General features: G+C 35.6%; 8 protein-coding genes across 10 annotated transcripts in view; 4 read left to right on the forward strand and 4 right to left on the reverse strand.

The window, feature by feature from the left end:
* The first annotated feature begins 2,203 nt into the window (after positions 1-2,203).
* On the forward strand, positions 2,204-3,651 carry LOC141293169 (liver-expressed antimicrobial peptide 2). The gene is made up of 3 exons (XM_073825228.1): positions 2,204-2,357; positions 3,069-3,232; positions 3,320-3,651. The coding sequence occupies exons 1-3, from the start codon at positions 2,286-2,288 to the stop codon at positions 3,357-3,359; spliced, it is 276 nt and encodes a 91-aa protein (XP_073681329.1). The 5' UTR covers positions 2,204-2,285; the 3' UTR covers positions 3,360-3,651.
* A 4,158-nt stretch (positions 3,652-7,809) lies between these two features.
* On the forward strand, positions 7,810-35,424 carry phka1b (phosphorylase kinase, alpha 1b (muscle)). Of its 2 annotated transcripts, XR_012340555.1 has the most exons (33): positions 7,810-7,954; positions 11,678-11,836; positions 12,102-12,149; positions 17,262-17,430; positions 17,548-17,630; positions 17,710-17,790; positions 17,920-18,018; positions 18,131-18,277; positions 20,650-20,703; positions 20,814-20,936; positions 21,017-21,112; positions 21,278-21,385; positions 21,678-21,756; positions 21,890-22,024; positions 24,148-24,257; positions 24,339-24,483; positions 24,564-24,642; positions 24,727-24,797; positions 25,451-25,612; positions 25,702-25,778; positions 27,424-27,569; positions 27,698-27,851; positions 27,939-28,018; positions 28,759-28,837; positions 28,915-29,044; positions 29,138-29,239; positions 30,920-31,035; positions 31,124-31,168; positions 32,040-32,201; positions 32,289-32,342; positions 32,423-32,623; positions 33,238-34,103; positions 34,375-35,424. XR_012340555.1 is itself a non-coding variant. In XM_073824696.1 (32 exons), exons 1-32 carry the CDS (start codon positions 7,877-7,879, stop codon positions 33,409-33,411), a joined length of 3,546 nt encoding a protein of 1,181 aa, XP_073680797.1. In that variant the 5' UTR covers positions 7,810-7,876; the 3' UTR covers positions 33,412-35,424. The 2 variants fall into 2 exon arrangements, 1 of the variants encoding a protein (XP_073680797.1); XM_073824696.1 differs by having other exon boundaries at positions 33,238-35,424.
* Positions 35,425-36,412: 988 nt separating this feature from the next.
* On the reverse strand, positions 36,413-62,211 carry LOC141292664 (phosphatidylinositol-binding clathrin assembly protein). Of its 2 annotated transcripts, XM_073824697.1 has the most exons (19): positions 61,454-62,211; positions 57,060-57,202; positions 56,744-56,819; positions 56,540-56,642; positions 56,286-56,379; positions 54,374-54,485; positions 54,112-54,218; positions 53,055-53,096; positions 47,682-47,767; positions 42,713-42,746; positions 42,393-42,535; positions 42,106-42,200; positions 40,499-40,615; positions 40,355-40,385; positions 40,104-40,236; positions 39,887-39,910; positions 39,723-39,779; positions 37,213-37,329; positions 36,413-37,104 (listed from the first exon to the last, which is right to left on the reverse strand). In XM_073824697.1, the coding sequence occupies exons 1-19, from the start codon at positions 61,581-61,583 to the stop codon at positions 37,090-37,092; spliced, it is 1,659 nt and encodes a 552-aa protein (XP_073680798.1). In that variant the 5' UTR covers positions 61,584-62,211; the 3' UTR covers positions 36,413-37,089. The 2 variants fall into 2 exon arrangements, with proteins under 2 accessions (XP_073680798.1, XP_073680799.1); XM_073824698.1 differs by lacking the exon at positions 53,055-53,096.
* Positions 62,212-62,409: 198 nt separating this feature from the next.
* Positions 62,410-66,659, reverse strand: rab38c (RAB38c, member of RAS oncogene family). The gene is made up of 3 exons (XM_073824777.1): positions 66,126-66,659; positions 65,410-65,690; positions 62,410-63,684 (listed from the first exon to the last, which is right to left on the reverse strand). The coding sequence occupies exons 1-3, from the start codon at positions 66,316-66,318 to the stop codon at positions 63,517-63,519; spliced, it is 642 nt and encodes a 213-aa protein (XP_073680878.1). The 5' UTR covers positions 66,319-66,659; the 3' UTR covers positions 62,410-63,516.
* A 2,423-nt stretch (positions 66,660-69,082) lies between these two features.
* On the forward strand, positions 69,083-76,772 carry rab39ba (RAB39B, member RAS oncogene family a). Its single transcript, XM_073824246.1, has 3 exons — positions 69,083-69,388; positions 70,040-70,266; positions 74,340-76,772. Exons 2-3 carry the CDS (start codon positions 70,052-70,054, stop codon positions 74,764-74,766), a joined length of 642 nt encoding a protein of 213 aa, XP_073680347.1. The 5' UTR covers positions 69,083-69,388; positions 70,040-70,051; the 3' UTR covers positions 74,767-76,772.
* Positions 76,773-79,227: 2,455 nt separating this feature from the next.
* On the reverse strand, positions 79,228-100,384 carry slc7a3a (solute carrier family 7 member 3a). Its single transcript, XM_073824505.1, has 12 exons — positions 100,298-100,384; positions 91,066-91,503; positions 90,816-90,977; positions 89,047-89,218; positions 88,773-88,891; positions 88,427-88,649; positions 88,210-88,349; positions 86,288-86,390; positions 85,791-86,017; positions 82,066-82,232; positions 80,702-80,810; positions 79,228-80,604 (listed from the first exon to the last, which is right to left on the reverse strand). Exons 2-12 carry the CDS (start codon positions 91,430-91,432, stop codon positions 80,459-80,461), a joined length of 1,935 nt encoding a protein of 644 aa, XP_073680606.1. The 5' UTR covers positions 91,433-91,503; positions 100,298-100,384; the 3' UTR covers positions 79,228-80,458.
* A 16,262-nt stretch (positions 100,385-116,646) lies between these two features.
* Positions 116,647-121,595, reverse strand: snx12 (sorting nexin 12). Its single transcript, XM_073824625.1, has 4 exons — positions 121,228-121,595; positions 120,666-120,761; positions 116,936-117,060; positions 116,647-116,779 (listed from the first exon to the last, which is right to left on the reverse strand). The coding sequence occupies exons 1-4, from the start codon at positions 121,390-121,392 to the stop codon at positions 116,677-116,679; spliced, it is 489 nt and encodes a 162-aa protein (XP_073680726.1). The 5' UTR covers positions 121,393-121,595; the 3' UTR covers positions 116,647-116,676.
* Positions 121,596-125,052: 3,457 nt separating this feature from the next.
* The window catches only part of afap1l1b (actin filament associated protein 1-like 1b), a 36,253-nt gene continuing 17,126 nt past the window's right edge, over positions 125,053-144,179 (forward strand). The window contains exons 1-4 of the mRNA XM_073824302.1: positions 125,053-125,138; positions 140,145-140,270; positions 143,485-143,568; positions 143,778-143,866. Of these exons, the coding sequence (XP_073680403.1) occupies positions 125,117-125,138; positions 140,145-140,270; positions 143,485-143,568; positions 143,778-143,866 (321 nt within the window). The 5' untranslated portion in view covers positions 125,053-125,116. The remainder of the gene's footprint in view (positions 125,139-140,144; positions 140,271-143,484; positions 143,569-143,777; positions 143,867-144,179) is intronic.

Consider the following 144,179-nt stretch of genomic DNA (forward strand, 5'->3'; position numbering starts at 1 on the left):
AATTGTAGCTTATATGAACGTCCTATTGCTGTTCACGACCTATTTCAGTTAATTTTAAGTGGTTCTGCGTTGTGACATAAAAATTGCACAAGAACTACACGCATAATAATTAATTACAGAGTAAAGACTAAGCGAAATAGGCTACTGTTGCAGTATCTGGTAAATTATTCTGCCTGTGCAATGTTTTATATTCATACATTCCTTACATAAATTTTAATCATACTTGAAATTACTGATGCAACGGCATGCAAGATTCCTAGTATGAACAGGCCATATGTTATCTGGGTGAACTTGATGACCTATTGATTTAGAGAGATGAGAACATACTTTTTCATTTTAAAGTTATTTTAAAATTCTGAAAAAGAGATCAACATCTGTATTACCTGTTGACAAATAAGTTCCCCTGCAAAATCTCAGTATTAACTATTAAAATGATTATTTTAACTTTGGAATATTAAAATTATATCAGTTAATGAAATATATGGGGTTATTTTTACAGTAAATTTAAGGTAAATCCATAAACTTAAAACATTTTTATCATATTTTTAATATGCCATTTTTACAGTTAATTTATGATTTTTACGGATTTTAGAGGTTTAAGTAGTACGTTATTATTTTTTAACATTGTTCTGCATGTAATGTTTTCATTTTTATACTACAGTACCACCCACATTATGTATACTGTAAACTGTAATTTGTTACTCAGCTTTCATAATTTTTAAATTATTAATATTTACACTACCAGTCAAAGGTTTTTGAACAGTGAGATGTTTAATGTTTTTAAAGAAGTCTCTTCTGCTCACGAAGCCTGAATTTATTTGATCCAAAGTACAGTAAAAACAGCTAAATTTTGTAATATTTTTACTATTTAAAATAACAGGTTTGTATTTGAGTATATTTTAAAATGTAATTTATTCCTGTGATTTCGAAGCTAATTTTTTAGCATCATTACAACATTAGACAACATGATCCTTCAGAAATCATTCTAATACTCTGATTTGCTGCTCAAAAAAATTAATAATTATTATTATGATAAAAACAGCTGAGTATATAGTATACTAACAGGTTTTTTGTTAAATAGAACAAGAGAAGATAAGAAGAATAGCATTAACAGTATCTGAAATAGAAACCTTTTGTAACATTAAAAAAATGTATTTAGAATCACTTTTTAACCCTTTAACTATTATTCCCATTTTTGAACAAAGACACACTTTCATAAACAAAAAAAATGCACACTTTCATAAACAAAAACATTTTTAATGTGATTTTGATGTATAATATCCATGGTAATGCAATGTCTGATTTTAAAATGGCTTTCAAAGGATGAATTTTGAGATTTTTAGTTTTCAACTGATAACTAAAGCGCAAAAAAGTACTTTTGTGACAAAGGTCAGAACTCCTGTTATGAGGTGCACTCTTGACATAAATTAATTACTTTTCCTACATAATTTGTAACACAAAATATGTTAAAACATATATTTAGGAGTCTTAGACCATTCCAACGATATATAATTTGTCATGATTAGATTAGGATTTATTAGTAATATGGTGAAGTAAACTTAGGCCACCCACTGAGGGGACAGGTGGCAGTTAAGGGGTTAAAGCATCCTTGCTAGAAAAAAAAAAAAAAAAAAAAAAACTTTTTGTTTCAGATAAATGCTGATCTTTGGATCTTTTTTACTTAACTGTTTTAAATATTGGTAATAATAATAATAATAATAAAAACTTTCTTGAACAGCAAATCAGCATATTTGAATGATTTCTGAAGGATCATGTGACATTTTAAAATATATTTAAACAGAAAACAGTTATTTTAAATTGTAAAAATATTACTGTTTTTGCTGTATTTTGGATAAAAGAAATGCAGAGATTTCCTCAAAAACATTACAAAAACTGGCAGTGTATCTCTTTTTTAAATCAATTTATTAATTTATTTATCCAAAGGAGTCTATTCCCGATATAAAAATAGGCTACTGTAAATTTCGAAGAAATTTAGGGCAGCACTTCTGAGACACTGTAATTTTCTACTCCCATCGATCCTAGAAACTAGACGACTACACATTAATGCCAGTCTAAGCTTACATAAACTCTCAAATATTTACTAAACACGTGATTTTATCTTGGCCATGACCTTGAGCAGAGTAAAAGAGCAGAAGAGAATGATAGACAGCGAGGGTGGGGAGGTAAGATCAATGCTGGAGGGTTATAAATACACATGGTCACTGCAAAGTAATCTTTGGGACACACCAACACACCGGAGTTTTGTGGGAAATAACATCACCAAAATGCATCTGCAACACATTAACCTGGCAAAATTTGGATTTTGCACATTGTTCTTAGTAGTGCTGATATACCAGGTGAGTTTACATCTCTTTCCAACTTTTTAAACAGGTATCATAATTACTAGGTCACACGTTACAGGTCTCATTTGTTAACATTAAGAGTTTAGAGATGTCAGCTTATGCTAATTTGAACACATTTCTTAATATCAAAAGTTGTTAACAATACAAATAAGTTAATGTTACTTAACACACTGTGAAGTAAAGATTAATGATTTTTTTGAGCTAACATTAACAAGGATTGATAAATGATGTCCAAGTATACCACTCATTGTTCATGCTTGCTAATATATGTGACCATGGACCACAAAACCAGACATAAGGGTCCATTTTATGAAACTGAGATTTATACATAATCTGAAAGCTAATTTGTTAGGATACAACTATTTGAAAATCTGTAATCAGAGGGTGCAAAACCCTTGAGAAAATCGCCTTTAAAAGTTGTCCAAATGAAGTTCTTGCATGCATATTACAAATCAAAAATTAAGTTTTGATATATTTACGGTAGGAAATGTACAAAATATTGTCATGGAACATGATCTTTGCTTAATATCCTAATGATTTTATAAATGATACAAGAAAAATTTGTATGCAAATTTACCCATGCTACTTAAAACTGGTTTTGTGGTCCAAGGGTCACATATTAAGTAGTGTTAACAAATGATACGTAGAAAATACATATGTTAACAACATGCATGTGTTCCCTACTGACTGAGAAATGTGTGTTAGGTATCTACTGTGCCAGTAGTGACTCCTGAGGTGCAACCAGACCTTCAGTCATCACATATACTTCACCGCAAAATACGAATGTCCCCTTTGTGGCGAATTATGGGCTTTAAACCACATGGAGCCTATTGCCATGACAACATAGAGTGTACTACAGGTTTATGCAGGTAAGTCACCTCTGCCATTATTTCCTTTGATTTAAAGTCCTAAACCTGCCCTGAAATCTCAAAACTGATTATATTTTCTATCCCCAGGAACGGTCATTGTTCGTTTAATGAGCCTGTTCATTCTTAGCGGAGTGGAAGCCTTTTGTGAAAATCTTTCATTCATTAGTCAACCCATTATATATATTTTATGGCCGTAGGCTGTGTTTCAAGCACTTTAATTTCTGAACTGTAAATAGCGCAGTACATGTACTGTGCAGAGAGCATGTGGAGATAACTGACTTGAAAAGTTACATTGGTTTCACTGTGTGTTTTATGTTCAAGCCATTTAAAAACATGAATTATTGGTCAGTAAATGAGTATTGGCATTGTAAATATACTTATAGAACTGTATTAATCTGTACGAGTTTCATAATGCATTATTAACAATCACAGTGCCACAAAAGTCCATTTGTTACTGTTTGCTGGAAGTATTGAGGCTGCCATTTTAATTTTAAGATCTGTTTATGTATACAATGATTATATTCATGTGATATTTGATATTTGATATAAAGTACTGTATAAACTGTGAGGGCATAAGGCCTCAGGTGTGTCAGTTAAAATCTATACTAGGCACAGGGCCAGTGAGAGAACGTGCATGGCTGCACATATCTTTCTCAGGATGTTCTGAGAAACCCAGTATGGCAAAGGGCCCTGAAGTCCCTCAGTTTCCACATGTTAGTGAGAGGAGTATTTGCACAAGAATGTACTGTAACAGACTGATGTCATTGTACTGTGAACGACCTCCGCATGTACCCAGATTGCATGTTCCTTTCCTGACAGGAGAGCAAAGTTTAAGTTGGTCAAATAAATCACTGAAAAGACCTGCATTTCTGTAGCAGTGTGATTCTTTGGTTATGTATTATTTTGTATTTTGTATGCAATTAAGATATGTTCATACTTAAATAAAATTTTGGATGCAATAACCCTTTATTTTTATTATAAAATGTTGTGTTTATAATACATGTTACATTAGGTGCCAGTGTCTGTGTGTTTGTTTGAGAGAATCATTGAATCATCATTTAATTCGTTCAAACAAACTGATTCAAACACAGTGTTTTATAAACTGAGAACTTTGGCTTTTTTTTTTCTTCAGCAAAGTCGAAGTAGCAGACTTACTCACTGTTAACTTGTTTCAGGGGCGCCGCTCGCAATTTTGGGCCCTATGACAAAATATGAGGTTGGGCCCCCCCTACCACACAAAAGCAGATCTCTGGGGGCCCCTAAAAGGCGTGGGCCCTTAGAATTGTCCTAACTTACCCCCCCCCCCCCTTAGCGGTGCCCCTGACTTGTTTATTAAAGTATTGCATAAATATCAGACTGTTAGTGTGAATGTCAGCATATCTAATTAGGCCAATTCATTTTGTAACCAACAGAACGTCATCAAATCACTGGGACAGGTGCAGATGTGTCTTTTTCCACACATTTTGTATGTATGCGAATTGTATTATATTCAAGGTACACATTTCTAGAAATAGTTGCAGTTCATTCTCATATTGTATGTTCAGTTTTGGAATATTTGTCCTCTTCCCAAATTTGTCAATACATTGTAATATAATTTAATAAGAAGGGTTATATTGACCTATTAAGATTTTGCTTACATCTTTCTTGTAAATGTATTTTTTTCTATTTTATTAAAAAGTTTTCAGAGGCGTAATTCCAAGTGTGATTTATGAGCTTTGGTGATATTTTGAATCCAATTCTTCTTTGTAAAAAAGCAAAAAGTTGATCATACTGATTTCAAACTTTAGTTTGAATATACTGTACATTGAACCAAACACTATCATAAAATCGCAGTTGTTCATTCAGTATACTTTATTTTTGACAAAACATCCTATGTTTCGGTTGTGACAGCACATTTTTCAAATTACAGAATTTTAACCAACATCCCTGGTGAAAAAAAGCCTAGGCTGGTTGACAGGTTTTATGGTCAGAGGGGTTTAGAGGGGTTTTGGCTACTTTCCCAACCTGGCCAGAATGTTCAGGCTGGTCTTAGGTAGTCAGGCTGGGAAACCACCAGCTAAAACCAGCATGACCAGCCTGGCCAGGCTGAGAGACCAGCTTAAACCAGCTACTTCCAGCCTAAACCAGCTAAGACCAGCCAACCAGCCTAGGCCGGGTTCAGCTGTTTTTTCAGCAGGGATACCAAAACACTATTAAAATATACTAAAATACTAAGAAATTTGCATAACTGTACTATAATTTAGTTTATTTCCTCGAAATAAAGGATTATGTGTTTCCTTTTGTCACTACCGAAACAATTATAAAATGTTTCAGTCGTGACTGTTACGATATTGACAAATTTATGAAATAACACCCAAAAAAACAAAGATGTCTACCGAAATATCATTAAATGTTTTGGTCATGACTGTTTCTGTAGTTAAATTTTAGATACAGTTGAACATAGCTAAGATGCTAATCAGCACATGGTTAGCTAGCACAGTTCTAAACACTTGTACACATACACAAACTAAGTGTTATGAAATAACTCCCAAAAAATGTGCTTAATTATAAAAAAAATGGTGTTTGGTAGTGACATTCTTTAACATTACGCATACATTTTTCACACTTTTTAACACATTTACCTCATAATTATCAGGGCTGCCAACTTTTGACTTCAGCTTGGAGTGAGAATTCCCACAGCCGTCCCTGTAGGGGGGTCCGGGGGCATGCTCCCCCGTAAGAAAATTTTGTATATTTTACAGTTAAATTCATCTATCCGGTGCACTTTGAGAGTTCACAATTAAGAGCTCCAATACAGTTTCAGTGTGCAAACTAAACAAAGAAAAAAGCTGGTCAATTGACTTGATCTTGAGGTTGAAAGGGGACTCAATCCTCTTTTTAGTGTGATATGGTGTCTCAGTCTAAATTACTCTCACACTAGTATATTTAGAAACCAAACAATATATTTTTTTGGTGATTTGAGAAAATTTACCAGCCATAAATATTTTTCCTGGCCATGAAACTGTTTTTGCAGAGGCTGCTACTACAACAACTAAACTAATAAGAAAAAAAAAATATATATAATAATACATTGAAAATTAGAACTAAACACTGCATTTTAATCTTGATACAAGCAAAGATGCTACACACATTCGCATGAGCAGTGTGTGATACTGTTTTTATCATAAAATGATGTAAAGTAACTGTTGCAGTGCTGCAAAACTGTTAACTTTTTACCACAACAAAGCAATTTACAATGAAAGAATTGCAAGATTTAGTCATTATACTTGTATAAATAATTACAACAGCAAATAAGTATATATATATATATATATATATATTCTTTTTTTTTTTTTTTTTTTTTTTTTGACACGAAAAATTCAAATATTTTGCTGTTGATATATTAGTCTGCTGTTCTGAGAAATTAAATTTTTCTCATTTTCGAAAAAGAATCCTTCATTCATGAGATTTATCACTCTCGAATTTTTAGAAAATTCTGAACGGATTATAATTAGCCTTGGAGTGCGCAATAGCCCTTCCTTGATAATCACTAAAACGTGTCGCTTCAGTTAATCGCAAAAGTCCTTTTATTATCAATGAACCGCTTATTTATTTACAGTGAGAGGACTGGCAAGTGCAATCTGGCGTTTAGTGGTGAGTGAATTCAGAACGCAATGGCCAATCACAGGCGTTCTAGATCAACATTATATGTCTGTGATTGGCTACATTGCTCGGCGCTACAAAAACACGTTGTCTTCTGGCGATTTCCAGAGCACAAACACAAATACGCACTGGAGTTTTTGCCAAATCTGTTTAGCCAATATCTTATTAATCCAGTTTTAACTGAGGGTGCTTTTGACTGCGTGAGAAAATGGATGTGTGGCGTGAGAGCGTGTGAAAAGTGTCAATTGCGTGAGTCTCACGCTGAATGCGTGAGAGTTGGCAGCCCTGTAATTATGGTGCCTATCTACTCAACATGTATAGCTATGAGAGTGGGAGACACAGGAATATTTCCTGATGTAAAATTTAGGAGTGTGGTTAAAATCAGTCTCAGCCAATGGACTAAAACATGCACTATTTCGGTAGTGACATGAAACATTTTTAAAAACAACAATGGAATAAATGCAAAAAAAAAAAAAAAAATTTAATATCAATTTCATAAATTGAAATCTAGGGGTGAGGGTTCCGGACAGCCACCTCCCAATTGCTATAGCTACACACTAAATGATGATTTTATATATATTAAATGTACTGATACTGTAAATATTATTGTGGGTTTCAAAAGATAAAACAAATATCTTAGTAAACAACTAAGATTTGAATAGTTAAAAATTCGCTTTTTGCTTGTGGGACAGCAGTTTGCACCAATTCTGTATAATGGCCTATATATGTTATGTTATTTTAAAAATATATTCTATTTAATTAATATTATTGATTTTATTTTGTTAAAGGATGAACACTGCACCTGTGTATAAGATAGAGTGCGCCTTAACACCAGTTACATCATCTGATGTAATAGATATATTACCGAACAACTCGTTCTTAAAGCTTTGACATTTGCCTACCTCGCCTGTACGGTACTTGATACTTGACCACAGACAGCTAATCTAAACACACGGTGCTAGTGAGGTTGTAGAGCTAAACTGCATTTAGAAAGCAGCCATAATGAGAAGCCGCAGTAATTCCGGAGTAAAACTCGACAACTATGCCAGAATGTTGCAACAGACAATCCTCTGTCACCAGGTGAGCCCAAACATCTCACTTTGACTGTTTATAAAGGAACAGCAGCACGTGTTGTGTTGTGTTGTGTTGTGTTGTGTTGCGTTTTTTGGCTTGGTTTACAAACACACACACACACACACACACACACACACACACACACACACACACACACACACACACACACACACGCACGCTTGCTGTGTTGTTGACATTTATTGAAATGGCAGCCCTGTGAAAAACAACACGTTAGCATACTTTAAGTACGCAAATAATACACATACACTTCAGACGCTAACTGAATGTAATGTGCCAGTTTTTGCAATTAGATGCAAATTTTGCCACTTAAGTAGGACTTAAATGGCTCTTTATATTCAGTTTTATAATTACTTCTGATATCCTTGAAATGTTATTAAAGTGTAAAGCTGAAGTTACTGACAATCATTTATGGAAAACTAAAATATACTTTCATGTAACTTTGTAAATGTCATGCAGTTTTGTACTTTCAAAATATAAAAAAAGTGATATTAAATAACACTACAATTTTACTTGTATTTTAGTGAGTGTACTTCTTCAAAGCATGACAAAAGATTATTAAAACAGTGATTTAAAATGTACTTGAAAGTCAAACTTGTAATTCAAAGTTTATTAAGTGCACTTAAAGGGACAGTTTACTAAAAATTTTGTCAAACTTTTTGTCAAACCTGTATGCTTTTATTTCCTCTGCTGAGCACAAAAGACAATATTTTGTAGAATGGGTTACAATTTCCATTGTTGTTGTTTTTTGTTTTTTTTTTTGCCCATAAAAACATGAACATGATGGTGAGTAAGTGATGACAGTAATTTCATATTTGAGAGGACTGTCCTTTTAAATGTGTCACAAAAAATAGTAATAAAAGTGTACTTTTTAAGTACATATAGGTGACCTTTTATTTCAGTAGTAAATTATCTGCCACTACAAGTGCACATTCAATACAATTAAGCACACTTGTTTTTCTCAAGGGAGTTTACAGTTTGACTTTTTGAGCATTTGAGAATATTTTATGGAATTAATTATTTGTGCATTATTTATATGTGACCCTGGACCACAATCAGTCATACATTTTTAGGGGCCAAGCATCGAAGGTGCAATGGCACCTGTTGTATCCGTTGGCGTTCTTCTTCTTCTTCTTCTCTTGTTTCTTCTGCTTTTGAGTCTATGGCAGCCCATAGAACTGCTTGCAGGAAAGTTGTAAAATTTGGCACACTGATAGAGGACAGTGTCAACATTAACCATAGCAAGTGTTGGAGTCTCTGAGTCTCAGAGTCAAACTCTGTAGCGCCACCACTTGTCCAAAATTTCACTTTCTTTATGCTAATAACTTTTGAACCATAAGGCACAAAATCTAAATTCTTTTTCTCTGAATCCTTGGGTCATGCCGAGTCAAATGAAAAAAAAAAATCGTAAGATTAAATTTTTTTTCTGTTTTAAATAGTTAGTAAAACCTTCTTTTTCAAACTCGTCCTAGATGGTTTGTCTGATTTTTTGTCTGAAAATTGGCTCAGATCATCTTCAGACCATGCTGGTAAAAAGTTATGGAATTCAAGTTGATTAGTCAAACTGTTCTTGAATTACACGCAAATGAATTCTACGAAAAGCACGCAAAAATGGATGTGAGGCTATATCTCCACAACGGTTTGGTGTTTTGAGACCAAACTTGGTGTGTGTTATAACAAGCATGACCTGAGTCTACCTGCAGAGTTTTGGTGCAGTGCCACCTAGTGGTCAGGAGATATGAAAAATTACTTTTTTTGCTTATAACTTCTCAATGGTTTTGCCAAAATTCACAAAACTGGTCTCTTTGGTGCATCATGCCGAGTCGAAAGATACCCCAATTTAAGATAACCCCATGTCAGCCATTTTGGCCGTCGGCCATTTTGAATTTTGTAGTAAAATGTTATATTTTATGAACGCATTGATGTATCATTACAAAACTCAGTATGGGTCATTAGCCTGAGAAGTTTTGAACCAGTGCCACCTAATGGTAAAATCAAATATGTACATGTAGTGATACCAAAAATGTTTTTTTTCCCCAGGTTTTGCCTTATGGTTTGTGCAACATTGCATTTTAGCGCTTAAAAAACATTTGCCAATATCTTAGAAACCGTTACTCCGATCGTCATGAAACCACCGTAGGAAATTCGGCTATATGCTAATGCCCAATTGCCAAAATTTTAGTAAGTGGCAAAAAAATGCTAACAAAGTCAGTCATCTGTCATTTTTTTCTCTTCCCATATATAAAAATGTCTATAACTGCAAAACAAAATGAGATATTTTCACCAAATTTGACACAGATATGTATGAGCACACTCTAAGGACGCATAAAAATTTGGTGGGATTGTGCCTCTTGGTGGTGTTATAATTAACCAAAACATGAAATTGCCACTGACTTTAATAATTATGATAGAAATGCTACATTTTACGAATGCATTGATGTACCATTACAAAACTTTGTATATACCATCGAGACCATGACCTGAAAGTACTCAAAACATTTTAATACAGTGTCACCTTGTGGTCGAAAGTGATAACCGATTAAATCGTATTACTAGTGTTTTTTTTTTTTTTTTTTTTTTAACCCATTTTGACTAAAATAAAAAAACTTTAATTCCCCTTTGCTGCAGTTGTGCTGATGCTTTCCTTGCCTAGTGCTTGGCCCCGTAATTGCTATATTTTTTAATTAAGATTATACATGAATAAATAAGCTTTCCATTGATGTGTGGTTTGTTAGGATAGGACAATATTTGGCCGTGAAACAACTATTTGAAAATGTGGAATCTAAAGGTGCAAAAAAAAAAATCTAAATATTGAGAAAATTGCCTTTAAAGTTGTTCAAATAGAGTTCTTAGCAGTGCATATTACTAATTAAAAATTAAGTTTTGATATATTTACTGTAGGAAATGTACAAAATATCTTCATGGAACATGATCTTTACTATAGATTTTTGGCATTAAAAAAAATCTGTAATTTTGATCCATACAATGTATTGTTGGCTATTGCTCCAAATATACCAGTGCTACTTATACTGGTTTTGTGGTCCAGCGTCACATATATAAGGCAGCAGGATTGTATTAGTGTACAATTACAAATTAAAACCACTTTAAAACACAGGCATAGATTTTAAAGTGTTAGGTGCTTTAAATGTAATGGGCCAGGCCATTGGTGACACTTTAAAGAAACACTCCACTTTTTTTGGAAATAGGCTAATTCTCCAACTCCCCCCGAGTTAATAAGTTGATTTTTACTGTTTTGGAATCCATTCACCCGTTCTCCTGTTCTGGCGATATCACTTTTAGCATAGCTTAGCATAGATCATTGAATGTTATTAGACCAATAGCATCGCATTCAATAATGACCAACGAGTTTGGGTATTTGTCCTATTTAAAACTTGACTCTTCTGCAGTTATATCGTGTACTAAGACCGGCGGAAAATGTAAAGATGTGATTTTCTAGGCCGATAAGATTAGGAACTACACTCCCATTCCGGCGTAATAGTCAAGAAAGTTTGCTGCCGTAATATGGACGCAGCAGGTGCAGTAATATCACGCAGCACAACTTGTTAACTCGGGGGGAGTTGGAGAATGAGCCTATTTCCAAAAAAAGTGGAGTGTTCCTTTAAATGGTCACTTAAACAGTAATATAGTTTTGAGTATGGTTGACCCTGAAGATAATGACATATATATATGTTTCCTAATGATATTTTGCAGGATCCGGTGACAGGGTTACTCCGAGGAGATGAGACCTTACCTCACGCCTGGGTTAGAGACAATGTGTACTGCATCCTGTCTGTTTGGGCTCTGAGTCTGGCCTACAGGAAGAATGCAGACAGAGATGAAGACAAAGCCAAAGCCTATGAACTGGAGCAGGTCGGTTCATGCATATGTAGCGAGATGAGATACAAACAAAACCATACCATTTTGTCAAAGGGCACCATGTCTGAGCGTGTCCCAGACATTTAGTATTTTCTGCTCATTAGTGTTTGTGTCTGGGAGACCATGTAAAATGCCAGAGGGCAAATCATCTGGCTCATGTTTCTTTCATGGTCATAGCAGATGGAGAGGATAAGGTCACGGTCAAGGCTCACTGCTCGCTTTCTCCCTCTCTTGTTCTCTGTCTCTTCTCATTCTGTAGAGTGTGGTCAAACTCATGCGAGGATTACTGCAGTGTATGATGAGACAGGTATGGGTAAACATCATATATCATTATTATCTCAGTACTTTCCCTCACTTCTTAGTGATGATTGTCCAAACTTGTAAGAACACATTCTGATTAAATCTGACCAATCCTGCTCATTTTGCTTAGTAAATCTAAAGCACACAGTAGATAATGTTTTGCTGTAAATACTAAGTCAGCATTATGGTGATCAGTGTTGCTTCGAAGAAGAACATACACTACTAATCAAAAGTTTGGAGTCAGTAATTTTTTTTTACATTTTTTAAAATTCATTATTTTAATACATTTTATTTTTATTTTTTCCAGCAATGACAAAGCTCAATTTTCAGCAGCCATTGTATTCAGCATTCCTTGCACACTGAGTCTGAAATGTTTGAATGTGTTTTTCGTATTTGTCAAAATTAGTTACACACAGAATTGTGCGGCTCAGAATTGTCAAAACACCTCTCAAAATGCTTGCTACGGATGCAAAAAAAAAGCTGAAAATGTAACCCAATTAGATTTTTTTTTGACAAACAAATGTTTCAGAGGCAGTGTGGAAATGTGATTGATGCAACATGTGAAAATTTCGGATGAGATTTTCAGAATCAAGATCCAAATTTTATCAACAAAGTTAGCAAGAACAGCATTTATTTAAAATGTTGTGACATTATAAATGTCATTATGATCAACTTAATGTGTCTTTGCCAAATAAAAGTATACATTAGTATACAAGTATACAATAGTGATCCCAAACAATTTAACAATATTGTGTGCTTTTTTATTTAAAATATCAAATCAGGTCATATTACTATGTATTGCGAAAGTATTCATACCCCTTCATTTTCATTTTTCACATTTTGTTATGTTGCAGCCTTATGTTAAACTGCTTTAACTTACTTTTTCCCCCAAATCAATCTGCACTCCATACACCATAATAACAAATGGATTTGTAGCAACTGTCATTTTTAAAAAATAAAACACTGAAATAAATACATTGCATAAGTATTCATACCCTTGACACTGTACTTACTTGAAGCACCTTTACAGCCTCAAGTCTTTTTTGGTATGATGCGACAAGCTTTGCTAATCTGCATTTTGCAATTATCTGCTATTCTTCACCTCATCTCTTCTCCTCTCAAGCTCTGTCAGCTTGGATGGGGGCTGGCAATCTGAGAGTTCTTTAGGTGCTTTGTTGCAAATTATAAGTGGGTTTTCATGTGTCTTCACTGAGTAGAAGAGTTTGGCCACACCGCCATAAAGACCGGATTGGTGGAGTGTTGCATGTGTTTGTCCTTCTGTAAGTTTCCCCCATCTGCATATATGATCATGGAGCTCAACTAGAGTGACCATCAGCTTCTTGGTCACCAGTCTAACCAAGGCTCTTCTCCATCAGTTGCTCAGTTTGGCCAGGAGGCCAGCTCTAGGAAGAGTCCTAGTTGTTCCAATCATCTTCCATTATGGATAATGAAGGCTACATGCTTCTGTGAACCTTCAATGCAGCTGATTTTTTTTTCTGAACTCTTTCCCAGATGTGTGGCTTGACGCAGTCCTGTTTCTGAGCTTTACAGGCAGTTTTTTGACCTCAGGGCTTGATTTTTGCTCTGATATGCATTTTAAGCCGTTGGACTTTTTATTAAGAAGTGTGTGCCATTCCAAATCATACCTATTCAATTGAATTTGCCACATGTTAACTCCAGTCGAAGTGTAGTAACATCTACAAGCAATATGAATGCTCCTGAGCTAAATTTCAAGTGTCTCAGAAAAGGGTATGAATACTTATGCAATGTAAAGTGTTTTATTTCTAATGAATTTGAAATGCCTTTTGCTTTGTCATTATGGTGTATGGAGTGTAGATTGATGTGGAAAAACTGTTACACTGTAACATAACAAAACATAAAAAAAAATGAAGGGGTATGAATACTTTCGCAATGCACTGTATACAATAATAAAATGCCATAATGAATACAGCCATATTTTTCTTTTTCCAACTTTTTTTTCTAATAAATATAATTTGTTTCTGATCTGAATCACAGTCTGCACTCATCACTGAAATGGCAACCCCATTATCGCTGTGAGACATTACTTAATTACTTGGAGACAATTAATTTTCTCTCAGAGTGTATTAGCTTATTAAGGTTTAGAGTGCATGACAGTGGTTAACGATTGTACAGAAGACTGTTTTGAAATCTTATTTGTGTGTTTCTTTAAAATCAGAAACTAATATAAAAATAAAACTACACTGCCCTCCAAACGTTTGGAAACGCCCTAGAAAAGTGGGGTTTTGGACAATATTGGCATGAATCCTTTTTAATTTGTGATAATTTTGCACTGATAAGGGACAACACGAAAACAACAAAAACAAATTTTATTACATAAACAGTTTATACATAGAAAAAAACTTACATTTTCGATTCATCAAAATATCCACCATTAGCAACTATTACAGCTCTGCATAATCTGGGCATCCGAGCTGTCAGTTTATTCAAACATTGACTTGATATATTACTCCAAGCCTCCTGAAGGATTGCCCAAAGATGATTCACAATATGCTGATATCGTCCAAAACCACACTTTGCCAGGGGTGTTTCCAAACTTTTGGAGGGCAGTATAAACTATATAGATTTAAACAGATTATAGTGAACTGGAAATAGATTAATGTATACATACACATATAGATGAATTATATTAAATAATAATATGTAGGCTCCATGTGACACTATTATTTGCAATGTGTAGCATGAAACAAACTGAAAATGCCACTCATATCCCAATATATACAGTCAAGCCCGAAATTATTCATACCCCTGGCAAATTCTGACTTAAAGTTACTTTTATTCAACCAGCAAGTTTTTTTTGACCGGAAATGACACAGGCTTCTCCTAAAAGATAATAAGACAATGTACAAGAGGCATCATTGTGGAAAAAAATATTTCTGAGCTTTTATTTACATTTGAACAAAAAGTGTCCAAAATTATTCATACCATTTGCAAACTGTCACAGTCTATGGGAAAATCCAAAGTTCTATACCATTCCAAATAGTCCAAGCTGTTCTAAAGCATCCTAATTGCCCTGATTCATTGGGAACAACTGTTTTAATCAACTCAACAGGTGAAAAACTGAAGTTCTCTGCTGTTGGTTTGTGGACAGTCATGGTTAAATGGATAGTTCACCCAAAAATGAAAATTTGATGTTTATCTGCTTACCCCCAGGGCATCCAAGATGTAGGCGACTTTGTTTTCTCAGCAGAACACAAACGAAGATTTTTAACAAAAACCGGTGCAGTCTGTCAGTCAAATAATGGCAGTCAATGGTTACCAAATCTTTAGAGGAAAGAAAAACATACACAGACAAATCCAAATTACACCCTGCGGCTTGTGACGATACACTGATGTCCTAAGACACAAAACGATCGGTTTTTGTGAGAAACTGAACAGTATTTATATAATTTTTTACCTTTGATACACAGCCACGTCCATCTCTCCTGAGCACGAGTTTAGCTTTCGGCTCGCTACATGTGAATGCACTCTAACGTAGTATGCAAACGGCGGAAGTGATCTGTCGCGTGTATACGACACTCATTGTTTACACAATGCACACAGACTGTGGGTATAGCGGCTATTCAAAATGGTAATTACTTGCGCTTATCCTGATTGTTCAAACCGATTTAAAGCTAAAAGATTACATTTGCTTGTGCAAACTCATCCGGGACTTTTAACCGATTTCCCCTTACGGCGTTTGCGTATACTACGCCAGAGCGCATACACATGTCACGAGCCGGATACAATGCTCGTGCTCAGGACAGATGGACGTGGCTGTGTATCAAAGGTAAAAAATGATATAAATACTGTTCAGTTTCTCACTAAAACCGATTGTTTCGTGTCTTAGGACATCAATGTATTGTCACGAGCCGCAGGGTGTAATTTGGATTTGTCTGTGCATGTTTTTGTTTACTTTTAAAGGTTTGGTGCCCATCCACCTCTATTATTTGGCTGGCAGACTGCACTGGTTTCTGTTAAAAATCTTTGTTTGTGTTCTGCTGAGGAAACAAAGTCACCTACATCTTGGATGCCCTGGGGGTAAGCAGATAAACATCAAATTTTCATTTTTGGGTGAACTATCCCTTTAAGACAAAGGATCTCACTGAGGACCTGCGGCTACGCATTGTGGCTGCTCACAAGTCAGGAAAGGGCTATAAGACCATATCTAAATCTTTTGAAGTTCCAGTGGCTACAGTGCAAAGTATTATTAGAAAATACAAGACGTTCCGCACTGTGACGTGGTCATCTGGACAAAGAAGAAGACTTCTGGTCTTCTGTTTTATGGTCAGATGAAATAAAAATTGAATTGTTTGGCCACAGTGATGTAGCCTTCATTTGGCATAAAAAAGAGAAGGCTTCAACCCTAAGAACACCATCCCCACTGTCAAACATGGTGGTGGGAACCTAATCCTTTGGGGGTGTTTTTTCAGCCGGTGGACCAGGGAACCTAATCACAGTAAACAGCACCATGAAAAAGGAGCAATACATCAAAATTCTCAACATCAACATCAGGCAGTCTGCAGAGAAACTGGCTTCGGGCACCAGTGGACATTTCAGCACGACAACGACCCAAACACACAGCAAAAGTGGTGAAGAAATGGTTAGCAGACAAAAACATTAACGTTTTGCAGTGGCCTGGCCAGAGTCCTGACTTAAATCCAATTGAGAATCTGTGGAGGGATCTAAAGATCAGGGTGATGGCAAGGAGACCCTCCAACCTGAAAGAGTTGAGCTCATCGCTAAAGATGAATGGGCAAAAATACCAGTGGAGACATGCAAAAAGCTGGTCAGCAATTATACAAAGTGTGTGATTGCTGTAATAGCCTCTTGTACACAGTGATGCCTCTTGTACATTGTCTTATTATCTTTTGGGAGAAGCCTGAAATTTTGAAGGCATCTGAATAAATTTTGGTTTGACTTTATTCATTTGTGATTATCAAGAAGAATTTGTTCTGAGTTTTTGTCATATTTTATTACCGTTTTCTACAGCGAATAAACTGTGATAATGTGAATACATTTTGGTTTGACTCTGAACCAGCCTTGTCATATAAACAAAGACTTTTTGTACAGTAACTCTGAGCCTATGTTTCATTTTCAGCTTGACAAGGTGGAGAAGTTCAAGTACAGCAAAAGTACCAAAGACTGCCTTCATGCTAAGTACCATTCAGGAACTTGTGCCACTGTAGTTGGTGATCATGAATGGGGTCATCTACAGGTGGATGCCACCTCCATCTTCCTGCTCTTTCTGGCCCAAATGACAGCATCAGGTTGAATTTAACTTATCACTTTTAGAGTAAAATAACACTTATATTTGCAACATGCAGCATAATGCTTTGTTATAACAATGTAATAACACATATAATCCATTTTTCTTTTTGAAACAGGGTTAAAAATTGTTTATACACGTGATGAGGTTGACGTTGTTCAGAATCTAATCTTTTACATTGAATCTGCGTACAAAGTGGCGGTAAGCACTATGATGCTGTTCTGATACAGAAAGATTTAACATGTTTTCCATGAATGTTAAGACTGTGAATAATTCTCAGGATTTTGGAATGTGGGAACGAGGAGACAAGACAAACAAAGGGATCCCTGAGATAAACGCCAGCTCTATTGGAATGGCAAAGGTAAAATATTTACATTTTTAGTAATAAACTGCATAATCAGCTAAGAATTGGTTTCACATGTCGAATAAGTGTCAAAGAATGATCTCCATGTGATAAAATAATGTGACCTCTTACTGCATGTTTGTTCAGGCAGCTCTGGAGGCCTTGGATGGACTGAACCTTTTCGGTGCCAAGGGCGGCCCAGAGTCTGTTGTACACTCTTTAGCCGATGACATTCAGCACTGCCAAGTAATAAACTGATTTATGATGTCACACATAGGAAGACAGCATCCATCTTGTTTAGACGTCTTAATGCCTCCTGAAAGTAACAAAATGTTTTTCTCTTTTTGAAATTTGAAAGTCTATTCTCAGCTCCATGCTGCCAAGGGCATCGACATCTAAGGAAGTGGACGCTGGGGTTCTGTCCATCATCTCTTATCCAGCATTTGCAGTCGAGGACATTGACATTGTTAATATCACCAAAGGAGAAATAATTTCAAAACTTCAGGTGAGTAACAATGTCTTCAGATAAAGATATCAATAAATCTTCTGTGATCAGTTAGTTAATTTTAACCTTGTTGTGTTAAATGGAGGAGGTCTTATAGAAGCCTGTTTACGCCACTGAATAAACAAACAAAAGAAGGTAATTGCGACTTTTTATCTCACAATCCTGACTTTTTTCTCACAATTACCAGTTCACATCTTGCAATTGTGAAAAAAACCTCAGAATTGCGTGATATAAACTGTATAAAAAGTCACATTTCTCACTTTTTTCTCACAATTGCGAGTTTACATCAGTTTTTTTCTCAGAACTTCTTGATGCAAACTCGCAATTCTGAATTTTTTCTCGGAATTGTGACATATGAAGTTAGTATTGCATGATAAAAACTTGTAATTGTGAGAAAAAAATTCTGAATTGCGAGATATAAACTCACAGTTCTAACTTTTTCCTCAGAATTGCGAGTTTATTGCAACTGTCACTTTTCTCGCAATTCAGACATTTCATGATAGAAACTTGCAATTCTGATTTATTTTTTCCTAGAATTTGACAAAACTCGCAATTGGGAGTTAAAAATTCTGTATTGCATGATATAAACTTGTAATTGCAAGATATAAACGCAATTCTGACTTTTCTCATAGTTGCGAGTTTACATCTTGCAATTATGACCTTTTTTCTCAGAATTGCTTGATATTGACTTGTAATTCTTTTTTGTCAGAATTGCGAGTTTATATCGTAGTTGTGACTTTCTTCTCAGAATTGCAAGATACAAACTCACAATTCTGACTTTTTTCTTAGAATTTGACATATAAACTTGCAATTGTGAGTTATAAGTTCAGTATTGCGTGATATAAATTATATAAATTGTGAGATATAAACTGTAAGATAGTCACGATTGACACTGTTTTTCTCGCAATTGCGAGTTTACATGTCACAATTCTGACTTTGTTCTCAGAACTGCATAATACAAACTTGCAATTACTTTTTTCCTAGAATTGACATAAAGTCAGTTTTGCGTGATGTAAACTCATAATGGTGAGATAAAAAACTCAGAATTGCATGATACAAACTCGCAATTCTGACATTTTTCTCGCAACTGCGAGTTTACATCTCGCATTTCTGACTTTTTTAGAATTGTGACATATAAACTCACAATTGTTCTCAAAAAACAACTCAAAATTGCAATTATATATAAACTGCAAAAAAGTCAACAATTTTTTTCTTGAAATTCAAGACTTTTTTTTAGAATTACAAAATATTAACTAACAATTGTGACTTTTTTTCCGCAATTGCAAATTTACATCTCGCAATTTGGACTTTTATCAGAAATGCATGATAAAAATTCAGACATATAAACTCGCAATTGTGATTTATAAACTCAGTATTGCGTGATATAATCTCGGAATTGCAAGATTTAAACTCACAATTCTGACTTTTTTCGCAATTATGAGTTTACTTGTCTTTTTTTTCAGAATTGTGAGTTTATATCTCACAATTATTACTTTTTTTCTCAGAATTGGGTGATACTAACTTGTGATTTGGTCTTTTTTTTGGTCAGAATTGCGAGTTTATATCACAGTTGTGACGTTTTACTTGCATTTTACTCAGAATTACATGATATTAACTCACAATTGTGACTTTTTTTCCCGGAATTGCGAATTTACATCTTGCAATTCAAACTTCTATCAGAATTGCATTATATAAATTCAGATTTTTTTTCTCAGAATTTGACATATAAACTTGCAATTCTGAGTTATCAATTCAGTATTGTGTGATATAAACTCATAATTGCAATATATAGATCCACAATTCTGACTTTGCTCGCAGTTGCGAGTTTACATCAGACTTTTTTCTCAGAATTTCGTGATATTAACTCGTGACATACAAACTTGCAATTGTGAGTTATACAGTCAATACTGCATGATATAAACTCGTAATTGTGAGAAAAACTTATTAAAACTCTGAGAAATAAATTCATAATTCTGACTTTTTTTCAGAATTGCAACTTTATTTCTCAGAATTGTGTTTATATCTTGCAATTCTGACATTATAACACGCAATTGTAAGTTATAAAATCAGAACTGTGAGAAATGAACTCGCAATTCTGAGAACATATCAGTATTTTTTTTCCTCTCAGAATTGGACTTTATAACTTGCAATTGTGAGTTTATATCACGCAATACAAAAAAAAGTCAGTGAGTTTAAATCTCACAATTCTAAGAAAACAATCAGAATGTAAAGTTGTGAGAAAAAAAGTCGCAATTATCTTTTTTACTTTTTATTCAGTGGTGGAAACTGTGTGGAGCATTTTAAGATATTTCTTGTGTTTCTTTTGTCTCATTATTGTCTTCCTGACAACTATTCCTTGTACATTCTCATAGGGCAGATATGGATGCTGCCGCTTTCTTAGAGATGGACACAAAACTCCACGAGAGGTAAAACAAAGCTTGAACAATTTGTCAGACAAATATGTCAAATTTATGTGTGTGGTTGTCTTTTGTATGGCCTTTTGAAGCTTATTCCCACACAATCATTCTTTCCTAAGGACCCTAATCGATTGTACTACGAGTCATCAGAGCTGAAGCTCTTTGAGAACATAGAGTGTGAATGGCCACTGTTCTGGACATACCTCATCCTGGATGGCATTTTTATCAACAGTCCAGAACAGGTACAGACACTTCACTATAGACAATAAATACCGGCTTATTCTTCAGAAAACAGTACTTTGCTTGTTCCTCTTTTATTTAGGTTCAGGAGTACAGAGATGCTTTAGATGGCATCCTCATCAGAGGAAAGAATGGATTACGATTGGTTCCTGAGCTTTATAGTGTTCCACCAGATAAGGTACAATCTGGACACATTTATTTGTTTTGCTCTTAACACTAAAGCACTGGAGTTTGTACTGTTATGATGAAACGCTGTTATGATAAAGCTAGATTCCTAGTTGAGTGATGTGGGTTATTCCAAAGGAAAAATGGATTTTAACCCCATATGTGTAATTTCAACTAGGTTGATGAAGAGTATGTTAATCCTCACACTGTGGAGAGAGTGCCAGTAGGCAAGTGTCCACTGAAATGGGGCCAGTCTCTGTACATATTGGGTAACCTGCTGGCAGAGGTACAGTAAATTCCACAAAAATCGCTCTATATGGTAATGCTGTATACTGCAGTGTTTCTCAATCTGTTCCTGGAGGCCATGCTGCACATTATGTCTCCCTTATGAAACACACCTGTTTCAACACATTCATCCTGCTCATCTCATTAATACAGTTCAATGCAGTTATTTATATCAGGGGATGCTCTGCAACAAAACCATATATACGCTGAAAAAATGTGGCTATGAAGCTGAGAACAAAATATCACGAACATGTAAAGAATATGTAAATTAACATTCCTTTTTGACTTCATAGGGTTTTTTAGCAGCTGGAGAAATCGATCCTCTCAATAGACGGCTCTCTACTGTTCCCAAGCCTGATGTTGTGGTTCAAGGTTAGATCTGTGTTTGACAGGAGCTTAATCTGGGTTAATCAATTTAGAAACCTGTGTGTAATGTTAAATCTATTACATAAATACTTCAGCTCACCCTATTTACACTGGCTCTTTTCCATTCCTGTGTTTTCAGTGTCTATCCTGGCAGAAAACGATGAAATTAAACAGCTGCTGCAGGGCCATGGCATTGAATCAGAAACCCTGGAGGACGTTCACCCAATCCGAGTTCAGCCCTCCAGAGTCCTCAGTCACATCTATGCCAGACTAGGTGAGCTCAGGGTAGATGTCAAGTCACCTTAGTTTATATAGTACTTTATACATTGCAGATTGTTTTAAAGCAGCTTATAAACAGAAATAAAAAAAAATCTATGATGCAAAATTCTTCAAATATGAGACAAATTTAGCTAATTCTGCACTTAAAGACCAGTATTGCTGTTTTATCAAAATCCTTGTCTTTGCAAGTCTCCTCGTAAACACAATAATTTAGGTCAAACAGCTGAGAAAGAAAACACATGCGTAACAGTATATTGGATCCGGGCAGCTCTTAAAGTGACAGCCGTCTAATATTCCTGCTGTCTGTCAATCATGTTTATCAAACAACAAAAGAGAGAAAATATCTCATTGTTCTTGACTAAATCACTTTTGTAACTTTTTGTAAAGAAGAAATATTTAATTTACACAATGAAGAAAATGCAGTGTTTTATGATGTACAGTTGAAGTCAAACGTTTACATACACCTCGCAGAATCTGCAAAGTGTTAATTATTTGACCAAATATCCATGTAATTTTTTAATTAAAAACTGACCTGAATACAATATTTCACATAAAAGACAATTATATATAGTCCACCAGAGAAAGTAATAGTTGAATTTATAAAAATGACCCTTTTTTGTTTAGTGCTAGTTGTTCATGAGTGCCGTGTTTGTCCTGAACAGTTAAATTGACTGCGGTTCCTCAGAAAATTCCTGCAGGGCCTTCAGGTTTTTCAGCATTTTTGTGTATTGAACCCTTTCCAACAATGACTGATTTTGAAATTCATCTTTTTTACACTGAGGACAACTGAGTAACTCAATTGCAACTATTACAGAAGGTTCAGACACTCACTGATGCTCCAAAAGGAACAAAACGCATTAAGATGCAGGGGGTAAAAAACTTTTTAAATGTGAAGATCAGGGTAAATTTACCTTATTTTGTCTTCTGTAGCTTCTGAAGGGCAGTACTAAATGAAAAAATATGATATTTAGACAAGATAAGAAAAATGTACACATTTATTATGTTCAAAGGTTTACCCCCTGGCTCTTAATGCATTGTTTCCTTTTGGAGCATCAGTGAGTGTCTGAACCTTCTGTAATAGTTGCATATGAGTCCCTCAGTTGTCCTCAGTGTGAAAAGATGGATCTCAAAATCACACAGTCATTGCTGGAAAGGTTCAAACACACAAAAATGCTGAAAAACAAAAAACTGTGGATGATTCAGGTAACAACACAGTATTAAGAATTTTTATAAATTCAACTATTATTTTTTCTTGTGGACTATACGTAAATGTCTGTACATTTAGGGTCTGTACTAAATTTAAAAAATTCAAAATTTGTATGATTCCTCTTGTATTAATAAAATAATTAACATTTTGCAGATTTTGTACGGTATGTAGCATTTTTTATTTGGTCTGTAGTTTTTTATGAAATTTCCATGGCATCAAAAATTTAATTTTATAAAGATTTAAAGCAAAAATAACTACACTTTGATATATGTAGTTTAGGTGAAACAAAATGATTCATATCATGATATAAGATTTTGGTCATATCGCCCTCCACTATTTATGTATAAAGAAGGAAATAGTGTCATTATTTAGTTCAAGTCCACTTTAAGGTTGATTCACTATAGTTCAATAACAGTATAGATGTTGCTAAATAAAATAAAAAAATCATTCAGCTATAAAGACAATAATATCATCATCCAGCTCAAACCACTTCAAGTTTTGTTCTTATCCTTTAACATCAGTACCATCAAATCAATAATATTTCTGAATATTAAGTGTTTTTAAGAAGGGATTGTTCACACAAAAATAGAAACACTGTCATCATTTAATCACATTCATGTCTTTCTAAACTTCTGCAGAAGAAAAGGCACTTTTTTGGTGACCACAGAAAGATTTTCAGCAAACATTGAAAATCAATTTCTATCAAATAGCTTGAGAAGACTTTGAATATTGTGCACAAATAGACTTTTTTGGTGCCTTGATAGCTAGTCCCATCCACATTCATTATCTTGAATGGATACAATGCCATGATGAACAGAAATTTTTGAATGAATTCTTCATTTAAGAGAGAGAGATACAAAATACAGACAGAGACTGATGGATTTTACTATGTTTTTTTTTTTTTTTTTCAGGACGCAACCAAAAACTGGGACTGACTGGACGACCATACCGGCGAATTGGTGTGCTAGGAACTTCCAAATTCTACATTATTCGCGATACCATCTTTACTTTCACACCTCAAGTATGTCAGTCTGTGAATGCAAATTTGCTGTTGGTGTCTATTTGAATATTTAGTATGTTTTGATCCTGATCGAATGTCCAGTTTGTAGACCATCATGAGTTCTATCTGGGCCTGGACAATCACATGATTGTGGAAATGCTCCGTATCGACCTCTCCTACCTCTGCTCTCGCTGGAGGATGACCGGCCGGCCCACAGTAACGTTCCCAATTTCACACAGCATGCTCAGTGAGTGCCCTCTACATGCACCATATGCAGACAGCAGCTTTCATATTCTGAAGGACTAATTTAGTTTTTGTCTTTTTTAGCCAATGATCACAAGCACATTGATCCTGCTGTTCTGGCAACCTTGAAAAAACTACAGGATGGTTACTTTGGAGGAGCAAAGTAAGATATGGAAAGCGGTCAGCACATTCAATATTTGTTACATACCTAAAGCAGCCCAAAATCAAATCAGTTTTACATTTCAAGGGTTAAGACTGGGAAACTTTCAGCTTTTCTTGACACCTCCTGTTGTGCCCATCTTACATTTATGGACTGTGGTGAGTGTGCCGCCAGCTAGCAGCACGTATAATAAGCTTTTCTCTTGAAAAGTCTAAAACCGTAAAGGGGACAGTTCATCCAAAAATGAGAAAAATGACTTACTTTCTTCTGCGGAACAGAAAGATGTTTTGAAAAATACAATGAAAGTCAATTGGGTCCATTGTTGCTGCTGACTTTCAAAATATAAAAGTCTTCTTTTGTGTTCCACTTAAGAATGTAATGAAGATTCAGTACAGCATGACTATCATTTTAAAGATTTAAAATGAGAAACATTTTTGCTTGGATGGTTAAGTCAGTTGCCACGGGTTTGTTGGCTGTTAACTTGCAGTTTTCCGTTTCCTGCTTGACATTTTATGTTGAAATGTGTGGCCTGCTGTTGACAGTCACTCTGTCAGACAGTTTGCGTAGCTGCATGGGCGGATGGAGGCTTGAGAGGCAATTTTGTGATGGAGCAGTAACTGCTGTGACAGTTTTATATACTGACACATGTGGTGAAATACTCAATTACTTCTCAAAAGTGACAGAAAACGTGCTCAACCCTCTGAGGTTTTTATTTAATTGTGTGTGTGTGTGTGTGTGTGTGTGTGTGTGTGTGTGTGTGTGTGTGTGTGTGTGTGTGTGTGTGTGTGTGTGTGTGTGTGTGTGTGTGTAGAGGTGGATGACCTGGCTGTGTATCTGGACCAGCTACTGGCAGTTCCTCAACAGAGTCCCATTAGTGCCACTAAAGGAGGCCTGAGCCGCTTCAGGGCAGCAGCCAAAAAGACTCGGGAGATGGTGTCTCTTGTGCACAAAGCCAGAGAGCTCAATATACACAGTGAGTTTTTTGACAGTCGCTGTTCAGAGAACAGTTGTCTTTGCAAATGCTCAGAAATAATTCATGATTTTATTTTGACCTCTCCGCAGATGTGCACATGTACCTTCCAACAAAACTTTTCCGTTCTCCGGCACCAAACCTTAATTTGCTGGATAACAAAGAAAAGGTAGTTTACAAAATTACAGGCTTTCACTGTGAACATTTATGCAATAATGAGAATAATCGTCTGGCTGTCTCTGCTCTCCAAAATGTATTTTGGATTTTTTTTTTTATCAGGTTTCAGAAGTAAAAATCCCATTCATTTCTACATAGAGAAACTGTTTTTACCAATAATAAGGTCTAAATCTCCTTATGTTAAACTGCTTTTCCCCCCACATCAGTCTACACTCCATACACCATAATGATAAAGCATAAAAACTGGTTTGCAAACAACCTTGCAAATAAAATACTGAAATGATTCAATTGCATAAGTATTCACGCCCTTTTCTGGGACACTTGGAATTTAGTTCAGAAGCCTTCAAATTGCTTGTAAATGTTACTACACTTTGAGTAAAGATAACCTGTGGCAAATTAATTTGAATGAGTATGATTTGGAAAGGCATACATCTCTCAATAAAAAGTCTAAGAGTTGAAAATGCATGAAAGCAAAAACCATGCCCCAAGGTTAAACAAACTGCCTGCAGAGATCAGAGACAGAACTGTGTCAAGGCACAGATCTGGGGAGGAGTTCAAAACTAATTCTGCTGCATTGAAGGTTCACAGAAGCATGTAACCTCCATTATCCATAATGGAAGACGTGTGGGACAACTAGGAATCTTACTAGAGCTGGGCCCCTGGCCAAACTGAGCAACTGATGAAGAAGGGGCTTGGTTAGACTGGTGGCCAAGAAGCTGGTCACCATGATCATATGGAGCTAAACTATTTACAGAAGGACAAACATCACCACCAACACTTCACCAATCTGGACTTTATTGTGATGTGGCCAAACTCAATCCTCTCCTCAGTGAAGACACATGAAATCCCATTTGGATTTGCAACAAAGCACTTATTAAACTCGGAATGTGAGAAACAAGGTTCTCTAGTTTGATGAACCTCAATTCCAAGCATCATGTATGGATGAAATCAGGCACTGCTCATCACCTGCACAGTAGCATCCCAACAGTAAAGTGTGGTGGCTTTTCAGTGGCTGAGGGACTCGTCAGAGTAGAGGGAAAGCTCAACACAGGAAAATATAGAGATAGCCTTAATGAAAACCTAATCCAGAGCATTCAGAACCTCGCACTGGGCAGAATGTTCACATTCCAAAAGGACAATGGCCCACTGACATCCTCTCACAAGCCTGGGTTTGAACCCCATCAAACATTTCTGGAGAAACCTGAAAAGGTCTGCCAGTCCTCGTCCAAGCTGACAGAGCTTGAGAGGTAAAGAGGTGAGGTAAAGAATGGTAGATAATTGTCAGATCAGATGTAGATGTGCAAAGCTTGTCGAATCATACCCAAAAAGTCTTGAGGCTTTAAAGATGCTTGAACTAAGTATATCATTAAGGGTATGAATACTTATGCTTATGCAAAGTTGTTACAAATTGCTTTTTTGTTGGTTATTATGATGTATGGAGTGTAGATTGATGTAGCGAAAAAAGTGATCTAAAGCAGTTCAACATAAGGCTGCATCATAACAAAACGTGAAAAAAAATCTATTTTTTGAATAATCACTATATGGAGAAAATTGCTTCCTGGAACTATTACAAATGGCTCTATCACAGGTGTCCACATCTAACAAAGAGCTGTAATTATTTTTTTCCTCATGAAAAGGCATCTGAGACACAGGCCCCTCAAACCATAAACCTGCCCAGAGACATCAATGGTGGGATTGACTACCTGGCGTTAGTGCAAATGCTGAAACTAAGTCAGAATTTGCAGGATCAGGCTGATATTCTCTACATCCTGTTCAAGGACAAGTCAGTACTGCCGAAACCATTTGATAAGTTTTGTTATATCCATGTCCAAAAAAAAAAAAAACTGTACTGTGACTGTGGAGGATGAGGTTTGCTTTGAAATAAAATTTTATTGGGATACCTTTTTTTAGGGGAATGGATTGGGACACCAAGCTACATGGGAAAGGTTGGATGGTGAAACGACTACTGAGTGATTTGTATGAAAAGGCAGGAAACCTAAAACACTGGGGCCTCATCCGGATGATCAGTGGGATGCTTCGCAAGAAAGTAGAAGAGCTGGATGCTGTGAGTAAGCAGTTTTCCCAAGTCTGTATGTAAATTAAACTAACATTTTCACTCATTGTGGTTATTAAATTTTTTTTCCATTAACAGGCTTGCTCAGACTTGCTAATTCATCAGAAACATCTAACAGTTGGCCTTCCTCCTGAACCAAGAGAGAAAACTATTTCAGCGTAAGTACACACACACACACACACAGGGTAGAGATCAAAATTAGAGAACAACCTATAATTTTCTGCACTTCAAGGTGCTTAGTCCTTTTTGAAGTTATCCTAACAGGAGTAGAAGGGCAGTTTTTAAGCTTATTTCATAAATTAACTGAAATGAGATTTTTGAAAACTCTGATCCCTCCAAGTTATTGGTGTTTATATAACAAACCCTATTTAACTGGCAGCGTTTCTACAGTTTTCAAGATTGCAAGATGGCGGGCTGCTCTAAGGTGACTGAAACCCTACTACAGGAGTTTGTCCAGATAAAGGCCCAAAGGGATGACCCTTTCAGCCATTTCAAAAGAAGTTGGTCATTCCAAATCTGTGATCTCGAATATTGCAGGTTTACAATGACACTAATTCATTCAAGTCCTCTAAATAGGCTTGTCATCCACATAAGACATGAAAATGCACGAGAAAACAGGATAACGCAGAGACTGTCAATGGGGAAACGGTTCAGCACTGCAGCTGGAATTGCTTGCTAAGGATCAGTCTCAACATGTTTAAGAGAAGTCAGACCAGTGACCAAGCCTCTCATCAGCAGAAAGCATCAAAAGCTCATAAGCTCACCTTTGCTAAAGAGCATGTGGTGTGGAGAGAGGAGAACTGGTCCAAAGTTCATAGATTGTTCTCTAATTTTATTCTCCACTGTATGTTCACTCTAACGTTGACCTGTTTATACTTAAATCTTTGTCTCTATATAGCCCTATACCCCCAGATAAGCTGGCAAGGCTGATAGATGAGGCTAGTGAGAACAATCTCACCATCGCCATTCTCACTCAGGTTAGAGCTACAGGTCAGATCCACATCTCAGTCTTATACATTTTAATTCCACTGACACTCTTGTACGCTCCTGGCAGGAGATAATGGTGTTTCTGGCTATGAGTATTCGTACCCAGCCAAAAATCTTCAGTGAAATGTTCCGCCTGCGAATTGGCCTCATTCTTCAGGTCATGGTTACAGAGCTTGCTCAATCCCTTAACTGTTCAGGTATCTCAGTTCCTGTTTCATTAAACTCCTATAATAACAAACATTGAATATTTATTAGATTACAAGAGGTTCAAACCAGTCATGTTTTTTTAGGTGAGGAGGCTACAGAGAGTTTGATGAATATGAGCCCATCTGAGATGAAGAACCTGCTGGTTCACATTCTGAGTGGCAAAGAGTTTGGAGTTCAAAAAAGCGGTAAATATATTCATCCCTTGCCAGCATTATACTCTCCCATCAAGTCTGTGAATTTGTATATTCACAGGGTGGCCGCGGGTCCTTAAAAAGTCTTAAAAAGTCTTAAATTCCGTTGTCCTAAAATAAGGCCTTTAAATGTCTTAATTTGTCTTAAATCTAAATCCAAGGGTCTTAATTTTTTAATCTTAATTTTAGAGGGAATTTCTCCACAGGGCTTAAAGTATTCCGGCACCGTGCCGGATCTCTGGCGTGCGGCCGTGTGGGGAAAAAATTATAATATTTTAGAGCCTGCGCATGCGATTTAATATTTTAGAGCCAATTTATTTCACCTACCAATCATATGAGAGGAACGCAGCTTTAACTAACGTTACAAGCCTATCAGAAGCAGAGAAGGGCGGGTCCTTGCAACACAGTATGATTGACACCCATACGTCAATGTCACTTTAGCGTTGTCGGAGAAAAAAAATGGAGCGCAAGTTTATGAAGCCTGGGGATGATGCCCTAGCAATAGATAAAGGACTCAAAAATAAATGGCGCTGGGCGTGGATTGAAGAAAGTAGAGATGGCGAGCCTTTTGGCAGTTGGTGCAAGAAACTGAGAGAGCCCAGGGCTTGTTTCTGCACGATTTGCTCGAGGAAGCTACTGTATGCCAGCAGCGGTAAGAAAGTGCTTGCTCGTCATGATTTAGACTCCGGTCATAGAGCCGCTGTCCGTGCACTCAAACTTACCACGACGTTGCCGGGAGCAACTGTTACAGTTGACACACCGTTGTCTATGACTATGACTGACCGTATGCGATTTAAAAATACGTTTGTGCACATTTATAGCAGAACACGATTTGTCATTCAGAACTTCGCAGCCACTGGTCACCATGTGTAAAAAACTGGCAGAAGAGTCCAGTTTTTTAAGCTCGTTACTTTGTTTTTGTTATTATCGTTAATATTTGAAGTAAGTCCTTCTGTGCGGTTTCTCTCCACCCCATAAAAAAAAAAAATCAGGCTCAAATTAGGCTAACGTTAGCTAGCTATCGATATTTATCTTCAAGGACATCTTAATCGTATTCTTGATAATCACTAACTTGCCTTTGTAGTCATGAACACATTTTTAAAATCTTGCATTATTTCAAAGCCTTTATTATTTTCTAACTCTACAGCTGTGAAATAAAATGTACTTCAAGAACTCATTCATAAAAAGGGCATCGGAAAAAATGACTTTTCACGGAAAACAACGTCTATTTTTTGGCTAACATAATATGGAATTACCCATATAACCATTAGATGGCAGCAGAGGATTATTTATTATGCAGCTGTCTCTCCCTATATTTTTCAAGATGTCTTGCTTTCGATTTATTATAAAATTACTAGTATAATAAATTGTAGTACTTTTATAGTATAGCAAGTGCAAAAAGTCACACACAAACAGCCTATAAGGGTGAATTATTTAAATACTAATATATAGTTCACTACAAATACGTTAAATATTTAAGGTTTAATAATTAAATAATGCACTAATTCGATAGGAATTTGAAATATTTTATAAAATTTAATAACTACATCTTTCAAGTCTTATCTTGGTCTTAAATTTTGTTTGAAAATGGTATTAAAAAGTCTTAAAATGTCTTAAATTTAACTTGGTCAAACCTGTAGACACCCTGATTCATGAGTTGTATTTTTGTACCAGTGCGGTCGGCAGGAAATATGGTCAGCTCTGCTGTCAGTATCCAAGACAAGAGCAAATTCAGCTCCACCAAAACCGAAGTGAAAGTTGCAAGTAAACAGGGTGATGATATCAAACTGGTGAGAAAATTGCTTGGGTTTAGAACAGCTGCGTGTCACTAAAATGGCAGTAGTTAAAGACCAGACACTTTTTTTCTGTGTTCTTTAGGCTGTGTCAGTTCATTCGCTGGATATTGGAAATATTGAATCAGGGGTGAGTAGACTAGAAGCAAACAAACCTTAAGCTTCTAGAATAAAACATTCCTGATAATTTACTCACCCCAATGTCATCCAAGATGTCTGTCTTTCATCAGTCGCAAAGAATTAAGGCTTTTCAGGAAAACATTCCAGGATTGTTCTCCATATAGTGGACGTCAATGGTGGGCAACGGGTTGAAGGTCCAAATTGCAGTTTCAGTCCAGCTTCAAATGGCTCTACACAATCTCAGCCAAGGAATAAGAGTCTTATCTAGTGAAATGAAAGGTCATTTCCTTAAAAACACTTCTTAACCACAAATGCTTGCCTTGCTCTAGCGCTGCGATATGGTTAGTTCTTCTAGTGTACTCTAGTTTGAAAAGGTAGGTTAGGCTGAAAAACTCCATATCATTTTCTCCTCCAACTTGAAAATCGTACCTTTTTTTAGAAAGGGCATTTGACTTTCTTTGCACGTTCGCTTTGTAAACACTTGATCGGTACTTGAAGATGCACATCTCAGAGCTAATGCTAGCCAAGCATTTGTGGTTAAAAAGTGTATAAATATTTTTTTTTTTTAAGAAAATGACTGATGGTTTTACTAGATAAGACCCTTTTCCTCAGCTGGGATCGTGTAGAGCCCTTTGAAGCTGCACTGAAACTGCAGTTTGGACCTTCAACCCGTTGGGTCCCATTGAAGTCCACTATATGGAGAAAAATCCTGGGATGTTTTCTTCAAAAACCTTTTCTTTTCGACTGAAGAAAGAAAGACATGAACATGGGGGTGAGCAAATGATCTGAAATTTTTATTCTGGAAGTGTACTTCTCCTTATTTTCTTATTCAAGCTTGAGCTTTTTTCATTGTAGGTGTAATTAATCTGATTGTTTTCCAGAGATACAGACTTCCATCCATCGAGTCATTTCAGGGCTCATTAGGAGCCACGTTGGTGCGTGACAGCAGACATGGCCAGTGGCTTCGGCGCAGGCGTCTTGATGGAGCTCTAAACAGAGTCCCTGTTGGTTTCTATCAGAATGTCTGGAAGATTCTGCAGAAGGTGAGTGGGACACTTTACAGTCAGTGCTGAAGCTGGGTTATTTGTCAAGGTTATGCTTCAAAATAGCTTCCCTTTCTTGTTATTTAGTGTCATGGACTGTCCATTGAGGGCTTTGTGCTTCCATCCTCAACCACAAGAGAGGTAAACAACCTTAAGGCATAAAATAAAGTGACATTTAGTGTTAAATTCACAGAATGATAATAAAATGGCGGCATTTTTAGATGACTCCTGGTGAAATAAAGTTTGCCGTGCATGTGGAGACAGTCCTGAATCGTGTTCCTCAACCTGAATACCGGCAATTGTTGGTGGAGGCCATCCTGGTGCTGACTATGTTGGCTGAGGTGGACGTCCAGAGTGTTGGTGGGGTCATTCAAGTGGAAAGGATTGTACAGATGGCCAGTGACATGTTCTACAATGATCAGGTTAGCTTCTTGAGAAGGTTCATATGTCCTTTATAGGCCTACACCTTTAAAATATCATTCTGAGAAAGATATTTATATATAAGTAAGATTGTTTTTAAAGAATTCTCTGCTCACCCAGCCTTTATTTATTTTATCCAGAGAAAGATTATTAGAGAAACTTGAGAAATTCTACTCAGCTGTTTTCAACATAATAATAATAGTAAATGATTTTTGAGCAGAAAATCTAAATATTAGAAAGATTTCTGAAGAATCATGACTGGAGTAATGCTTTTAAGTTCAGCTTTGCAATCACAGGAATAAATTACATTTTGAAGTATATTCAAATAGAAAGCAATTATTTGAAACAGTAAAAATATTTCAACATTTTACTGGTTTTGCTGTACTTTGGATCAAACAAATGCAGGCTTGGTGAGCAGAAGAGGGTTCTTTAAAAAACAATACAAATCTTTTAAAAACTTGTGACTGGTAAGTGTAGATGTTTTTCCAATTAAAAACTCTGTAGAATAAGAATGTTCCTCCCTCATGCACCTGACAACCAAAGACAATTGAAACTGGATTTGTCAAGAGATTTCATGGTGTCATTATCCCTAATGACTGAATTTATATTTCTGCAGAAAGAGCTGGGAGCTGATGAGTGTCTCCTTGAGAAAGATCACATGACGGGCATCTGCAGGCTGATGTACGATAGTGCCCCCAGTGGCCGTTTTGGCAGCATGACCTACCTTTCTAAAGCAGTGGCTAGCTATGTTGAGGACTTTCTTCCCAGTGGAGCTTGTGCCCTTCAGTGAAGCTTCAAACTTAAGTATCACCTTTTAAATGTAGATAGTGAGGTTATAATGATCCTTGTAGTTATTTGAGTAGAAAAAGTATGAGTGAAAACTCCAACTCCCCCCGAGTTAATAAGTAGAGTTTTACCATTTTGAAATCCATTCAGCCGTTCTCCTGTTCTGGCGATATCCCTTTTAGCATAGCTTAGCATAGATCATTGAATCCTATTAGACCAATAGCATCACGTTCAAAAATGACCAACGAGTTTCGACATTTGTCCTATTTAAAACTTGACTCTTCTGTAGTTATATCGTGTGCTAAGACCGTAAGTAATGTAAAGAAAATGTAAAGCTGTGATTTTCTAGGCCGATAAGATTAGGAACTACACTCCCATTCCAGCGTAATAGTCAAGGAAGTTTGCTGCTATAACATGGAATATATCTTATTGGCCTAGAAAATCCCAAATTTCCGCCGGTATTAGTATACGATATAACTACAGAAGAGTCAAGTTTTAAATAGGACAAATATTGAAACTCGTTGGTCATTTTTGAATGCGATGCTATTGGTCTAATAGGATTCAATGATCTATGCTAAGCTATGCTAAAAGTGATATCGCCAGAAAAGGAGAACGACTGAATGGATTTCAAAGCGGTAAAACTCAGCCTATTAAAGGTGCAGTGTGTCGATTTTTGCGGCATCTAGCGGTGAGGTTGTGAATTGCAACAGTCCACTGCTCACCCCTCCCTTTACAGAACTACGGAAGCCGATACAGGATTAAAATATCGTTGTTTCTGACAGCAACAAATAGTGAGATTTCTTTTAAAACGTAATTTAAGGAATTATATTTACTTAATCATTCAAGAAAACGATGTTATTGTGAATATCGCAGTTACTTGTTCATCATTGAGTCAGTGTTTTTTCGCAAGAACAACAGTGATGAAACGCGATCTGTAGAGCAGTTTGTCCGTTTAGGGCTACTGTAGAAACATAACGGCGACTTCCATGTGAGGGGACCCGCGGTGTATGTAGATATAAACTGATAATTCTAAGTTAATAAAAACATAATGGTTCATTAAGTAAGGTCTTTATACACCCCTGAAATCATAGTTATGTATATTATATTGCACCTCTGTCTAGAGATCATCTTAAATATTACACAGTGCACCTTTAACTCGGGGGGAGTTGGAGAATGAGCCTATTTCCAAAAAAAGTGGAGTGTTCCTTTAAGGAATTGTAAAACTATCAAGTTAAATGTGAAGTGTGCTACTTTTGCACCACTAGCTTTACCAAATATGCCTTTGTTTTGAGTCCTGACTCAAACATGGAAACTGTTTAGCATTAGCAAATTAGTCAAAAAGAATTTTCTTCCATTGTTAGCTACTCAAACTGCTGTGTATCTTGATGGTTTTAATTTTAAATTTCAGTCGAAAAGTTGGTCTGTAGTGCTATTTGTGACCATGGCATGGACCACAAAACCAGTCTTAAGTAGCACGGGTGTATTTGTAGCAATAGCCAAAAATACATTGTATGGGTCAAAATAATCTTTAATTATCTATTATTTATCTTCTACGCCACAAATCATTAGGATATTAAGTAAAGATGATGTTCTGTGAAGATATTTTGTACATTTGCTACTGTAACTATATCAAAACGTAATTTTTGTTTACTAATATGCATTGCTAAGAGCTCCATTTGCACAATTTTAAAGGCAATTTTCTCAATATTTAGATTTTTTTTGCACCCTCAAACTCATCCTAACAAACCATACGTTAATGGAAATCTTATTTATTCAGCTTTCAGATGATGTTTCAAAATGTAAAAAAATTACCCTTATGACTGGTTTTGTGGTCCAGAGTCATATATCTCATAAATTGTCCCCTATAGAGCTGCAGAGATGTATTTTTGATAGAAGTTAGCTACACCCTGGTTCCCTCAAAAAACTAATAGGATTTTTTCATTGGCCTTTGTATTATTACAAAAATAAGCTCCGTGACTTTTTTTCATTATGATAATATTCATGAATATGTACAACATTTATGAATTTGGAAACCTAAATACAGTCACCAGAGGTAAAAAGTTAGGCTATAAACGAACTACACTGCAGTCACGTGACTTCAGTGTCCCCACTATTAAGCTTCCGACAGCTCTTTATTAAAAAGATTTTTCCTGAAATTCTGATTTAGAATCATTTGCAAGGATGTTTATAAACCCAATAATGTTGTAAAACCTAGTGAGTAGATGATTTTACCTGTCTGCTGTGATGACGTTTAATGTCCCTGACAACCTCTGTTAGTCCTATTTAGCCTTATTAGCAACAGCCTTTTTCAAGTAAATTACAAGAGGGTATTTCTGATATATTTAGTCAGAATAAAATGTGAAAAATGTCTTCATAGACCTTATTTTAGCCATTTAACCAAAAACCCATTCAAAAACATTGACTTTGGAATGATGTGCTAAAATGCTAGTCGTTTGGAGAAGCGATAATTCATTCAGCACGATGCTAACAGGGAAATTTTTTAGTGGCTATCCGTTGAGCGTACATCAGTTGTACACACATTATTGAGGCCCATAATGGGATTGAAAGAGTGCACTCGATAATGTCCACTACTATGGTTTCAAACACCACAACAAATACTGTCACCTTAAAGGGATAGTTCACCCAAAAATGAAATTCTGTCATGTTGTTTCAGATCTGTAAGACTTTCATTCATCTTCTGAACACAAATTTAGATATTTTTGATGAAATCCACGAGGCTTCTGACCCTGCATAGACAGCAACTCAATTACCATGTTCAAGGTCCAGAAAGGTAGTATGGACAAAGATGAACAATGGTCTTACGGCTTTGGAACGACATGAGGGTGAGTAATTAATGACAAAATTTTAATTTTGGGTCATTTTATATGATGCACTATATAAGGGTCTAGGGGGTGATTCAGACACTGCTGTAGTCAGCGTTTTGGTATCTGATGTGTACGTTGTGGCAGATATGTAATAAATTGTATAATTTCCATACAGAAACATACTGCTGTATTTTACTTTAATCCAAACAGCCATACCTTACCATACCTGAATGAGGCATTACAAGTCATGTAGAAACAAATAGAACTTTTAAGGTGAAATCCAAAATGTTTGGGGACGAGACAAATGTACGAAAAGTGACCTGTACACATTTCTCCAAGACTCAAGAAATTGAGATGCCAGCCGCTGTGGCACAATCAACATTGACAGTGGTTGATTCGAAACACTATTCAGGCAATGTGCATACAAAACCGTGGCTTGGTTTAGACATTATAAACATTGATTCAAGTGTGCACAATTACAACAATCACTTTTCCAAACGGGAGGGGAAGGGGGAGGGGCTTGACATCATGACAACTTTTTCATTCCACTGCAATTCACTGTACACTGTCATTCCGTTTGCATCAGCCAGTGACATCATCAAAGAGGGCTGCCTAAAAACACTAGATTTTGACACTTAGAAATCAAAGGTAACATGTAAAATGACGGAGGACCGTTATGTCGCTGGATGGAGGGGGTATGTTACAAACACACGGGCTAAGGGGGGAAAATGCCACATGAACATCTCCAGTCTCTGAGCCAGTTGAACCGTTTCTCATGTCTGCCTTGCCATTTTTGGTTTTGGATTGGTTGATGTTTTTCCTCGGGCGTATGTGTCAGTTCATCATGCTCCTCAGTGCTACATGAAGTGCATCTGGAAAAAAGAGATCGTATTATTATCACTTGTTACAAGTACAAGTACTGTACAGTGCTGAAGAACAGCGGTTAATATAATTGTAAGGACGCTCTTGAGCGAGAGTACCTGAGCTCCAGGGATTGGGGCGAAAGGATTGGTGGTGCGCAGGATGGGCTGGTTATATATCACAGGCTGGGGAGCCATTAAGGGCACTGACCCCATCTGGCCCACAGGAGGAGGAATCTACAAAGCAATGGGATGTTCAGAGTGAGTGTTGCACTTGTGGGTTCAAGTCCTCTTGAGAAGTTCTTGAGACGTTTTTGAGAGTCGGGGAAGTTGTAATTATGACATCAGGTGCGTTCACATATCTATGGTCGGAGCAAGATGGCCTCTTCGTAAATTCAACACGATTGGATTGGATGTGTTTTTGATGTTTTTATTTTATTTTTGAAGGTTCTGAAAATTGAATTGTTATATGTGACACTGGACCACAAATCCAGTTGTAAGTAGCACGGCTATATTTGTAGCAATAGTCAACAATACATTGTATGGGTCAAAATGATTGATTTCTCTTTAATGCCAAAAATAATTAGGATATTAAGTTAAGATCATGTTCCATGACGATATTTTGCAAATTTCCTACTGTAAATATATCAAAACTTGATTTTTGATTTGAAATATGGATTGTTAAGACAATTTTAAATGTGATTTCTCAATATTTAGGCTTTTTTGCACCCTCACATTACAGATTTTCAAATAGTTTCAGATTTCAGATGATGCATGAATGTCAATTTCAAAAAATTGAATTGAAGCCCAAGTTTCCGACTCATAATTACGACTTTGTGTGTGTTCAACAAGTAAACCCGTTCTTTCCAACGATGAATGTGGATACTTATGGCTGACGACGGAGTAATGGCTGCTTAAAATTCAGCTTTTCCACGACAGGAATGAAATACATTTGAAAAGATATTTAAATAGATTTTAAACTATAATAGTATTTCGCAATATTTGACTGTTTTTGCTGCGTTTTTGCTGAAATAAATGCAGACCTTGTTGTGCATAATGTGTGTAATTTTTTTTATTTAGTACTGACCTGTATAAGATATTTCCCATAAAGATGTTTACATATGGTGAACGTGATTTCACAGAGTACAACATGTTCCTGGATCAACATCCTTGTTGATCCTGGAACAACATCTCAATCAACCAATCAGAATTGAGGGATAACTTTTTAGGAAATGTTAGTTTTAGGCTTATGATCACAGTTAGATGCTTCTACACCCTTGTTAACAGGTATTATTTCCCTTTGATTTTAGGAATAAATTATGGTTAGGTTTAGGGGTAGGGATTGGGTTAAGTTAACAAAAATGTTAATCCCGGAACATGTCTTACTTGGCAAAATCACGGCGACCGTTTACATATAGTCTACAAGAGAAAATAGTACTTGAATTTATAAAAATGATCCCATTCAAAAGTTTACATACGCTGGATTCTTAAAACCGTGTTACCCATTTTTTGTTTAGTGATAATTGTTCATGATGAGTTCCTTGTTTGACATGAACAGTTAAACTGCCTGCTGTTCTTCAGAAAAATCCCTCAGGTCCCACAAATTCTTTGGTTTTTGAACCCTTTGAACAATGACTGTATGATTTTGAGATCTATATTTTCACACTGAGGACAACTGAGGGACTCAGCTATTACAGAAACCTCAAATGCTTACTGTTGCTTCAGAAGGAAAAATGGTGCATTAAGAGGCAGGGGTGTAAACTTTTGAACGAATGAAGATTTTTTTCTTATTTTGCCTTAATATCTTTTTTTTTCATTTAGTTCTGCCCTTCAGAACCTACAGAACTTACATGTTTTCCAGAAGACAAAATAAGTTAAATTTACCCTGATCGTCAAATTCAAAAGTCACCCCCTGGCTCTTAATGCATCGTGTTTCCTTCTGGAGCATCAGTGAGTGTTTTAACCTTCTGCAATAGTTGTAGATGAGTCACTCAGTTGTCCTCAATGTGAAAAGATGGATCTCAAAATCATACAATCATTGTTGTTAAAGGTTCAAATACACAAAATGCTACAAGAATTTGTGTTACCTGAAAGAGTTTTCTGAAGAACAGCAGGCAGTTCAGGACAAAAAAGGGACTCATGAACAACTATCACTAACATTTCAATACTATCATTTCATTAACAACACAGTATTAAGAATCAAGCGAATGTACACTCTTGAACTGGGTCATTTTTATAAATTCAACTATTATTTTCTTTCATGGATTATATGTAAACGTCTTCTATGCGAAATATCTTATTCCGGTCAGTACTAAATAAAAAATGCATTTTGTAGAATCCCTTTTATTTAGGTAAAATAATTACAATTTTGCAGATTCTGTAAGGTGTTGTTAAATGGTTAAACACTGTTAAAGTGTTCACCCAAAAATGTTGTCATTAATTACTTACCCTCATGTCGTCCCAAACCTGTAAGACCTTCATTCTCAATTTGTGTTCCGAAGATGAGCAAAGGTCTTACGGGTTTGGAACAACATGAGGGTGAGTATATGAGGGTCAGAATTTTCATTTTTGGGTGAACTATCCCTTTAAGATGACAAGATTATCAAGCTGGTGTGAAAAGAAACACTTACCATCCCATACACAGGCACTTGGGGGGTTGTCATCGGAAATGCAACCGGAGCTGGTGCCTGAGGGAAATATTGAAAAAAGTCAGAATAAAATGTATAGACATAATTGTAACTAGTTTTTTTTAATTTAGCTGATTCAATCATGTTTTTGTTCAATTAGGACTTACATAGCCAGTATAAATCATTCCATTCTGTATCATTAGAAAAACATGCAGAAGAGAGAAAGACAAAGACGTTACTGACAATCACACTAAACCAATTAGTTATTTCAAGATGTTTGGATCTTGAATCACATACATATTGTATTCAAACATATTGAACAGAAGAAGCAGTTTGAAATTTCCTAACAGGAGCATGCCTTGAGCAATGAGTCAATTTCCATACCATCTGTGGCATCGGTATGGGAGCAGGGGCCAGGTGTGTGTGGCTCCAGGGTGCCGTGCCATTCATGGCTTTAGACTGCCAGTGGGAACCTCCAGACGATTTCTTCTCCAAATGAGTCCACTGAACTTCTGGCCTGAAAACAAAGGATTCCTATGTCAGACTGTTACAGCTCTATTTCATGTTGCAATAATGATTGTTTATGTTGGTAATAAACCTAAAATATCATTTGCTTTACATAGTAAAAGCCTTACTTTTTGGCTGGGGGTCCTCCAAAATGTAAATCTATGACAAATACAACATGTACATTATCAGTACAGGCATTACAGTCTGTGGTGTACTAATGTAATGTTCAATTGCTATAGAAACATAATCAATGAGACGGCTGAATAACTCACTGCCCACAAGATTGGCCAAGGACGAGTCCAGATCATTAGTAAGTAATTTTCCTCCATTGTAGAGCTGTGTGCCTTGACTTTGGACCTGTGAGGAGAGGGTGGGCTTCAAAAGTGCTCCTATCAGAAAACCAATCTGGAAAATGAAAAAGAGGAAACAAGTTAGTTACTTTTCAGTATTAAAGCTGGCAAAATCACATCTCATCATGCGGAGACATTATAAAGGGTTGCATATCAATTGCTTGATTCAATTGAATTTAGATTTAGATTTGATTTATTGCAATATGGGTGGTATTTCAGAGTGATTCAAACTGGTACCCATCTTTTTTAACTAGAAATGGTGCGTAAGAGTCATTTGTTCGTAAATCGGACTACACTGGTTATGCTGCATGGTTTTGATTCACTTAAAATAGCTGGTTTATAAGAGTCATTTGTTCCTGAATCAGACTACACTGGTTGTGCTGTATGTTTTTGATTCTCTAAAAATAACTGTTCGTAAGAGTCGTTATCAGACTACACTGGTCACACTGTTTGGTTTTGATTCACTAAAAAGAGCCATTTTCCCTGAATCGGACTACACTGGTTATGCTGTAAGTTTTTGATTTATTAAAAATAATTGGTTCATAGCAGTTACTTTTGTGAACTAGACAACAATGGTCATGATCTATGTTTTTGATTCACTCAAAATAATTTGTTCATCATATTTATTCATGTTAATCTGACTTCACTGATTGTACTGTTGTTTCTTGTTCATTAAAAATAGCTTGTTAATAGAATAATTTGTTACTGAATCAGACTGATTCTGATTCAAGAAACAATACTGGTTCATAAGAGTTATTTTTGTGAATCAGACTACATTGGTTGTGCTGCATGTTTTTGATTCTCTGAAAATAACTGTTCATAAGAGTCATTTGTTTGAATCAGACTACACTGGTCACACTGTATAGTTTTGATTCACTAACAATAGCTTGTTCATAAGAGTCACTTGTTTATGAATCAGACTACACTGGTCATGCTGTATGTTTTTGATTCAATAGAAATACCTGATCATAAGAGTCATTTGTTTAAATCACACTACACTGGTCATGCTTTATGTTTTTGACTATGGTTTTGATTCACTAAACAAATCTGGCTCATGAGAGTTGTTTGTGAATCTGACTACACTCGTGCTGTATGTTTCTGGTTCACTAAAAATAACTAGTTCATAAGAGTTATTTTTGTGAATCAGACTACAGTGGTCATGCTTTATGTTTTTGACTCAGTCAAAATAATTGGTTCATCAGAGTTATTTTTTGTGAAGCAGACTACACTGGTTGCGCTCTATGTTTTTGATTGACTAAAAACAGTTTGTTCATAAGAGTTATTTGTTCCTAAATTGGACTACACTGATTACTGTATGTTTTTGACTCAATAAAAATAACGGGTTCATAAGAGAAAAATATGTAAAATACTCACCCAATTGAGTCCCAAACAAGTAGAGAATGTGCCATATAACAATGAAGAAAGAGCAAATGAAGAAAGACAGAAATTAGCACTGTATTAAAGAAGAATGCCACTAACACTAAGAATATATCAAATAACCAGAGACAGTTTTGTGCCAGTTCAGTTACCTCCCCAGCTGTTGTTACTGGCCGGTAGGGTGGTTGTCTGAGCAGGGGTGCTGGAATTGTGTTGGAGATCAAAGTCATTGGTGAAGTTGTGCACACTGTTTGGGATAATGAGGAAAATACAATTAAACCTTAAAATAGAAATCATTTTTACAACTTTGGTCCATTTTGTTAATGGATAAATGTGTTTGCTAAGTGCATAACTGCAAATACAGTAATACAGGGTTATGTTATTTCATACTGAAGTGCCACTCCACTAGAAACACTCTAGAAAAACAGGCCTTGTGTACCCATTTGTGATGGTTAGATCAGGTGGACTGGACAGAAGCTCAGTGGCACCGCTGCTGGTGCAGCTACTGTTGGCACTGCCCACAGACTGCCCGCTGGGGGATATTGTTGGGGTCTGCATGCCAATGTCTTTGAGCTGAACAGTCTGCGGAACAGAAATAACAGCACAAACTGATGACGCTGATTTCTGAGAACACGTAATTGTTTGGGTAAAAATGCAAAAAGGAAAGGACTTTAAAAATATGTTTCATGCTGTTGTGAAGTCGGCACTCATTAGCAATTTGACAGAAATATGAAGCGACAAACGGATTCGATTTCTTACCTTTGCAGGCTGTAGTCTGTCACCATCCACCTCCCTATGAATGCAAAAACACAATGATTTACTGGAAGGTCTGATTGCAGCGGATACACAAACAAACAAATCAATTGCAGTATTTAGGCAAGATTCAGTGTACATTATGAAGATCTGTGAAAACCTTACTGTGGAGAATCACCATGACAACATGATTATGACCATTCAAACTGGCATCTAATTTTGGGCCAAGTGGATTTTGAACACAACTCCAAAAAATTATTTTTACTTTTGATAAAGCTGCATGATTATTCCGGGTAATAAAAAGGTGTGCCTAAAATGCTGTGGCAGAAATTAACAAATCTTCAATTTCGAATTAAAATATAATTAAGATATTTTTTTTTCGTGGGAAGTCTAAAAGGTGTAGATGGCATAACTGACTGGAGATTAAGTCAGGATTATTTTAATTGTATAATAAAAAAATATATATATGAGATACTTTTAGATCTTTATGCAAAGGCATGTTTGGTTCAGGTTAAATAGAGTAACCCAAAAATAAAATAAAATTCAAAATTCAATGAAATAAATTATGTGAAATAAAATAAAATGAAACAAAATGAATTGAAATAAGATGAGAAAATGAAAGAAAATAAAATGAAAAGAATCAAATTAAATAATTAAATAAAATAATATTAAATGAAATACAAAATAATTTAATTGTATGAAATAAAATTAAATAACATTAAATAAATAAACTATCAAATCAAATGAAATACAATAAAATAAAATAAAATTAGATGAAAAAATTGAAATAAAACAAAATCATATTAAATAACATGAAATAAATACAATAAAATATAAAATAAAATAAATAATAAAATTAAAAATTAAAACAAAATAAAATTAAATGAGATGTCAAAATGAAATAAAATAAAAGTATAAAATACTATTAACAATAAAATAAAATGAAATGAAATTATGAAATAAAATAAATAAAACAAAATGAAATAAAATTAAATTAAATCAAATGAAAATAAAATAAAACAAAATGGAATGATTTTTTTTAAATGTTAAAATATTTTTCACATGCATGAAATGCAGTTTACTCTGAATATAAAATACAATTCCAACTATGAATATAAAATACAATTACAACAACATGGCAGATATACAGTGGTGTGAAAAAGTGTTGGCCCCCTTCCTGATTTTTTATTTTTTTGCATGTTTGTCACACTTAAATGTTTCAGGTCATCAAACAAATTTAAATATTAATCAAAGATAACACAAGTAAACACAACATGCAGTTTTTAAATGAAGGGTTTTTTTATGAAGGGAAACCCACATGAAAAAGTGTTTGCCCCCTAAACTTAACTGGTTGGGCCATCCTTAGCAGAAACAACTGCAATCAAGCGTTTGCAATAACTTGCAATGAGTCTGTTACAGCGCTGTGCAGGAATTTTGGCCCACTCATCTTGGTAGAATTGTAGTAATTCAGCCACATTGGAGGGTTTTTGAGCATGAACTGCCTTTTTAAGGTCACAGCATCTCAATAGGATTCAGGTCAGGACTTTGACTAGGCCACTCCAAAGTCTTCATTTTGTTTTTCTTCAGCCATTCAGAATAGATTTGCTGGTGTGTTTTGGATCATTGTCCTGCTGCAGAACCCAAGTTCGCTTCAGCTTGAGGTCACGAACAGATGGCCGGACATCATCCTTCAGGATTTTTTGGTAGACAGCAGAATTCATGGTTCCATTTATCACAGCAAGTCTTCCAGGTCCAGAAGCAGCAAAACAGCCGCAGACCATCACACTACCACCACCATCTTTTACTGTTGGTATGATGTTCTTTTTCTGAAATGCTGTGTTACTTTTACGCCAGATGTAATGGGACACACACCTTTCAGAAAGTTCAACTTTTGTCTCGTCAGTCAACAGAGTATTTTCCCAAAAGTCTTGGGGATCATCAAGATGTGTTCTGGCAAAACTGAGACGAGCCTTTATGTTCTTTTTGCTCAGCAGCGGTTTTCGTCTTGGAACTCTGCCATGCAGGCCATTTTTGCCCAGTCTCTTTCTTATGGTGGAGTCATGAACACTGACCTTAACTGAGGCAAGAGAGGCCTGCAGTTCTTTAGATGTTGTTGTGGGGTCCTTTGTGCCCTCTTTTTGAGTCGTTGCTGCGCTCTTGGGGTAATTTTGGTCGGCTGGCCACTCCTGGGAAGGTTCACCACTGTTCCATGTTTTCGCCATTTGTGGATAATGGCTCTCACTGTGGTTTGCTGGAGTCCCAAAGCTTTAGAAATGGCTTTATAATCTTTTACAGACTGATAGTTAGGGCCCGAGCACCGATGGTGCGAGGACCCTCTTGAATCTGCTCCGTTTATTATTACTATTATTAGGGCCCGAGCACCGATGGGTGCGAGGACCCTATTGGAATTGCTCCATTTAATATTAGGGCCCGAGCACCGATGGTGCGAGGACCCTCTTGTATCTGCTCCGTTTATTAGGGCCCGAGCACCGATATGTACTGTACTGTCAGTGTACTTTTACATAATTATTTTGTATAAATGCTTAAAGAGCATAAAATCTTTTTTTAATCTTTAAAGGAAAAATTATATGATTTATATACATATATACACTCTCACTGATAAAAAATCGTATGACACTATACTGCTCAGTTCACTTAATTAGAATGAGAAACAAATACATCAACTAAGTTAATATGTATTTATTTTTAATATATTTGTTTATAATTATTTCACAGATGCTTATAGATCATTAAAATAATATTTAAAAATGGTTGTAGATCATAAAACATGTTGGTAACTATTTAAAATAGGATCTCTTTTGTTAACATTAGTTAATGCATTAACAAACATGAACAAACAATAAACAATATATTTTTACTCCCATTTTCTTCAAACTTCATCAGAATAATGTCAAAACACGGCTGATGAGAATCTGTAAAGGTGTCCCTGATGCATCAAATACTATTGCCATGGCACATTTAAAAAACATACATTAAAATATTTGTTTTCTGTGTTTTTGAGGCAGATAACATGCTTAGAATTTCATTTTCCATTTTCAGTAATTTTATATCTTTAAAGTGCAGCATCCAAACTCTTTAAAACTTGTTTCATACAGAGAACTAGTCATTCTAAGGAAACAGTTCATTTTCACAGATATACAAAACTCTCTGAATAAAAGAAAATTTAAAAACTATCAGACATCTTTTTTCACTCTGCCTTTATTTGGGTGTGTGTGTGTGTGTGTTGAGTGTTAGAGTGAGTGCAGGGAGAGGGGGAGACGGAGAGAGAGAGAGAGAAGGAGGGAGAGGGGAGGGTGGTTTAAAGGTTACTGTGAATGCATGTGCCCACTAGCCACCGTTTTCCTGGTGATATCGGGATGGCAACTGCACAGATGGCGAGGGCCCGTTCATCGCTGCTTGCAGCTTTAATTATTATTCTTCTCCAAAATGAATCGCATTTTTGAGGACCTAAACATACCCGAAAACTCATGAAACTTTGCACACACATCAAACCTGGCGAAAATTTACGTCTGATATGGGTTTCAGAAGTGGGTGTGGCAAAATGGCTCGATAGCGTCACCTTTACACGTTCAGCGGTGTGCACTTTCAGCTGTGATCCACGTACATACACGAAAATAAGTACACACATGTAACACACCAATACCTACAAAAAAGCCTCTAGGAGCAAAATCCAACAGGAAGTCGGTTATTAATAATTTTCTCAGCAAATTTTGTGTCATTTTTGCCATTTTCAGGCCTCGTATTTGAACGAACTCCTCCTAGAGATTTATTCCAATCAACGCCAAATTTGGTGAATCTAATCTAAAGCCCTTTGTGACGTTAAATTGCGAAGGATTAGAGTTTTCATCAGAGGGTGTGTCCGTGGCGGCCTGACAAATTTCGATGTTTCACCATGAAAAAGGAAGTTGCTATAACTCAGGCATACAATGTCCGATCTGTCCCAAACTTTACATGTGTGATAACACTCCTGACCTGAAGACATCTACATGTCCATATTCAGTTATAGTCATAGCGCCACCTGCTGGCAACAGGAAGTGTCATGCTGTACTCTGCAACAAACTCCTAGAGATTTATACAGATCAACACCAAAATCGGTCAGTCTAATATAAAGGCTTTAGTGATGTTAAATTGTGAAGATCTTGAGTTTTCGTTGAAGGGCGTGTCCATGGCGGCCTGACAAATTTCAAGGTCTCGCCATGGAAATAAAATTTGTTATAACTCAGCCATAAAATATCTGATTTGCCTCAAACTTCACATGTTCGATAAGAGTCCTGGCCTGAACACATCTGAAGGCCAATATTCTATTATAATCACAGCGCCACCTGTTGGCAACAGGAAATTACTTGTAGCAAACTCCTAGAGATTTAATGATATCAACATTATATTTGGTCAGTCTAATCTAAAGGTCTTAGTGATGTTAAATTGTGAAGATCTTGAGTTTTCGTTAAAGGGCGTGTCCGTGGTGGCCTGACAAAGTTTGACGTTTCGCCATGGACATAGAAGTTGTTATAACTGAGCCCGGTGAGCCCGGGTGCAAGGGCCCTATCATCGCTGCTTGCAGCTTTAATTCTCAATTACTTTCTTTCTCATTTGTACCTGAATTTCTTTGGATCTATTTAAGTGATTTCTTAATTGCGAACAGGTGTGGCAGTAACAGGCCTGGGTGTGGCTAGAGAAACTGAATTCAGGTGTGATCAACCGCAGTTATGTTTTAACGGGGGCCAAACCTTTCATTTAAAAACTGCATGATTAATATTTAAATTTGTTTAATGATCTGAAACAGAATAAAAATAAATAAAATGCAAAATGCAAAATAAATAAAAGATCATTAAGGGGGTCAACACTTTTTCACACCACTGTATATAAATTAGATTATCATACATTTTTATTCTATTCATTTACATTTATGTTTCTTACTGACCCTCACAGAGAATCCCAGCATAAATTAAAGTACCTGCTGACAGTAGAGGCCTCTTTCATTTTCTTGCCCTCCAGAGAAGCCAGATGTTGTTCCAGAGCTTCTAAGAGACTGCTGGGAGCCTAGTGGTGAGGTCGAGAAGGGATGAGGCAACACAGGTTTTAGGCAACACAACAAAATGGTTAAAAGCAGCAGCAGAAAATGATCAAAAAACACACACATACACAAACACACAAACATTTGCACCTAACACACTTCTATGAATAATAAGAAGTTGCTACATTTAAATTCTACAATTATATAATTCTATCTCTCACACACACTCATACCTTCACACACACAAAGGCTGCGTAACTAAGAGAACCTAACAGTGGTTATGAGACTCTGAAAACAAAGGGGAAACACAACAGTAAAAGTAATTCAAGTGGAAAGGACTTAAGCTTAAAAGCTACACATGCAAAACAAGATCTGTTTCCCATGCAAGTTCTCCGAAAGGCCGTTTAAGACCTTCAACTGAGATCGCTCGAGAAGAATTAAAACCAATGAAAAACAGAAAGCAGACTGACCTACAAGAGGGGGTTTTCTAATCATGCACAGGATAATATAACGCACATACTGCACAGGTATCAAACGCCACAGCAGAACCTGCTAATCTTTGGATTCCACTTGGATTTCTTGGAAATAAATCAGGAGAGAAATTGTAGCCATGCCACTTTTTTCGGCCTGATTGTAATGCTTTGATAGAATCCCAAACACTTGGAAGCCAAAGCAGGTTAACCAAAGAAAGGCAAACATTGAGTGAGACCACGCCGGCAGGATTTTATGCACGGATTGCACTTTCGCCCCCAAAAAGAGCAACGTCAATTGAAATCCAAATGTCGGCCGAAAGGATTCGGCGCGCGGGCACGTGCGTTCGCTCTTATACAACGTTTGCCTTTGGGCCACGAGTTGTGTCCGGCGTGCATGCCAATTCAGAGGAGGAAATTTCATGAATAACAAAAGAGCAGATTTCTCAGACGTGTAATTTTAAGGAAGACACAACAGAGGGAGCGTTCTACTGAGAAATCTGAAACATATGCAACGAAACAACACACTATTAAAGGAGAGATAAACAAGGAAGAGAAGTTAAGACAAGGGTACTACAGGAGCAGGAGTATACAAAAGGCCGTGATGAACGTCCAGCCACTTAAATAGGACTCGTGAAATAAGCCTAATCAATAGTGCTAATGATAGAGTACTTGAGAATAGAACACGCAGGCCTTCTGAATACTGCTTCAGCTTAAGAAAACAAGGCACTCCTTCCAATAAAATGTTTTGTTGACATGGTTGAAGTACCACTCTGTAGTGTGCCAGCCCAACACCTTCAGGAGTCCCTGTCCAATGTAAATGAAAATGTCAAATATGCCAAATGGTGGCAAACTGAAGGGGGACGTCAATGCCCGGCACCCCGGCACAATCGTCCAGAGACACCCAAAAAGCAGGTCTATATTTGGCAGCGCTGCTGACTATAAAACTTCACGAGGTGCCAGGCAGAATTTAGTCCCCGGCTCCAGTTTTAAGGCATTCTTTTAGTTGAGTGCACATTCACTGTTCTTCCCAAGAAGCTATCCAAGCAGAATACCCTACCAGTACAGAGATATATGGCAAAGGTGGAGTGCTTACAGGTTATTTAGCGAGGCTGAGCCCACAACGTCAGACTGGCCACATACAGCGTGGCAGAGATAGTCGCACAAGCACCGTTTCACCATATATCAATCCGTGTAAAGCCGCCTTTTCGCTGTCTCCGACAAACGACACACTCAGAAATCATACGTTTCCAATGGACAATCTCAAATTTGCTGGATTGACTGGATTTGAGCTGGGGTTGAGTTGAATCATTTTACCATATGCGACTGATGTTGTGTGTTCCTATTTATAACCATGAGTGCTAAAACTTTAATCTTTTAACACCATTGTAGAATTGACGGCTATAATAATTGTTTTATAATTCTTACCCCCGGTTTCACAGACAAGGCTTAAGCCTACACTCTTAAAAATAAAGGTGCTTCACAATGCCATGGAAGAACCTTTAACATCTGAAGAACCATTATGTTTCACAAAAGGTTCTTTGTGGTGCAAGAAGGTTCTTTAGATTATAAAAAGGTAAGAAAGAGATGGTTCTTTAAAGAACCTTCGACTGAATGGTTCGTTGTGGAACCAAAAATGGTTCTTCTATGGCATTGCTGTGAAAAACCTTTTAAAGCACCTTTATTTTTAAGAGTGTAGTCCCAAACTAAAAAGTAAGTCTAAGCCATATATAAACTATATATACACCTAAAGAAACTTGCACTGATTGATCTTGAAACATGTCAGTGCCTTTGTTTTGTCTCAAGTAATGTTTTTCTTTAGGGCTGCTCCCTAATAGTCAATGAGAAGAGGCTTGGTCGACCAAAATTGTATTAGTTGCTTAGTCGTTAAAAAACAAAAATTTCACAGGAAGTGATGTCCATTAACGACTGGTTTATGTGGTAATATACAGTAGTACAGTAGTAGGCTACATCAGACAGCATTGTTAATTTTGACAGCAAATTTTAATTCAGTTTCAGTCATAGTCTTTGGACTAAAACGCAATTTAGTTTTAGACTGTGTTCACACTTGTCATGTTCAGTTTGATTAAAATGAAATCTTGTGCAACTGCTCTGTTAGTGCGGTTGATTTAAGTAAGTGTGAATGCTGCCATCTGAACACTGGTGTGCACCAAACAAGTGGACTGAGACCGCTAAAAAGATGGGTCTCGGTCTGCTTCCAAACGAACTCTGGTGTGGTTAGAATGAAATTTGAACACAACATACACTAAATACTTTTAAACTAACCAAAAACAGAAATGATTTCACGAAGGGAACAAGCAGTGTATCCAAAACAAAATGAGCCGAGGGCAAATGTGGAGCAACGAGGAGGTAAAGTGCCTTTTATGATCATTTTATTATCATCTTGTTTTCGTAGCTGAAAAAAAATTGTTAATGAAAAGTATTCATCAATGAAATTAACACTGTTGGGCAGGACATCCGAACGCTCACCTATCATTCATCAACCTCAAATATGGATTATCATCTAAAATATGTAAGTAGTAGCAACTTTATATGGCCGCTCAATCTTACTGCATGACAGATGGAGGTGCCGGTCCGGTCACTTGCTCTTAAAATACTCTGTCAAAGTAATACATCTTTCGAATGTGTAAAAGCTGTACGGTTATTTGTGTGCAGAATAACAACGAAACGTTGCACTTTTGTGAAATAATTAAAGCAACCAGGATGCCCTTTTTGCCATCTTGGTCTCTGCGAACATCAGTGAGAAACTCTGTGTAATTGATTTTTATATCTAAGTGAAATGTCTGCTATTAAATGAACCAATTTAAAAAGAAATCAAATATTCTCAGATTATGTAATCCATATGAAACATGCATATAGGCGCATCACTACTGCGGAGATAATGAGCCAGTGTCACTGACTTCATCTCTTAAGCCAAAAGTAAAAACTAGTTTATCAATATTTTTTTTTACTTCAATGCAGTCTCCTTGCTGTTTTTGCATGACACATTTATAATTATTATCTCTGATCGGTGCACTGTGGCTAGTTTTTTTCACATGCATATTGTTTATAGTTCAAATATGCATTTTGTTATTTAAGACTACGTCAATTTGAAAATTTGCGTCAACATTTTCGGACATGAGAGCTCCGGATGATCAGCGGCCGTTCTGCACTCATGAACCCGCACAAGAGCACCTCACCTCGGCCAGATCTTCTGGAATTTACAGCTGACTCTGATGTCTCTGTAGTGGTTAAACATAAGATATAATTTGTTTTGGGTAAATCTAAAAGGCCATCTTTGGTCTCGTTAAACTATTATTTGTTTTAGAGCAAATAGTTTTGGCAAAATCTCATGTTTATGTAAATGCAATACTGTATATCAGATCGCTGTCTTTGTACGCTTGACTGAATTGCCTAGCAACTTTTATGATGGCTATTGTTTATTAAATATTATAATTCAATAAATAATATTTTACATAAATAATACAAGTATTTGAAAGTGTTTACTATTGAGAAACAATGTGTGTGTTCGTGATGCTGAGTTTAGTTACATTGCTCCGCCATTAGATGGTGATAAGATGGTTTTACGACCCAGCAGTAAAGACTTTTATGCTGTAAATTTTTTTTAAGTTATTTTTAGTTTCAACAACAGCTTGACGCAGCCAACAAATGAACTGAGCAGCAAAATCACCCTAAACAGATGAAAGGACATAACGTTACAACAAAGATAACGCTTTTCTCAGCGGATATTCAAACTAATGTTTCATCACTCAGACCATCTCTTTCATAAAACTCTACATAATACAGTGAGCTTTTAATACAGTAATACAATAAGTTTTCAATGAAGCAACTCAATATTCCTTCATTACTAATTCTAAAGTGATGTTTTCGAATTAATAACGGAGGCTTGGGCTCAGCTGTTCAACTGTCAAACTGAGATTTGAATACGTGGCGGAAGGAAGTAGTTCTGCACAAAAGAGGGATTTTAAAGACACTCCACTGTTGTTTCTTATGTATTTACACACTCATGCTGTCAAACTGTTGTATAAATGCAGTATCACACTCGTAGACGTGAGATATGGCTGTATATTGGCATGCTGTGATTACCAATGGCAGAATCACAGTAGTGCTGATATTCAGCCATTTCTCTTGTCTACTCAAATGATGCTGCTCATTTATATGACTCATAGTCGAGTAATTTTTAAAATGAACAACTACTAGTGAACCAGAAAAATCTTTAGTCGAAGGCAGCCCTAGGCACATTTGTAAAAATAATTGAACTATGACCCAATCCTGGCTTAGTCTAATCCCTGTCTGTAAAACCAGGCCTTCAACAATTATTTAGCACCATTTGTGAGTAAATATTCATTCGGTGATTTAGCGGAGTGTTAACGTGACCGTGCGAGTGTCGGAGGCGGTGAAAACACGGCTTTAGAAATTACAAGCAGTCAAATTTCTCATGGGTATATGCCAGTAAGAAATAGTGGCTCGAGGGGCAAGCACTAAGCTTTAATGAGACCTTAATTGACTTTTCATTACTAATCAAATGTGGTTATAATCAAGGCAACGGCTATCAGAGATAGCACCTGTAAAAATTGACATAGACTAGCTTTGGTACCCATTTACCTCTGGCGACAACAGAAAATGCAAAACAGCACATCTGATTCCTTGGGAGTGCGCGGGTATGGAGTAAGTTTCTTGAGGCCCCTATCCTAAAAGTCTGATAGATGAGGGGGAAATCAAAAGAAATCAGGGCTGGGGATGATGGTCTATGGGGTGAGACGTGAATGAGAGATCAGGGTGAAGCCACATGAGAGAAACTGAGATGAAATGCACCACTAACCTGTGAGAGATCTGGGATGTCAACCTGATCAATTCCAACTTGCTGTGACACAAAAGAAAAGGAAGGGAGGGAGAACGGAAAACAAAACGTGAAACCAAACGGTAAAAAGAGAAAAAACCGAGGCACGTGGAGAAGGGAGAAAGAAGAATTAAGAAAAAGAGCCATTACTCCATGCGGTGTATGAGAACCAAAAACGAAAGTATGGTCGACTGGATGGACACACACACACAGACATTTGGAGGATCTGGAGGTGGCGTAGATGGTGAGTGAGGAGACACTTGTAGGTCAATGGTGAGATATTTACATGACTAGGTGAGAAACATCCAAAAGAAACACACAACTAATGTTGACTTTGGAAAAAAGACAAGAAAAACAAATGGCATACACACATTGTTATACAAAGAAAGAAATGTGCTCTTAAAGTCAACTTTAGTCAGTTTTTGGATAGCACTTCACCCTTTTCCTGAAGTCATATTATTCAGCCAGAAAGCAAAAAAGGAGAACAACAAAAGAGAGAAAAACAAACAAAAACTCAAGAAGGATGTGCTTAGCATTTTTCCCCAATATATGCCTCCATACACATCAAAATAATGGGCTTTACAGACAAAAGTAAACAGCTACGTTCCAACCATCGCACTGGCACAGTTGTCAAAAGTATCAGGTCCTTTATCAAGGTGCAGAAGCAAAGCTTTATCGTATCGTATCTTATCTTGTCATTAAAGCAATTAGTCATCCAATAGTTCCTGGAGGCCAAATTGACAACTGTGCCTGCATCCAAACGGCAAAACAAAGGTTCAACTCATCGTTTGCACATTAATAAGGGACTGTCGTGGCAGTCGTGTCATAGCTCTGGTCTTGCTGTTGTTGAGAGGGACAGATAGATAGAGAGACTTTCTGCTAAGGCATGCAGTGCAGGCACCAGAACAGGCAGCATGAGGGGGGAGACCTCTGATACAGGTTCTTGGACCAAAAGGCAAGAGGGACACTTAGCAAAAAAGGGCCTGAATAAGATGAGCCCAACCATCCCATGCATAGATTATATCTGGAGACGTTTTACCTCGGCCACCTTGAGAAACTCTGAGAGCTTGGTCATCCTGATAAGAAACCTCTTGTATATTTCCAGTGCCTCTTTGCATTGATTCTTCTTCATATTAAAATATTTCTCTTTGAAGTGAAGAACAAAAAAGGCCATTTAGCAACTTGCATTACAAAAGATTCAAACGTGTAATGTATTCATATATAAAAGTTGCTGTGACCAACAACTTTCCTATGCGTTTACTACAATTGCATACATCTTTGCTCTAAGGTGAATGCATTACCTAGCAGATTAATGACACCCTCATTGTAAGCAGCAAAGATGCGGATAGAGTCCTTGAAGAGCAGCGTGAAGGCACAATTGATCACCCCATTGGTCAGTTCATTAGAGCTGGCCTACAGGGAAACAAAAAGTCACAAATGTAATCAAACCATTTAAATACAGGATTGCTGTATTTCCGCATTCCTACTAGGCATCTATAAATCTTCAAACAACCAAACTTCCTTGTGTTGGTACAAAAGCCACATACGGGGGTAAGTTGTTACAAGGGTTATATTTCAGTGACAGTAAGGTTAACTGAAAGGTTCAACTCAATAGCAGCAAAAGTGTTTTGCAATACAATATGAACACCAAGTACATTGTACTTCCTTTTTGATGTAAGTACATAGTAGTTAAGGCCACCTAATATAAAGTTGGACCGTTTTGTTTGTTTTATATGTTGTACGTTAACCTTTATATCTAATACATCAGTTAAACATTTTATTCCTCTATGTCCTATTTTCTACTTTTGCTGTAGTTTTTGAATCTACTTAATATTGTAATATTGTCATATTAAGTAAAGATCATGTTCCATGAAGATATTTTGTAAATTTCCTACCGTAAATATATCTAAACTTAATTTCTGATTAGTAATATGCATTGCTAAGAACTTAATTTGTATGATTTTCTCAGTATTTATATTTTTTGCACCCTCAGATTCTGGATTTTCAAATAGTTGTATCTCGGCCAAATATTGTCCAATTCTAACCTATCTATTCAGATTTCAGATGATGTATAAATCTCAATAAAAAAAAAAAAAAAAAAAATTACAACCTTTTTGACTGTGGTCCAGGGTCATAAGTATATTTTATTTATTTTGTATTTGTATTATTTATGTAAAGTAAATTTTATATATGTATCATATATATATGTATCATTTATATAAATTATATTATATTATATTATAAATTAAAAATAATATTTTTAGTAAATGCATAATGCGAAAATATATACACACACAGTTGTAAATTTGAAATTAGTTTTATTTTTTGCTAAATTTTGTCACTTAAATTTTTTAGACGGTTTTAATTGTTAAATAAAATTCTAATTCATTAAAACATTAAAACATACATAATTTAACAGCAATTTTTTTCTCAAATTCATTTTTTTAAATCAAATTCTGTGTTTTCCATTCATTTTCTGGATTCCATTTCAATTGTTTCATTACATTTCAATAATCAAAAGTATCTCTATCTAATTGATTTTATTAATTTATTATTATTTTATTTCTTCTTTTATTTCTCATAAATATCAGAAATATGTATATACATTTTTCTGGTAAATAAATTGTAGTAAATCATTTCTCTGGTAAATATTCCTTAAAAATAATGTTTTAATAATAATTTTATAGATAGTAGTAGTAGTAGTACTATTATTACATTAAGTAATATATTTCTGTCACAGTTTCTTCAAGTTAAACTGTTATTTTGATGGGTTGCTTTGAAGACTTTTACAACGATAGTTTTTCTCAGAAGAAATGGCCAAATGCTCAAGAAGTGACTCTTAGAGCATTAGAGATTGTTATTAGAGATTATGTTTATGTGTTCATGTAATCATATATTCGGGAAAACACTGAAAACGGCACGTTCACTTCAGTTTGAATGTAAAAAACTAAACCACGTGTCTGCACAATTCATTCAAACAAAACATGCAGGATTCATATCTAAATAGCCTTTTTGCAGCTTAATAGTTATAGACAATAGTCCATATAGTCCATTCACGTTTTGAATTAAGTGTACTGACCTACTTTTTAATTTACTCATCCCAAATTTGACAAATTCCATTCCATTCAGCGTTATACAGTAAATGCCATAATTACATAATTATACTAATACAAATCATTCATTTTGGTAACTGAGATATATTGTATCCTATACCTCAAAGTCCAGAAGGGCGTCCAGCTGATTCTGAATGATAGGTAGAGTCTTCATCAGCTTTTCTATGCTCATAGTGCGCATCACTCCATCCGTCCTGTGCAGAACATATTAACGGTGTGAGCTTACACATAGTTGAAACTGACAGCTGTGACCACAACTGTACACCTTCAAAGCCTGCTGTTCTTTCTGCAGCAAAGCTGCCATTTGTCTTATTTGGCTCAGTAAGGAATATTTCCCCAGAGCAGACGCCTCACCCTCTCTTCATCTTGGTGAAATCAGCTGCAACGAGTCTGTAGGACAGAGCCCTCTCCGTCAGATACCTGCTGTAACGTCTAATGTAGATGGACATATCATAACCTAGAAGAGACGTTCAATGATACAGTGCTTTTTAGACCACTTGAAGCTTCTGATGAATAGACTGACAATTATTATTATGAAGTATTAACCATAAAACCTACCTTGTAATGCGCCTTTATCTACGAAATTATTCAAGTTAAAGAGTGTGCTTCTTGATGCAAGGTACTGGATAAACCTCTGGATAACAAAAAGCAAGTCCAAGGTTATCAGTAAAATAAACTGAGCAGAATACTAACACCTTCTGGCAAACATAAAAACAAGAAATATGATGTTTCACAGCTACGTGAAAGATTTAATACTTCAGAAAATCTGACAGAATGGCCCTGGCAAGTACTTTTACATTGATTTTGTGACACTCTACATTTCACTGAGAAACTGACAAGAACAACAAGAATTCAAACATGCAGTGAATCTCACCTCATTGCCGTACATCATAAGGTGGTGTGTAGTAATGAGAGCTTTAAAGACCACCACCCAGCTTTGATTTGCTGTCCTCTCAAACAATGTGTCAGCCAAGTGAGGTATATTCACGTTCAGCTCATTGGTGCAGTGCATGAGATCTGTGGACGGTGGGGAAAACAGAGCAGAAAAAATGACTGTACATGATCCAGGACGATTATATTGTGGTTGAATAAGCCTATTGACCTACTTATTAGTTCAAAAGTCTGGGGTAATGACGATTTTTTAAAGAAATAAATACTTTTATTCAACAAGAATGCATAAAATAGTTCACCTAAAATGAAAATTCTGTCATCATTTAGTCCCTGTCTACACTAGTGTGTTTTAGTTTTAAACTTACTTTTAAACGATCCTGATCTACACGTTTTCACTGTGTTTTAGAAACGGTATCCGTCTACACTACACAACCAAAAATGCATATCACATAACCATTCAGGCTACATACAACATCAAGGATGTCTTATTTAAGAGAGGTAACCATAATAAAATTGACTGCTATTACTCGGGGTGTAAAAATACTGTTTCTTTTTTTACTTTGCAGTTTAATGGTTACTTTTCTTAAATGAGTCTCCGAAATGAGACACAACAAATGAGCATGAAGTTATTGTTTACAATCACAGAGCGAATGTGTGCAGCAATGCCATCTTTTTTAAAAGTCTCCGTTTTGGTCCATTTACACTGAAATGCAAGGAGTTTTCAAACTAAAACGGGGTCTGCAGCAACATTCTAAACCTGTAGGAGATTCTTTCATCTGCTAAATACGAAAGATATTTTGAAGCATGCGGGTAAACAGTTGACGGTTGCCACTGACTTCCACAAGTCTATCTGGTTACCAACATTCTTCAGAATATCTTCTTTTGTGTTCAATAGAAAAAAGAAACTCATACAAGGTTAGAACAACTTTAAGGGTGAGTAAATTTTCATTTTTGGGTGAACTGTCCCTTTAAATTGATCAAAAGGCATTAAAGGCATTGTAATCCTTTAATTTGATTGTAATCAATCTGAAATTTTCCATTCATCAAAGAATACTAAAAAAAGGGCCACATTTCCACAAAAATATTAAGTTTTCAACAGTAATATCACAATAATAAAAAATGTTTCTTGAGCACCGAATCAGCATATTGATTTCTTAAAGATCATGTGAGACTGAAAACTGGAGTAATGGCTGCTAAAAATTCAGCTTTGCTCTCACAGGAATAAATTACATTTTTAATATATTAAACTAGAAAACAGTTTTTTTTTAATTGTAAAACAGTACCACTGTACTGTTGTACTGGTTTCTTTCAAATAATTACAGATCTCAATTTTTTGAAAATCAATGATGAACTGACTTTAACTGGAAAATTGAGTGTTTACTATCATCCTCCTGCATTATAAACACACTATTTGTGACCCTGAGCCACAAACCCAGTCATAAGTAGCACAGGTATATTTGTAGAAATAGCCAACAATATATTGTATGGGTCAAAATGATAAATTTTTCTTTTATGGAAAAAATCATTAGGATATTAGGTAAAGATCTTGTCCAAAAAGTTATTTTGTACATTTCCAAACATAAATATATAAAAATGTACATTTTGATTAGTAATATGCATCCAAACTTCATTTGGATGATTTTCTCAATATTTTAATTTTCCAGATTTTCAAACAGTTGTATCTCGACCAAATATTGTCCTATCCTACAAGCTTATTTATTCAGCTTTTAGATGATGTATAAATCTCAATTTCTAAAAATGTACCCTTACATGACTGCTTTTGTGGTCCAGGGTCACATTTACCTGCTTAATACTGTCTGTATAGCGGCTTTGACACAATCTGTATTGTATAAAAGCGCTATAGAAATCAAGGTGACTTGAACAGTAATGAAAGAGAAATTAATCTTTCATACATCTGAAAAATGATATGGTCAGAAACGTGAGAACAGCCACTTTTAATGAACAGGTTTAACTATTTCAGCTACACCCATTACTAAAAGGTGCATAAAATTACGAATAGTTGTTCAATTTACTTAAACGTTTAAGTAGAAGCGAGTGTAGCCCCTGTGGGGGTCCACAAATGAGTAGTCCATAAAGAAATGATTTATGACTGAGTCTGGTGAACAGCCCGCACAAAGCCCAGACCTGAACCTCACTGAACACCTGAATTGGAAAGCTGACTACGAGCCAGAGATGTGCTTCTTTGTGAATAGGAGCGAATCCCTGCATCCATGTTCCAACATCTAGGAAAGCATTTTATAAGAATGGGAGCAGTTAGAAAGAACTAACTAGGCTTTTAAAGGGTTAGTGCACCCAAAAAATGAAAATTCTGTCATTAGTTACTCACCCTTATGTCTTTGTTCATCTTCAGGACACAAATAATGATATTCTTGATGAAATCTAAGAGCTCTCTGACTTTGACTCTCCATAGAAAGCAAGAGTACTACCACGTTCAAGGCCCAGAAAGCTACCAAGAGCATTGTTAAAATAGTCCATGTGACATCAGTGGTTCAACCGTAATTTTATGAAGCTATGAGAATACTTGTTGTGCGCAAAGAAAACAAAATATCGACTTTATTCAACCATTCTTCCAAAGACAGGTTTGTCTTATGGGTTTGGAACACCACGAGGGTGAGTAATTAATGACAGAATTTTCATTTTTGGGTGAACTAACATCAAAACATCCAATAAATAGGTTGTTTTGTTCAGGTGTCCACATTCTTTCTGTCTTAAAAATGTATAGCCAATCTAAATATCATTTCACAGCTTTGTACAAATAAACCACCAAATATTAACTCTACCGCCATTCTCTGCATGCCCGCAATATTTATCTGTTGTCTACTTCAGTGCTTCATAATTATATTAAAGTAAACTGCCAGAAATGTGATGTTCCACAGTTATAGAACAATCCTGGTCTGCTATCTAACATGACATTGCTTGAATAGCGGTTACTCAAAAGTTACACTTGATTTCTCCCTAATTAACTGATAATAGAACCTGCGTCAGTAAATGCTAGCACATATTCAGAGAACACCTGCTACCTTTATTACTTTGAATGAGCCTGGAAGTTTATTAGATATGCAGGCTGCTTTCTTTATGTCCCCCACAGGACATCTGCTCCGGACTCATTAACTGACAGCTTAATTGATAACCCGCTTCATTAATCAGCTACGCTTAGTTATTATTAGCGAATTGAAGAAAAACTCATTTTGACATGTAAAGGAAGGTACACCTTCACAACAACTCAAATATGAAACCGCAAATACAAATGTGACCCTGGACCACAAAACCAGTCATAATAGCACGGGTATATTTGTAAGCAATAGGCAAAAATATATCGTGAGGGTCAAAATGATCGATTTTTCTTTCATGGCAAAAATCTATATTTTGTAAATGTCCTAACGTAGATATATTAAAACTTAATTTTTGATTAGTAATATGCATTGCTAAGAACTTCATTAAAGACAAATTTTACTCAATATTCAGATTTTTTTGCACCCTCAGATTCCTGATTTTCAAATAGTTGTATCTCAGCCAAATATTGTCAGAAAAATTGACACTTATGACTGGTTTTGTGGTCCAGGGTCACAAATATCGGTCACGCCGATCACCTTGCCAAGACAGTGATGGTATTTCGTATTTTAGAATCTATTTTTTTTTTTTTTTTTTTTTTACATTAGCTATATTTAATGAATAAAAAAAGACAAATGCACTAAAGGCATCATATATGTTCACACAAACCAGATTACGGTTAAGGTGATGCAATATGAAACACCTAAGCTACAAACATCACTGCATTATACTGCTGTCACCTTCAATGACTCAGACTAGCAAACAGTGTAAGTCAACAATGGAGAAATACAAACAGCAACACCAACATTAAAAAAAATAAGTATTAACGTACAAATCACGAGCAATTGTGTAATTGTGCACGCAAGCTGATGTTCATCACGCTATGCCCTTGACATTGCATGTTTCCTATAGGAATCAAATCTGTACACGTTGTTCACATCTAGTTCGTCTAGTTATGCTTTCTCCAATGTGGCATGCATAGAATCAAAATGATGTTTCGAATAAATAAATAAATAAACAACGTCATATGAAATGGTTAAGAGCTTCCTGTCGTATGCAAATTGGTCAGTGTGTCAATCACGCGTTGTAATTTGCATAAAGTCCGTACGGGACTGTCAACGTGCCACGGTGACCTTCAGTTAATTGATGAAATGAACTCTATAATGTCTGTCCAGAAATCATCATCATCTACTGTAATCATTTGAATGCTTGTAAATCGCGGCCGGTAAAGAGTGAATGTCTATGACAGAGTGCAAAACACAACGGGTGACATTTCGCAGCGTTTTTTTTTCTGCGTTAACCTACAATCAAGGTGCTTCTTCTTGGGCGCGCTGACTTCGTGCGTCGTGGCCTTGCACACGGCTTTGCTGATGGCAGACCCGGTCATGCTGTGCTGAGCCGCGGCGATCCGGTCCGTGATGGACTGTCCCGACATATTACGATTTTCAATGAATCGTCTCTCAAACCGATCTATTCACTGCAGGGGTGTGTGGGAACCCGCTCCGTGGGCTTAGTCGGTCTTGCGGAGAGCGCTACCCTGATACGAACCGGACACGGGCGAGGATGCTCTGACATTCAGATAACGGCAATCCCCGAGCGCTGAAACGATGACAATATAATGACAGATCGTTATTTAAATCGGCCTACCAGTTCAGCACTCAAAAAAAGGGACACTATGTTACTCGCTAGCCTCCGGTGTTGCCGGTTAACCATGTAATTGCTGTTTGAAACGAAGCTAACCACGATCTCGGCGAACGTAAATGAAAATCGGAGCGTTATCGACGTCTAGCCGCGGAGAATCTCGCCCTGCTTCATTGCATGCGCGGAGTCGGTGCATCACGGAATTTGATACCGAGCATCATTTTCCAAATTCCTTCAGCGCCCTTACGCGTTATATAAATGCGTGCGCTATTGAGAATACGAAATGCTAAGTGGATGTTATCCCAGGCGAACCGTTGCAGACGTGCTCCTAAATGTGAAAATTCAGCATCTCGTCGATGACATCTTTGATGAAGCAACAATTCCAATTTCCTATAGTTAACAGTCGGACGCTCCGCGCAAAATGGCAGTATCAGAATCAGGTGACTGGAGAGGGGGGCGATTGGCCTGTGTCAGAATATCTGGGGTGGGCACCTTAAGGTGGAATTTCCGCACTGCTTTAAACCCCTTCTGTACATACATAAGAATGCATCAGACGGCCATTTCAGAGTCTTTAATGCTTCTTTCATTGCACAACCCTGAATTGCGCAGGACTACAATAACATATTCAAGAGCTTACATGGAGGAAAAATACTGCATGCTTTATTTTTTTAAGGCAAGAGGTTGCACATTCCTAGATAGTGTAGCTGTGCAAGTATTAAGGCATTCTGTGCGCATGCACATGAATCTAAATTATAGGCCACTTTTAATAAATATCACAAGCTAACAAAGTCCAAACATAAAAATAGCTAGAAATGCATATCTGACTGACTTGTGTCATAAAATACATGGTACCTGGGTAAAATCGCATAGCATCCGTCTGTAAACAAAACACTGTTAAATGAAATCCTTCTAAATCGAAGCGGCACCAACACAGTGTATCTAATAATGTGAGATTTCACGCTACATATAATCAGAACAATCCTTTACGGTCCCCGCCATTTTGTTGCATTTCTTGTGTCTCGAAGATCAGTCTCATTGTTTTGGGTTTTGAGTACCCTTAAACCGCTACATACAGTGGTGTATGTAGTATTTTCAAAAGCTAGAAATGGTTGTAAATCAGTTATTTTGATCTTTTGTGGTAGTGTCTCAGTAAGGACACATTTGGAATTTACATTTCCAAACATTCATTTTTCCATTAATTGTAATAATCCAGTGAGATTTTTGTTTGCACAAGGAGTCTGACAACAGCCAGTGCTCCACACTGAGATCTGATCTCATCATCATCCAGTCCATCTGGAACGAAATTAAGAAATAGAACAAACTGAGACAGACTAAATCTAGAAGAACTGAGGCAACGTCTCCAAGATGCTTCAAGAAACCTACTTGCAAAGCTACAGTACTGTTAAAAGTTTTAGGCAGTTGTGTAAAAATGCTGTTAAATGAGGATGCTATCTAAAATGTCATGAATAGATTTTCTTTATCGTTTAACTTCTATTCTATTCCTTTGCTTTTAAAACAGCTTTTGCCTTGGGTGCACTTGCGCATAGTTTTTCAGGTAGCTTTGCAGGTAGGTCTCTTGAGGCATCGTGGACACACTGACACACTAGAGCAAAAGATAGAAATAACTGATTTAAAACCATTTTAGCTGGTGAAAATACTAGTGTTCTAATCATTTTGGCCACCACTGTATTTTCATATCTTTCTCACTGACTTTCCTCGTCCTGTATTCAAGATTTGGAACATGTCGTGCATCTGGATCGGACCCGTTCTTTGGTGTTGTTGTTGTACCCAGGGAGGGCCACCACATCTGGGTCTGTGTTGTTGGTGATGTTCTCCTCATGGGCTAAAATGTGCTCCACCAGACATTTAGCTGCCACCTCGATGTTTGTGTTGTCCTTCGGAACAAAGAATACGGGTGTCAGTAAGATTTCTGAATGTTTTTGAACATTAAACCTTAACAAAATGAACATTTTAGCAGACTTTACTCAAGTCTTTAGTGTCACATGATCTTTCAGAAATCATTCGAATTTTAATATTACAATACATTAAGGCTGATCTGGTGCTTAAAAACATTCCTTGATTGATGATTATCAATGTTGAAAACAGTTAAGATGCATAATATTTTTGTGGAAAAAAGACATTTAGCTGCTGCTCCAATGTTTGTGTTCTCCTCCAATGGCCGTAAAATCAAACACAAAGAATATGGGAGTCGTTCAGTCAATAAGATCACAAAGCATAACTTTATATTACAGCCACATAAATGACTATTAAAAGTTTTGGGGTCAGTAAGATTTCTGAATGTTTTTTGAACATCAAACATCAAGAATATAAACATTTCAGTCCCTTACGCTCACCAAAGCTACATTCATTTGATCAAAAATGCAGTGAAACTGTGAAACTGAAATATTATTACTATTTTAAACTTGTTTAAAGCTTAATGTTCAGTGTTTTCAAACAGTAAATATTAAGAATATGAATATTAAAGTTTCTTATGCTCACCAAGGCTATATTTATTTAATCACAAATACAGTAAAACTGTAATATTGTAAAATATTACTATTTAAACTGGTTTTTAAATATCTTTAAAAATGTATTTTGTTCCTGTGATGGCACATCTGAATTTCTTTAGCAGACATTACTCAAGTCTTCAGTGCTACATGATCCTTCTGAAATCATTCTAATATTCATCATTCTAATATTTACATTAAAACAAATTTTAGAGGCTGATTTCTTATGATTATTAACGCTGAAAACAGTTGAGCTGCTTAATATTTTTGTGGAAACCAGGATACATTTTTTGTCAGGATTCTTTGATTATTGGAAATTTAACAGAACATCATTTATTTGAAATATATTTTTTATGACTTTTGATTAATTTAATGCAATCTTGCTAAATAAAATATTAAATACTTTATATAAAAAACTATAGTATTGACCCGAAACTTTTGAATTATATACATACACTTGTATATCATTTATATTTTATCACACATATTCCCAGATGCATGTCAAATATTATTCTAATGCCACTCACATAATACTATAACATGCACACCTCATTACAAACATTCTGTGACATAAATTCAATATAGTACATGCACATTTTTTTGGCCTAACCCACTTGTGAAGAAAGCACTGTCTATACAGCTCAGATCATGTGACATTTACTCAAGGATGAATACAACAGTTGTATGGCATAACATTTAATGCATTTCCATGCCAGATTATGGTTCAAAATATATAGAGGGAGCTGTAAACTGCCTAGTGGAATTTTAAATAGTATTAAAAAGCTAAAAAAGAAAGTATATAACTCAAAAGAGCACAGTCATAAAGTGAGAACGGTGATCCAAAGTGTGCAAATCCTAAAATGTTTCAGACAGTAGGGTGCTATGCAATTTATAACCTCAAACACATCTGTGTAACTCATTAAGATGGTAAACAAAGGCCTTTCTGCTAATAAGCACAATGCATTCTTGATGTATTTGTGTTAAATGCAAACACAGCTACACATACACAGATCCTGCCATCTGTGAAAACAAAGCAGAACCAATGGATGTTCGTTAACATCCATGAATTATTTAGCACTTAATTAGCTCAGGGTCACAAAATAAACCCCTCACCTTTGCCGAGGTCTCAAACCAGCCCACAAATCCATTCTCTTTGCAGAACGTATCAAGCTTTGGAATCTGGGAGCGTAGACCTTCACGTGACTGGTCAGACTTGTTGGCTAGAAGCACAGCTGGGACAGGTTTGCCGTTGCTGAGAGTGACCTTTAAGTCCAGGTCGTCTTTCCATTTCAGCACTGCATCAAATGTGGAGGCCCTGGTCACGTCAAATACTATGAGGGCTCCCACGGCCTCCCGATAGTAAACCCGTGTCATGTTCCCATAGCGCTCCTGTCCTATGACGAACGTTGGATGGGAAATTAGAGGTTAAACATCAGTCAAGACATAAATAGAATCATGTTTTTAATCCTTAAATGAGTTATTCCTATTAATAAATCCTATAACACTGTGTTGTTCTACACTGTCTCTCTGTGAGTGTGTGTGTTTATGGACTTTACCTCAAACTCTCATGTGACTTTAGCACGAGTATGAGACCAGCTGAGATTAACACAAGACACATTCCTTCACATTCACACAAGGAGACTCAGCGGGAAGGCAGTACCATGCTTATGATGATTTATCATATGATATGAATCGCCAACACTATACAACTATTGTCTAATATATTTTTTTACTATGTTAAATTTTAACTGGCACACTAAATAATGTGAATTTATCATCTTGTAAAATAAATAAAATGTTTAACACTTACAGTAAATATTAAGACGTACCTGCTATGTCCCATAACTGCAGTCGGACCACCGTTTGACTGTCCCAATGCAGGACTTTAAGAGCAAAATCCACTCCAATAGTTGCGCGATAATGTTGAGAAAATATCTGATGGACGTATCGTTTGATTATTGACGTTTTTCCAACTCCGAGGTCTCCGATGACCAGAACTTTAAACAAATGTTCTTTCTGCATGACGTCTTAAAAAAAAAAGCAAATAAACACCCGGATCATAAACGCACTGACCTACTTTTGTACAGTTTGTTAGCACATGAGTGCTCTTATGTATCACAGCTTATCCATTGATCATTGTTGTAGGATTACTCAGTTTGTAAGAGGCACGCGGTCTTAAAAAGTTTATATAATGCTCAAAGTTAGGTCAAACTGCTGTCATGTTACTTTCTGCTCGTCCTCCTCACTAAATACAAGCACTGACTGTTACACGCTTTGCCTTCCCATTAGTTCCACATGAGAAAGAAAACAAAAGGAAGTATTTTAAAAAATGAATAAACACAAATGGTTAAAGCCCGGGATGAGCTTTGCTTCTTCTGCTAAGTTACTTTCAAGTACCGAAGTGATGAATGATGGAACTCAAGCACGCCACGCCCATTATCACACGTTGCGTCATAGCCACGCCCCTTTTCTTGCAAAAGTGGGCGCGGCCATTTGTACATTTTATGGGTCTGGCTTCTGGTCTCATGGGCGTCTAGCTATTTTTAGTAGCGTTTTGCTGCTTAAATTGCACATTTATCTGTCTTACTATATTATTTTAATGTGTTATCTTAATTATGACCACACTAGTTTGCAGTGCAAACAATTCTACCTGCTGCAGGTCATTATTCTTCTCATTATTTATATATTCCCTGTAGCGCTAATGAACTGGATAATATTTGGTACATTTATAACATTTACTAATAGGCCTAATGCAGTTTTATATGTTAAACATTTTTTAAAGATTATTTAATATCAGCAAAAGTGAGGTTTGCAGCACCTCCCATGTGTACTGCACATCATGGAGTGTTTACATTTGTGACCCTGGACCACAAAACCAGTCTTAAGTCGCTGGGGTATATTTGTAGCAATAGCCAAAAATACATAGTATGGGTCAAAATCATTAGGAAATTAAGTAAAGATCATGTTCCATGAAGATTTTTTGTTCCTACTGTAAACCTATCAAAATGTAATTTTTGATTAGTAATATGCATTGCTAAGAACTTAATTTGGACAACTTTAAAGGTGATTTTCTCAGTATTTAGATTTTTTGCACCCTTAGATTTCAGATTTTCAAATAGATGTATCTCGGCCAAATATTGTCCTATCATAACAAACCATACATCAATAGAAAGCTTATTTATTGAGCTTTCATATGATGTATATATCTCAGTTTTGTAAAATTTAACCTTATGACTGGTTTTGTGGTCCAGGGTCACATTTATCAAATTGGTTTTACAATATTATTTTGATTATATGTTAATTGCATTAAACTGAGTGAGAACAGACATTTATACATTAAACATTTTATGTTTTTAACGTATTTGATATCACCAAAATTGGGGTTTGCAGCACCTCCCTATGTACCCATAAAATTGCAAAACATTAGAATGTTTACATTTGTCATAATTTGGTTGATTTTGATTATATGTAAGTTGCATTTACACAAATAGAAATTTGTTGAACTTCCTCCGAATTTTGTGGCATTTAAAAAAGATTTGAGTTTTATTTGAATACTTAAAGCAGCTAAATCTTTGTGTTGTATTTATTTATTTGTTTATTTATTTATTTAAACTCTTTCGGTGTTGCTTCAATTTATTATTTTTGTGTTTAACCATTGTAAAATGTTTTTTACATTAAAATGGTTTATGCATTTGTTCTGTATTTAGTTTCCACTTTACTTGATGTTTATACACTGGTCAAAAGTTTTTGAACAGCTCTTCTGGTTACCAAGCCTGCATTTATTTGATCCAAAGTTCAGCAAAAACAGCTGCGTTTTAAAATATTTTTACGATTTAAAAAAGAACCACTCTATTTGAATATATTTTAATATGTAATTTATTCCTGTGATTTCAAAGCTAAATATTCAGCATCAACTCCAGTCACACAATCCTTCAGAAATCATTCTAATATTCTGATTTGCTGTTAAAAAAACATTTTTTATTATTATTATTATTATTATTATTATTATTATTATTATTATTATTATTATTATTATTATTATTATTATTATTATGTTGAAAACAGCTGAGTGGATTTTTTTCAGCATCCTTGCTAAATAATACAAAAAAAAAATACTGACTCTGAGCGTTTGAATGGCATAGTGTATAATGTTAAAGCCCTTTATTTTAGATACATGCTGATCTTTAAATCTTTCTATTTATCAAAGAATCCTGGAAAAATGCACTCAACTGTTTTAAATATTGATAATAATAATAATATTAATAAAAAATGTTTTTGAACAGCAAATCTGATTTCTGATGGATCATGTGACACTAAAGACTGGAGTAATGATGCTGAAAATGTAGCTTTGATCACAGGAAGAAATTACATTTTAACATATATTAAAATAAAAAGCAGTTATTTTAAAAAGACAAATATTTTTAAATTTTATACTGTTTTGCTGTACTTTGGATTAAATAAATGCAGGTTAGGTGAGCAGAAGAGACTTCTTAAAAAACATTAAAAATCTTACTGACTTTTAGTGTATCTAAAAAAAATTATAATTTGAATTAAAATGCTCAAACTTAAACGAGAGTGAGCGTGGCGATAAGAGCTGGCATATTAATTATTAAAAACAAACATCATTGGTCAGGCTCAATTGTAGCTGCCAGTGTAACCCCTCCTGGAAGTGTTGAATGGGCAGAGATTTGCAACACCGCCAGCAGTGCGTCGCTCTTTCAGTTCTTACGGTAATGGTACTGATGAGGGATGAGTCAGGCTATATGATGCTGATGATACTGCCATTTCATCAGCACATTTCACAAACATCTCTTTATCCCTAATAATGAGACTGACAGTATGAATTTACAAAGAATTTATGGGCATTCCGAAAGAAACCGGTCCTAACGCAAACGCCCCAGTCGATTATGGTCATTCGTTTGGTCATTTAGAGCATATTCACAGCGGGACTAGTTGCACATTTATCCTCAAAAACACTCGGGTGTGCTTGGATGCCTTGCCTGGGAACGTCACGGTATTTTACGCTTTCTGACTAAAAGACAGCGAAGAATATGGGGCTTGCCATCCTCAAACACTGAGAAGCACAACCAAGGTAATAATTACACGAGAGATACAATAATATGTGTTTATAGAGCGATTTCTCTAAACAAGTGCGATGCTAGGCCTGCAAGCATAACGTTACCTAGCTTTATGAACTCGTGTATAAAGAGACGCGATGTTGTTTTGAGATTCATACTCGTTTGGATACTAAAGGTCGTGATAAACAGTGTATTATTAATTACGAAATTCGAAAGATTAAATCATGTTTCAATATAAAATGCAGATTTGATACTTATACAACCACTGAGATACACATAGGCCTGGTCTAAAATTATTTTATATATACATTTAGGCCATTCTGACCACAATTTGCTACATCATTCCAGTGTATAAATGTATGTTTGGACTGCCATACAAATTAAGGGTCTCGCATTATATGTGGAATAAGGTAATTATACTTAACACCTATTTGAATGATAGTCGTCCATTTAAAGAACAAGGCTCAGCTGATAGTCTATTCTAATACACATCTACATGAACTGATCCTTAAAAATGACCTTTATAATTATTATAGTGAGTAAAACACAACAATGAAAATTCAAGGATGAGCAAATGTGTACAGGGTTTCATTTTAAGGTGAACTACTCATCTAATAAATCAGTGTTTTTACTTTTTAGCTGACAAAACACTTATTTGTTGACAGATCAAGTAAGATATGGAAGCTATATGGCTGTACCAGTTCCGGCTGATTGTCATTGGCGATTCAACGGTGGGGAAGTCTTGTTTGATCAGACGCTTCACAGAAGGACGTTTTGCACAGGTGTCTGATCCTACTGTTGGCGTAGACTTCTTCTCCCGTCTGGTAGAGATTGAACCAGGCAAACGGATCAAGCTTCAGATCTGGGACACGGCAGGCCAAGAGAGATTCAGGTACATCTGGTGCTATTTGATGACATTTACATGTGGCTATCGCAGCTACATGCATTCTCTAATTGTTTAAACAATTCGAAATAGGAGATTTGTGGCTTTTAGTCTATATTAGCTTTGAGGCTATCTACAGTCAAACCAAAATTTACACCTTCAACCTTTTTCCCATTATTACAGTTTATACGCTATAGTTTAGAAAATGGTAATAAAATATGACAAGAAGTCAGAGTTAAACTATGTCAGAACAAATTCATCTTGATAATGTCAGATAACTTTGATAGAAAGGTATGTAATGGATTACAGTCAACCAAAAATTCAGACAATAACTATCAATACTTTGTTGACCAATTACCAAGCAATGCTTAATTTTGTTCAGTCTGTCATCTCAAAAGGTTGCATTAGCAATTAAAGAAAAAACACTTAAGCAAAACATGGTCAGGTCAAAGTGTTTGAATAATTTTTGCTCGCAAATTTGTATCAATTTTACTGGTAGTCCACTGTATGAAGAATGTTTGGGTATAATATATCACAGTTTACTTTATGTTGCTTTCCTCACTTACATAAATGAACTAATGTCCTGCACCCACTAGTAAAAAAATATCAAAAAAAATTATATCTGGTGTCTGAATAATTTTTGGTTTGACTGTATGTGCTGGTGTATACCTAAACATTGACAAATTTCCTTTTTTGCAGATAAATGCATTTAAATGTACAAGCCAAAAATATTATGTGCTACCTAATTTTTAATAAGAATGTCCCTCCCTTCAACCAACTAGCTTACTGAAGCTAGTTTGGCTATTTTTTTTAAAGGCACAAGCTATTTTACAATTCCTGTTTTAATAAGAAACACATCAACATAATTGGCAATGATTTTATTGTGCTGAAGAAGGAGGATTTTGTTATTATTATTTTTTTAAACCGCCAAAATGTTGGAATGGCCTTACATATGCATATATTTAGGTTTTATTGATTGATACAAATTTTTAATTATAATACACATACAATTTCAGACATTAAATGCAAATAAAATAACATTTTAATACGTTAACAGAAGAAATATTACTTCACCAATAAAGCAGCAAAGATATCAAGTATGATAGTAATGATAAAAGAATTTTTTTGTAATTCAATAACAATGCAGTTTTGCACTTATTAAACTAAAAATTGATAGTAAATTTCACAAAGAATTACAAAGAAATGGCAAGTCGCACACTGAATTAAACTCGAAATTATGAAGTAGAAAAATTCCTATAATCTTTGAATCTTTTTGAAACTTTAAAAAATTGTATTTATTTTTTTACAGTTTACTCAGTAAAGTAATACAAATCCATATGTAAGCTTATGCCTCACAAATTAACTTTTTTCTGAATCTGGAAATTATGACTTCAAACTTAAACTCTTTTCTTATCTTAAATGTCATTCTTCAATAAAATGTCCTTTTTGAGTTGTTAAAATTTCTATACTAGATTTGGTCTCAGTAAAAAAATATAATCATCCACTCACTGTGTGCATAACTGGATGAATTTCTTCATTTGTACATGTAGATTCATCAGATTTTTCATATCAGGACAGATATTTTTAACTTCCTGCCCCGCAAAAATATCCGAATGTATTTTTACTCAGAAATGAAAAAGATGCTCATGATAGAAGCATTTTGCATTTATGTATTTTTGAATGCTAGTAGATTGCACAAAGAGTTACAAAGAAATTGCAAGTCACACATTGAATTAAACTTGAAATGACGAATTAGAATAAACTTCAATAAAATGTTTTATTTACAACTTCAAAAAATCATTACAGTTTACTCAGTAAAATAATTTCTAGCATATAGTACCAATTTCATATATAAGCTTATACTTCTTATTACACATTTGTTGTGACTATATACACAAGGATGATACATTTGCCTCACAAATGAACTTTTTTCCAAATCTGGATATTTTTATGACTTCAAACTAATTTTTTTCTTATCTTAAACTTAATTCTTCAATAAAGTTTCTATACTAGATCTGGTCTCAGCGGAAGAGTATAATCCACTCATTGTGTGCATAACTTGATCAGTTTCTTCAATTGCAAATAGATTCATCAGATTTTTGATATCAGGACAGATATTTTGGACTTTACTAGACTTAATGCAAAATGAGGGGGTAGGTACATACAATATCAGACATTAAATGCAAATAAAATAACATTTTAATACATTGACAGAAGAAATATTACTTTACCAATAATGTTAATGAGCAATAATGATATCAATTATGATAGTGATGATGATAAAAGATAATAATAGTAGCTGTAACAGTGATACAGTCTTTTTTGTGATTCAAGAACGATTGCAGTTATGCACTTATTAACTAAAAAAAAAAAAACTTTTACTCAGAAATTGCTAGTACATTTAAAGGAACACTCCACTTTTTTTGGGAAATAGGCTCATTCTCCGACTCCCCCCGAGTTAATAAGTTGAGTTTTACCGTTTTGAAATCCATTCAGCCGTTCTTCTGTTCTGGCGATATCACTTTTAGCATAGCTTAGCATAGATCATTGAATACTATTAGACCAATAGCATCGCGTTCAAAAATGACCAACGAGTTTTGATATTTGTCCTATTTAAAACTTGACTCTTCTGCAGTTATATCGTGTACTTAGATCGGCGGAAAATGTAAAGATGCGATTTTCTAGGCCGATAAGATTAGGAACTACACTCCCATTCCGGCGTAATAGTCAAGGAAGTTTGCTGCCGTAATATGGACGCAGCAGGCGCAGTAATATCACGCAGCGCCTGAAATTAGTTCCCAGCAACTCGTTGGTCATTTTTGAACGCGATGCTATTGGTCTAATAGGATTCAATGATCTATGCTAAGCTATGCTAAAAGTGATATTGCCAGAAAAGGAGAACGGCTGAATGGATTTCAAAATGGTAAAACTCAATTTATTAACTCGTGGGGAGTTGTAGAATTAGCCTATTTCCAAAAAAAGTGGAGTGTTCCTTTAACAAATACAGTTAAACAAAAAAGTATAATTTTTTATATTTTTTTTACTAGTGGGTGCAGGACACTATAGTTCATTTATGTAAGTGAGGATAGCAAAATAAAGTAAACTGTGACATATTATACCCTAAAACTTGTCGTACAGTGGACTACCAGTAAAATTAATACAAATTTGGTAAAATTTGTAATTTTTTTTGGTAAAAAATCAAAAATTTGATTTGACACTTTGACCTGACAAGGGCTTATGATCGTTTTGTAACATAGCTTTCTATAAAGGTTATCTGACATTATTAAGATTAATTTGCTCTGACACAATTTAACTCTTGAGTTCTTGTCATATTTTATTACCATTTTCTAAACTATATTGAATATATAGATATTTCTGACAGATATTTTTGACTTTACGCACTCTAAACAACTCAGAAATGAAAAACATGCTCATGATAGAAGAGGTGTGTCATTACAAGTGAATTGCATTATGTATTTTTGAATTACATTGTCAAAAAATGAGCATCATATTACGGTGTGTTCACACGGGGCGTCAGCGTCAACGCTTCCCATTGACTTTGAATGGGTGACGTCAAGCGTTGCCAAAAACAATTGACGCTTCCGTCGGCGGGGCTTCACCGGCGTTGCTCGCGGCAGAAGCTGAGAATTTTTCAACTTCTGCCGCGAGCAACGCCAGTGAAGCGCCGCCGACGGAAGCGTCAGCCAATCAGGATCGCTCTATGCAAATACAGTAGCCAGGCGGCAGCCAATCACGTTCCTGTCTAATTTCATTGGCTGACGCTGCTATGACCATGACGCCCCGTGTGAACACACCGTTAGTCATCTAATAGATTTCATATACTATTTCAAACCAGTCACTAATTTCCAGGATTTCAGGTTGTAATAGCTTTCATACAAGCTATCAGCATTAAATCCCATTGCATATTTACAGGCTCGTTCATTATAATTTTATACAAATGCATTTATCCTTTTGAAAATAAAATACTGCTCATCCACAGCCGTTCATTTATGTGATGTAATATGCAACGTGTTCCACCACCTGTCTGATACCGTCTGCTCTCGTCCTCTGTATGTGCCTAGATCTATCACAAGGGCTTATTATCGTAATTCAGTGGGTGGCCTTTTGCTTTTCGACATCACCAACCGCCGCTCCTTCCAGAATGTCCACGAGTGGCTGGAGGAAGCGCGCAGTCACGTGCAGCCGCACAGCATCGTCTTCTTACTGGTCGGCCACAAGTGTGACCTGGAGCAGCAGCGGCAGGTGAGCCAGCAAGAGGCCGAGAAACTGGCAGCTGCTTACGGTATGCGCTACGTGGAGACCTCGGCCCGCGATGCCATAAATGTCGAGAGGGCCTTCACGGAGCTGACGCGTGACATCTACGAGCTGGTCAAAAGCGGTGACATCACCATCCAGGAGGGCTGGGAAGGTGTTAAGAGCGGTTTCGTGCCCAACGTGGTGCATTCGTCCGAGGAGGTGACCAAGAGCGACCGCCGCTGCCTCTGTTGATCAAGTGACTTCTGTATCATGCTCCTTCACTGCAAAACCAGTGCCGTCGTTCTCCCTTAGCTTGACAACCCACAAATACTCTCATCCCCTCGATCAATGTTTCCTGCTTTCATAGTTACTTCGAATAAAGTTCAGATTCTCTTAAAGGCAATTCAAGTAACAACCTTAATATCAGCAAATGTGAAATTCCTGGAGCTTTAGCACGTCTTGTTGGTAAATCTGGCAGGATTGAACTTGGAGAACTGATTTGTGGGAACACAATGCAGAAACACTGATTCTTTGGAGCAAAGACTGATCCGAAGTTTACACCAAAAGTAATGATGGACCATTTGAGAGCATGTACAGGAGGACCACACCAATCCAAACATCCTGTTAGAGTAAATAGCCCCTAATGTGTTCACTAAAGGTACTCATTGTTAATAATTGACGCAATTCCTTTTCGAATGAAATTCCTGGTTTTATTCAGCAAGGATGCATTAATTTGATCAAAGGTGATAGCAAAGACATCAATAATATTATAGTTCACACAAAAGCTGTCATAGGAGATGTATACATTTCAGTTTAGTAAATAAATAAGCTTTACATTGATGTATGGTTTGTTAGGATAGGACAATATTTGGCAGAGATACAACTGTTTGAAAATCTGAAATCTGAGGGTGCAAATAAAATCTAAATACTGAGAAAATCCCCTTTAAAGTTGTTCAAATGAAGTTCTTAGCCATGCATATTACTAATCAAAAATTAAGCGGTAGAAAATTTACAAACTATCTTCATGGAACATGATCTTTACTTAATATCCTAACGATTTTTGGCATAAAATAAAAATCAGTAATTCTGACCCATACAGTGTATTGTTGGCTATTGCTACAAATATACCCATGCTACTTATGACTGGTTTTGTGGTCCAGGGTCACATATGTGGTAAATCTGTGAATTATCCTCAACGATATTAAGCAGCACAACTGTTATACCATTGATAATTGTAAGAAATGTTTCTCGGGCACCAAATCTGCATTTCAGAATGATTTCTGAAGCACCATTGAATACTGAAAGAATGGAGTGATGATTACTTTGCCTTCAGAGGAATACATTGAAATATAACAGAAACATTCAAACAGTAATAATATTTCACAATATTGTCATTTTTACTGTGTTTTTGATCAAATAAATGCAGCCTTGGTGAGAATAACAGACTTAAAATTTTGACAACCCCAATATTTTGAATGGAGGTCAATGTTGATTATGTATATGTTGGGATCTCTGATTTCAAAAATGTAACAGTAGGGGGGAAAATCCTGTTTCTTATGGTCAAACCTCATCGCCTGACGAGGAAAAGATGAGAAATTCGTGAAATATCTTATTCAGGTCAGTACTAAATAATCAATAACATGCATTCTGTATTATCCCTCTTATTTTGGTAAAATAATTAACATTTTTAATGATTCTGAAGGGGGGTGCAAACTTTTGACCTGGGTTAAACTATGCTTAGTGTAGCAAAATCATGGTTAGTTTTCATAAGGTGAGGTCATACCAATAATAAGGAAAGTAAGAAGTCATTTTTCCTTTAGGATGATTGTTAAAATGTTAAATAATTCAATAAATAAAATGCATTTTAAATCGGTACATTCAAAGCTCATCTGTAAACGTTCAGTTATGGGAGCCTCTTTGAAGTTTCCCGCCTTCTTCCTCATTCAAAATGGGTCATGATATCACCAGACAGTTTTCCAGAGACTTTACCTACATATCTGTTTGTAAAGCACTGTCTGTCAAATCATGTCCCTGATTTCTTTGGTTTGGTTCTTAATAAAGTTCACTCTTTCATAACTGTTGCCTGTCACTTGAGGTTAGTAGCTGCTGAGATGTACGTTTTTTGACTTACAGACTAATACAATGTCATTTAGCCGACTGAAATGACTATTAACTGTGTATTTATTGATCTTGTGTGGGAGATGAGATGAACTATCAATAAAATGTGTGACACAAAGTATTTTGTGTCTAACAAATGATTTCTTACTTGTGGATTTTGCTGTAAAGCCAGAACAAACAGCCTCTGTTGTTTTGCGAAACATTTTATTTTAAAAAAAGAGAGAAAAAAACATTTTCTTTGTACATGGCGTGAATATTTACAGTTTTAAAAAACCCAAAGACAAACAAAATATATATATTTATATACTGATAAACACATGTAACACTACAAGTGTATCTCAAAGGCCTATGACTCGGTATGTACTGATATCTACCAAACATCTTTGAGGTACATTTGAAACTTCAGGCACGGATCTACAATAGACGTACGTCTTCACATTAGATCAAAACTTTGTAACGCCTGGGATCAGACAACAATGCGTCATCGGACACGTTTACATGCTAAACTTTTAAACAAAACCATTTTCAGCTGATTGTGAAACACAAATATAATAGCAAAGCTATACAAAAATATGCTTCTAAACAAGTAATAATGTTAATATATAGCAAAGACAAAATGGGTTTAAAAATAATAGTGGTTTTAAACAACTTCTACTCTATTCTGTCTTGTAGACAAGCTTCTGTTGCTCTCCGATTATCTAAACACATTTAGGTTATTCATACTTAAATATTCATACTGTGGTATAAAACATCACAAAGGAACAAGATAATCGACAAGTTTGATAGAGCAACAGTAAACTAGTATTCCACTACATTACAAAATCTCTACAATAAACAACAAAAAGAGATGACATGAGCTCAACAGCCAAGCTGCCAAGAAAAAGTTTCAATGGAAACTAAAATAATAATAATAATAATAGTAATAATAATATTAATAATCAGGTCAAAAATAGTGACACTTTTTTCTCTCAAATATCTACACCTTCAGATATAAAAGAAAGGCTATTCGAAGCCTGTTTCTTTAGTTCTTCAGTCTTCAGGCAAGTTTAGGTTTAACTCTTGACCTGTCAGTTGGTTATTTTTGCAGATAAAAGTTAGCACAGTAACCATAGTTTCTGCTCAGTTAATGTGGTTAAAAATTAAATATTATTATGGGTTATTTCCTTCAAACAACATAAGTAGCTTTCAGAATTGTTCAAGTCAGTGGTGGTTACAATCAAACTATAAGTTGGTATAGATAACCGTTGATACACTGCCGTTCAAAAGTTTGGAGTTGTTATGATTTTTTAAATGGTAATGATAGAAGTCTCTTATTCAACATAAAATATTAAACATCATCTGACTGGATGGAATCATAGTTTGGAGGCCAAATTCAATATTTTTCCTTTTTAGTATTCTTGGATTTAATTTTCTGGATACCATTTCAATTTACATTTTGGTATTAAAAAGCGTGTCTAATTAGTTAATGAAAATTAACAATATATCCATTATTTATTAAAAGTTAAAAAGGACCAGATGAAATCTGTTTTGTTTTCCCCCAAATTCTGGGAAAACAAATTCTTCCCAAATTTCATGTTTTCTGTTCTACACGTTTCTATAATTTTTTAAAAGTTTAAGACAAATTACATTTTTAGGCGCCTATGAAATCTGTTTCCCTTAAATTCTATTTTACTTTTCCCAAATTCCATGTTTTCTGTTTAAATTTCTATAATTTATTAAAAGTTTAAGAAAATGTAAATTTTTAGGAAACCTATGAAATCTGTTTTTCCCCTGAAAATACTGTTTTATTTTTCCCAAATTCCATGTTTTCTGTTTTAATTTCTATAATTAAAAGGTTTAGGGGGAAAATCATTTTTAGGACCCTATGAAATCTGTTTTTCCCCCAAATTCTGTTTTATTTTTCCCAAATTCCATGTTTTCTATTTTAATTTCTATAATTTATTAAAAGTTTAAGACAAATTACATTTTTAGGCGCCTATGAAATCTGTTTTCCCTTAAATTCTATTTTACTTTTCCCAAATTCCATGTTTTCTGTTTAAATTTCTATAATTTATTAAAAGTTTAAGAAAATGTAAATTTTTAGGACCCTATGAAATCTGTTGAAATTCTGTTTTATTTTTCCCAAATTCCATGTTTTCTATTTTAATTTCTATAATTAAAGGTTTAGGGGAAAAATCATTTTTAGGACCCTATGAAATCCCCTCAAATTCTGTTTTATTTTCCCCAAATTCCATGTATTCTGTTTTATTTCTATAATTTATTAAAAGTTTAAGACAAATTACATTTTTAGGCCCCTATGAAATCAGTTTTTTCCCCCCAAATTCTGTTTTATTTTCCCCACATTTCATGTTTTATTTAATTTCTATAATTTATTAAAAGTTTAGGAAAATTTTCATTTTTAGGATCCTATGAAATCTGTTTTTCCCCCTCTTAAATTCTGTTTTATTTTTCCCAAATTCCATGTTTTCTGTTTTAATTTCTATAATTTAGAATAACATTTTTAGGACCCTATTAAATCCATTTTGTTTTCTCCCCCCAAATTGTGTTTTTTTTTCTCAAATTCCATGTTTTGTTTTAATTAATTAAATTGTGTCTTTCAGTGCTAATCTAATAAATTTAATATTTTAATACGCAGTAAATAATATTATTTTATTATAATTGTTTTCAAGATTCTTTGCTGGCAATTATTTGAAATATTAATATTTTGTAATATGAAACATATCTTTAAGGCATCCTTCCAGAATAAGAATATTATTCTACTAGTTTCCATTTGAATTTGACTAATTCTACTAGTACAAAATAAATAAATAAAAACATATACCTCAAAACTTTTGAACGGTAGTCTTAGTAGTTTTGGCAGAAACAATAGTTACGAAGGCAACCTTTCAGAAATGTCTTCTATAAAAACTGTTTGCTGAAGCAAAATCATCAAGTTTAAGGAAGTTGGATGGGTAAACTATACATGTCCATATAAAACAGCTTTTTCCAAAAAATAATTTAGTATTTTGTAAAACGGAGCAGATTCTGGCAGAACCTTGTATAATGCATTCACACACTCTCTCTCACACACACACTTTAAAATACTAGCATTTTATACCACATTGGCCAATAATACAACAGTGCTAAAAGCACACTATCATACTTAGAAATGGAAACCGGTTTCCTATCCATTCACTCTTTGGACGACTCTCATACACGGGATTTTAGCAAAGCTAAAAATGTCTAAAAGCTTTTCAGTCAGTTTCAGTTCTTCAATTAGTCTGCCTAACAGTAACCAATGACCACAAATACTGTTTAACGGTATTGCCATTTTCCAAATCTGAACACTAGGGGTCCCTGTTGTACTTCACAACCTCGTGCTGGGAAACCAGGACGTGGAAGGAGACCATTTTGGAGCCAAAGGCTTTAGCGCACAAACGTGCTTGGATCCCAAAAATAAAATACCCTGTACACAGTCAGCTCATTGTCTGTCATTACAGTACTAGCGATTACAGCAGCAGCCGCAGGACATTCAAACCAGCATTTACAGCACTGGAGGGCCAACGCAGTGGTTCTCAACTTGGTTCTCGGGGCCCACTGCTCTGCACATTTTGTATGTCTTCCTCGTTTAACGGAAGATCCATAAACGTGTCAGATTCAGAAACAGCGGGCGCCAAAGACTTGAGTTGAGAACCACTGCTCTAATGGAAACTCAGGGTTCTTTTAAGAAGAACCTGATCATTTTAAGAGGATGAGAAATCCTTTTGGGGCAGTTTCTACAAAAAAAAGAGCCATTTTTACAGCTAATCTGTAACTTCAATAAAAAAATGTATTTGTTCTCTCCATATCAAGGAGAAATGCCTTCTACTTCACTCTCCTCACTGCCTAGATATATGGGGCTTTTGTTCTGAAGTGCCGGCTCGTATTTTCGGTTGGAGCTGTTCACGGCTTCAGTGCTGTTTCGGATGCCGTAGCCGAAGTAGATTGCAAAACCTGGGAATGGACAAGAGAAAAGAAGTGGGTGGTATGGAATGAAGGAAACAAACAGGACGATATCGCAGCCAGAAGTTAAATCAACAGATGTACTCACCGACACACATCCACACGGCGAAACGGCACCAGGTGGCCGCGTCCAGCTGCATCATGAGATAGATGTTGACGAAGATACTGAACAGAGGCAGCCAGGGCAACAGAGGCACCTGCACACAGGAAGATTTAGATTTAGTATTGGAATAGACTGTGAGTTTTAAAATATGAGGATATTTTGAAATACTAAGCATCATAGACTTGTTTGTGTAAATGGTTACAGAGGAAAACTAAGCATCTTTTTAAACCACTTTCAGGTCGTTCAGAAAGGTTCTGAACACAAACTCATGCAGAAATATGTACCTCATTGCTAGGAGGTGCATGACAAAAGGAAAATGTGCATGCTAAAAATGTTTGAAATCTTCCGTCTTGATGGAATCATAGTTTGGAGGCATAATAAATAAAATTCTTTTATTTTTTTCCCAAATTCCTTTTTTTCCATTTTAGTATTTCTGGATTTCATTTTTTCCATTTTAATTTTTAGAAAGCATGTCTAATTAATGAATGAAATTTTTATAGTTAATCTGCAATTTATTAAAAGTTAAAGAAAAATGACAATTTTAAGACCATATGAATGTCTGTTTTGTTTTTCCACCCGACTTCTATTTGATTTTAAAATAGAAAACAAATTCCACATTTTCTGTTTTAATTTCCATAATTTATAAAAAGTTCAAGAAAAAAATTAACATTTAAGGACCCTATGATCATCTGTTTTGTTTTATTTTTTTCTGCATTCCATGTTTTCGGTTTTCATTTTCATAATTTAATAAAAATTTGAGAAAAAAAAAAGGAGAACATTTTTAGAACCTTATAAAATCAGTTTCGGATTTTCCCCTCCCAACATCAGTTTTACCTTTCCTAAATTCCAAGTTTTCTGTTTTAATTTCTGTAATTTATTAAAAATTTGAGAAAAAAATTATTCAGGACCCTATAAAATCAGTTTTGTTTTTTCCCTCCCAAATTGTGTTTTATTTTTTACAAATTCCAAGTTTCCTGTTTTAATTTTAATACAAAATTTAATCAAATTGAATTTATTAACAAATTTAATTAATCTTTTAAAATGTAATCAATTGAAAATTGTACAATTGTTATATTCAATGTTATATAAAAAAGAAATATTCTGAAATTAGGTGTCATGTTATAAACCAAAATGTAATTGTTCCATATATTTGGTTACACAGAAGAAAGTAATTCATAGAGGTTTGGAACGACATGAGGGTGAGTAGATGAACTATCCCTTTAAGTCTGAGAGTATTTGTGTTCTATTAGCACATTTCCTTTTACAACATTTGATTGCTTACATTGAGGCCCGAGGCAAAGATTTATAGCGTAATAAAAGGCAAAATCAATAACGAGGACATCTGGTACCTTGAAGGTGAGAGCTTCCTTGCTCTCCGGCTGCCTACAGATCACAATGACACACAGGATGCACAGCAGGACCAGAATGACACACGCCGTCACCCACACTATCTCCAGATTCACGATAGCTTCCAGACGCAGAGCCAAAACCACGCACAGCACGGTGATCAGCACAGCTATACAGACAACAGGACATTGGAATTAATCCATGATCAACAGATTCAGGATCAGCCAAATCACTGACAACTATATTACTCAATCACAATCAAATCAATACAAATAACTGGAGCTATGTAGAGTGTACATGCACTACCATTCAAAGGTCTGGATATTTGTTTTATATAAAAAAAAAGCCTTAGTGATCATGATGAAAACAGAGTAAAACAGTCATATTGTGTATTATATTTAACAATTTTAAATAACGGTTTTCAGCAAAAATAATTTTAACATGCTTATTTGGTCCTCAAGACGATCTTTTAATATTATTAATGTTGCAAACGGGTTCATATTTATTGCTTAATATTGTTGTCATATACTTTTTTCAGGATTCTTTGATAAATATGTTCAAAAGAGCAGCATTTACTTGAAATGTAGCACTATTAATATCTTCTCCGTCACTTTCTTGATCCAATGAACACGTCCTTGCTGAATAAAGTATTAACTACATAAACGTTAAGTTGGCTTGAAAAATCCTGTTTTTAAACGTTTTGCAAAGTTTTAGAAATTGCAGAAGAATTGCTTGAATGTTTTGAAGGGGATACAGTCTGTCAGATGGATGGATAAATAAATAGATAGCATGTTTTAGCATGTTTTTAGCTTATTTAACATGCTACTAGCATGTAGCTAGCATGATTAACAAGCTACTAACATGTTGTTACCATGATTAGCATGTTGATAGCCAGTTTTAGCATGATTCTAACATATTTGTAACATGATTACCATTCTTCTAGCATGATTGGCATTTTAACATGTTTCTAGCATTATTAACAAGTTATTAGCATGTCACTAGCATGATTAGCCTGTTACTAGCATGTTGCTAGCATGATTAGAATGTCGGTAGCATGATGTTAGCATTAGTAGCCTGTTAACATGATTAGCAAGTTACTAGCTTGTTTCTAACATGATTAGCCTGTTACTAGCATGTTGCTAGTATGAATAGAATGTTGCTAGAATGATGTTAACATTAGTAGCCTGTTTAGTGATTAGCAAGTTACTAGCATGTTTCTAACATGATTAACATTTTGTTAACATGATGTAAATATTAGTAGCCTGTTGTTAACATGATTAGCAAGTTGTAAAAAAAAAGATTAGCAAGTCGCTAGCATGTTTCTAACATGATTAGCATGTTAACATGTTTCAAGCCTGATTAACATGTCACTAACACGATTCTAGTTGCTAGCATGATGTAAGCATTACTAGCATGATTAGAAAGTGACTAGCATGATTAACATGTTGTTAACATGTTTCTACCATGATTTGCATGTTAATAGTATGTTGTTAGCACCATTAACATGTTTGCTAACAGGTTTCTAACATGTTTAGCATGTTACAAACATGTAGCTAGCATGATTAGAATGTCGCTAGCATGAAGTTAACATTACTAGCATGATTAGCAAGTTTCTAGCACGATTAATATGTTGTTAACATGTTTCTAGCCCAATTAGCATGTTGTTGCCATGTTTCTAACCTAATTAGCATGTTTCTAACATGACTGGCATGTTTTAACATGTTTCTAGCATGATTAACAAGTTATTAGCATGTTACTAGCATGATTAGCATGTTGTTAGCCTGTTTCTAACATGATTAGCCTGTTACTAGCATGATTAGAATGTTGCTATCATTATGTTAACATTAGTAGCCTGTTGTTAACATGATTAACACGTTGCTAGCATGTTTCTAGCATGACTAGCATGTTAACATGTTTCAAGCCTGATTAGCATGTCACTAACACGATTCTAGTTGCTAGCATGATGTAAGCATTACTAGCATGATTAGAAAGTGACTAGCATGATTAACATGTTGTTAACATGTTTCTACCATCATTTGCATGTTAATAGCATGTTGTTAGCACCATTAACATGTTTGCTAACAGGTTTCTAACATGTTTAGCATATTACAAACGTGTAGCTAGCATGATTAGAATGTCGCTAGCATGAAGTTAACATTACTAGCATGATTAGCAAGTTTCTAGCACGATTAACATGTTGTTAACATGTTTCTAGCCCAATTAGCATGTTGTTGCCAGGTTTCTAACCTAATTAGCATGTTTCTAGCACGATTAGCATGTTGTTACCAGGTTTCTAACCTAATTAGCATGTTTCTAACATGACTGGCATGTTTTAGCATGTTTCTAACATGACTGGCATGTTTTAGCATGTTTCTAACATGATTGGCATGTTTTAGCATGTTTCTAGCATGACTAGCATGTTGTTAACATGTTTCAAGCCTGATTAGCATGTCACTAACACGATTCTAGTCGCTAGCATTATGTAAGCATTACTAGCATGATTAGAAAGTGACTAGCATGATTAACATGTTGTTAACATGTTTCTACCATCATTTGCATGTTAATAGCATGTTGTTAGCACCATTAACATGTTTGCTAACAGGTTTCTAACATGTTTAGCATGTTACAAACGTGTAGCTAGCATGATTAGAATGTCGCTAGCATGAAGTTAACATTACTAGCATGATTAGCAAGTTTCTAGCACGATTAACATGCTGTTAACATGTTTCTACCATCATTTGCATGTTAATAGCATGTTGTTAGCACCATTAACATGTTTGCTAACAGGTTTCTAACATGTTTAGCATGTTACAAACGTGTAGCTAGCATGATTAGAATGTCACTAGCATGAAGTTAACATTACTAGCATGATTAGCAAGTTTCTAGCACGATTAACATGCTGTTAACATGTTTCTAGCCCAATTAGCATGTTGTTGCCATGTTTCTAACCTAATTAGAATGTTTCTAACATGACTGGCATGTTTTAACATGTTTCTAGCATGATTAACAAGTTATTAGCATGTTACTAGCATGATTAGCATGTCGTTAGCCTATTTCTAACATGATTAGCCTGTTACTAGCATGATTAGAATGTAGCTATCATTATGTTAACATTAGTAGCCTGTTGTTAACATGATTAACACGTTGCTAGCATGTTTCTAGCATGACTAGCATGTTGTTAACATGTTTCAAGCCTGATTAGCATGTCACTAACATGATTCTAGTTGCTAGCATTATGTAAACATTACTAGCATGATTAACAAGTGACTAGCACAATTAACATGTTTCTAGCATGATTTGCATGTTAATAGCATGTAGCTAGCATGATTAGAATGTTGGTAGCATGATGTTAGCATTCCTGCATTATTAGAGTTTCTAGCATGATTAACATGTTGTTAGTTGCTAGGCTTGGATAAATATTAGATTAGATAATTTAAATGGATTAGAATTATAGTACATAGAAGGGAAGTTTAATTGAGTCTCAAGGGATTCTGGGAGTTTTAACAGTTGGAGTTTGAACAGTCTTGGCTCATTTGAACATTCCGTCTATGTAAGTCTATGGGATTTTCCCCAGTTTTATTCATCATTTAAAAAAAAAAAAAAACGTTAAGTCCGATCAGTTAGAAAAGATATAGTAACTCGAGCTATAATAACTGTAAGTTTAAATAGCATTTCAGTAAGTTAGCTTTCTCAAGCCAACTTAATTAATCAAAAAACCTGCACTTACAGATAACAGCGGTTGTGCCGTAGACAATAGTCCCTGACATTTCAGTTGGCGAGTCCTTGGAGGGAACCAGGAGGAGTTTCAAGGAGAATTTCTCTTTGTGGGGACTGTCATCCAAGTCTATGCCATATTCATCTCCACTATCTCCACATACAGCCACCTTCTCCCCACCGACCAGTTCCACCAGTTTCTCAGTCTGACTGGAAGAGTTCAAGATGCCTGGCTGATATCTAGAGACATAAAGATTGGTCGAGTCAAGCCAAGTACATACATGAAACCGACAGCAAAGCAAACCCACAACATGCAGATGTTAATTAACTTAAAAGTGCAAAAGCAAAACAGTTTTTAAATGTAAATGGTCAGGTATTACTTAATTCTGTTTTTGGAGCAACTAAGTGATTTAACATTGGTAAAACATGTACTACATGACTTCTCTAAACAATTTAGGCAGTTAATAGTCGCAGACATATTGCACAGGGTTTGTGATTTTTTTATCCTACCTGAGGATGAGAACACACACAGCCACCAGAGAGTAAGCAAGCAATGTCCCAATGGACATGAGGTCAACCAAAGCAGCCAAATCAAACAGAAATGCCATGAGAGCTAAAAAAAAAAAACAAGTTTAAAATATTATCCAACCATATCATAACATCTAACATAACATCACCTTAACATGGCACCACCTTTTAGAGGTTAGACGCCATGTCCTAACCAGACAGGATGTGATAAAAGCTATCGCTAGTATGTAAATATACATTTTTATCAGTAGTACACACAAAAACAAACATGTTTTCATTTCTGCCCACAGTAAAATCTATGAAAGAACGTTTCCGCACAGAATAAAAAAAGGTTATTGTGAATTTTCAAACTCACAATTACGAGGAAAAAAGTCAGAATTGTTAGTTAAATCACAATTTATAAGACTTCATTTCTCAGAAATCTGACTTTATTTCTCAGAATTCCGGATTTATTTCTCAGAATTCCGACTTTATTTCTCAGAATTGCGAGTTTGTCTTGCAATTCTGACATAATATCTCGCAATTGTGATTGTTTAAATCTTACAATTCTGAGAAAGTCAGAATTGAGTTTATATTGCTATACTGACTTTATTTTGCAGAATTCCAATTTTATTTGTCAGAATGGCAAGTTTATTTCTCAAAATTGTGAGTTTATAATGCTATTTTGACTTTATTTCTCAAAATTCTGACTTTATTTCTCAGAATTCCGACTTTATTTCTCAGAATTGCAAGTTTATGTCTCAGAATTGCAAGTTTATATCTTACAATTCTGACTAAATAACCTGCAATTGTGATTGTTTAAATCTTACAATTCTGAGAAAAAGTCAGAATTGAGAGTTTATATTTTGACTTTATTTCTTAGAATTCTAAATTTATTTCTCAGAATCCTGACTTTATTTGTCAGAATTGCAAGTTTATTTCTCAAAATTGTGCTATTTTGATTTTATTTCTTTGAATTCTGACTTTAATTCTCAGAATTCCAACTATTTTATAATTGGGATTGTTTAAATCTTACAATTCTAAGAAAAAGTCAAAATTGTGAGTTTATTTTGCTATTTTGACTTTTTTCTTCGAATTCTGACTTTATTTCTCAGAATTCCGACTTATTTCTCAGAATTGCGAGTTTATATCTTACCATTCTGACTAAATAACTCACCATTGTGATTGTTTAAATCTTACAATTCTGAGAAAAAGTCAGAATTGTGAGTTTATATCACTATTTTGACTTTATTTCTTAGAATTCTGACTTTATTTATCAGAATTCCGACTCTATCAGAATTGCAAGTTTATATCTCAGAATTGCGAGTTTATATCTTACAGTTCTGACTAAATCACTCGCAATTGGGATGGATTAAATCTTACAATTCTGAGGAAAAAGTCAGAAGTGAAAGTTTAAAATCGCTATTTTGACTTTATTTCTTAGAATTCTGATTTAATTAATCAGAATTGCAAGTTTATTTCTGAGAATTGGGAGTTTATATCTTAGAATTCTGAGTAAATAACTCGCAATTGGGACTGTTAAAATCTTACAATTCTGAGAAAAGGTCAGAACTGAGAGTTTATATCGCTATTTTGAATTTATTTCTTAGAATCCCGACTTTATTAATCAGAATTGCAAGTTTATTTCTCAGAATTGCGAGTTTATATCTTACAATTCTGACTTAACTTGCAATTGTGATTGTTTAAATCTCACAATTCAGAGGAAAAGTCAGAATTGTGATATTGTCACATTACCTTTTTACTTTTTTTAGTGGCAGAAATGGGCTTCCATAGACATGATCTCATTGGTCCAATATGCACATAACAATATATATATAAACAAACAGGCATGTTCTAATTGGCTGTCGCATTTACGATTTCAGTGTGAACTAAAATTTGCGAACAAACAAAAAAACGTCTCTCACCTGCCACTATTCCAGACACAATAGTCGCCAGCAGCGGAGTTTTGGTTCTCTTGTTCATCCTGGAAAGGTAACGGAAGAGCAGCCCGTCCTCTGCCATAGCGTAGATCACTCGAGGCATGGGGAACATGGAGCCCAACAAGCTACAACAAAAATAAAACAGTTTTAGATAATGTTAAACAAAAACATTACATGACAAACAGGAAAGTCCTTGAGTTACCTTGTCGAAAGTGCACAGAGTGAACCAACAGCCACAATATAGCGTGCCGGTGCCCAGCCCACGTAACTGAAGGCCTCGGGCAGAGGACTCTGGGTGTTGAGTTTGTAGTAGGGCATCATGAGCGTAAGAGCAGCTGACACACCAAAGTAAGCAAAGAAGCAAATGAGCAAAGAGGCCACAATGCCCACAGGAATAGAGCGCATCGGGTTCTTGGCTTCCTCACCTAAAGAAAATGTGAAGAACATACATTTATGAGTCACCCTGCAGATGGTTTCAGAAGAAACAAAAACAAAATGTTCAGCAATCAGTATTCGTGCTCTATAATTATGACATTTAAAAGACGTACTTGTTGTAGCAATGCAATCAAAGCCCACAAAGGCGTAGAAACAGGTGGCCGCGCCTGATAAGATGCCGCGGAGCCCGAATGGTGCGAAACCGCCACTTCCAAATGTTTTTTCGACCCTTCTGTGAGAACAAATGGATTTGTCAAATCTCTCGCATGCATTTTGTGCATGGAACCGCATCATCCACTACACAACCGTAAGAGATCCTCATTTGCACCACTTCAAAAGCAGCTTGTGGCTGAAACCAGGAGCAGGATACTTTCATGTCAAACTTACTCTGGTTCGGTGTAATTTGTATCGTTGACAAAGTCCTCATATGTGAGGTTCCAGTTGGCTGTGTTGCCTTTGACAAAGCCAGAGATGATGACAAAGCCAAGCACTATCAAGTTGATCCCAGTGAAGATCTTGTTCACCAAAGCAGACTCACTTACACCAAAAGCAAGCAGTCCTGAGGAGGAAATCGTACATCAAAATCAGAAATGTCTTTTGAGCAATTTAGTTTGTTTTTGATAATAATAATTGTAAAACTTTCAGTTAGTTTGTACATGTACTGATTACACTATGTGAACTTTATACTTGGTGATAAATGTTCACTTCTATTTTTATTGCATCATCATTTATTACTTGATATTAAATCTAGGGATGGATTTTTTTTTTAATAATCTGCATCAGCCAACATCAAATATTTAATTATTCGTGCTCATTTCCCGTTTTTGCAACGGTGTCATCTTTTTCATCATCTAACTCTTATTTAAAGTTAATATTTAACACTTAAATTATTTTGAATCTGCAATTTAAGCATTTAAGAACAATGTAAATGTGGCTTTAGCCAATATCCAAATGAATTATGAATTATAATACTGTTGTGATGCCTGAATTTACCTGTAACATTTAATTTTTTATTTATTTACACAAAATAATATATAACTCAACTAAAACTTCATACTTATAGGGAGTCTATAATATACCTTTTTACTATTTTAAATGTATTATTTGATCATAAAAACTAGGGATGCACAATATATTGGCACCATACTGTTTACCTGTTGATATGTTTCTTTATTTTATTTTTTTATTATCAATAATCTGCATCAGCCAACATCAAATATTGAACTATTCATGCTCATTTTTCATTTTTAGACCTGTGTCATCATTTTCATAATTTAACCCTCATTTAAAGTTAATATTTAACACTTAAATTATTTTGAATGTGTAATTTATTTATTTAATTAAAACGTATTTAACTAATATCCAAATAAATTTTGAATTATAATATTGTTGTGATGCCTGAATTTACTTGTACCATTTAAAATGGTTAATATTTATTATTTAATTTACACAATATAATATATCTACTATAATCTGCATCTGCCAACCTAAAATATTGAATTATTCATGCTTATTTTTTTTGCTTTTGGATCTGTGTCATCTTTTTCATCATCTAACCCAGTTAATATTTAACACTTAAATTATTCGCAATTATAATGTAATGTATAATTCGGAAATGTAATTTAAAATAATTTAGCCAATATGTTGCATAATATATAATAATAATATATTGGTACCATACTGTTTACCAGTTGATATTAATTTTTTTTTTAATAATCTGCATCAGCCAACATCAAATATTTAAATATTCATGCTCATTTCCCGTTTTTGCATCAGTGTCATCTTTTTCATCATCGAACCCTCACTTAAAGTTAATATTTAACACTTAAATTATTTTGTTTCTGTAATTTAATTAATATAACTATAAATGTGATGCCTGAAATTACTTGTAACGTTTAAAATGTTCGATTTTTTTTTTATTTACACAAAATAATATAACTTTATTTATTACATCATTAACAGATATAAAAAATAAATCAGCTAGCTAGAATTTTAATATTGGTGGATCTCTAATAACATTTTTTTCAAAATGTTTTATCAAAAGTTAACATTTTAGTGTGCACTTAGTGTTTGTTCTGTTTATCTCAACATTTTTAGAGATATTAAAACTTTAAATACCATATTTAAATTATGATTTCTAGTTTTAGATTTCTCACCAGTCAGAAGCAGGATGAGAATGAGAGCAAACAGGTCCGGATATTCCGCAAGAACTTTCCCAGGAACCTTCATGGCCATGGATGCCCTGAAGAAGTTAGAGATCTTCTGTTCGATCAGGTTATCGAACGTAGAGCTCCACGCTCGCGCCACACTAGCTGTACCTGAAAACAACAACCAGCTTTTTTATTCCACTTATATTACCAACTGGTTTCTTCAAAATGATCATCAACTCCTACTGGAAACACTTACCTATAACATAAGAGAGGATGAGGTTCCAACCAGTGATGAAGGCCCAGATTTCTCCCACTGTCACATAGCTGTACAAGTACGCAGACCCGGTCTTAGGGACTCGTGCGCCGAACTCTGCATAGCACAGTCCGGCCAGCATAGAGGAGAGCGCGGCCACAAGAAAGCACAAGACAATAGCAGGACCTGCCTTCTCTCTCGCAACCTCCCCAGCCAGCACATACACTCCAGCGCCAAGTGTGGAGCCCACGCCGAGCGCCACTAGATCTAAAGTAGACAGACACCGTGCGAACCGCGTCTCCTCCACAGAGCAGTCCAGCGCACGTCGGCGCAGCAGCGCATGTCCAAAAGAGGCCATTTTGTCCGCCATGGTTAGAAGTGACAAATCTGTAGAGGTTCTTGGTTGTGTTTGTTGTTGAGAGTTCTCCGTTACTTATACGCCTAGAAGAGCACATAGAAGAGGAAGGAAGAATTAGACATATTTGGGTGTGACAGTCGGTTGCTCAAGACAGTACACCAAGGTTTGATCTAACTGGTTCAGTCAGGACATGTCTACTTTTTGTTCATCACACCTCACTGCTAAACTTCAGTGAATGCGTCATTCTGCGATTCTCAGAACTTCTACTGCACAAGGAATTATTCCCAGAGTACAAGGAGTTCTTTGGAACAAGGATTTGTCCCAAATCTTCAGATTTCTGCCCTCTAATTAAATAGTCGGTTAGGGCCAGATTTAAAAATGGAATCAATTACACACTGATCCAGTAAAGTAGTATTCCCAGAGGAAACGTCAGGCAACAAACTTCATGACATGAATGCGGAACTTCCACAACCAAGGCCGTATCCGATTTGATTACCAAAAGTGAAAAATAGGTTGGAAAAATTATGGCAATGAAAGACCAAGCGATAAAGCACCGCAGGCAATAAAGAGGAAAATTCACATTCATTTTTTCCACTGATATTTGGTTTTTACAAATAACCTACAGTACTGCTCAAAAATTTGGGGTTGGTAAGATGTTTTTGAAGTCTTTTATGCTCACTAAGGCTGCATTTATTTAGTTAAAAATCACAGTTGAAACATTAAATTCAGATCCACTTCTTATTATCAATGTTGAAAGCTGTTAACAATTTATCTTTTGAAAAATTACTGCCCCCAAGCTTTTGAATGGTTATGTATAAACTTGTCAAAACAGACCTACGATGAGATCTGAGGTTTTAATCCAATGATAAAAGCTTTCATAGACGCCACAAAGCAAGGTGAATTAAAATCTATTTAAAAACAAACAAAGAAGATGATCTAAACTACCCCAAATCCTGAAATGGCTGGGATCTAGCAATTAGATAAATTAGATAAATTACTGGTAAATTACTGGTACATTAGAGATCGTGTGTGAACAGGACCTTTTCAAAAAAATACCGGTAAACCGGTATGCGAAGTTGTAAGTTGTAGAACGCACTGATGAATAAAGTCTGCTTTAGTCTAAATTGGCAAATTACAGCATTCTTGTGGAGATGATGTGATTACTCTGAGCTATAATTTATTTTCAAGATCTGAGGTAAACTATGGAAAAGATACCTTTTATTGTGTGTCACGTCGTGTGTACTTAGGACACAGTGTAAAAGTCTGAAAAAAAAAACTGATTCAGCATTATGATTGGTCAGATTGCCTGTCAAATCAAGTTTTTTGCGAAGGGTCAATTAACCGGAAGAAATTTGTCAACTGGTATGTACCTTGTCAACCTGGCCATATAGACTCATGTGATGTTGATATGCTATGTGGTCACGAAAACTTATTTGAACACGTTTTTAAGCATTGCGGTTTAAAAACAAGTGATTTTAAGCCATTGAAATGCAACTTATTTCACTATATGTGTGCGCTGCCTGAACATGCTTTACACACGTGAAGACTGTGTTCTTAGATTGCGGAAGTTATTTTTCCCGCTTTATAGGTTTTGAGTGGTTAAATACACCCACTTGTATGTGTCAAAATGCCCGTCTTTGCAAGTATCCCCATTAACACAGTAATTTAAGTCTTAAGTGAAATCAAACAGCTGAGAAAGAACACATGTGTAACAGTATATTGGATCTGGGTAGCTCTTAAAGTGATAGCAGTCTAACATTCCTGCCTGAGTCTGTCATTCATGTAAATCAAACAACAAAAGAGAGACAATCTCTCACTGTTCTTGACTAAATCACTTTTGTAGCTTTAACAAGAAGAAATATATATTTAATTTACACATTAAAGCTGCATCTCCATTACCCTTGAACTTGCGCAAATTGAAATTGTGAATAAAAAAAGAAAAGTCAATTTTTTTTCAAGTCAAAAACACAGTTTTTACGCTCACATGAGGTAGTTTTTCAGGCAAGGAATATTTTGCAAAACTGCAAGGTAAACAACCTTTTCGCATTTACAGGTCACCTTACATAAGTAACAATCACATACAGAAAAAAAAACATGGCTTGTTTTAGTTTGAGAAGCGTCCCAGAAGTGGTTTTCCATGCTGTTCTGTAAAGATAGACGCCTATGTCTCCTACAATTAAAAATAATGGCTAGTGCGGTGGCTGTGACATACGTAAACCAACCATCATCAATCGCCATGCTTATCGTGAGAGGAAAAAAATATTATTCATAATTTATTAATTTTTTATTTATAATTATATACAAATTAACAACATAATATACATTTTATTTATAATATTATTTGTATTTATTTAAATTATTTATTACATTTATAATATATTGCAAACATTTTGTGCAAATCTGTAATGGAAACGCACCTTGTGAAGAATAAAAAGTGTTTTTATACATTTAACTAATTCATACAACTGTATGTAGCAATTCATACTATTTGTTTTATTGGTTTTTATTATTATTTAATCGCTGACTGTTTACTTGTCTTTTTATTATTTAGGCTAGTATATGTTTTTTTTCTGCTATTGACACAGGTGACTAGGATTATGAATCTTCATAAATTATGAATTCATACAACTATTTGAAAATCTGTAATCTGAGGGTGCAAAAAAAAAAATCTAAATATTGAGAAAATCACTTTTAAAGTTGTCCAAATGAAGTTCTTAGCAATCCACTAATCAAACTTAGGTGTTGATATATTTACGGTAGGAAATTTAAAAAATATCTTCATATAACATGATCTTTATTTAACATCCTAATGATTTTGGCATAAATGAAAAATCATAAATTTGTACCAATACAATGTATTGTTGGCTATTGCTACAAATATACCCATGCTACTTATGACTGGTTTTGTGGTCCAGGATCACAAATCACGATATTAGATTTTAGTCATATTGACACCTTACTAGGACAGATGGATGAACAATTCAGCTCGACTACACAAAAACTTGCTGTAGTGCAATTCTAACTGCTGATGTAAATGTACTGACTGTTGCACTCTACCAACAAGCTCCACATTGTTCTGTGTGAACCTTTCCAGTATCTTATTGACCCGCTTGACTCCTTATCGGAGCGGTCTGATTCCAAAGCACACCTGCGAGCTCATCAGGTTACATGGCCATGTTTACGTCTGAGCACTGAATGTTGACATTCCATGCAGTTCTTTACCTTTACTAGTGACGTTAACAGCGATGCCAAACAGAAATGATTTGGAAACATGTGCAAACGAGGACACGACTGAACCTTGAGTTGCAGCAACAGCTACTAAAACCACACAAACACGCAACAACAGTGAAGAAAGTTGGAACAAGGAGCACTGACTCGATTCTATCTCATTTCACACAAACCGCCGTGACGATTCCACTTCCAATCCCATGACCGAGATCCATTATTGAACACTTATAAATAAAACTTGTCACAAAAACCAACAAAACTAGAACAATGAAAATTGCTAAAAATGGCTTCATGAAAGTTGTGGAAATGCTCGCAAAGCACCCCATGTCCTGGATCAAAGACAGATTTGACAAAGAGGACTGAGGAGGGGGGAAAAACAAAAACATCCCTGTAAGTCACTGTACAATGGAGGGGCTGAAATAGACTCTTTTTATCTGTAAGGTGGTTTGTTTCACTTGGCGCAGCAGCTGGCAAGATTCTTAGCGGGTTGAATCGAGCTCAGTCCGGGCAAGAGCTCAGAACTTTAAGCCACTGTTGTGGTCTTACACAACGAAGACAATAGCTGCTTTCTTCACTACTCACTGCTTTTTGTTAGCATGAAATGAATACACATATTTAACATATTAAAAATGTGGCACTGAGATATCTAGCGGTTGATAAAGTCCGGAATTATGGTCTTCCCTTTCACCAGGTTGGAGCGTTGACCTGTCTTGGAGGTTATTACAATCCACGCGTATCAGGTGCCTTAAAAATTGTAGATTTTTTTTCGCCACACAGTACACACATCTATGATAGGCCACAGCGAGGGCGGCAAGACTAATCTCTTTCTTGTGGTCTCCACGAGGATGGCTGGGTGACACGTAGGCGAAATTAAATCTGTAAGGCTTTTGATCTGGCCATGAGAAATTCATGAATGCCATGACGTCTGTTACCCCGTGGAAACTGGCACACCGACGAGACCTACACACTTTAATGTAACTCTCCAGTTTGGCTACACTTGGGTGACTGAAAAGTAAGAAACTTCTCAAAACCTAGTTTAAAACACACATGGCAAGAAAATCACTCGTTCTATTCATGTTGGTTTCATATGGTTTTTGTACAATTTCCAAAAACACTGAAATGTTGTCGTGTTGTAACCAAGTAAAAAAATCAGTTTTTCATTTGTAATTTTTGTGATTTAGTAATTTTGTAGGTTTTTTTTATTTTAATTGTAAAATTAAAACACCTTCAAGTATCATTAAGTTTTTCATTTGTAAATATTAGGTTGCACCATATGACAATAAGTTGACAAAGACATTTCTGAAATATTTTTGTTCCTAAAAAATAAGATTATGACAAATAAAGTTTCCTTTTTTTTTTTAAATGTAGTGTTTTTTTTGTTATTTTAATTGTGACATATAAATATCTTTAAGTATTATGTTTTTTTATATAAGTATTATTATTATTATTATTATTTATATAAGTATTATTATTATTATTATTGCACCTCTCACAATAATTGAACAAAAGGTTTTCTCATTTTAATAAAGCATTGTTAAAATATTTTTGCCCCTAAAAAATAATAATAATATGTCAGACAAAGTTCCCTTTTCAGAAATTGTGAGGTGTTTTCAAATTTTAATAAGGCATATATATATATATATATATATATATATATATATATAAGATAAGTATTTTTTTACAAATATTATGGGTTTTAGTTTTTATTTATAAATGCTATTAAGGTGCACCACAAAATAAAACTTTTGCTCCATTTTAATTGTGAAATTAAAATATCTTTAGGTATTATTTTACCATTATTATTATTTTTTTAATGATATTAAGTTGCACTATATGACAATAACAGAAAGTTTTATCAATTTTAATAAGGCACTGTTCAAATATTTTTGTTTCTGAAAAAAATACAATAATGCAAGATAAAGCTCAATTTTTTTACTATTTAAATTGTGAAATTAAAATAATATATTTTTTTTACCACTACCAGGTTTTTCCAAATAAATGTTAAGTTGCACCATATGACAATAATTTGCCGAAAGTTTTTAAAATTTCCTTTTCAGAAATTAAATTTTTATAATGTGGCTTGTTTCTTCTGCTTGACATTTTTTTTACTTGATGGCCCCTAAAATAAATAAATAAATAAATTATATATATATATACATATATATATATATTTTTTTTTTTTTCTAGAAAGTTGTATTTGTATTCACATTATTTTATTTATGAATTGAACTATGTATTTTACATAAATTAATAGATAGAGCAAAGAAGTGTAATGTCATTGACCCACTTATTAAATGCACAGCAGCAACAACGTCGACGACGAAATGCTGAAGCACACACACATAGGCTACAGTATCTATATTCTTAAAGGACTAATCATGTCTGTGGTTCAATTAACCCCTACATGAGTGCGAGATGTTAGTGTGTTGAAGTGACTCACTGGGCTTTTCTCAAAATAAATACCTCAATGGATTCTAAGAGGCTTACATAAAGACCCGCCAACCGGTTAACCTTCTTAACAGGAGAGCGAGGACTCTATTGGTTTACACTAGGTGTTGTTTTTGTTTTGGTTCGCTTTTCTGCACAATGGATTTTGTACCGTTGCAACTCCGTAAAAGTGTTAGTCCAGCACCGGAAATTTCAAAACAAACACCACGAACCCCCATTCAAAGTTTAATAAGGACAATTTCCCTGAAACTACGTTCCCTGAAACCACATGTGACATGAAGGATGTTACGTCAGACACCCCGCGAGACATTAAAGGCCAATTCTAAAGTCTTATTGAAGTTCCTACTCATGACAGGATCTGCTAGAAACAATCATTCCCAAGCGCCACTTCTTACTATAACAGGGTCAGTGTTACTTCTTGATCATTCCAATAACCCTTGTAAGTTGATTTAGCACACTGGTAAGTGGGGTATGTACAAGTATGAAATGATATCTGTGGGTAAATGGATATTTAATAGTCTGCACGCAGTGCATATAAACACAGAAAGGGAAAATATATTTCTTATTCCAAATAACAAGAAATGCCATCGAGAAGGAGATACTACAAAACTGTTTGGGCATCCACAGGTTCCTCTGGCCACGGGTGCCATATTACAAGCAGAAACCAGCATGAGAGCTGCATTCTTCAAGAACTCAACTGTTCATGGTTATGAAACGGACTCATTCAGGCCTCAGGGTGGCACATACTGCTGTGAATGAACCTGGCAACCTCTCAAATAGCTGGCTTAATGCCATCACACAGCCCCCTTAACAGGGCTCGGAAGATTGTGCAAAATACCAGCCTGAGATCCTTCGAACTGAACAAACTTGAAGGTTTCGCTATAATAAATCAACCCGAATTATTTGTAGTATGACTGAAAAAAAAAAAGCAAATTCGTTTAACCCATGCTACTGCACAAAATACTGAAGTTTATATAATATTGAAGTACAATAAACAAGCAAAGAGAGCTAAATGTATACGCTCTCGTAAAGCTTGGAACGCTTGGAAAATATAAAAAGGTTGAGATTGAAAATCTGTTTAACCAACGTTTTTACCAATATTTGCACATTATTAGCTTAACTGTTCATCAGTTTTTTTAATATCTACTGATAAGACTACTGATGTTAGTTGTTTCTTTAAAAAAACACCACCCAAATGCCATTAAGCAGGAGACAATGGTGTTCGTAAGAAAAGTATCCTATTTAATTTACTCAATACCAATGTATTGATATTTATATTATAGTTAAATAATAATGCACAGCCTACTTTTTCAATCATTAATTCTCAAGTGCAAATATGTAGTAATATAATTATTATTATTATATAGGTCAGATTTTTACATTTTGAAATATTTTTACTATTTAAAACAACGGTTTTCTATATGAATTTATTTTGAAATGTAATTAATTTCTGTGATTTCAAAGCTGTTTTTTAGCGTCATTACTCCAGTCACATGATGCTTTAGAAAGCATTTTAATATTATGATTTCCTGCTCAGAAAAAAACATTTATTATTATTATTATGTTGAAAACAGCAGAGTGTGAATTTGTTTAGGTAAATGCTAGAACAGCATTTATCTAAAATACAAATCTTATGTAACATTATAAGTGTCTTATCATCACTTTTTTATCAATTTAAACCATCCTTGCTAAATAAAAGTATCAATTCCTATCATTTATTTTCCAATAAAAATACTGACTCCAGGCTTTTGAATGGTCAAGTGCAAAATGTTACAAAACTTTTTATTTCAGATAAATGCTGATCTTTGGACCTTTTTATTTATCAAAGAATCCTGAAAAAAATTTACTCAACTGTTTTAAATACTGCTAATAATAATACTAAACAAATTTTTTGGCCAGCAAATCAGCATATTTAAATGATTTCTGAAGGATCATGTGACATGTGAAGATTTAAGTAATGGTGCTGAAAATGTAGGCTTGATCACAGGAATAAATTACATTTTAAAATGTATTCAAATAGAAAGCAGTTATTTGAAATAGTAAAAATATTTCAAAATTTTACTGGCTTTAAAAACATTAAAAACATTAACTTTTGACTGGTAGTGTATATAATACGCGTAATATATTTTCTGTTAATGATCAGTTCCGCATGTTGGTTATCAAAAACATTTAGACACTTGTGGTCTCTATTAAAAAAACAGCATTGTGATGGTGAGGACAATAGGTTTGCTGCAAATCAAACCAGCAAGAAACTAACGTTACCATGCTCCAAATAACAGCAAAATATAGCAAGATGGGGTAAAATACATGGCAACACAAACTAAATACAATGAAGGTCAAAGGATGAATCAGGTACCCGTCTGACGTAATATCATCATTTGTTACAAGGATAGGTGTGAGATCAGGGCAGTCTGAACTGGCACCAATCGGTTCTAGGCTGATGCAACTGTTACAATAGATACAACTTCCGGGGCGCAATGTCCAAACGTGTCCGATGAGCGGGAACTCGCGTCAATGAATGAAACGAACCTAGTTTAAAAACCAACACGTTTTGGAATATAAAATATACAGCAATTGTAGGAAACAAAAACGCGGCATGTGAGAAATTTAAATACACACTTGAATTATATTTAATTAAGTTACGTGTTCGTTCTCCCTGGTTCGGTTGGACACACATATGATGATAAATTATCACTGATAAATAATCCTCCAAAATAGCAGGATAAGAGACGAATAGCAGTGAGTGACATCACTGAATGTGTGTCACTTCATAATAAAAATATAACAAATTAAAATACATAAAATGCACTAAGCAAACGAATATTTGCAGTTGTTATGTGTAAACCTAATGACATTTATTTCTTAGTATGAATTGTAAATGTATGCACATTTAGCTATTGTTTCTTGTTCTCCTGACAAGCGTGCACTAATCTAATATACGTTTTTATAAATATTATTTTATCATTACATGGCTAATGGATGCAACATATTGTGTTATGTGATAATATGTTGTGGATGTATGTTAATTTAACCAGATGATTACATTACGAGTTCGATTGCATCATATCATTTACCCTATAGTGCATTACAACAGATCCAGCCTGCATCGTGAAGTCAAAATGGACTAATATGAAACGATTATATGAACGTTGGTTATCGAAAAAAACATTGTCTAATATATTCAGAATTGCAAAACATTACCTCTTGGTTTATGATGTGAAGGCGCCGATATCTTGAGTCTCTTGTATTTACCTTGTCTGTCTGTGCTCGAGTGGTCAGCATCGGCTCGTGCGTCTACGTTTTGACGCTGAGGGCGGTGGATGACGTAAATAAACAAACCGTGACACACCCTTATCTCCACCCATCTGCTTGATGTGAACCAATCAGCTTTAAAGGCGTTTCCATTCAAGGAAAATGTTTCAACACAAAAGGTGACGTCTGACTTGTAGTATTTTAGTAAATTATTTATTTTTCTATCGACCACTACGCTTAACCATCCCAACAAGTCAAACTGGTAAATACAAAACATGTGTCAAAAGTGCAGATGCTGTTACTTTTAAGGGTATTAAAATGAAGCAGGCTATCTAGCCAAACCTATTTGAATCATATTTGATTAGTTTCCACATTTAATGAAGTATTGATGAACAATAAGCGGAGAATTTAATGCAAAAACTATACAATACAAGTTCTCTTACGAGAGGTCTCTCGTACTGCGTAAGTATCTTACGCTAGGGGAAAATCCTTTTCTGCGAGATATTGAAGCCAAAAATTATCCTTAATTTTGAAATAATGTAAAGCGCGTTGCAGCAGCATACAGACATAGGCGAAACAGCTCGCGCGCCTATTGGCTGCTCTGCGGCAACTGCAGCAGTCTATAGAGCGAGGCCTGGCGCGACGCCAGATCCAATGGGGGCATTTTGCGCCCTTTGCGTCGCTTCCCGCCTAAAAGGGCGTGGTCTAGGCTTATAAAAACCGCTCGCAGGCAGCTATTATCTGATTTTTCATCCTTCAAGCGAAGCACACGCATCGCTGGAGCTGGATAAGAAGCCGCCGTCGACTGCAAGCATCTCAGCGGGACGAGCCACTGAAGCTGCTGGCCACGCCGCCTTCCGTGCCTTCCGGCTGCGCTTTCCGGCGCCCATATCCTTTAAAATCTGAAGTGTGTGTCGCCGCTGCAATACTCACTTGTCATTAAAAGAGCAAAGCGTCTTTCTATAGATGCCTTCTTGCGGCTCGTGCAGAGCCACACTCAGCGACGGGGACCGCCATGTTGTCTGCGTTTCCTGCCTGGGTGAGGAGCACGCGGTGATAGCGCCATTGCCAATAGCGACTCTGAGGACTCGCTTGGCATTCTTCACCGAATCTGCTCCCCCGCCCGCCGCGGTGTCGCGCTGTAAGAAGCGCCGTGCCCAGCGGGCTCCGGAACCCCCCCCCCCCCAGCCCACAAAGCTCGCCGGTTCGCCCGCCAGCTTCACCAATCTCGTCAGCTCCCGTTTCGGACATTAAATGGCCGCTGTCTGCCGCCGCTTGCGTCGACGCTGCTGACGAAGGGACTGTCATGGAGAAGGAGGAGGATTCCTGCTCTATCCTGGCATCGTGCGGTGAGGATTGGGAGAGCTCTGCGGACCTCGCTCCCCCCGCCCACGCTCCGTCAGGTACGAGAGCTTCGATCGAGGCAAAGTTAATGAGGATCCTCACACAGGCCACGGCGAGCCTGGGCCTCGAGTGGTCCTCACCAGAACAGCCCGCTCACAACCGGCTGGATGGCTGTTTTCTGCCGAAAGGGGAGCGCGCTTCAAGTGCGTCTAAACCGGCGCCTTTTCTTCCTGAGTTACACGAAGAACTGGCTAAGCCCTGGAGCGCCCCCCACTCGGCGAGAGTGCGCCCATCCTCTTCCTTGGCGTTCTCTACTGTGGACGGCGCCGAGAACAGAGGATACCTCTCGATGCCGCCGGTCGAAGAGGCGATTGCAGCCCACTTGTGTCCGCCCTCCGCTGGACGGCGTGCTAAGTCGGCGCTGCCTTCAAAAGCCTGCCGCCATTTTTCAAACCTGCTCCGCCGCGCGTACACCGCCACGGACCTCGCTCTCCGCGCTACAAAGTCCGCAGCACAAGCCATAGGACGCAACATGGCCGCGCTTACGGTATCTGAGAGGCATTTGTGGCTGACGCTTTCCGAAATGGCCGAGTCAGAACGCACCGCGTTCCTCGACGCTCCACTTTCACCCGCTGCCCTGTTTGGATCCTCTGTTCCCGCTCTTCTGGCCGCCGTCCCGTTGGGCGTGGCCCGAGGCCCAGAATTGAGCTAAAGCCTGAGCCTCCGAAGCTGTCCTAGCAAAGCTAGGAAAAAGACGGTGCACGAGTCCCGCTGTCGCCGGACCCCCACCAAAGGTATTTGCTCGTTCAGTTCCAAGAAATGTGACTGTTCCAGTGTTATATGCAGCCAACAAACCGGCTCTGTCTCCCGTTTGCCTGTACTCAAAAGCCGTTCTCACTACCCAGATAAATCCAAAAAAGAGTGTATTTTCTGGTGTCCCGGCCACGGCCGATGGTGTTTCATGTGTAGTCAGAATGCCCACTTCCCAGTGCCCATCTCTACACACAAGCACACCCTGTCACACAGGTCACGCGCACATAAAATCGACTCAGATCGATTGCGCTTCACAACCGGCCACGGCCGATGGTGTCTCATGTGTAGTAAGCATGCCCACTTCCCAGTGCCCATCTCTACACACAAGCACACCCTGTCACACAGGTCACGCGCACATAAAATCGACTCAGATCGATTGCGCTTCACAACCGGCCACGGCCGATGGTGTCTCATGTGTAGTAAGCATGCCCACTTTCCAGTGCCCATCACTACACACAAGCACAACCTGTCACACAGGTCCCGCGCACATAAAATCGACTCAGATCGGTTGCGCTTCACATGTGGTAAACGTGCCCACTTCACAGTGCCCACAGACATCACATTATGCACGCCCCAAGGTTTCTGTAAAAACGAAACCAAAAGGCGTTCCCTATATGCAGGCGAACGTTGTTTGCAGTGTGTTAAATGTGCCTGTTGCCACACAACCACATCCACACACAGACATAATAGTTCCCGCTATCAGCGCCCGCGCCCCGAATGTCACGAGCACGTCTCTTGTGCCACAGCACACCGAAACCACTCCGTTACTGAACGAACGGAGCGCGCTTCGTATTCAACCTCTAGCTATTCATGCAAACGCATGGGAAAAGCTTCCAGGGGTTTCGAAATGGGTGCTGGACATTATAAAAGGAGGCTATTCGCTACAGTTTCACCGACGCCCGCGCCGCTATACAGCGCGCGTCGAGACCACAATGCAGACAGAAGCAGCACACCTGCTTCGAGCCGAAGTGGCGAAAGGGCTGTACAGCAGATATTTCCTGGTACCGAAAAAAGACGGTGGTCTCAGACCCATATTAGATCTAAGGCAACTGAACAAAGCGCTGGTGAAGTGTCGGTTCAGGATGCTCACGACCAGAAAAATCCTCGTGCAAGTTCGCCAAGGAGACTGGTTCGTGTCAGTGGATCTGAAAGACGCGTATTTTCAAATACAGATAGTGTCACGTCACAGGCGGTTTTTGAGATTCGCCTTCGAGGGCCAGGCATATCAGTACACAGCCGTTCGGTTTGTCCCAGGCACCCCGTACATTTACGAAGTGCATAGACGCAGCGCTCGTTCCTCTCAGACTGAAAGGCGTGCGCATACTGAACTATTTGGACGATTGGCTGATTCTAGCGCAATCTCGCTCAGTGCTTGTGGAACACACGACCATGTTACTCGATCACCTCGAGAATTTGGGTCTCAGAGTCAATTGGGCGAAGAGCTCTCTGTCTCCCAGTCAGAAGACTTCCTTCCTGGGCACAGAATTGGACTCGCTGTCAATGATAGCGCGGCTATCACCACAGCGCGCAGCAGACATTCTGCGCACAGCGGGCTCGTTCCGCTGCGGCGCGTCTGTCCCGCTCAAAAAATTTCAGAAAATGCTGGGTCTCATGGCCTCAGCATCATCAGTTCTCCAGCTGGGTTTGCTCTGCATGCGCCCACTGCAGTTCTGGCTGAAAGCGCGCGTCCCGCGTCAAGCATGGGCGTCCGGTCGGCTTCGTCTCACGGTCAATCAGAAATGTGTCACAGCCCTGAAACCGTGGAAAATAGTCGACTGGTTCCAGTCAGGTGTAAGCCTGGGGATTTCCTCGAGAATAAAAGTGGTGTCTATGGACGCGTCCACCTCGGGATGGGGGGGCTCTGCTCGAGGGCAGACCGTCTTTTGGCCAGTGGTCAGAACGGGAAAAGCTCCTGCATATCAACTGCCTCGAAATGCTGGCAGTACAGAACGCGCTGACGCGCTTCTGTCCCCAAATAAAAGGAAACCATGTACTAGTCCGCTCGGACAACATGTCAGTGGTTTCCTACATAAATCGCCAGGGCGGTCTCAGGTCCAAAAACCTATACAGACTTGCAGAACGCCTCCTGGTATGGGCTCAGCGCAACCCGCGCTCGCTGAAAGCAGCGCATGTGCCGGGGCTTCTAAACATAGGGCCAGACAGACTGTCCAGGAACAACGTTCCAGCAGGCGAATGGTCTCTACACCCACAGACAGTACAACTACTGTGGAAAAAATTCGGCAGAGCGGAAGTAGACCTGTTCGCGTTTCTGAACAACGCTCACTGTCTGGAATTTTTCTCAAAAAGCAGAGACGCGCTGGCCCACGAATGGCCCCGCCGTCATCTCTATGCGTTTCCCCCGTCTCTCTCCTTCCTCAGGTGATAGAGAGGGTCAGGGAAAAAGGATGTTCAATACTGCTGGTAGCGCCGTTTTGGGAAAACCAGCCCTGGTTCCCAGCGCTAATGCAGCTGACGAGCACTGCCCCGTGGCCGATACCAGTGAGGAGAGACCTTCTCTCTCAGGCCAGCGGCTCGATTTGGCATCCTCACCCAGAGCTGTGGTCCCTTCATGTCTGGGCCACCAGCGAATATATGATGAACTCCCTAAAGGAGTATTAAACACGATCACGCAGGCTAGAGCCCCTTCTACGAGACGGCTCTATTCCTCAAAATGGTCGGTGTTTTCTGGTTGTTGCGCTGCCCGCGGCCTGTCACCCACTAACTGTGGTGTGATGGAGGTGCTTTCCTTTCTACAAGAGCTGCTGGACAAGGGCAGAACCCCGTCCACGCTCAAAGTCTATGTGGCGGCCATAACAGCGTTTTCGACAACGCTAGGTCAGTCAATAGGAAGGAACGATTTGTTATTCGCTTCCTGAGGGGAGCTAGAAGACTGAATCCCCCCAGACCTCCCTCAGTCCCCGTATGGGACCTTTCTGTGGTACTAGAGGCCATGAAAAGTGGACCATTCGAGCCTCTGCAGACGATTGATTTGAAATACCTGTCTCTTAAGACTGTGTTTCTGCTGGCTCTCGCTTCAGTGAAGCGCATAGGGGATTTGCACGCGCTCTCTGTGAGCGCGACGTGCATGGAGTTTGGACCTAATGACTCTAAAGTCATACTCAAACCCAAACATGGTTACGTTCCAAAATCCCTCAACACACCGTTTAGGGCACAGGTCATTGCGCTGTCAGCCCTACCGGTCACTGATGAGGAAATGGACGCGAGCCTCCTATGCCCAGTCAGGGCATTACGAGCTTACGTGTCTCGCTCGTCTGCTTTTAGACAGACAGAACAGCTTTTTGTTTCGTTTTATGGGTGTCCCAAGGGACTGGCCACATCGAAACAGAGCTTATCCAGATGGATAGTTGATGCTATTGCGCTGGCATATGCTTCCAAGGACATGCAGTGCCCGCTAGGTGTCAGAGCACATTTCAAAAGGGGCGTGGCCTCATCGTGGGCTTGGTCGAGTGGGTTTGCCTTGCAAGATATTTGTACGGCGGCGGACTGGGCCTCTCCGTATACATTTATAAGGTTTTACAACCTGGAGGTTCCCGCCTTACAGGCCAGGCTGCTGTCAGTCTAGATATTCAGTGTTGTCTGACCTGATGTTATCAGCTCGGAATGCTGCGTCTACTGAGCACAGCTCTAGGGTCGACAGTGAAAGTAGTAGCACAAGATGTGCCTGGGCAAACTGTGTGAAGACCCTTATTTTTACGTCAGCTCAGGCCGTAACCCCGCCCTGTATGTACGTTAACTTAGCGTCTGAAGTGACGCTGCACTATGTGGAAGAGTGCGGCGTTGCCCCTCCCTCTTCCCCGGACTCCCTGTGAGTTCTATAGGTGATTATGAACTATATGAACCCCGGGCTTTCGCCCTTGGGTCTTTGGTGTCAGATCTCAGCATGAACGGCGTTTTACACTGGGTCCTCTTACCTCTCGTAAGAGAACGTACTCGGTTACTAACGTAACCTGGGTTCTCTCTAGAGAGGGAACGAGTACTGCGTATCTTGCCATGCATGCACACGCTCTGGTTGCTTCGATGATGAAAAACCAGATAATAGCTGCCTGCGAGCGGTTTTTATAGGCCTAGACCATGACCTTTTAGGCGGGAAGCGACGCAAAGGGCGCGAAATGCCCCCATTGGATCTGGCGTCGCGCCAGGCCTCGCTCTATAGGCTGCTGCAGTTGCCACAGAGCAGCCAATAGGCGCGCAAGCTGTTTCGCCTATGTATGCTGCTGCAACGCGCTTTACATTATTTCAAAATTAAGGATAATTTTTGGCTTCAATATCTCGCAGAAAAGGATTTTCCCCTAGCGTAAGATACTTCCGCAGTATTCGTTCCCTCTCTAGAGAGAACCGAGGTTACGTTAGTAACCGAGTACGTTTTCCCAGTGTCTTATAATGGACTAAAAAGCTCTAGTCCAGGGGTTTTCAATCAAGGGATGTTCAAATATGTGAGGTACCTACGCTATATATTTTCATGTATAAAGACCCTAATGCTGTAGAAACATACAGTTGATGTCAAAAGTTTACACACCTTGCAGAACCTGCAAAATGTTACCTGAATGATCCACAGCTTTTTTTTTTTTTTTGGTTTAGTGATAGTTGTTCACAAGTCCCTTGTTTGTCCTGAACAGTTAAACTGCCTGCTGTTCTTCAGAAAAATCCTTCATGTCCCACAAATTATTTGGTTTTTCAGCATTTTTGTGTATTTGAACCCTTTCCAACAATGACTGTATGATTTTGAGATCCATCTTTTCACACTGAGGACAACTGAGGGACTCATATGCAACTATTACAGAAGGTTCAAATGCTTACTGATGCTTCAGAAGGAAAACCATGCATAAAGAATTGAACAGAATGAAAATGTGTACATTTTTCTTTTTTAGCCTAATTTTTTTTTAGGCTACTGCTCCTTAGAAGCTACAGAAGACAAAATAAGTTAAATTTACCCTGATCTTTAGATTAAAAGGTTTTAACCCCCGGCTCTTAACGCATTGCGTTTCCTTCTGAAGCATCAGTGAGTTTTTCAGTTGCCCTGTAAAAAAGTGTAAAAAGATGGATCTCAAAATCATAAGTCATTATTGGAAAGGGTTCAAATACAGAGAAAATGCTGAAAAACCAAATAATTTGTGGGACCTGAAGGATTTTTCTGTAGAACAGCAGGCAGTTTAACACACAACTGATAAACAACTATCACTTAAAAAAAAAAAAAAAAAAACAGCTGTGGATCATTCAGATACCAACGCAGTATTAAGAAAGTGTATGTAAACTTTTGAACGGGGTCAAAAACTATTATTTTATCTTGTGGACTAAATGTCTTTCATGTGAAATATCTTATTCAGGTCAGTACTAAATAAAAAATAACATGCGTTTTGTATGAGCCCTCTTATTTTGGTAAAATAATTAACATTTTGCAGATTCTGCAAGGTGTATGTAAACTTTTGACCTCAACTGTATATAATGTGTAAATATTATTCTCTTTTTCTTTCTCCCCTTACTACTTTCTTGCCGCCCTCACCTGAAATGGTCAAATAAATGTAGCTGCAGCTTTGAAACAACTATAAAACCAGCTATGATTAGATTAAACTTGTCACTGTGCACAGTCAGTGGCTCTTTGTTCTCTGCACAATGACAATAAAGTAGAATCTAATCTAATTTTAAAGCTGAAATATGCTGTTTATAGACTGTGTAAGCTACCAGTTAACTAAAAAGATACTAAAATGACAATAGCCCTTGAACATAACCTTGTTGATGTCCAAAGGGCATGCATTATCAAACCAACTTTGTATGCACTATTAAATACTGGCTATATTTCCAGAATTATATGGATTAATCAGAAGGTCCTGTCATAAAGAGGCATTAGGTGAGTCCATGTGAAGAGTGATCCATTAACAGCACAGATATCAGCTTCCTATCAGTTTGCTTGTGTCAGTAAAGGAGTATTATTAGGTGGAGATCCAGAGGGAGAGAAACGTGACTCGCTGATCAGTTTCATCATTTTGCACTGTTGATACTGTCTAAGCCCTGCAGATTTACTATGGTATCTGCTTCAGCTTTGCTGTGAAATAAAATAAACTTTAACATGGGATTCATACCCAGGTGTAGCGTGAGGGAGGATCTGCTAGTGTTAGAAAATAAATCTCCCAGCAACCTTGGTAAAGTTCAGATTGCTCTCCCAAGCAGGGGGCCCATTATCTGCAGCAACAGACCTAATCTGACACTTTTCCAAGAAACGAACTTGGACGGGTGTCAACAAACTAAGGAAAGATGTAGATCGACGCTACCAGTCAAAAGTTTTTGAACAGTAAGATTTGTAATGTTTTTAAATAATCTTCTGCTCACCAAGCCTGCATTTATTTGATCCAAATTACAGCAAAAGCAGAACTATTGTGAAATATTTTTTACTATTTAAAATAACTGCTTTCTATTTGAATATATTTTAAAATGTAATTTATTCCTGAGATCAAAGCTAATTTTTCAGACATTTTAGTGTCACATGATCCTTCAGTAATCATTCTAAAATGCTGATCTGTCTGAAAAAATAAGCTTTTGTAACATTATAAACTATACCATTTAAAAGCTTGAAGTCAGTATAATTTATTTATTTATTGGGGAAAGAAATTATAGAAATTAATATTTTCATTTAGCAAGGATGCTTTAAATTGATCATAAACTGATGGTAAAGACTGTTATAAAACATTTCCATTTCAGATAAATGCTGTTCTTTCCAAGAAACCTGAAAAAATTCTACTCAGCTGTTTTCAACATAATAATAATAATGAATATTTCTTGAGCAGCAAATCATAATATAACAATGATTTCTGAAGGATCATGTGACTGGAGTAATGATGCTAAAAATTCAGCATTGAAATCACAGGAATAAATTACATTTAAAAGAAATATTCAAATAGAAAGCATTTTACATAGTAAAAGTATTTCAAAATTGTAGTGTTTTTGCTGTACTTTGGATCAAATAAACCCACGCTTGGTGAGCAGAAGAGACTTTAAAAATCTTACTGTTCAAAAACTTTTGACTGGTAGTGCATTCAATGTAACATGATAAACATTGTCAGGTTTTCATGCATACTTTCTTAAATGGGTTCCAAAAGGAGATGTTTGCATCAATGCCATAAAACACTTCTTTATTGGCATTGATGGTTCCATGAAGAAATTTTAAAATTGATGGAACTTTTCCATTCAAAAAAGATTCTTTAGATTATTAAAACGTTCTTCACAGTTTTGGCTCTTTGTTTGAGTTCTATTTTAGGTTTCGCGGGTAAACTGTTTAGGCAAACCAATTTTTCTTAGTGTAAAGAACATTTTAATAAACTTGATAACCTTTTTCAGCTATAAAAAACCATTTGTGGAATGTGAAGGCTCCAAAGACAATAAAAGTTCTTCATGGAACCATTGATGACAATAAAGAACCTTCATTTTTAGAAGTGTACATTGATTTTGTTGGTTCCTGTCCAGACGAAAAGTCTGGTGTATATCCTCAATTCTTGTTTAATCTTTTTCCATCCCGTCAAGCTGACTGAAACATCATAAAACAATGGAAACCAGGTCACAGCCTTGCATTCTGTGATCTCATCCACTGCTATTTCAGAGTTAACAAAGCACATGTAATCTCACGTCTGTCTATTTGGCTGCTCTTTTTAGCATGTTTTCATAGGGAGGGTTCAAGTCTGTGCATCAAAGAAAGCTTTGTGGTCTTTGACATCGGTGGATATGTTGTGTCAGTTTGTGTAGGCATCAAAAATATACCGTTTAGCTTCCACTTCACTAACTGATGCGTCAGTCATGCGTTATGCGCAAACTCATGTACAATCTGCTGCTAGCCAAATGAAGCCTTTTAAAGTGAATGGAAATGCTACTTAATGAATATTTATCTCTATTCTTCTCTGTAATGTTTGTGAGAATGGGTGATAAGGGCAAGCCCTTTTTCACACCTTGTGAACAAAATGTGGAAACATTAGGTAAATATTCAACTAGGATACAATGGAAATCAAAGCATTTTTTAACTTGTTTGTCCATGTGACTTGCACACTGCCAATTAGACTCGACTATTAGCATATCCAAAAGTATCTAGGATCTAAATGAGGAACATATTAATCCTCTTAACCGGCCTCTTCTCGTAGTTGTAAGAAGTAATGGTGTCAGTTTATCCACATTCAAGCGGCGCTTACACAGCTTACATGACAGGCTCGTTCAGGTAGACTTTACCTGCCCGCCAACGCTTGCCCTCCCCCACGTTTAATCCAGACTGATTAGAGCAATTCACACAAGGGCAAGTGGCCTGAAAACACAGTTGTATTCAATAAAATGGTCTTAAAATAAACAGAGCACACCCAGATTCCAGTGATTTTGTAGTTCATTAGCACAATAATATAATACAATTTACACTACTTGTCAATAGCTTAAAATAATTAAGATTTTTAAATCTTAAAAATCTTTTAGATAAAAATACAGTAAACAATAATATTGTGAAATGTTATTACAATTTAAAATAACTGTTTTTATTTAATATACTTTAAAATATACAGTTGAGGTCAAAAGTTTACATACACCTTGTTTTTCAGAAAAAGTTCTTCAGCTCCCACAAATTCTTTGGTTTTTCAGCATTTTCGTGTATTTGAACCCTTTCCAACAATGACTGTATGATTCTGAGATCCATCTTTTCACACTGAGGACAACTGAAACACTCACTGATGCTTCAGAAGGAAACACGATGCATTAAAATCCGAAGATCAGGGTAAATTTGACTTATTTTGCCTTCTGGGAAACATGTATCTTTTGTAGCTTTTGAAGGGCAATACTAAATAAAATAAAAAAATACTATATTTAGGCAAAATACATTTTTTTTACACATCTTCATTCTTTTCAAAAGTTTTCACCCCCACCTCTTTATGCATCGTTTTTCCTTCTGGAGCATCAGTGAGTGTTCGAACCTTCTGTAATAGTTGCATATGAGTCCCTCAGTTGTCCTCTGTGTAAAAAGATGAATCTGAAAATCATACAGTCATTGTTGGAAAGGGTTCAAATGCTGAAAAACCTAGGAATTTGCGGGACCTGAAGAATTTTTCTGAAGAACAGTGGGCAGTTTAACTGTTCAGGACAAACAAGGGACTCATAAACAACTATCACAAAAAAAAAAAAAAAAAAAAAACACAAGTAAGAATCAAGTGTATGTCATTTTTATAAATATCATTTTCTCATAGACTATATGTAAACATCTTTTATGTAAAAATATCTTATTCAGGTCAGTACTAAATAAAAAATAACAAAAAAATAAGCTGAATTTTCAGCAGAATTTTTTTTTTAGTCTTCAATGCCACATAATCCTTCAGACATCTTTCTAATAAGCTGATTTGCTGCTCAAGACAATTTTTTTTTTAGAAAAAAAAAATCAATGCTGAAAGCTTTTAATGTTTAATATTGTTGTGGAAACAGTTTGCACTATTAAAAAGCAAAATAAATTATTATTCAGCAATGACAAAATTAAATTAAATACAATTTATTAAATTAATAAAAAATAAAATAAATGAATAAAAAAGTGACAATAAAGGCATGTATAATATTTCTGTAAAAGATTTCTGTTTCAAATAATTTCTGCTTGAGATCTATTCACGACGAATCCTGAAAAAAATCCATAAAATATTAAGCAGACACTGAAGACTGGAGTAATGATGCTGAAAATACAGCTTTGCCAGCACAGAATAAATTATATTTAAAAAAAAATATTGAAATAACCAAAATATACAGGTATAAGCTATTCAAAATTGTAATAATATTTCACAATATTGCTGTTTTTACTGTATTTTTTAAACAAATAAATGGAGCCTTGTCTAGCATAGAAACGTCTTCCAAAAACATGTTAATTATTATCCAATATATTATAATATACAAAAAGACCAAGGTTATCATATATGGATTAAAGGTTGTAAAAAGTGTTCATGTCCTCGTAAAACTCGTAATTACAACTTGTGAGCTAGCAATTTTTGAGAGCTACAACTTGTACTGCCTCAGATTTATTAAGGCACTATGTTCAGGCATTTATAGTGCGCTTCCGAGTCGAAAGATGTGAGCTCAGTAGGTCTCATGTTGTCATCTCGAAATTACAGTAATTATGGCATGAATCCTGCATAACTTCCAAATGGCTACAAGGGTTAACTTCCAAGTTTCTTTGCATGAAATGACAAAGTTTCTGCAGCACTGCCACCTCGTGGCTACATTCAAGAAAACAGCCTTTTTGACCTGAAATTAATGCAATCCAGTACACTAATAAAATAGAAAATCAAATACGTCGAGGTATGGATATATATTATTACAAACGATATAATTATTGTTTTACAGAACAAACACAGAAAATACGTTGAAGGAGACAGAGAGGGTTTATTCATGGGTAGAAAGAATGGCTATCTGTTTAAAAATCAATTAGTGCCCTTTTCTTTACACACAGTCCTGAAAGTAACCAGAATAGAAAGAGCCAGAAAGGAACATAACTCATTTGAAGAGATAATGGCATATAGAAACAATAACAGCAACTGTGACACATTTTGTCATAATGGAATTCAGTTTTTCACAGTGATTGAATATGTACATTCCCAAAGCTTTACTCATACACGGACACTAAACAAACGAAAATACACTTAAACATGGTCGCAAAAGCCTTGTAATAACATATTTAGTCAAAGTCAAAAGGATACGAATGGAATACGGAATGTAAAGGAAGACGTCGTCGAGAGGCAATCCCAGTTTTAGCTTCTGAAGTGCTACATTTGGTAAGCTGGCGCCATCTTGATAGAAATCGTTTTCTGGTTTTGTGTTATGACTTTTTAAGACGATATAATATAATTTTCTTTAGGATTGAAGCTTTTTGTTTTATATCTAATTAAAGACTTAAACTTGAAATCAAGAATACACCGAGGAATGTCATGTGGCCTGATCAAATTCTCCTTGTAATATCCACCTTATTTTTCCGGTAAGAGTGGCCATTTAGAAATTTAATGGGTTTGGCTTCGGGTCTCATCCGCATCCAGATATTTTTAGCTGTACAAAACAGATGGTTTTGCTTCTTGATATTGCAAATTGCAGTGTTTAACTATATTATTTTATTGTATTATCTTAATTATGAACACACTGGTTTGTAGTGCAACCAGTTTTACTGTTTACTGCACGCTGTAATGTCGCTATTTCCTATAGCGGCTAATGAACCGGAAGTCTCGCCCATAGGGTTACTTCCACATTGAAGAACAAGGTGGTAACATTATTTGGAAAAAAAATCTGTGGGTTGCCTAAAAGGTTTAAACCAGGAGTTTTAACCAGAATAAAACACAGAAAGCACTATTTTTAAAGAATGTTTGCTTTTACGTGTCTTTCCACAAAAAGAGTGCAAGAGGTATAAATACAGCATTAAGATGAGTTCATCCTCAGGGTGAAATAGGTGTTGTAGTCTAGTTCTATTTGAGAATAGAAATATATACAGGATATCATGGACAGCAGCTGTGAAAGGCTTTGACTGATGTGCAGAAAAGAGCTGGTAGAGCAGATGGGTCCAGGACAAGGATGGAGGGGAGGGTTTACCAAAACCTTTGGATCACAGCCCAGGAGACATGAAACGAAATGGTTAGAGGTCTTGACAGTACTAAATAATGCACTCAGGGCAATCTATGCAGCCTCCATTATTCAATTTTAAATTGGGGGTAAAATTGATTGGATAATGACAATAACAGTCTGAAGTGAACTATTCCATTAAACGGGTTCACCCCAAAATTTTAAAAAGGCTAAAATGTACTCACCCACGGGCCATCCAAAATGTAAATGAGAAATTTAGCATTACATCACTTGCTCACCAATGGATCCTCTGCAGTGAATGGGTGCCGTCAGAATTGTTGTTTAAATGACTGATAAAAAACATCACAATAATCAACAAGTAATCCACACGACTCCAGTACATCAGTTAACATCTTGTGACATGAAAAGCTGTCTAAGCAAATAATCTATCACTAAAATGTTTTCACTTAAAACCATTTCTAATCTATAACAACACTTCATCCTGTGACATTAGTTAAGAGCTATTTTAGCTTATAAACAGAGCATGTTTCTCACGATTCAGACAACTTTTTCACTGGAAAAACCAAAACAGTTTGAAAATAAAAACATCTTAATGCTAGATTTGCTTCTTACAAACAAACCTTTTCGATTCACTAGATGTTAACCGCTGGACTGGAGTCGTATGGATTATTGTGGTTTTTATCAGCTGTCTGGACTCTCATTCTGACGGCACCCATTTACTGCAGAGGATTCCCAATCTTTTCCGACGAAGAAACAAACTCATCTACATCTTGGATGTCTTAAAAGTGAGTACATTTTCAGCAAATACACATTTCTGGGTGAACCATTCCTTTAAAAATAAGAAATTACAACACGAAGCATGCAAATCAAGACGTGCAGCCGGCAGCAGTTTTAACAAGTACATGTTGACTGTAAAGGACATGACAAGCAGATGCAAAAGAAAAATTAGCAAAGCGGCAGAATGTAAGACAACATTAAAATGAGTTTTGTAAGTATGACCAAGAGACGGCGTTTCCCCAACATAGAATTGATTTGAAATTATTAGCATTCATGCAGACATCGTTTCCCCACATCAGTTACAACATACTGAGAATAAAAAACAAAAACTTACTTCATTCACACCTAAAATGGAAGAGAGAATAAACAGAATAAGGAAACAAGTTCTGGTATTATAAAATCTCCAGCCGGTGCTCTATTTCGTTTTACTTTATTTACAGTCAAACGTCACAGGCACAAATCGATGAACACAGGAGATAACATAAATATAGAGTCATTCTGAAGAAAATGACTGAACTTTGGCAGGACAACCTTTACACAGTTGGCACATATTTTGTCCTCCTAGAGAGCTGTTTTTAAATCTTTCGGACGATCGACTCGTAGAGTTTAACCTGGATTCACATACAGTCAGGTCTCAAGCATTTATTTCATACCAAAAATAGGTACATTTATTAATTACTTCGGAAAACTCCACAGTGGTTGACAAACGGACATTTTAGTTCTTCTTGCCTGTTATTGGGTAATACATTCTTAACAAGCCTGATACTTTATTTAGTCGTTTTCGGAACTTATTTGTTCGCTAACATGAATCTTTCAACATATTTTCAGAACCAAATCACTTCATAGATTCAGATTCTGAAGTGCGTTGATCAGATTGAAATGCACGTTCATATTTTTAAGAGACGGAATTTTAAATTTTTATTCAAATTATGTATTAGTTAAGAATGGAAGCTTGTTTATGCCATGGAATACATTTTGCAATTCTGAGTTCAAATCTCGCAATTGTTTCTGTCACAAAAGGAAAAAGGCAACTAACTTTTGTCTCCTCAAACTTTTTATTTGCAAATGTGAGTTTACCTCACACTTTTCTTCTCAGAAATAAGTTAATTTCAAAATCATGAGAAAAGGCAGAATTGCAGGGGGGGCGGGGTGGGGGGGGGATCCTGAGATAAAAAGTTGCAATTACGAAGCTTCCATATTAAAGAAGCAAAATGCAACATTCCATACAACTTCCATTTGTGATTAAGAATACTGGTTTGAATTTAGTTTATCCGTTGGTCATATGATTACAAAAACAATTTTGACCTCCAAACATATGTCTGAAACACAGCTCGCTGTTTTGTCAAATAGTGTAATGTTTCACATTTTTAACCATTTTTCTAATCCACCGCAAACCCAGCTCTTCATTGCTCCCTAAATGTTTTGATAAGCATTTGCACTGTTTGTAATAAAACCTCGACTCCTAAACTTGAAAAGCACATGTTCTTTCAACAGTTGCCGGAGAGGACAAAGATATGAGCCAACTCTCTTTGCTCAGTGCTACAGCTTAATGTATAGTTATATAATTTCTACACACACGCTAACAAGTACATTGTATAGATGTAAAAGAAATACAATGTGTGTGTAACGAGAAACTCTCAGACACATGTACAAAACATGATCTGTTAAATAAAACCAAGTCCTGCACAGTTCATCAGGTATCTAGAATTTGCTCGTAGTAAAAATAAACATTACTCTGCACTTAGTTTGCAGACAAATGGGAATAGAAGCGGACAACCGAAGAAAGAAGACCCTCCCTTGTCCCAGTTTGGAAAACCCTACTGCCGTACTTTTCCAGGAATGTAGTTCCGGTCAATACTTTCATCCTGCAGGAACATGTGAAGACACCGTTCGTTCTGGGCCAAAGGATGACCTGCAATTCTGAAGAGGAATATGAGCAACATATTGAAATCTGTACAAACGTAAGTAAAAGATTTCGTAATATATTTGTGTAATTAATACAGGGCCTCAAACATTAATAATTGACTTCATCTAGAAGTTAGAAGTGTCAAATCAGGTATTCTTTTGATGACTAACCTGTTGATGAACTGTTCAAGCCCAGCTCGTCTCTCCTCAATGAAGGAGTCTTCAAAAATGCCCTCATCTCCACGAAAGGGAAGCTGTCTCTTCAATGCCTTTCCAGGCAATGGAGGTACAACAATCTAGGGAATATTTTCACACATTTGAAAAACGATTTTAACCCTATATAACATGTTGAATCATATTTGAAAGATGAATCTCACGCTTCTAAATGATCCGCATGATAAAAACCTGAAAAACCTGTTGCACACAATCTACTACGTGCCTTCTGTCATGTGATAGTTTATACTTTTTCAGTATGTCTTTTACTATCATTCTAAAAACATGTATACACTACCAGTCAAAAGTTTTTGAACAGTAAGATTTTTAATGTTTCGTCTCTTCTCCTCACCAAGCCTGCATTTATTTGATCCAAACTATTGCAAAAACAGTTTTGAAGTTCTGAATTTTTAGCATCATTACTCCAGTCACATAATCCTTCAGAAATTGTTCTAATATTCTGATTTGCTGCTCAAATTTTATTATGTTAAAAACAGCCAAGTAGAATTTTGTCAGTTTTTTGATGAATAGAAAGTTCAGAAGAACTGCATTTATCTGTAACAAATCTTTTGTAACATTTTAAATGTCTTTATCATCACTTTTGACTAATGTAAAGTATCCTTGCTAACTAAAAGTAATTTCTATAATTTATTTCCAAAAAATATATAAAAATTATACTAACTCCAAGCTTTTGAATGGTATAGTGTATAATGTTACAAACCCTTTTTATTTCAGATAAATGCTAATCTTTGGATCTTTATAATAATCCAAGAATCCTATAAAAATGTACTCAACTGTTTTAAATATTGATAATAGTAAAAACTGTTTCTTGAACAGCATATTAGAATGATTTACAAGTTCTCATTTGACACCGTAGACTGGACTAATGATGCTGAAAATTTATGAAAATAAATTACATTTTAAAACATATTCAAACAGTTATTTTAAATAGTAAAAATATTTCAGTATTTCATATTTGACTGTTTTTGCTGTACTTCTGATGAAATAAACAGGCTTTGTGAGCAGAAAAGGCTTCTTAAAAAAAAATTAAAAATCTTACAGTTCAAAAACTTTGGCTGGGAGTATATGTTTGTATCTTCATATCATAAAACTAAACATTTACATTTAATCTTGCAAAGACATGTAATTGGGATTTATAGATTGACAAATGAAATGTATATGCATTTTATGTAAGTAGTCTCCTATACTGTTATATTTTTTTCCCTTATAAATAACAAGAACCACACTAAACTGCATATTTTGCCTTAGAATAAAACCAAGATGTTTTTTTCTTATTAATTTAACTATTATTTGAAAAGTACTTAAAAATGAACTCAAAACATAAAGACACATAATTACTGAAAAAATCATGAATAATTAAAAGGTGAACATTTATCATTAGCAATTTAATAAACATTCCTTTTTTAAACATTAAAATAATACATGTTAATTTCCAACCTATTTTGGGTTCATTTTAAATCAAATTCATCAAAGAATCCTTTAAAAAGTGTCCTCAACTCTTTTCAATATTGATAATAAAACTGTTTCCTAAACAGCAAATTAGAATGATTTATAAAGGATCATGTGACACTGAAGACTGGAGTAATGATGCTGAAATTTTAGCTTTGAAATCACAAGAATAAATTACATTTTAAAATATATTTAAATAGAAAACAGTTATTTTAAATAGAAAAAAAAAAAATCTAAATTTGACTGTTTTGCTGTACTTTTGATCAAATAAATACAGGCTTAGTGAGCAGAAAAGACTTCTTAAAAAAACATTAAAGATCTTACTGTTCAAAATTGTTTCACTGGTAGTAAATCAACGTATTACAAAACTAAGCATTTACATTTAATCTTGTGAAGATGTTATTGGGATATATAGTTTAACAACTGAAATTTATATGCATTTTATGCAAGTAGTCTGCTATACTGTAACATTTTTCCCTTATAAACAACAATAACCACACTAAACAGCACGTTTTACTTAGTTAGAATAAAACCAAGGTGTTTTTCTTCTTAATTCAACTACTATTCGAAAATTACTATATAGCTGGCTTAAAAATTAACTCAACAGGTTGGAAATTAAAAATAAGACATAATTACTGAAGAAATCATGAATAATTAAAAGGTGAACATTAATAGCAATTTAATAAACGTTCCTTTTTCAAACATTAAAATAATACATGTTAATTTCCAACCTATTTTGGGTTCATTTTAAATCAAATTCATCAAAGAATCCTTTAACAAAATGTACTCAACTGTTTAAAATATTATACAATAAAAACTGTTTCTTAATCAGCATATTAGAATGATTTATGAAGAATCATGTGACACTGAAGACTGGAGTAATGATGCTGAAAATTTATGAAAATAAATTACATTTTAAAATATATTTAAATAGAAAAGAGTTATTTTAAATAGTACAAATATTTCAAAATTTGCTGTACTTTTGATCAAATAAATACAGGCTTAGTGAGCAGAAAAGACTTAAACATAAAAAAAAAATCTTACTGTTCAAAAACTTTTGACTGGTAGTATATGTATAAATCATAAAATTAAACATTTACATTTAATCTTGCCAAAACGTGTTATTGGGATATATAGATTGACAACTGAAATTTTATACATTTTATGGAAGTAGTCTGCTATACTGTTATATATTTCCCCCTTATGAATAACAAGAACCACACTAAACTGCATATTTTGGCTTAGAATAAAACCAAGCTGTTTTTCATCTTAATTCAACTATTATTTGAAAATTACTATATGGCTGGCTTAAACATGAATCCAAAATAAGTTGGAAATTAAAAATAAGACACAATTACTAGAGAAATCATGAATAATTAATAAACATTCCTTTTTTAAAACATATTAAATGAGAAATGTTAATTTCCAACCTATTTTGGGTTCATTTTAAACAAAAAAAAAAAAAATATATATATATATATATATAGAGCTATTTTAATGATTGAGCTAAAACTAAACCAGAAGTTTGTGTTAAACATTTAACCAAAAGAACACAATCGCTGGGCTTGTCCATATTTAACCCAACTCGGGTTGTTTTTAACCAAGCATTTTTTAGAGTGTGTATAGTACTAATATGTGACCCTGGACCACAAAACCAGTCTTATATTTGTAGCAATAGCCAAAAATACACCGTATAGGTCAAAAGTATACATTTTTCTTTCATGCCAAAAAAATCGTTAGGATATTAAGATCATGTTCCATGAACACATTTTGTAAATTTCCTACCATAAATATATCAAAACATAACTTTTGATTAGTACGATGCATTGCTAAGAACTAAATTTGGACTACTTTAAAGGCAATTTCTCAATATTTTGATTTCGCACCCTCAGATTCCAGATATTCAAATAGTTGTATCTCAACAAAATAGTGTCCTATCCAAACAAACCATACATCAATGTTTTGTGGTCCAGGGTCACATATGACAAAATAAATAAAACGCATATATTTTAATTTTTTTAAATATTTCAGCTAAAGGTTCAACATGCTGTCCTATTTCAACTGTTATTTCATATGTCAGGCTTTTCAGTGTTTCCTACAACCTTTTTTATACAAGTAAAACATTTTTTCTGCACAGAACACGTAAAGGCAACCATAGGTATTGTATAACTATTTTATGGTGCAAGATGTTTCCTGTAAGGGCTCCTTGGTGTGATACCTTGCTGTCTCTTTCCAACTCATTCTTCAGCCACTCGAAGTCGCTGTATCTTCGTCTAACACACGACTCCTTCAGTTTAAAAATGGGAAGATTTGTCTGGATTTCAACGGAGAAAGCAGAATAAGTCACATGATTATTAAATAATGTCTACATATCTTAGATGTGCACAGGATGCAGAATGTTCTCGAATTCATCAAACACAATTAGAAAGACGTAATGGAACCTAAAAAAGGATGATTTGTAACAATGAAGGTTTAAAAATGTTTATCTTAGTTGGCTGTTGATGGTTGACAGAGTAACAACAACAGCTAAATTAGCTCAACCTCTTACGGCCGAAACTGCTCAAACCCAACTTGCTCACATAGAAAAACTATTTTACATCCAAACCGAGCAGTTTATGCCATAAAATCACGTTTTCAAAGCGTTGCAATAGGCAAGATTCGTTCACGTCGAATGGGGTGTTAGTTAGCATTAGCGCGCAGGCTAGCTAACGTTAGGCCGAACCGAGCCGCAGCGTCTCTGACACAAACACACAATCACATTCATTCACTGGCTAACCTACCCTCATTCGGACTTCGTAAGTGGTGAAGCGATTGCGGCCAACTCCTATAGTCTGCGGGTCGTACACGTCGATTTCCAGAAAGTTGCTGGGAGGACCGTAGGCGTCCGTCAGGTCCTGCGGTTTAGAGTTTAACCGGCGAGTATCGGCCACTGTGGCTTCGGACATCTTTGACGACTTCTTTCGAGACTAACTACGTCGAGGTGTAGTCTAGGACACGTACAGATGAGAAGGTTTTGATTAAGACATTAAATCGATGGAGGTTAAAATGGGCTAGGTACTTCTGCGAATCTAAAACTTGGATGTGTCCAGTTCAGCAATACCACAGGAAATCCTGCGTTTCCCGCACCCCCGATGCGATGATATGTGCAGCAGTTTGGGAGACGTATTTTATGAACCACCTATTTTTTTTTGACCAGCTAGCCAATAGACGTTCTGCTTTATGATGATTGACAGGTAATTGACCTATGAGATTTCAGAACACCGTGAAGGGGTGGGCTCTACAGGGTTCCATGAAATTTCATAAATGGAAGAGACTGAAAAGGTGTGGATTGGAAAGAACAGAAATTTCTGTTTTAAAATCTGTCATTTTTTAATCTCCATTAAAACATTGTTGATACACTTTATCGTGTTCTGTTCAGCATATTTGTAGGATATTGTTGTGACAGGCCTAGTCGTGATGAATAAACTGTTAAGTAAGTATTAGTATTTTTATGGGTCTATGTATATATTGAATTGTATATAAAATGAAAACACATATATATGATTTTTTATCACAAAATTGTAACACTGAGACAATGTTCTTTTTATTTTAATAATACTAAACATTAAATTATATATAAAATAAATTAAATTATATATAAAATTGAAACACACATATATATGATTTTTTCACAAAATTGTAACAAATTAATTTTTTATTTTAATAATACTAAACATATTAAATTATATATAAAATAATTTCAATTATGTATAAAATCAAAACGCATAAATTATCACAAAATTGTAACACTGAGAACGTGTTCCTTTTTATTTTAATAATACTAAACATTAAAATGATATGTAACATAAATTAAATTAAAACACACATATATAATTATTTTGTATTCACTAAATTGTAACATTAAGACAATGCTCTTTTTATTTTAATAATGCTAAACATTATAATTATATATATATGAAAATAAAATTCTATATAAAATTAAAACCCATATATAATGATTTTTTTTCACAAAACTGTAACACTGAGATTTTTTTTATTTTATCAATACTAAACATTACAATTATATATAAATGTATTAAATTATACATACAATTAAAAAACACATATGTATGATTTTTTATTCACAAAATTTTAACATTAAGACAATGTTCTTTTTTATTTTAGTAATACTGAACATATTAAATTATATATATAATAAATTATATATAAAATTAACACCCATATATAATGATTTTTTATCACAAAATTGCAACAATTTTTAATTTATTAATACTAAACATTACAATTACATATAAAATGTATTTTTATTAGTTCACTTTTTTTTATTAGTTTTTATTATTTTATATGTATATGTAGTTTTATTTCAGTTTTAGTTTTAGTACAAACAAATGAAAAAATGTGAAATGTTTCCTTGAAAACTACCTGAAATGAAAATAAAAAGTAAAATATATATTTTATTTCATGTAAGTAACAAGCATGTTTTGTGGTTGTAGTTTTAGTTGACCTTTTATTATAAAATTCTTTAATTTTAATGAAATATGTTCAAAGATAATTTTCCCTATTATTTTTATGTCACATATTTTGGCTTATGGTCAATCACACACAGCCACACAAAAGAATTAACGGCTAAAGCATCTTACAAAACTTTCAGTTTAGATAATATTAGATAGATATCACTATCTGTGCTGCATTTTTTCCCCTAAAATTATTATTTAGATATCTTGTGTATATTTAGTGAAAATAATATGATTTTTATATTACATAACTGACCTTTTCATTCCTCTACCTCTGGAGGGTGCTAACCTTTAGCATCAAAAACCATGTTGATGTTAAATCCAAACCATCTTGAATGATTACCCATGGCCACGACCCATAAGCTTGACTGTCTTTTTTTGTACCTTTTTTTTTTTTTTTTTTTTGAATGTCAGGATAAATGCAAGTGCAAGTGCTGATACATCAGTTGTTTACTTCAGTCTTGCAGTGGACAGATGTGTAACTCTCCCAAAGCAGTTTTGGATTAAATACTAATTTACGCATCTTTTTTAAATTTATTTTTTATTAATTCAATGCCACAACAAGAGGCATTACATATTCATATCAAATGAACATTAGCTGAGAAAAAAGAAGAAACAAAAATAGAAAAAAGAAAGAAATTAAATTACATAAAATTTCAATGTTTTTAGAGCATTACATGTTTTCAGTGTTTGTTTGTTTGTTTGTTCCAAGAGATTTACATTCAATTTGAAGTCATTAGTAAAATGAGAAAAATTTGGTTTAGATTGAGCCCGCTTTTTCTTATGTATATGGAATTTTCCTAATAAATTAAACAAATGTATAATATGCTGTTCTTTACATATGTGACCCTTGACCACAAAACCAGTCTTAAGTAGCACGGGTATATTGTAGCAATGGGTCAAAATTATCGATTTTTCTTTTACGCCAAAAATCATTAGCATATTAAGTAAAGATCATGTTCCATGAAGATATTTTGTAAATTTTCTACCATAAATGTATAAAAACTTGATTTTTGATTAGTAATATGCATTGCTAAGAACTTCATTTGGACAGCTTTTAAGGCAATTTTCTCAATACTTTTTTTTTGCCCTCAGATTCCAGATTTTCAAATAGTTGTATCTCAGACAAACATTGTCATATTTTAACAAAAATCAATGGAAAGCTAATTTACTCAGCTTTCAGATGATGTAAGAATCTCAATTTCGACAAATTTACACTTATGACTGGTTTTGTGATCCAGGGTCACATATTATACATTTGTTCATTTTCTGTATAAAAAAGCACATACAATATACAAATTTCTATCATACATTCCATTTTTCTGTCAATATGGAATTCAATATCTTTCCGAAATAATTTTGAGTAAATACAGTGAAAAAAAAGATGCAAAATGGTTTATTTTTCTTGACCACAAAATTCCCAGGTATATGTAAATATTAAGCTTATATCTTTCCAAAACATGCTTAGCAGGATAAATTCTATCAGGTATTTTGCAAGACACTTCCTTAATTTTGTTATTGATACAAAACTTATTTGACAGATTCCATGCTTTAACCCAAGAGATATTACCAAATAAAGAAGACAAGACAATCTTGCTGCAGGTAAAGACACAGAACGAAGAGCATTCCTTATAATCGTATTACTACACTGTTGTTTTAAAACAATGAAAATGTTTCCACAAGGATTAACCATGCTGATTCCTTCTGAAGTATAGTTTTTTTAAAAGTAAAAAAAAAGTTTTTAAAATTGCGTCAATAACAATAGCAAATTCTCTTGGTTTAATTGGTAATTGGAATTTCTGAAGAAATTCAGTATATGACAAGTGTCCATGAGAATTAAATAATTGTAGTCTTACTAAAAGAATACCTTCATTGATCCCAGTATGATAAAATATGATATAATAAACTAATTTGCATCTGAAGGTTAAAAAGACCACCTGGATGACGTTCGTTGTTCGCCTCTGTGAACTAGCCGTTTCCTACCTGATGAGCACTAGGACCCGGATGAGCAGAGATTCGAAGTGGTCTCCACGCGCCCCTGTCAAAAGTGTAGTGTTGGCCACACGCGCGCTGCACAAGATGCTGGTGTACATTACAGTGAGGAGGGACTGCTGAAGTCTGTTACGGAGTACTCAAGAAAATTATTCTTTTCGACATGGAGATCACCGATTCCACTTGTAAGTATTTATTTTTTTTTTTGTTCACACGAAAATAGCCTTACAGTTGTCTTCGAAATAAGCAATAACGCATTATTTGAGCTTTTTATTATTACTAAAGTTAATCAATCGCACCTTTTTCTGTGTACCTGAGCTGGTAGGTCAATCTAATGTTATTACACAATTCTTACATGTTTTGGGATACAAAAAAAGAAACCTTTCAACACACTTGCACAGTTATGTTAGTCAAGCAATAGATGGTTAATAACTAAATGGATGAATGAAAGCATGTCATCACTATGTTAGGATAGTTTTACGAAAAGCATGGATTTTTGTTTCCCTTACGAATAGATGTGTGAATAATTATTAACCATAGAACCATTTGTATATAGATTAAAAAAAACGTCTTTGTTATTATGTCCCTAGAATATGTGTCAATTTTGTTAGCATCATAACTCCCCCTTATGGTAAAGATGTACAGTTTCTTAAAAAAAAACATGATGATGTCATAATGACATCATCACCCTTTCAGCATGTGAACCCTTAGAGTAGGGGACAATCTTGAAAAGTCAACCCTGTTGTCATGTTTTTTGTCAACATTTATAATATTTACTTGCTCTTAAGGGCATATTTTAGGTCTATTATGTATAAAAGCTTTAATAAATATATTTCAAACTCAATTGTTTAAAATCAAAAAGCTGCTATTTTGTGGAATGACACATATTGACTGTTTCTGATTTTTGATTTGAGGTTTACCTCAAAATTATATCTTGTTGAAGGCCCAAATGAATATGTCTAGTTTAAGGAAAGCATACTGTTTAACAAAATAATAAACAGTAAATGGTTAACTTCAAAAAAAAAAAAAAAAAAAAAAAAAATATATATATATATATATATATATATATATATATATATATATATAAAATATAAAAATACACGACCAGTCACAAGTTTTTGATGTCTCTTCGGGTCACTGAACCTGCATTTATTTGATCCAAAGTATACAAAAACAATACAATTTTGAAATATTTTTACGATTTAAAAGAACCGTTTTTTAAAATGTAATTTATTCCTGTGATCAAAGCTATATTTTCAGCATCATTACTCTAGTCGTCAGCCAGTGTCACATGATCCATTAGAAATCATTCTAATATGCTGATTTGCTGTTCAAGAAACATGTTTTATTATTATTTATTTTATTATTATTATTTATTATTATCAATATTCCAAAGATCGTCATTTTTCTGAAATAAAAAGCCTTTATACACTATACCATTAAAACATTTTTGAATGTTTTATTTATTTTTATTGATCAAAAGTGATGATAAAGACATTTGTAATGTGACAAAATATTTACATTTTTTTTTAAATGCTGTTTTTCTGAACTTTCTATTCATCAAAGAAACCTGACAAAATTTTACTCAGCTGTTTTCAACATAATACTAATAAAAAATGTTGTTTTTTTGCGCAGCAATTTAGAATATTAGAAGTATTTCTGAATGATCGCGTGCCTGGAGTAATGATGATAAAAAATCTGCTTTGAAATCACACAAATAAATGACATTTTAAAATATGTTCAAATAGAAAACAGTTATTTTCAAAAGCAAAAATATTTCTAAATTTTCCTGTTTGTGCTGTACTTTAGATCAAATAAATGCATGCTTGGTGAGCAGAAAATACTTTTTAAAAAACATAAAAAAAGTTTGGACTGTTACTGTATACCTCATCCTCTCATCCTGTATTCTTCATGTCCCCAACTTTCCATTGACCCAGCTATCAGCTCCTTCATCCTGCTGTTCTGAGCTGGTTGAAGGCCAGTTCAGCATGATGGCTATTCGTGATCTGAAAGAAGACTTCCTTGCCTCTCATGCAGGAAATCCGCTTGAGAATGTGTTCAGCTCTGAGTTTGTTTGCATGGATGCCAGGAAAAAACAGCCCATCAGCCACTTGTTGCTGTTTTTAGTAATGGGGGGTTTTGGAAATGGCCATTTTAAGTGTTGGCTTGCTTTTTGCGAGGAGCACTAGTGAGATTAGACACATAGGTGAAGCTTACACCTTCAAGTTTTATTGAAAATTGTAGTTTCTGTGGGCTCTTACCCTGTTATGAGTCCCTTGTTTGTCCTGAACAGTTAAACTGCCTGCTGTTCTTCAGAAAAATCCTTCAGGTCCCACAAATTCTCTGTTTTTTCAGCATTTTTGTGTATTTGAACCCTTTCTAACAATGACTGTATGATTGTGAGATGCATCTTTTCACACTGTGGGACTCATATGCAACTATTAAAGAAGGTTCAAACACTCACTGATGCTTCAAAAGGGAAAACAATGCATTAAGAGCCTGAGGGTGAAAACTTTTGAACACAATGAAGATGTGTACATTTTTATTACTTTGCCTAAATATCATATTTGTTCATTTAGTACTTCCCTTCAGAAGCTACGGTAGATACTTACATGTTTCCCAGAAGTCAAAATAAGTTATATTTACCCTGATCTTCAAATTAAAAAAGTTTTTACCCCCCAGCTCTTAATGCATTGTGTTTCTTTGCTATTTAATTCACTGATTTATTGATTAACAACAATTTTAGTCAGATACATGGGGGGGGGGTGTCTGAGTTGTACTGATTCCTCCAGTTCCTTATGCATATGGCTTACATCTATAAATACCCATGGCCAAATAGACAAAGGCTTCTCTCTTCTGCAGCTTGTGAGCCTGATGGGTCCGCACAGGCCTGACACTGTCTCTCACTCCAGCATTCCTCGGCCCGAGCGCAGCCGTCAAGGGCGGCTCTTGTCTGTAGAGAAATCACACAGAGTTATTACGATACACAGGGGCCGGAAAGGTCCTTGTGTGCGACCCTGTAGGCCCTTCCACACTCGTGTCCTCAAAGAGTGGAAATCAAAGGCAGTCATCACAGGGGCTCGCTGTGGATGACCAATGTATTAACCCCTTCGTGAAAGAAGGTCAGATGCTGAGGCCCGGAATAAAGCTGGAAGAGCTTTTCCTAATCAACCTTCCTCAATCCCATTAGTCATGCAAAGTAGCAGCCAAGATATGGGTGGAAGCAGTGATTAGAACTGAAAGATAAGAATCGCAAGAAAGATGTTTTGGCTTTCTGAGTCTTTCTAAATATGTCTCAAGTTAAACGAAATCTGAAAACATATAAAAATAAAGATTTTACAGCCAGGGTTGTTGTTGTACAAAAGCAACTCTCATGACTGCATGCCTGACGTCTTATGACTGTGGTGCAGAAACGAAAAGATGGAAAAAAGATAGCAAAAGGCTGCTCTGTTCCATCTCTATAAATCCTACCTGGTTATGGGCTAACACTTGTCTTTTTTTGGCATTGTGATGTTCGTTTTTGATGTACTTTATGATGATGAGCAGGTTAGTCCTCTGGTGTCTCTTGACTGTTGTTTATTTTCTGATTGGTTGCAGAGTATCATAATGCAACTGTATAATACTGGTTAAAGATCTTGAAGAGTGTTTTATGTGAGTGAAAGTGTGAGTGTGAATGCCAGTGAATAAAACCGTCATCCCTGTGGTTTACAGAAGAAGGCATGTTAGCATTATCCTCCAACCAGAAAACATCTCATGGGGTGGACAGACATTTAGGACCTTAAATGAAACTTCTCAAGTTTCAGTGGTCACACGGTGAAGTAAACAATCACAAAACTTCTATATAATCTATCTATCTATCTATCTATCTATCTATCTATCTATCTATCTATCTATCTATCTATCTATCTATCTATCTATCTATCTATCTATCTATCTATCTATCTATCTGTCTATCTGTCTATCTGTCTGTCATTTGTTCTGTTTGTCTGTCTTTTGTTAGTTCCTGTTGTTACTTTGTTTGTTCTCTCTGTCTGTCATTTCTTCATTCATTCAGTCTGTCTTTCTGTTATTCCTTCATTTGTTTGTTCTTTCTGTTTCTTCATTTGTCTTTTCCTTCTGTCTGTCTGTTGATCATTCGTTCATTAGTTCTGTCTGTCCTTCATTCTCTGTTTGTCGTTCATTTGTTCATGCGTGTGTGCTTTCATTTGTTTGTTCTCTGTCTATCTGTTGTTAATTTGTTCGTTCTGTCTGTCTGTTGTTCGTTTGTTCTTTCTGTCTGTTATCCCTTTGTTAGTTCATTCTGTCTGTCTGTCGTTTGTTCATTGGTTTGTTCTTTCTGTCTGTCTATCATTCCTTCATTCGTTTTCTTTGTCTGTTGTTCATTCATTCTGTCTGTCTGTTGTTCGTTCGTTCGTTCAGTCTGTCTTTCTGTCTGTCGTTTGTTTGTTTGTTGATTGGTTTGTTCTTTCTGTCTGTCTGTCATTCCTTCATTCGTTTTCTTTGTCTGTTGTTCATTCATTCTGTCTGTCTGTCGTTCCTTCGTTCGTTCAGTCTGTCTTTCTGTTGTCTATTCATTCATTCGTTCTGTCTGTCTGTTGTTCATTCGTTCTGTCTGTCATTTCTTCATTAGTACTTTTCTTCTTTCTGTCTGTTTGTCTGTTTTCTTTGTATGGCCTATGAACCTTTAAACTTCAAGTTTGTTTGTTCATTTGTTTGTTTAGTCGTTGTTTCTTTCTTTCTTTCTTTCTTTCTTTCTTTCTTTCTTTCTTTCTTTCTTTCTTTCTTTCTTTCTGTCTGTCTGCTGTTCATTTGTTCTCTCTCTGTCGTTTGTTCTTTCTTTCTTTCTTTCTTTCTTTCTTTCTTTCTTTCTTTCTTTTTTTCTTTCTTTCTTTCTTTCTTTCTTGTTATAAGGCCTCTCAACCTTTGAACTTAACGTTTTTTTCCAAAACATTTAAACAGCACTTTTTCAAGTTTTTCTAGTTAAAAGCTGGATTTGATACTTTTCTTTGAATTGGATTTTTAATTTTGAACGGTGCACAATCCTGTTCAGCTTGTCTTCTGACGACCACGATGTACTACAACTTGTTGCAGAGGGATTTTTTCCCCAAGCTCATTAAGCCATCAATAACCATGTTGTCATCCTCAAAGCCTTCATCTCTTCCCTTTCAATTATGTGGCCTGTTGTTCCTCTGTAATTGACCCCACCCAGCGAGCTGTCATCCACTAAAATACTGAGCATTAAATTATAGCCATCTCACACTGCTGTCCAAGTGGCCTCCATGTGACCTTGACTGCTGTTCATCAAAGCTGCTTCAGTGCATCGGCTCTGCTTGTGTGTCTTGGATAGCTATGGCACGTGACGTCCACCCACCCTGAATCAGACAGCTGATAAGCTTTTTTAAGGATCGTGTGGTCGCGGTATTCTGCATATGAAGCTTGTAGGATCTAAAACCTCATTCCTCACCGTTACAGGAGAAACCCAACATGGTCTGTGGATAAGACCACTAAACAGACACAGATGGTGCGTGATGTAGATATGGTGTGTACTATGAGTATTGTAGTGTTTTGTTGGAAGGGGTCCAGATGGGAGGGTCCGGAGCTGGCTGAGAGCGATCGTGCTAGTTAACAGAGGACTGATGGTATGTCATTTTTGGGGGTGTGTGGAGGAGAGGAATAGGAAGCAGAAGGTTAGGGATGATAGAAACTGCTTTCGTCAGCCCAGACAGGAAGCTACAGCTGCAGGACATATCCCCTTACCCACAATGCCCTTGCCTCAAGACCGCACAGCTGCTTTCCCTAGAATTTGTTTTGCAAGTGTTGGTGTATTTGGGATTGTGTTCAGTGATGTATTTGGGTGAATGAATGTTTGCCCTGCATTTCTGAATGCTATGCGCTGCATTGTCCTCTTTTCCTCAAAGGTGATGTCACTGGGTAATTTTGCACCTTACAATGCCACATTGTCTAAACTACTTTGCCGAAACACTCTAATGAAAGTTCAGCTGGAATGTGTCCAGTCTATACAAAGCAAGTACTTTTTTTTTTTCAAATCTTTGTTTGAATGTAAATTGGTGTATCCCAACATAAAAAAGTAACTTGAGTGTTTAATCTAAAGGTTAACTTTTGTTTATTTATTTATTTTATTGATTACAATATTAAAATGATAATTACATTGAAACATTTTATTTACTTTTTTATTATTATTTAGTACTATTAATGAAATAAGAGTATATTTAAATATTCATGTGTATGCATGTGTGTATTTAACTGTTTTAAATTATTTTAAATTTTTCATTTTATAATTTGTTGTTTTTATAATTATATACATTATATAACATGTATTAAATAAGATAATAAATAAAATATATGAATAATAATACTTACTATTAAATAGATTTTACAAAAGTTATTACAAATTATATTAAATATGCTTATATAACTAATTATATAATAAATAGTTAATCTAATAATTAATAATAATAGATAAAAATATTTTTTAGAATTTAATAATTTTTTATACATTTGAATTTTTGAAAATAATTATAATTTTTTATTATAATAGACAAGCTATTTTGCAAAAATGCATTGTTAATATTTTTAAAGAATAATAAAAAATATAATAATATACAATAATATATACTTGTACAATGTATATACATTTATATATATATATATATATATATATAATGAATAGTTGTAAAATAATAATTAATAATAATACATGAGTAAATGTTATATTTTTAGATTTCAATACATTTGTTTATGTGTAATAATTTATCATTTAAATTAATATATAAAAACTTGTTTTTATATATATATATATATATATATATATATATATATATATATAATTAATTATATAACATGTATTATATATTTAGATTTTTATAGAAGATATGCATTTGTTTACATTTTTAATAATTTATCATTTAAAAATAATTATATAAAAATTTTATATAATAATATAACATAATATATACTTTTAAATATTTATATATAACAAATTATATATAATGAATAGTTAATCTAATAATAATAATAATAATAGAGAAATAAATTTTATTTTTTAAGATTGAAATACATTTATTTAATTAATAACTTATAAGTTTTTATATTTTTATGCATTTTTTCAAGTAATTTATAATTTAAAACTAATTATATAAAATGTTTATATAATAACATATGTACTCTTTATATATATATATATATATATATATATATATATATATATATATATATATATATAATGTTTATATTTTTATATATTTAACAAAATATGTATAATGAATGGTTAATCTAATAATTAGTAATATTAGATAAACCTTTTTTATTTTAATGCATTTGTTTATATTTTTAATACTTTATCATTAAAAATAATTAAATGTTTTTATAAGAAGACAATATAATAATATATAAATAAAAAATATATATATAATCAATTTTACTTTTTCTATTATAAAAATTTTAACATTTTTAATTATTAATTATCTTTAACATGATCTATAGCCCCATTCATTTACTTTGGTATTTATGTCTAACCGTTAAGCTTAAAATATGCGCTTCTTATTTGACAAAGTAAAAAGTTATTTATAAATATAATAAATTTTTCTAAACTACATTTGAATATGAATTGTTTTTATCTAAATGCATAGTTGTGTAATGGCAATGCTGAGTTTTTTAACCAGTTACTGATTGATAAAAACTGTTTATCTTTAGAATCTGGTCAATTATCTCTATTATGATCTTTGATCTTTTGATCTATTTTGACTTAATCTTCTTTAATTGTGCATATGACTAATAAACGTGCTGATGAGAGAAGTCTTTATTTTCAGTTGGTCTGTCTTTTGTCACTTTATACTTAAATACAATGTGTCTTTGGTCCACGAGAGCCGGCAGACAGCACAGACGCATTAAAAGAGCCACTGAAGCAGTCAGATGGGGTTCAACAACTTCACATTCCCACACTTTACACACGAGATGCACGGCAGCAAGACCAGGCCAGCCATCAGAGTAGCTGTAACTGAGCTGACTCTGCTTAGTTACACAAACTTGACCCAGTTTCCAGAGCGAAATATGGCCAGCAGAAGACACAGAGGCACAGAGGGTGTTGTGTGGGAACTCGAGTTGCTCGGAAAAGGGCCGGGTCGCTCCCTCGCCCGTGTCAGCGAGTGCACACCCAGACAATAGCCCTCTGGAGAGCTGCGGCCCTGCAGTTGTGATTGCGCCGCTCTCAGTACAATAACAGAGTCATCCTACTCTCTGCTCTCTGAGTTTCCGCCTCCTACTCTTCTTCCGCCCCTCTCTTTTTCTTGTTTCCCCTAACGGACACACACACATCCACGTTTCCTGCTCTCGGAGAGAGAGGAAAACTCATATGAGAAGTCTACTGGCCATTAAGCAAATTCAGCGAAAGACGACTGGAAGTTAGCTTATCATTGGCTGTGTGTTTTAGAGTGATGCCTTTTGGAGATCTAGCAGATTCGGAAGTGAAATTTCATTTGTTTTGGACTTGTTACTCACCCTCATGTCGTTCCAAACCCGTAAGACCTTCGTTCATCTTTAAAACACAAATTTAAATTTTTTCATGAAATACAAGAGCTTTCTGACCCTGTATAGACAGCAATGCAACTGACATGTTCAAGGCCCAGAAAGGTAGTAAGGATATTGTTAAAATAGTCCAGTGGTTCACTCGTAATTTTATGACGCTATGAGAACACTTTTTGTGTGCAAAGAAAACAAAAATAATGACTTTTTTCAACAATCTCTTCTCTGTCTTCGATACACACTAACAAAAGTATCGCATATGTGTTATTGTACTTTTATGTACACGCCAGAAAAAAGTATTCTCTAAGCTTTATAAAATTAAGGTTGAACCACTGATGTCACATGCAGTGTTGCCAAGTCCGCGTTTTTTCTGTAAAATCGGGTTACTTTAACACTGTTGCCGCGCATTGTTTTTCATGTCTGTGGGTTTTTATCCCCTGGAATGCACATTTTACCAGGGGAACCCCACAAAAAATGCACATTTTACCCCCCAGACTGTGATTTTTACTGGGAGATCACCACGAAATCCAGTTGGGCTAGTTTTGAGTAGCAGTTGGCCAGGTTTTGTTGTGAAAACCTGGCAACCCTGGTCACTTGGACTATTTTATTGATGTCCTTGCTACCTTTCTAGGCCTTGAAGTTGTCAGTTGCATTGCTGTCTATGCAGGGTCAGAAAGCTCTGGGATTTCCTCAAAAATATCTTAATTTGTGTTCTGAAGATGAACAAAGGTCTTACAGGTTTCGAATGACATGTGAGTGAGTAATTAATGACAGAATTGTCTTTTTGTGTGTGAACTATCCATTTAATACAGAAGTTAGTTAGTTACTTTCATTGTAAAAGCTTAATAAAAGAATTTTAAGGAAGAGGGATCACAAATGTATTACTATTTAAAGGGATAGTTCACCCAAAACTGAAAATGGTGTCGTTATTTACTTACCCTGTAAGTGCTGTTCCAAACCTGTAAGACTAAAATCTTTAAAACACAGATTAAGATTTTTGTTTAAATCTGAGAGCTTTCTGACCCTGCATAGACAGCAACGCAACTGACACTTTCAAGGCCCAGAAAGGTAGTAAGGACATTGTTAAAATAGAATAGAAAAAATGCATATTTTACCCCCCAGAATGTAATTTTTACTGGGAGACCACCTCTGAAATCCAATTGGGCTAGTTTTGAGTAGCAGTTGGGCAAATTTTGTTGTGAAAACTTGGCAACCCTGATCACATTGACTATTTTATTGATGTGCTCACTACCGTTCTTGTCTACGCAGGGTCTATTTCATCGAAAATATCTTAATTTGTGTTCCGCAGACGAAGGTCTTACGGGTTTGGAACAACATGAAGAGTGAATAATTATTTAAAGAATTTTTATTTTTTTGGTGAACTATCCCTTTAATACAGAAGTTATTTACTCTAGAAATGCTTCCATTGTAAAAGCTTAAAAGAAGAATTTGTGAGCATTTTAAAGATATATTTAGATTTATTTTTTTTAAATACATTTTAATAATTTATTTATTTTTTCTTGGCTGTAGATTGTAGACAGTAATGTGGTAGAAGGAGAAGAAGGAAAAATGAGAGTGAGTGAGAGAGAGTTGATCCAGTGCAGATGACCCAACACAAAATCACACCAATGAGGATGAACTGAGATAGTAAAGAGCTCACAAAAATCCTCCTCAGCACAACGCAGCTTAGTTTTGGCTTTGTCTGAAGATGGTGGGTTTCTCTTCTGATTCAGCCGTTGAGAACGATGAGCACTTAATTGGTTTACTTTCTTTATCTCTGTCAGCTCAGTGTTTGTGTTCTGCTGACAAAACTGCAAAGGCATTTGGAAATCTGCATTGTGAATTATTTCTTCATTGTTGAAAACAATCCTGAAGGTTCCTGTTTTAGAGTGTTATTATTTCATTGATTGGGTCTTTTTGATGCACTTATTTGAAATAATATGCACTTAGATGTTTATTCTGCAATATATGATTTCATTGATTCTGGAATTATCAAATGTGTGCATTTTTGTTGTTGTTGTTTTAAGAACAAGTTAGAATTACTATTTAATTGAGTAGAATTTTTGTACACTTAAAGGGATAGTTCACCCAAAAAAGGTCCATGCGACTTCACTTGTCCTAATGTTATGAAGCTACGAGAATCCTTTTTGTGCACAAAGACAACTAAAATAATGACTTTAATCAACAATTTATTTTCTTCCATGTCAGTCTCCGCCTCGCGTTCACGAGAATACCACCAACGTTCGCGTTCCGCCGCGTTCTGAAGTTATTTTGTCATTCAACTATGGAATCTGATCTCCAATCCGTCCCAACATTTCAGAATTTTTCTCTATATAAAGGACTTCTATGGTGCCCTTGAGTTTGAACTTCCAAAATGCAGTTTAAATGCAGCTTCAAAGGGCTCTAAATGATCCCAGCCGAGGAAGAAAGGTCTAATCTAATCCAGTGGGCGGGGCCTATAATGAGAAGAAGACTATTTGTCACTGTCTTGCTTTGGAGGAAATGTTTATGCAAATATATATGCAAATATATGCAAATATATGTCACCTCGTACCTCGGATCCAAGCGAGCCGTTTTCTGAGTGTTATTGCATAAATGCTTTTTTATTGATGATGAGGACATTTTAAATTATGAAACTTGCAGGATGTATTAGGCGTACAAAGACTCTTCTGTGTCAAAAGATCAAGGGAAATTTAGATTCTCACGTCATGGTCCTTTTAAAGCTGCAGGAGTTGACTGCATGAAATGTTCAATATTTCCCACTTTGTTTTTTTCGGTATATTAAGTGCATCATCTGGGCGTTAGAAGTGCACTTCATCTAGTTTCAGTGTAAGCACAAATGTAAACACTACAGTGGCTGTAATAAAAAAGAAAACAACAACACTTTTTTCTATTACTATGTGACTTTGTGTTGTGTCCTTTTAAAGCAATACTGTAGTTCATCCAAAAATGAAAATTTGTTGAAAATGGACGCGTCCTCATGCCATCCAAGATGTAGATGAGTTTGTTTCTTCATCTGGAGAACACCAATGGATCCTCTGCAGTGAATGTTTTTTTTTTCTTCTTACAAATACGCTGCTTTTCATTTCACAAGATGTTTTCACAAGAAAATTGATGGACTGGAGTAGTGTGGATTACTTGTGGATCATTGTGATGTTTTTAGCAGCTGTTTCTGACGGCACCCGAAGGTTGCATAGTGCATTTGTACAGTGGTGTGAAAAAGTGCTGGCCCCCTTCCTGATTTTTTTTTTTTTTTGCATGTTTGTCACACTTTAATGTTTTAGATCATCAAACTAATTTAAATATTAATCAAAGATAACACAACATGCAGTTTTTGAATGAAGTTTTTTATTATGAAGGGAAAACAAAATTCAAACCCACATGGCCCTGTGTGAAAAAGTGTTTGCCCCCTAAACTTAATAACTGGTTGGGCCACCCATAGCAGCAACAACTCCAATCAAGCGTTTGCAATAACTTGCAATGAGTCTGTTACAGCGCTGTGCAGGAATTTTGGCCCACTCATCTTGGCAGAATTGTAGTAATTCGGCCACATTGGAGGGTTTTTCGAGCATTAACAGCCTTTTAAAGGTCATGCCACAGCATCTCAATAGGATTCAGGTCAGGACTTTGACTAGGCCACTCCAAAGTCTTCATTTTGTTTTTCTTCAGCCATTCAGAGGTGGATTTGCTGGTGTTTTGGATCATTGTCCTGCTGTAGAACCAAAGTTTGCTTCAGCTCGAGGTCACGAACAGATGGCCGGACATTGTCCTTCAGGATTTTTTGGTAGACAGCAGAATTCATGGTTCCATTTATCACAGCAAGTCTTCCAGGTCCAGAAGCAGCAAAACAGACCATCACACTACCACCACCATATTTTACTGTTGGTATGATGTTCTTTTTCTGAAATGCTGTGTTACTTTTATGCCAGATGTAATGGGACACTTACCTTCCAAAAAGTTCAACTTTTGTCTCGTCAGTCAACAGAGTATTTTCCCAAAAGTCTTGGGGATCATCAAGATGTGTTCTGGCAAAACTGAGACGGGCCTTTATGTTCTTTTTGCTCAGCAGTGGTTTTCGTCTTGGAACTCTGCCATGCAGGCCATTTTTGCCCAGTCTCTTTCTTATGGTGGAGTCATGAACGCTGACCTTCACTGAGGCAAGAGAGACCTGCAGTTCTTTAGATGTTGTTGTGGGGTCTTTTGTGACCTCTTGGATGAGTCGTCGCTGCGCTCTTGGGGTTATTTTGGTCGGCCGGCCACTTCTGGGAAGGTTCACCACTGTTCCATGTTTTCGCCATTTGTGGTTAATGGCTCTCACTGTGGTTCGCTGGAGTCCCAAAGCTTTAGAAATGGCTTTGGAAAAACCTTTTCCAGACTGATAGATCTCAATTACTTACCTGAATTTCTTTGGACCTCAAAATGATGTGTAGCTTTTAGGGATCTTTTGGTCTACTTCACTTTGTCAGGCAGGTCCTATTTAAGTGATTTCTTGATTGCGAACAGGTGTGGCAGTAATCAGGCCTGGGTGTGGCTAGAGAAACCAAACTCAGGTGTGACAAACCACAGTTATGTTTTAACAGGGGGTGGGGGGCAAATACTTTTTCACACTGGCCCATGTGGGTTTGGATTTTGTTTTCCCTTCATCAAAAAAAACCTTCATTTAAAAACTGCATATTGTGTTTACTTGTTTTATTTTTTATTAATATTTAAATTTGTTTGATGATCTGAAACATCAAAGTGTCACAAACATGCAAAAAAAAAAAATCATTAAAGGGGCCAACACTTTTTCACACTACTGTATGTAAAATGGGATGCACCATTTGCTTCTTCATCAGCATAGATTTGGAGAAATTCAGCAGTACATAACTTGCTCACCAAAGGATCCTCTACAGTAAATGGGTGCCGTCAGAATGAAAAACATCTTGTGAAAGTAAAAAGCAGCATGTTTGTAAGAAAAAAAACCTCATTCACTACAGAGGATCCATTGGTGTTCTCCAGATGAAGAAACAAACTCATCTACGTCTTGGATGGCCTGAAGGAGCATCAATTTTCAGCCAATTTTCATTTTTGGGTAAATTACAGTATTCCTTTAAAATAGCACAATGCAAAGTCACGCAGTAATAGAAATAAATGGTGTTGTTTTCTTTCAGCCATTGAAGTGTTTACATTTGTGGTCTCATTCCACTGTTGATCTTGCATCATTTTACATAGGATTTGTTTTCTTTTTTGGTTAAATGACTCACTCAAGAGTGAATTTTTACAGCCCTCTAAGTAAATATGCTGACACAGGTTCTCCAACAGTCTTCACTGTTTCATTGATCTTCACTCTCACTCACTGTACTGTAAATTTATTCAGACACCTTCAACATTTCGTAAATTATCACATTATTATTTATATCAAAAATTATATCTGGTGTCTGAATAATATTTGGTTTGACTGTAAATTACTCTAACATGTAGGTCGCACGTTTGCATACCAAGAAATATTTAATGAACAGGATGATCCTCAAAATAGAAATGCAAGCTCGGAAAAGATCCTTTATTTTGAATCCCCCCTGTTTGCATAGTGGTTGCGACCTCTGCTTCAAAGCAGTGTTTGTTTTTGGAGCGGTGAGGGTCTAGAAAAGAAACATCATGAGCTATGCAACAGGTTTTTGATCTGGTCCAGACAGATAGAAAAAGCGCGTTCAGGGCAAAAGCAAAAGAAAGGTCACATATTGCAGTAATTACTTGTGGCCAAGAATAATAATTCCTAGATCAGCAAAACTATATGTGTGGCAGGTAGCCTTGAAAAGGGGCTTTTTCTTTCCCATCCCTCTCTCTGGAGCAGAGACCGGGTGTGGTGTGAAGTGCTTACATGTGTTTCTCTGAAAGAGATGAGTTTGTAAGGTACTTACTTCTGCTTTTTATTCCTTTAGGATGAAAGATGTGTGACTCTGATCTCTTTAATCTCAATCCCAGTGAACAGGGAACATTCTTTTTGGGTTCTTTAGGGAACGTTATGAACAAACTTCAAATAGAACATTTGTTAATGTCAATCCAGGTCCAGACATTCAAGCTTTTCCTCGCATTTCCTTCCTAAAATGAATAATGAGATATGTCCGCACCTACAGACAACTATTATGAATGTTGTTGCATTGTTGACTAGCTCTATATACGTGAATGCTTATTTCAGGACTTTCTAAAAATGTTGTTTCTCTTTAGGGGGTTTCTTGTTTCCTGTGTTTGTTAGGCCATTCATAACAGTGCAGCTATTGTTCGCCGTGCACAGATTTGGAAGAGCGCTACCATAAGAAATCAATTCAGGTCATACCCCTTGCTTGTTTATTGCATTAAACCTTTAGGAGATCATGTTTGGCATTTTGGCAAGGTTTCTCAACAAACAGCCAAAGAAAATCAGATGTCCAACAGCTGAGGCCTGTCTCATGATGGATTTTAAAAAGGTCAAATAGGCTGAAATAGGCTGAATGGAAATGCCCAGTTGCTCCTAGTAACACAAATAGAAAATAAATGAAAGTTAATATAGAAGCTGCTTAAGTATTTAGATCATCTGAAGTGTAATGGGGTCCAAAAGTCCCCAGTGATTTTTCATGTCATCGTCTGCAAACATTTTTTCTGGTCACTGATCTTTGTCTTGAATCTCTGTGCAGGTATGGAGCACCTGGTGAAGGAGCTGAGTTTGCTTCTCAAACTGCTGGAAAACGAGAGTGTGAGTTCAGCCACGGCAGAGAAGATGAGTGTGGTCAGAAACTTGGTCAAACAGCTGCAGCCGTCCGGTAAGACTGAGCAGCAAATACATAACAGCTGAGCAGAAATGCTTGGCCAAGGTCTCGCTGAAGGGGTCCACACATTAATAATTATAGAAGTGTCAAAGTATTTCAGACAGCACAGTTACTCCGAAGAAAGGGACTAATTAAAAAAGGTTGCTCCACATAATTAAAGGAATAAAATATATGTTATTTTTGACATTCTGTGTTGTATTTCATGTAGTGTTGTTTTTGGCGGCCGATTTTCATTTTAGTTTTAGTCTAGTCTTTGTGTGAACCTGACATTTTAGTTTTTATTAGTTTTAGTCAAGTTCATACCCCTTTTAGTCTAGTCAAGTTTTAGTCGACTAAAAGTCTGAGCATTTTAGTCTTATTTTAGTCAGAATTACCCATGACTATTTTAGTCTAGTTTTAGTCGACGAAAACTAATGACATTTTAGTCTAGTTTTAGTCGACGAAAACTGATTACATTTAGTCTATTTTTAGTAATGCAAATTTATCTAACCCAGTCAATATAGTTTAAGTACCTAGTATAGACTAGTATATAAAGTATTCCTAGTATATAAAGTTTTCTTTTAGCTAAACCCATTTCAAACAAGGTTATATTATTTTTTTGTTACCTTATAGGCTGAAAAATGCATCCATTGCAGAAGATGCTCTAATTTGAATTTACAACATTTATTTTATTTTAGTACACACACATAAATAAAAATTTAATAAAAACAATAAATAAAATAGCATCACATGACAATGCCAGGAAAACAACAACAACAGAGAAACAAGGTTTGAATGGTTAAGCTACAATTTACAAAAAATTAATGATGTGACGTTCGACACAGAAGCTTCGAATAATAATATTAATCAACTTAACAATATTCTTAATTTACTTGATCATCTATGCATACAAGAATCTTTTGTACTTTTGTTTTTTTAAGTTTATTTACAGATTAATTCATTTATACCTTCTGTAAGTAAAATATTTCTTATGGTTTTCTTAGCATAAATTTATTTATTCTATGAAATTGTCCAAAAATTGCTTGGACAACTGGAATGCAAAAGAAACGTTTTCCACCTTTGACCACAAGATGTCATTAGTGTAAAACGTGTTGAAAAGCTTCGAGTAATGAACCCTTTTAGATACAGTTGATCCCGTGGGTGCTTCGAAAAGCTTTTTTTTTTTTTTAGTAGAAGAAAATGTATGTGTTCTTCCTTCTTTTTCCCCCAAATATGAACCCTATCTGGCCGGGCATTGGTCCCTTTATCTGTGTCAGACTTAACTTTGTTTGTGGGCGTCTTCTAGATAATGCAGCGAGTGGAGCTTGACGGAGTGACGCCGCTCGCTTGCGGTTTAGGCTAGAAGTGATACAACTCTGGCTACTGGGCATGCGCACATCAATCTAACATTCTAACATTTCGTTTCGTCTCGTTTTCGTCAACGAAAATAAAGAGACAATTTAGCATAGTTTTTATTTTGTAAACAACATTTAGTCTCGTTTTTAATCGTCAACGATATTTCATAATACATTTTATATAGTCATCGTCACATGACCAGCATTTTCGTTTCGTCTCGTCTCGTTTTCGTCACGTGATAAAGGTTCGTTGACGACGATATTTAGTCATAATTTTCGTTGACGAAAGCAACACTAATTTCATGTTAGAATTATGTATGAAGGGTTTAACACTTATTCCCCTTTTTACAAGATGTAATATAAGTCTCAGGTGTCCCCAGAATGTGTCTGTGAAGTTTAAACTCAAAATACCCCACAGATTATTTATTATATCATAATGAAAAAGCTTATTTTGAGTGGAAACAGTTTTTGGGCATGGCTCTTTAAATGCAAATGAGCTGCTGCTCCCGCCGCTTTTCCAGAATAGAGCTGTGCATTTACAGCTTGTACCTCAGATACTGTGATAAAAAAAATATCTGTTTTGATTATCATGTCTATCGGGCTGAAATCATGCGTTTTAAAGCCATATTAGTTTAAACTTCATCATATAAGTACTTGGGAGTTGAGTTGGACAACAAGTTGGCATGGTCTACAAACACTGAAGCTGTTTATAAGAAGGGCCTAAGTCGGCTATATTTCTTGAGGAAGCTAAAGTCTTTCAATGTGTGCAACAGGATACTTAAGATGTTTTATCAGACTGTTGTAGCGAGTACTATCTTCTTTGCTGTGGGGTGTTGGGGTATGGGACTTAAGACAAAGGATGCCAACAGATTAAACAAACTCATCAAAAAGGCTGAATCTGTTGTCGGTTCTGAGCTTAGTACTTTGGAGGAAGTGGCTAAGGATAGAATGCTGACAAAGCTGTTAGCGATCATCAGCAATGAAACTCATCCTCTCCATAAGACTCTGGACAATCTCTGGACAAACAGGCTCATTCAGCCTCGTTGCTTGAAGGAACGTTATAGGAAATCATTTCTACCTAGCGCTATTAGATTGCATAATTTGTCTGTCTAGAGAAGTTGTGTTGTCAAAGGGTATTGTTGTCACATGTACAGTATTGTTTATTGATACAATAAGTGTTTATTGATGTATTGAGCTGCCATGACGATTTAATTTCCCTTTGGGATTAATAAAGTTCATCAATCAATCAAACAATCAATCAATATGTTTTTCTGAGCGCACACATCTGAAGCATGCGCAAAGCAGCTTTCACATGGCATGTGAGTACTAAACTAAGTTCTCTTTCGTGTCGTATTGCGCTTTAACTGTCAGATACACACAAGTTTATGTTAAAAACACAGCGTGTTTATATTAGATCTGTGTGGCAGCAGCATAATATACAGTAAATAAATCCACTGCTCTCTTGTCTCCTCTGAGGCTGGGACTCTAAATAGTGATCTGTGCTCGTCTGTGCAGCCAACGACAGAACAGTTAGCATGCTTTGCGCAACCTTTTGCCATGGCGTTAGAACTGGTACACCGTGTCGCTTGTGAAAACAAAATGGTGGTGCCGTGGGTGGAAACAGATTAAGGGGCAGTAATATTATAAAAGATCCCTTTTCATATGTCACGAGGGGAGCGAAATCTGAACAGCTCTTTTTTTCACATGGTTGCAGAGAAAGGCTTACCAAAACAAAGTTAATGGGTTGTCCTCTTTCACATTTTCTGGGTTGGTAGATGCACCAGGGACCTGCTTATAGCACTTAAACATGGAAAAAATGACATTTTAATGATATGTCACCTTTAAATTGTATGTTTAATTATTTTTTTTTGTAGTGAATGGATCTGACTTCATATACATGAACACGTCCCTCTATGGAAATGGTACCAGCTTTGTTGAATCATTGTTTGAAGAATTTGGTGAGTTTACTAAAAGCTAGACATTTATTTTTAGTGAAAATGAAAAATTAAATACATATTTAGTTTTGTGAAAACAGTGCTTAAAGCTTAAATATAGTACACAAATACTTGTAGTAAGTTCTGCTGAAGATAGCAGAAAGAATGGCAGCTTTGTTTGTTATAATCATATTCCCAGGATGTCATATGAATCTTATGATGCTTGTTCTCAGACTGTGACCTACAGGATCTCAGGGACTCGCCTGAAGAGATGAAAGATGTGGAGCAAGAGGAGGCGTGCAAGCACTCGCCCACTAAATCGGTAAAACAATATGTATTAAATATAAAAACATACCGTTCAAAAGTTTAGGGTCTTTTAAAGAAATTAGTCATTTTATTCAGCAAGGATGCACTACATTGATCAAAATTGACAGTAAAGATATTTAAAGATATTTATGTATTTATAAATATAGCTGAAAGTAGCGTTTATTGGGGTTCAAGCACTTTAAGGCATTTAAGCACATGAAAAAAGACATTACATATTATGTATCAAGCCTGTAACAACCTAAATTAATAATTTTTTTTTTTGCCAAATCCAAGTCATTTACCATAGAAATATGATGTTTTTTTTAAAT

Source organism: Garra rufa, chromosome 19 (genome assembly GCF_049309525.1).
Source record: "Garra rufa chromosome 19, GarRuf1.0, whole genome shotgun sequence".
Lineage (NCBI taxonomy): Eukaryota > Metazoa > Chordata > Actinopteri > Cypriniformes > Cyprinidae > Garra > Garra rufa.

What these genes read in the sequence shown, in the direction of transcription:
- LOC141293169 (XM_073825228.1), top strand. Translation starts at nt 2,286, where the DNA reads ATGCATCTGCAACACATTAACCTGGCAAAATTTGGATTTTGCACATTG. An exon ending in TAGTAGTGCTGATATACCAG is followed by an intron (nt 2,358 to 3,068) that starts GTGAGTTTACAT and finishes AATGTGTGTTAG; the next exon opens with GTATCTACTGTGCCAGTAGT. An exon ending in TGTACTACAGGTTTATGCAG is followed by an intron (nt 3,233 to 3,319) that starts GTAAGTCACCTC and finishes TTCTATCCCCAG; the next exon opens with GAACGGTCATTGTTCGTTTA.
- phka1b (XM_073824696.1), top strand. Translation starts at nt 7,877, where the DNA reads ATGAGAAGCCGCAGTAATTCCGGAGTAAAACTCGACAACTATGCCAGA. An exon ending in AAATAATTTCAAAACTTCAG is followed by an intron (nt 18,278 to 20,649) that starts GTGAGTAACAAT and finishes ACATTCTCATAG; the next exon opens with GGCAGATATGGATGCTGCCG. An exon ending in TCACATCTATGCCAGACTAG is followed by an intron (nt 22,025 to 24,147) that starts GTGAGCTCAGGG and finishes TTTTTTTTTCAG; the next exon opens with GACGCAACCAAAAACTGGGA.
- LOC141292664 (XM_073824697.1), bottom strand. Translation starts at nt 61,583, where the DNA reads ATGTCGGGACAGTCCATCACGGACCGGATCGCCGCGGCTCAGCACAGC. An exon ending in ACATCCCAGATCTCTCACAG is followed by an intron (nt 47,768 to 53,054) that starts GTTAGTGGTGCA and finishes CCTCACCACTAG; the next exon opens with GCTCCCAGCAGTCTCTTAGA. An exon ending in AAGTGCCTGTGTATGGGATG is followed by an intron (nt 37,330 to 39,722) that starts GTAAGTGTTTCT and finishes ATTGCTTTGTAG; the next exon opens with ATTCCTCCTCCTGTGGGCCA.
- rab38c (XM_073824777.1), bottom strand. Translation starts at nt 66,318, where the DNA reads ATGCAGAAAGAACATTTGTTTAAAGTTCTGGTCATCGGAGACCTCGGA. An exon ending in GCAGTTATGGGACATAGCAG is followed by an intron (nt 65,691 to 66,125) that starts GTACGTCTTAAT and finishes CGTTCGTCATAG; the next exon opens with GACAGGAGCGCTATGGGAAC. An exon ending in GGTTTGAGACCTCGGCAAAG is followed by an intron (nt 63,685 to 65,409) that starts GTGAGGGGTTTA and finishes TTTGTTCCGAAG; the next exon opens with GACAACACAAACATCGAGGT.
- rab39ba (XM_073824246.1), top strand. Translation starts at nt 70,052, where the DNA reads ATGGAAGCTATATGGCTGTACCAGTTCCGGCTGATTGTCATTGGCGAT. An exon ending in GCAGGCCAAGAGAGATTCAG is followed by an intron (nt 70,267 to 74,339) that starts GTACATCTGGTG and finishes GTATGTGCCTAG; the next exon opens with ATCTATCACAAGGGCTTATT.
- slc7a3a (XM_073824505.1), bottom strand. Translation starts at nt 91,432, where the DNA reads ATGGCGGACAAAATGGCCTCTTTTGGACATGCGCTGCTGCGCCGACGT. An exon ending in CATCCTCTCTTATGTTATAG is followed by an intron (nt 90,978 to 91,065) that starts GTAAGTGTTTCC and finishes TGTTGTTTTCAG; the next exon opens with GTACAGCTAGTGTGGCGCGA. An exon ending in TGTGTCTGGAATAGTGGCAG is followed by an intron (nt 86,391 to 88,209) that starts GTGAGAGACGTT and finishes TTTTTTTTTTAG; the next exon opens with CTCTCATGGCATTTCTGTTT.
- snx12 (XM_073824625.1), bottom strand. Translation starts at nt 121,392, where the DNA reads ATGTCCGAAGCCACAGTGGCCGATACTCGCCGGTTAAACTCTAAACCG. An exon ending in AGTTGGAAAGAGACAGCAAG is followed by an intron (nt 117,061 to 120,665) that starts GTATCACACCAA and finishes AATATTCCCTAG; the next exon opens with ATTGTTGTACCTCCATTGCC. An exon ending in CTTGAACAGTTCATCAACAG is followed by an intron (nt 116,780 to 116,935) that starts GTTAGTCATCAA and finishes ATTCCTCTTCAG; the next exon opens with AATTGCAGGTCATCCTTTGG.